The 123,955-nt window shown below is 43.7% G+C and overlaps 1 protein-coding gene across 1 annotated transcript; it reads right to left on the minus strand.

Annotated features, from left to right (window-relative positions):
* Positions 1 to 2,951: 2,951 nt before the first annotated feature.
* LOC126209851 (cytochrome P450 4C1-like) lies at positions 2,952 to 78,458 on the minus strand. Its single transcript, XM_049938979.1, has 6 exons — positions 78,259 to 78,458; positions 72,747 to 72,957; positions 60,379 to 60,609; positions 40,397 to 40,654; positions 29,927 to 30,136; positions 2,952 to 3,419 (listed from the first exon to the last, which is right to left on the minus strand). The coding sequence occupies exons 1-6, from the start codon at positions 78,456 to 78,458 to the stop codon at positions 2,952 to 2,954; spliced, it is 1,578 nt and encodes a 525-aa protein (XP_049794936.1).
* Positions 78,459 to 123,955: the final 45,497 nt, after the last annotated feature.

Below are 123,955 nucleotides of genomic sequence, written 5' to 3' on the forward strand. Positions count from 1 at the left end.
ATTCTGACAGTTGTCTTTTATCGTATGACCAACTGAAGGCTTTTACGACAAATTATGTTATCAACTGATACTTCGTTGCAGGCTTTGAATGACACTGGCTTTTCTCATATAAAAGCGTTTCCTAAGTGCTGGCACTGAACCAATATGATCACACTAACCTGATCATTAGAAGGAATACCTCATCACAACTGAGTCAGCTTTGAGTCAAGCCCCACTACCCCTCAATCAATCTTACTTCATGCTTCACATACCTTACATTCTTCCATAAAACTTGATGCAAAACATGAAACACAATAACAGTCAACAGGTTATAACGATATGTTTACGTAATGTGTATACATAAACATACAGTTATAAAAGTCCCCGTTCGTAGTCGCTAATTATAACAATATGTTTACTTTTGTGCTGTAAAATATAGCTATAATCAGCGGTGGAAATATACACTCCTGGAAATGGAAAAAAGAACACATTGACACCGGTGTGTCAGACCCACCATACTTGCTCCGGACACTGCGAGAGGGCTGTACAAGCAATGATCACACGCACGGCACAGCGGACACACCAGGAACCGCGGTGTTGGCCGTCGAATGGCGCTAGCTGCGCAGCATTTGTGCACCGCCGCCGTCAGTGTCAGCCAGTTTGCCGTGGCATACGGAGCTCCATCGCAGTCTTTAACACTGGTAGCATGCCGCGACAGCGTGGACGTGAACCGTATGTGCAGTTGACGGACTTTGAGCGAGGGCGTATAGTGGGCATGCGGGAGGCCGGGTGGACGTACCGCCGAATTGCTCAACACGTGGGGCGTGAGGTCTCCACAGTACATCGATGTTGTCGCCAGTGGTCGGCGGAAGGTGCACGTGCCCGTCGACCTGGGACCGGACCGCAGCGACGCACGGATGCACGCCAAGACCGTAGGATCCTACGCAGTGACGTAGGGGACCGCACCGCCACTTCCCAGCAAATTAGGGACACTGTTGCTCCTGGGGTATCGGCGAGGACCATTCGCAACCGTCTCCATGAAGCTGGGCTACGGTCCCGCACACCGTTAGGCCGTCTTCCGCTCACGCCCCAACATCGTGCAGCCCGCCTCCAGTGGTGTCGCGACAGACGTGAATGGAGGGACGAATGGAGACGTGTCGTCTTCAGCGATGAGAGTCGCTTCTGCCTTGGTGCCAATGATGGTCGTATGCGTGTTTGGCGCCGTGCAGGTGAGCGCCACAATCAGGACTGCATACGACCGAGGCACACAGGGCCAACACCCGGCATCATGGTGTGGGGAGCGATCTCCTACACTGGCCGTACACCACTGGTGATCGTCGAGGGGACACTGAATAGTGCACGGTACATCCAAACCGTCATCGAACCCATCGTTCTACCATTCCTAGACCGGCAAGGGAACTTGCTGTTCCAACAGGACAATGCACGTCCGCATGTATCCCGTGCCACCCAACGTGCTCTAGAAGGTGTAAGTCAACTACCCTGGCCAGCAAGATCTCCGGATCTGTCCCCCATTGAGCATGTTTGGGACTGGATGAAGCGTCGTCTCACGCGGTCTGCACGTCCAGCACGAACGCTGGTCCAACTGAGGCGCCAGGTGGAAATGGCATGGCAAGCCGTTCCACAGGACTACATCCAGCATCTCTACGATCGTCTCCGTGGGAGAATAGCAGCCTGCATTGCTGCGAAAGGTGGATATACACTGTACTAGTGCCGACATTGTGCATGCTCTGTTGCCTGTGTCTATGTGCCTGTGGTTCTGTCAGTGTGATCATGTGATGTATCTGACCCCAGGAATGTGTCAATAAAGTTTCCCCTTCCTGGGACAATGAATTCACGGTGTTCTTATTTCAATTTCCAGGAGTGTATTTGCGAACGCCAACCGTGTGCGGCTGTCTCTTGTTGGATCGTCTGATCAGTCGGAAGTTGCATTGCAGAGGAGAGTAAATGCCTATTCAAAATATAATTATTTTTGGATAGCTCAACATGAATTTCCTAAGGGACCGTAGTTTATCATGCATTTACCAGTAGAATATGGCACGCAGAAAACATTTCGCCGCATGCAACTTCCGTCCGATCTCGACGAAAGAATTCGTGACTGTGAACTCTCTATTTGGCAGAAACATAAAGAAAGTTAAATAAATTCGTGAAAAAGTGAGACATAGATTCTATAATAAATAAATAGTCCATACACCAGTTCCATTTAACTCTGAATTTATGGCAATTAATAGATGAACTTACACTGCAATGGACATTTAACATGGATGCCGTTTTGAATGGCACTTCTCTTCTCGTAATAAAAATAATTCCTTTGACGTTTACACAGACACGTCGCACAATAAATCTACTGCAATGCTGTATTGCACTTTTAGTATTGCACTTTTACTTTACACTAAAATAATATTATTTTTAACAATAATAATACGGCGGCAAGATATGCGCGTCCGACACAAGTTACAAGAGACAAGAGAAAATGAATAACTGTTCATCCAGAATATCTCGTACATCAAAAGAATGTGTAAAAGCGCTCTTCTTCTGTCCATTTTTCGCGCCGCGGTTTTCAAAGTCGGTAACTCAGTGCATCTCTGACGGCGCTTCGACAGTAACCACATTACGTCACAGGTCGTTCACCTTTTACATTCTCACAACATTATTTGCTAACTGTAGCTGTTGCCGAGCGACTGCTCGATTAGTGAATGAATCAAAATGATAAGGCAATCACATAATGTTACAAGGTGTGCTGGACAAGAAGATGTCCTTTCGGTGTCACTTCCCAGTAAAACTAGCTTCTGAATGCATGCTGTGCCTTCGTGCGAGACTCACTCCACCACTTATGTGGCAGTTAACCCTAAAGCAATGTTGATCAGAGCACAGTGCTGAATGTGATTAGGAAGATGGTATAGCTTAACCACACGATTCACAGCACAACTTGTGAGATACTGAGGGTGTGACCATCAGATGATCCCAGTAGCTCTCTCAGACGGTGGTGATGGGTTCTGATCGTGGTGATGCCTTTCCTGTAGGACAACTCGCATGCCACTGATAGGGTGGATGACGATGGAGAGGGCGAGGTCGTGCAGATCCTCCATCGTGGACACTGGCAGCACAAAGAACTTCCTCAGCACAGCTGCCAGCAAGGTCTTCACCTGCATCACTGCATAACGCTTGCCCACACAGTTGCGCAGCCCAGCACCAAATGGCACATAACAGTAGGGATGGCGGCCCACACAGTTCTCCGGCAGGAAGCGGTCCGGATCGAACCTGTCCGGCTCCGGGAAGTAGCTGGCGTTCCTGTGCATGAAGTAGTTGAACACGACGGCCATGCTGTCCTCGGGGAGCCTGTACCCACTGGAAGGCAGCACCAGGTCATGTGGCACATGGCGTGGGAGCAGTGGGGCCACCGGGAACATCCGCAGTGTCTCCTGTCGAAAAATGTGTGTCAAATCTTATGGGACTTAACTGCTAAGGTCATCAGTCCCTAAGCTTACACACTACTTAACCTAAATCATCCTAAGGACGAACACCCACACCCATGCCCGAGGGAGGACTCGAACCTCCGCCGGGACCAGCCATACAGTCCATGACTGCAGCGCCTGAGACCGCTCGGCTAATCCCGCGCGGCTCTCCTGTCGACATGAGCGTTGTTCTGTCTAATGGCAGATACTGATATAGGTGATGGTATAATAGACTTAGAGAAAGCTTTTGACAATGTTGACTGGAATACTCTCTTTCAAATTCTGAAGGTGGCAGGGGTAAAATACAGGGAGCGAAAGGCTATTTTCAATTTTTACAGAAACCAGGAGGCAGAGTCGAGGGACAAGAAAGGGAGGCAGTGGTTGGGAAGGGAGTGAGACAGGGTTGTAGCCTCTCCCTGATGCTATTCTATCTGTATATTGAGCAAGCAGTAAAGGAACCAAAGGAAAAGATCGGAGTAGGTATTAAAATCCATGGAGAAGAAATAAAAACTTTGAGGTTCGCCGATGACATTGTAATTCTGTCAGAGACAGCAAAGGACTTGGAAGAGCAGTTGAACGGGATGGACAGTGTCCTGAAAGGAGGGTATAAGATGAACATCAACAAAAGCAAAACGAGGATAATGGAATTTAGTCGAATTAGTCGGGCGAAGGTGAGGGAATTAGATTAGGAAATGAGACAAAGTAGTAAATGAGTTTTGCTATTTGGGGAGCAAAATAAGTGATGATGGTCGAAGTAGAGAGGATATAAAATGTAGACTGGCAATGGCAAGGAAAGCGTTTCTGAAGAAGAGAAATTTGTTAACATCAAGTATTGATTTGTCAGGAAGTTGTTTCTGAAAGTGTTTGTATGGAGTGTAGCCATGTATGGAAGTGAAACATGGACGACAAATAGTTCAGACAAGAAGAGAATAGAAGCTTTCGAAATGTGGTGCTACCGAAGAATGCTGAAGATTAGGTGGGTAGATCACGTAACTAATGAGGAGGTATTGAATAGAATTGAGGAGAACAGGAGGTTGTGGCACAACATGACTAGAAGAAGGGATCGATTGGTAGGACATGTTCTGAGGCATCAAGGAATCACCAATTTAGTATTGGAGGGCAGCGTGGAGGGTAAAAATCGTAGAGGGAGACCAAGAGATGAATACACTAAGCAGATTCAGAAGGATGTAGGCTGCAGTAGGTACCGGGAGTTGAAGAAGCTTGCACAGGATAGAGTAGCATGGAGAGCTGCATCAAACCAGTCTAAGGACTGAGGACCACAACAACATAATAGTAAAGCATGGCATGTGGAGCAGATGAGATATCTGTAAGATTCTACACATATTGTATGACTGAAACTGCTTCCCTTTTAGCAACAGTTTATCATAGGTTGCTATAGAAACGAAGGGTACCTTGTCACTGTAAAGAAGCGAGTTCCCTTTTTCTAAAAGGGTCATTGAACAGATGCACATAATTATCGGGCTATACAGTGCTCGCCAACTCATTACTCAACAGAGCCAAATATCAGCAGTACCACAATTTTTAATTTTGCATATACACACACGTCAAGAAAACTTTTACGTAGCCCCAGTTCCGAGAACACCTGAAGACAGACGTTGAGTGTGGATATTGCATCACAGACGTTGACTGTTAGAGATGTCTCTAAACCCACCCAAAGATGTAAACAACCACGCATGAACCATGCCTACACGGTCAATACTGCGGTTCGATCGCGTCCACATACACTACTGGCCATTAAAATTGCTACACCAAGAAGAAATGCAGATGATAAACGGTTATTCATTGGACAAATATATTATACTAGAACTGACATGTGATTACATTTTCACGCAATTTGGGTGCATAGATCCTGAGAAACCAGTACCCAGAACAACTACCTCTGGCTGTAATAACAGCCTTGATACACCTGAGCATTGAGTCAAACACAGCTTGGATGGCGTGTACAGCTGCCCATGCAACTTCAACACGATACCACAGTTCATCACGAGTAGTCACTGGCGTATTGTGACGAGCCAGTTGCTCGGCCACCATTGACCAGACGTTTTCAATTGGTAAGGGATCTGGAGAATGTGCTGGACAGGGCAGCAGTCGAACATTTTCTGTATCCAGAAAGGCCCGTACAGGACCTGCAACATGCGGTCGTGCATTATCCTGCTAAAATGTAGGGTTTCGCAGGGATCTAAGATCTAATGAAGAGTAGAGCCACGGATCGTAACACATCTGAAATGTAACGACCACTGTTCAAAGTGCCGTCAATGCGAACAAGAGGTGACCGAGACGTGTAACGAATGACACCCCGTACCATCACGCCGGGTGATACGCCAGTATGGCGACGACGAATACACGCTTCCAATGTGCGTTCACCGCGATGTCGCCAAACACGGATGCGGCCATCATGATTCTGTAAACAGAACCTGGATTCATCCGAAAAAATGACGTTTTGCCATTCGTGCACCCAGGCTCGTCGTTGAGTACACGATCGCAGGCGCTCCTGTCTGTGATGCTACGTCAAGGGTAACCGCAGCCATGATCCGAGCTGATAGTCCATGCTGCTGCAAACGTCGTCGAACTGTTCGTGCAGATGGTTTTGCAGTTGTCTTGCAAACGTTCCCAACTGTTGACTCCGTTACAGTCGTGCGGATAAGATGCCTGTCATCTCGACTGCTAGTGATACGACGCCGTTGGGATCCAGCATGGCGTTCCGTATTACCCTCCTGAATGCACTGATTCCATATTCCGCTAACAGTCATTGGATCTCAACCAACACTGGCAGCAATGTCGCGATACGATAAACTGCAATCGTGATAGGCTACAATTCGACCTTTATCAATGTCGGAAACGTGATGGTACGCATTTCTCCTCCTTATACGAGGCATCACAACAACGCTTCACCAGGCAACGCCGGTCAACTGCTGTTTGTGTATGAGAAATCGGTTGGGAACTTTCCTCGTGTCAGCATGTTGTAGGTGTCGCCACCGGCACCAACGTTGTGTGAATGCTCTGAAAAGTTAATCATTTGCATATCACAGAATCTTCTTCCTGTAGGTTAAATTTCGCGTCTGTAGCACGTCATCTTCGTGGTGTAGCAATTTTAATGGCCAGTAGTGTAGTTACTTTGTGCCAGGAAGTGCTCTCAACAAGAGATGTGTCCAGGTGTCTCGGAGTGAAAAAGCGATGTTGTTCGGACATGGAGGAGATACAGAGAGACAGGAACTGTCGGTGACATGCCTCGCTCAGGCCGTCCAAGGGCTACCACCTACGGATTATGGCTCGGAGGAACCCTGACAGCAACGCCACCATGTTGAATAATGCTTTTCGTGCAGCCACAGGACGTCGTGTTACGACTCAAACTGTGTGCAATAGGCTGCATGATGCGCAACTGCACTCCCGACGTCCATAGCGAGGTCCATCTTTACAACCATGATACCATGCAGCGCGGTACAGATGGGCCCAACAACATGCCGAATGGACCGCTCAGGATTGGCATCACGTTCTCTTCACCGATGAGTGTCGCATATGCCTTCAACCAGACAATCGTCGGAGACGTGTTTGGAGGCAACTCGGTTAGGCTGAACGCGTTAGACACGCTGTCCAGTGAGTGCAGGAAGGTGGAGGTTCCCCGCTGTTTTGGGGTGGCATTATGTGGGGCCGACGTACGCCGCTGGTGGTCATGGAAGGCGCCGTAACGGCTGTACGATACGTGAATGCCGTCCTCAGACCCATAGTGGAGCCATTCGGCAGCAGATTGGTGAGGCATCGTCTTCATGGACGATAATTCACGCCCCCATTGTGCACATCTTGTGAATGACTTCCTTCAGGGTAACAACAGTGCTCGACTAGAGTGGCCAGCATGTTCTCGAGACATGAACATGTCTCTGATAGACTGAAAAGGGCTGTTTATGGACGGCGTGATCCACCAACCACTCTGAGGGATCTACTCCGAATTGCCGTTGAGGAGTGGGATAATGTGGACCAACATTTCCTTGATGAAGTAGTGGATAGTATGCCACGATGAATGCAGGTATTCATCAATGGAAGAGGGCGTGCTACTGGGTATTAGAGGTACCGGTGTGTACAGCAATCTGGACCACCACCTCTGAAGGTCTCCCTGTATGGTGGTGTAACATGCAATGTGTGGTTTTCATGAGCAATAAAAAGGGCAGAAATAACGTTTATGTTGATCTCTATTCCAATTTTCTATACAGTGTTCCGGAACGCTTGGAACCAAGGTGATGCAATACTTTTTTTGATGTGTGTAGCTAGGTTCATGTTATTCACTTAATTAGGGTACTCCTAAGCTGCTCGTCACTAGAAGCGGACTCAGTCTGATTGGGGTTCATGGTGGTTCATGGAGGTTCATGTCTTCTAAATCTCCCATACTTTTTTTGATGTGTGTAGCTAGGTTCATGTTATTCACTTAATTAGGGTACTCCTAAGCTGCTCGTCACTAGAAGCGGACTCAGTCTGATTGGGGTTCATGGTGGTTCATGGAGGTTCATGTCTTCTAAATCTCCCATACACTGTCATCTTGTATACTTGTTTTGTCTGTCTCTTTTCGTTCATCCACTCTGTATATCCAGACTATCAATATATCTTTCTCAGTACTCGACACTACATCTTCTTTCACTCCACAATACCCGTCAAAATAAGCTTAATAAACTCTAATAAGAATTTTAAGTCTTAGTTACACTATAAGTACATTGGGAAAAGACTCGATATCATACATAGTAACGATGTTAGTTATTTATAAAATTAAATCATAAGCTACTGATGAAATTAAATCATGACAATGACTGACAATCAGTAATGCGAGCTATTGCCCTACATCTTCTTCGAAGATCAGGTAAGTCAAGTTTCTTTGCTGTTTTTAATTTTAGACACGATTCTGTCTTCGCATCAGTACGACAGTCTCTCAACTGACTCTTAATAAGGTGTAATTGCCAACTCCAGGGATGTGGATTTTGACTACAACTCTAGTGCTTCCTGTGGAGGCACACAGTCGAAGGAATAAGTTGTAGAACAGCGTACAAAAGTACGACTTGATGATACATGTAGAGATTTTATCTTTCTGGAAATGTTTTCCCTAAAGAATGAGACGCAGAAATACCAGTTAAGTACGTAAAAATAAAATAAGAATACAGATAATATTTACAAGTATTTTTATGTTATTTCACTAGCTTATATTTCTTTGTCTCAATCATTGCTAGTATCACTTATTTCCGACACAGTTATTGTTATATCACTTTACAAATTATCTCTTATCATTTCATTACTGGCATTATATTATTCTTCTTCCGTCAAATTGTGCACTTTTTCCACACTTCACGAGAAACAGTTCGGCAATGGAATAGATATTACTTCCGCTGCTTCATTTTGCATGAATTTCAACGTGATAAAAATTATATCAAGTGCCTGCTTTATACAACCATCCACTTTCTAAGATATAGTCATAATTAGCAAACGACAGCTTAGGGGACAGTGAACACACGCCCACTGGTGATTTCACATATACTCCTTTCAACTGCCATGTCCTCAAAATGGATTCTCCCAGTCCATCAACCGACTTCTGCACATGGGCCACGAAGTTTCAGTCATACTGTACATGTGCGTCCATGAGTGTTATTTTGTGCAAGAGCCACACCCAAGGGAGCAAAGAGCCAAATGTGTATCGCAAGCTGCGGTTTTCCGACCACTAGGCCGTATCACTTACGTCAATCTGTTGTAGAGTTACTGAACATGTTGTACGCTAACATACTGTGAATTTTTAGAGAACCAGAATATGCTCTACAAATATTAACATGGATTCCACAGAAAGAGAGTTTGCGACATGCAGCTCACTCTATTCCTCCATGATATTCACAGTACTGTAGATACATGGAATATATGAGTGGGTATCCAGTTGGTCTAACCTATTGGACAGGCTTTCCAGAGTGATGTCAGTGTTTATGTAGCTTATGGTTGATATGCAGTATTGTAGTGCTATGGTAAACTACATCTGAGGGATTACAAGCTAATCATTAGCAGTCCATAATTAATCAATTAATAGAGATTCAGTTAGATTATCTGTCATTAGCCGATAATAAGCAGAAAGACAGTGGTAAAGCAAATTTATTTTTGCCAGTGTCGTGATTTAAATAAATGTCACAAGTTGTGGCCGAGAAAAATTTCTGAATAATTTATGGTTTGGGTCATCAGTGCAATTACATTGAATAACTTGCCTTACTATAATAAATGTAGTGATACTAAGGGTGTCAGTTAGCGTGAAATACAATAGTGACGACTTGCAGATGATCTACCATTAAGAGTTTTTTGTTTAGTACCGAATCGAAAGAACATTCTTGTATGAACTGAAAGTACAGTCTGTATTCAATGTGATACGGCAAGGAAAAGTCAGATGGCATTATGACACTATTTATGATCTTACTGTTAAAGAACAGATGCTTCATGTGATTCTTCATAGCAGAGAAAAAGAATTTAGAACTGAAGGTAGGAGAATCTGCGTAATAATTAATATTCAGTGCATTGCAGTATTGTAAAACGACGACGGTGTTAGAAGAGGTTTAACACAATAATAATAATATAGTGGTATTTAATGATGAATGAACCTCGTCCACATAAGTCAAATAAAAGTTCAAGGTTACTACAAATGCCTGAAGCGATTTCTTAAATTCACTGTGCTATATCAACTGACATATTGTCACGTTCATAAAGAAACACTCAAAAACTTTTTTATTGCTGCAGTCACACTTTATATTTCTGCCACAAGAGCGCTACAGTGGGCAATTAGCCAAGATGGCGACAGGCGCCGAGAAAGTGTATGTTGTGCTTGAAATACATTCGCGTCAGTCTACTGTGACAGTACAACGACACTTCAGAACGAAGTGCAGCAAAGATCTTGGAACTGCCAACTCCATTCGGTGATCGTATGCTTAGTTTAAAGCTTGAAGATGTCTCTGCAAGGAGACATCAACGGGCGGGCCTGCAATGAGTGAAGAAACTGTTGACTGTGTAAGGGCGAGTTTCGCATGTAGTCCACAGAAGTCGACGAACAGAGCAAGCAGAGAGCTGAACATACCACAACCGGTCAGTTGAAAGGTCTTAAAGAAACGACTGAAGCTGAAACCTTATCTCCTGCAATTTCTACAAACCTAACTCTCGATGATGCTTTGAATTTCCGGCACAGATGCAACAGATCATGGGAGGGAATGAGTTTCTTAAGGAACTCATCTTCAGTGATGAAGCAACATTTTTGTGAATGGCACAGTAAACAGGCACAATGAACGAGTTTGGGGGACATAGAATCGTGATGCTATCGTGTAGCACATTCGAGATTCACTAAAAGTTAATGTGTTCCGTGCAGTCTCACTGTGTAAAGTTCACAGTCCTTCTTTTTTCTGCAAAAAACCGTTACAGGATACATGTATCTGGATATTCTGGGAAATTGGCTCATGCCACAATTGAGACCAATAGTGTGGACTACATCTACCAATAGGATGATGCTCCATCCCACTTCCATCACAATGTTCGTGAACTCTTAAACAGAAAACTGAGATACTGATAGATGGTCGTGATAGGGATGATGATCATTCATGTCATGGACTCCATGCTCTTCCAATGTAATCCCATGCGACTTTTGTGTGAAATTATGTGAAAAATGCTGTGTTTACACCTCCTCTACCAATAAACTACCAGAACTGCAAACGAGCTTGCATCAGTAGTACTTTTGAATAGACTGATAGCGCCATGGTGCACTGAATGCAGTAAGAACCTGATTGTCGACGTGATATCTGCAGAATCAGTAGTGAGGCACACATGGATTGCAATATGTCAAAAAAAAAAAAAAACTTCCTGAATTTTAATGTATGTGCGCAAAACCTTGTGACAGTATGTAAAATAATATAGCTGCAGAAAATTTACGGAATCACTTCAATATTTATAATAACCTTGTAGAAAGATTTCCTTTTGAAGTAAATTATGAACATGATTTTCACTTTCAATGATGTTTAATGCTATAACAATCAGAGGTAAAGGAACTTTGGCCTTCTAAACCAATTAAAAGAAGGATTTTCAATAATTATATTAGCTTTTTGTTATTAAAGTTACATACAAGGGTCAGTCAAAAAGTAATGCCTCCTATTTTTATTATTGAACCGTAAATTTACTCTCAAAATCTTTTCTTAAAGAATTTACTTTATTTACTAGCGATTCATCAAGAACATTAACCCATTTAATCACACTAGGTGAGCGTGGAAGTAATTGTCAGGAAGTAACTGATGGAAAATGAAATTACTTTTAACAAATGTGAATTTTATTCCTAAAAGCTTTTTCAAAAACAGATTTAAAATTATAAGCATAAAAGCACCCTCGAAATATCAAGTTACAATTTTATTTAGAGGCAGAAAGAACAATATAACAGTATGAGCCTTCGGGCTGAGAAGCTTGCCTGCTCCCTTTCAACACGGCCGTACTCATGACCGCGCACAACAACCTCTGAAAGAGTACACTGGTGCAAATCTGCAACACACCAGATTACTTTAAACAAAAAAATTTTTAACAACTCTCACAAACACGTAAATCATGCACCCCGTAAGAGGGATGGAAATGGTACAACACTCAAATTATTTGCCACCGAAAGTGAATTTTTTTTTTTAAGGACTCTTACGGTGGATGGGTGGCAACCTTATAACCTAAAATGACTATTTAAATAAAACCCATAAAATGCAGACTTACATAAAATGTACAACATGTTCTACATTACACATATACCATCTCGCAAGATGGTAGGCAAGATAAAAACACATTTCAAGAATTCGGCCTTTAAGCAATAAATTCGTTAACACCGAATTCGACAAACATGACAGAGGCAGCCATTAACGTATGGCAGATTGACAGGGGGGGGGGGGGGTTTGCTAAACAACCCGGACCGCAGATTGCTCTAAACCTTCCCAATTCCACAAGGGAAAAACAGACCACCCAATTCACAAATAACCACCTTTCCGCAGGTGGGCAAACGGAGAAGAATGGTGGGACGACCCCAAAACAAAGCGGCTGGTGACCTCACCAAGAAAACAAGTAGACTTTAACGAGTAAATGAAACAACATATCACCATTCACTTAACTTCTAATAAACTGCGATTTCTGGCGAAGACCTGGCGCAGCACCCCCAACATTCTCCCGAACCGTCCGCTGCCAGCCGCTTCAACGGACGCAGGAAGGCGCGCCGATCTCCCGTCTCACGGCGTCACAGCTCGCCCCGGCCAGCCCGATGTCGTGGTTTCGCTCCTGTTGCTCTGTTGTGAACCGCGAAGCCACTACCCTTTTCTATACGGTGCTGCCCACTGGACTCACGTGGGGACCTCACATGCGCCGACGCTCAAGGCGGACAAGTCATCCAGTGTCTCAGAGCGAGACCGACCAACCGACAATCCAACCGCCAATGACCGTTGCCCGTGCAACTCGAGCAGACTGGCGGCCTAACGCGCAGACTCAGATGCAGGAATTCAGCCCCGACCGGGCGACCACTCGCTGAGTTCTGTTACTGGCGGAGTGGCAAGACTCTCACTTTCTGGCTTTAAAGTTTGATCCAAACGACAGACATACTAGCACTCCGACGACAAACAGACACTAACTGCCGCACAAATAAAAATGAGAGACAGACCAGCAACTGGTGACGCGAGACTGACCTAGCCTGACTCCGTCAGACCAACCGCCGAGCTCATAGCGCCCCTTAAATGCACGTGAACAGGCAACTTTTCCCCGTTTCCACCAGAGGGAGACACCAAAGCTACGATTGCCACAACGGCGCCACCGCCAGAAACGGAAGGCGACTGCTTTACACTACGCACTGTGGCGCGCTCTTCAAAACAGCAAATTTTACCACGGCTCAATTATGTTTGACAAAAGGTTGAAAACCACAACACTGCTGATTACTTTATAACTTTTCAATATAATCTCCGCCCATTTCCACGGTTTTGGTCCATCTTTTAATTAGGACATGTATTGAAATATGGTAAAAATGTTTGGTCCTGCTTCAGAAACAATTGGCACACAGGCGTTTTCATGGACTCCTTATCTTCATAGTGAATCCCAAGATGAGCTTCTTTTAGCAGCCTGAACAGATGGAAGTCTGATGGTGCCACGTCAGGTTTGTGTGGGGGGATAAAAGAAGACTTCCCATGCAATTTTCACAACATCTTCTGTGGTCTGACGATTGGTGTGCGGTTTTGCATTGTCATGCAAAAAAAGAACATTCACCATAGTTTTTGTTGGGCGAACTCGCTGAAGACTGGGTTCAAGTTTTTTGAGGGTTCTGACCTATTGGAGAGATTTTCTTGTGCAGCTCTGCTTCAAAACCTCAAACATAATCACGCGCTCTGCAGTCCAGAATACTGTAGCCATAACTTTGCCTGTCGATTGAACAGCTTTAAACTTTTTCTTCTTCGGTGAGTTTCTCTGATGCCGTTCTACTGACAGCCTCATAATTCTGGTTTACTGGGCTCCGGAAAGGCTCAAAATCATGAAAAGTTCAATTTTTACTTTTTTGCGTTTTCTGAATCTGCAGACTATTACCTTTTAATAGATGTATAATTTATTCAATTCCGAAGACTACAACTATTTTTAAATTTTTTTTGAAATGTGTTCTACATGGACGTGACCCACCGTGGCGCTGTTAAACTGATGTCAAATGGTGTTATTATTAACGTCCGTGTTCATCAGGTACATTTTAGTGATGTGAGATAAAGTATGTGTTGTGGCTAACCTGTGATGGTTCAATATATATCGCTGGTGTGATTGTCGATTGTTTCATGTTTATTTACTCTGTCGTTATCTCGAAAATATTCGTAATTAATTCTGTTTCTTGAGTCTCTGTTTTGTTGAAGTATAATAATGAGTAAAAGTAAAGTTATTAGAAATCCTCTGAAGGCTTTTAAGAAAAGGAGAAATGTTGGAAAGCCAAAGGTATTTAGAAATATGGGAATGAAGATAGGTTCTAACATGGTACGAGCGATGCTTGCTTTAGACAAGGAACGCCTTCGGGCTGCAGACAGGGCTGTAAAGAGTCTAGAAATACAAGCAAGAGTAAACAGGAGGAGGAACAAGAGGAAGCTGGAGGAGGAGGTTGCAGAGGATGAAGATAATCCATCCTATGGACCTGGAATGCACTAAAAAGTTAATCCAATATTTGTCGCTCGATTCCCAAAACTTTTATTTTCTCATACTAATTACATGTTTTCTAAGGATCTTCCAAACATATTTGTTTCAAACTTTCAGTAAATGTTACACAGTACCTTCTGCATAATTTAACACAGCCTTTTTCCAAAAAACTGTATATTTTTGAATATATAAATAAAAAATTGCAAAAAAATGTTGTGAATTTTCATTACAATTGAAAAAAAATCATCTTTACTAACTGAACTAAAATTTTGTAAACTCCCTGTGTTAAGTTGTAGCCCATATTCCAATAAATAATCTGTAAAAAGTTCAACTTTCTACCTCAAATACTTTGTGAGGAAAGATGTAATTTATAAGCGTTATTTTAACATTGCAAGTATAGGGCGTTCCGGAGCCCCTTAAGAAAGTGAACTCATGTTTAAGTCTATGGTCACAACAGCTTCCAGAAACTCCCCAGTCTCCAAACGGAAGCGTTGCAAGGGTTGAGAGGCAATTGTTTGTCTTGCCTCCGTTGAGTAATAGTCATCACACTGCTTTAGCTAAGAGAGGCAGTGCGACGTAAATGATCTGCAAACACCTGGTGGTCGCCACAAATGATGTCGTCGACTCGCTGAATGTTGTGGGGAGTCACTGCAGGCAACGGCTTGCTGCTTGGCGTTTCGTCAGCCAACGAGATTTTCCCGTCAGCTTTGTCACAGCAGTGCTCACACCTGCTGTTATATCACCACACACATTTCTTGTTCCTTCGTGAATGTGAATGGGCGTTCACCTTTCGCATTCAAGAACCCCATCACAGAACACGATCTAATATACCGAAAGCAGTCATTTTGCAAGTGACTGCAGTACTGTCATCTGTTGACGCAGAAAGTTGCTCCTGCAGTGGATTGGAGAAGAAACTTTGTGGGATGGAGCAAAATTCAAATTGTTCACATAACAAACTTCATTTAAGGAGAAAAGAACAGGATCATTACTTTTTGACTCACGCTCGTAATACAAAAACAAATTATGTCAATGGTGCACAGCCTATCAGAAATTTTTGAAACCATATATCATGAGGCTATGGAGACGGTTCTATAGTGTTACAACATCTGACACTCTATCACCATGAATTTGCCATCTCCATGATGTATGATGAAATACATACGTTAACGAATTTTGTTTTATTAATTGTTACCTAGAAAAGACCAAAAAATGTTTGTTGAGCTTTTCAATTTGTTGCGTGCTCATCATGGAGACTTGACGTCAGCAGAAGGATCTTTCTACGTGTGGTAGGAAGTTTTCAAGTCATAGAATCATGTATTCTCTGAGCTGACAGCTGTTCCTTGCAAGAGGAGTCCTGAAACTTTGTCAAGAATTCTGCTTTCTATTATTGGCATCAAAAAGAAAAAATCATGTTAACTTTGTAGCAGCTCCCTTTTAGCTACACTTGCTTTTATTTGAAGAGCATTATTTTGCCCCATGTCTATTTGAATGATACTTCAGATATATAGAAAACCTCAATCAAATGTGAAATCCAGATACACTCGGAAAAAAAAGTAAGAAGCACCATGACGAAACTATCCGAGTGGGATGGATGTTGGTAGATGGCATACAAACCTATAGACAAACAAAACTACAATTTTAGAAACACTGGTTGATTTATTCAAGCAAGAGCTTCACAGATTCAGCAACAACGCCTTGGTTCTGCCTCTGGCTCTTATGCAAGCAGTTATTCGGGTTGGCATTGACTGACTTGTTGGACGTGCTCCTGAGGGCCATTGCGCCAAATTCTGTCCAACTGGTACCTTGGGTAGTCAGAATCTCGAGCTGGTTGGAAGGCCCTACCCACAATGCTCTAGAAGTTCTTAATTGAACAGAAATCCAGAGATCTTGCTGGCCCAAGGTAGGTTTTGGAAAGCACAAAGACAAGCAGTAGAAACTCCCGCCATCTGCAGCCGGGCATTGTCTTGGTTAAGGGGCTCTGAAACGGTTCAAAATCATGAAATGTTCAATTTTTAATTTATTGCATTTTAAAAATCTACAGACTTTCCTCTTTCAATTTTTTTTTGTTGAGGTCAGAAGACAACAAATATTTTTAAAATATTTTTGAAATATGTTCTGCATTGGTGTGACCCATTGTGGCGCTCTTAAAGTGCTGTCAAATGTTGTGCTCATGAATCTACACGTTTATCATGTACATTTTAATGATGTGAGAGGAAATAAGTGTTACAAAATAAATGTGTGGCCAACCTGTGATACATTCATGCTCATAAATTCAGAATAATTGCAGAATGTGGTGCCACACAACGTGGCACTACACAAAACTGGCGCTAATAACACAGGCACATAGGGAACACACTCGACACATATCTGTAAGTCCACCGTAATGGTGATAAGTTGAGAAAACCGTCCCGAAACACAGGTGCTACGAAACGCCACTGTTTCCTGCGCATGTAACCCGACATTAATATGGGATATGATCACCATGCACACGTACACAGGCCGCACAACGGGTTGGCATACTCTGGGTCAGGTGGTCGAGCAGCTGCTGGGATATAGTCTCCAATTCTTGCACCAGTGCCTGTCGGAGCTCCTGCAGTGTCCTAGGAGTTTGAAGACGTGCAGCGATACGTCGACCGAGAGCATCTCAGACGTACTCGATGGGGTTGTCTGGAGAACAGGTAGGCCACTCCATCGCCTGACCTGTTTATAGGTACTCCTCCATGATGGCAGCTCGGTGGGGCCGTGCATTATCATCCATCAGGAGGAAGGTGGGACCCACTCCACCCTTGAAAAGGCGGTCATACTAGTGTAAAATGATGTCCCGGTACACCTGACCTGTTACAGTTCCTCTGTCAAAGACATGCAGGGCTGTACGTGCACCAATCATATCATAATCCCACCCACACCATCAAACCATGACCTCCAGACAGGTCCCTTTCCAGGAAATTAAGGGGTTAGTATCTAGTTCCTGGTTCACGCCAGATGAAAACACGACGAGAATCACTGTTCAGACTATAACTTGATTCGTCCATGAACATAACCTGCGACCACTGTCCCAATGGCCATGTACTGTGTTCTTGACACCAGGCTTTACGCGCTCTGCTGTGACCAGGGGTCAGAGGAATACTGGAATGCACCTTGAAGGTCTCCGTGCGAATAAACCATGTCTGTTCAGTCATCTGTGGACTGTGTGTCTGGAGACAACTGTTCCAGTGACTGCGATAAGGTCCCGAGCAAGGCTACCTGCAGTACTCCGCGACCGTCTGCGGGCACTGATGGTGAGACATCGGTCTTCCTGTGGTGTTGTACACTGTGGACGTCCCGTACTGTAGCGCCTGGACACGTTTCCTGTCTGTTGGAATTGTTCCCAGAATCTTGAGCTCACACTTTGGGGCACATGGAGGGCCCGTGCTACGACCTGCTGTGTTTGACCAGCCTCCAGTCACCCTAATATTCTACCCCTCATAACGTCATCAATGTGTTTTCTTTGAGCCATTTTCAACACACAGCCACCATTAGCACGTCTGAAAACGTCTGCACACTTCTTCGCTGCACCGTACTCTGACATACACCAACGCACCTCTGCGTATGTGGGCTGCTGCCAGCGCCACCCTGCGACGATCGCAGGTCAAATGCACCGCATGGTCATACCCTGAGGTGATTTAAACCCGCAAACCGCCCACCAGAGCGTTGTTTCACTATGTATCAGCATTATCCTTAATTTATGAGCATGTGTATAGTTCGATATATATCGCTCGCTCGGTTGTCGTGTGTTTCGTGTTTTATTTACTTGTTTGTAGTCCTGAAAATATTCCTAGTGAATTCTGTTCATTGAAGTCTCTGTTTTATTGAAAGATAATCATGGGTAAACGTAAAGCGACTAAAAATCCTCTGAAGGCTTTTAAGAAAGAGCGAAATGTTGGAAAGGCAGAGGTAGGTGTTATTACCGTTAACAATAAAGACGAGAAGTAAGTGTGTGAACCTAACCATGCTGGTACACCTGCACATTGCAATGAAACTGAGAAAGAGAGTACTTTGCAAAGGAAGCTTGGTTCAGTTAGCGAAAATTATGAATGTTTTATGGGCCAACAAGATGTGAATGAAATATTTGATATGTCAGTTCTCAACGGAATTTTTGCAAACTGTGTAAGATTTATTCAGTGTAGTGAAGTCGATCTACAACTCTCTATACAAAATTACGTAGGACTTGCCGGTGAAATGGGACTGAAGTGTGGTAAGTGTTCATACATGACCATATTTTGGAACAGTGTTGCAGTAGCTCCAAATGAAGAAAATGGTAGCAAAATCTATGAACACAGCGTTAGATTTGTTATTGTCTTGCCCATCATTGGTCAAAGGTGCTATTGCAGGTGCAGTTTTCTGTGGCATGATGAATCTTCCAAATCTCCCAAACAAGTTTACGAACTATAACAGACTTATAGGGTCTAAAGTAGAAGATGTCTGTATAGAGTCTATGAAGAAAGCAGTGGATGAGACTGTAATAGAAGACAGTGGTAATAGAGACTTGACTGCAGCATTCTATGATACACGGCATAAACGGGGACACACATCTCTTCATGGTGTAGTGTCTGCCAACAGTATGCATAAAGGAAAAGTTTTGGATGTAGCAGTAATATGTAAATAATTTAGGTGTCCACAAAAAATTAAGGTATACATGAAAATAATTGCACAGATAAACACAGTGGCAGTATTGGAGGAATGGAAGTGACTGGTGTTGCTAGAATATTTCAACGTCCTGTTGCATGTGATAAGGTGCGATAAGTGAATTAGCTTCGTGACGGTGGTTCTAAAAGTTTAATACATATTCAAGAACTGAATCTCTATGGCGATGACGTTGTAGCACAGAAATTTGAGTGTACTGGACACAGAGAAACGAATGGGATCAAGACTTCGGCGACTGAAATTTTAGTACAAAAAACAAAAACTCAGTGATGGTAAAGGGTTGGATGGGTTCAAATGGCTCTGAGCACTATGGGACTTAACATCTATGGTCATCAGTCCCCTAGAACTTAGAACTACTTAAACCTAACTAACCTAAGGACATCACACAACACCCAGTCATCACGAGGCAGAGAAAATCCCTGACCCCGCCGGGAATCTAACCCGGGAACCGGTTGGATGGGAAGGGAAGGTTAACTGACAGTGTAATTGACAAAATACAGAAGTATTATAGAATGGCTATTAAGCAAGGCACACACAATGTCGATGAAATGAAACAGGGTGTTCGTGCTCCTTTTTTTCCCTTACTGCCGGCCGGAGTGGCCGAGCGGTTCTAGGCGCTTCAGTCTGGAACCGCGCGACCGCTACGGTCGCAGGTTCGAATCCTGCCTCGGGCATGGATGTGTGTGATGTCCTTAGGTTAGTTAGGTTTAAGTAGTTCTAAGTTCTAGGGGACTGATGACCTTGGATGTTAAGTCCCATAGTGCTCAGAGCCATTTGAACTATTTTCCCTTACTTTTTCAATTGATGAAAGTCCCCATCATTACTTGTGTCTAAAAGGAGAAAAAAGTTGGTGTAAGTACAACAAGGAATTGCTAACTGCTGAAGTCTGCCTGAAGCGGTAGTGGGCGTGATAAAATCTATTTTCAGAGACTTAGCAGCACCTGAACTGTTGAAAAAATGTGTTCCTGGAAAACCTCAAAACCCCAATGAAGGAGTAAAAGTGTTATATGGTCAAGAATCCCCAAGAATATGTTTGTTGGAAAAGAAACACTTCACTTTGGTGTATATGACGCTGTGGTACTTTCAATGATGGCAAAGTTGTAAGGTGCAAAGTATTTCGAAATATGGGAATGAAGATAGGTTTCATCATGGTATGAATGATGCTTGCTTTAGACAAGGAACGTCTTCGGTTTGCTGACAGGGCTGTAATTAGCCGAGAAGTAAAAGCCAGAGTAAGGAGGAGGAGGACAAACTCGCAGAACCTTAATCACACCAAGGTTACGGACCCCATTTTGTTTTTTGTATTGAAAATCTAAAATGAAGTTCAAATTATGAGCAATCATAATACCCAAACAGATCCTTTGCGTGCCTTTTAACTGTCTCATAAAAATTTCCAAACGTTGCCTATTTTTTGCTCATTTAAGTGAGAACCTGACCTTAAGGGGAAGCTGCAGGCGAAATATCAAAATTTTTGACAGTTTATAAAACATGTCCTACCATATTCTTCACTCTTTCCTGCAAAACATGGCATACGATTTTTGTATGACGTTTGGAAGTATTTTATTTGTAATTTTGTTACATTATTTGTATATCTCCAAAACTACCTAATTTCGGACACATATCTCTTTATTTGCGATTCTAAAGCCTATAAGAGTGTATCTTATTCAAATCAATATGGCATTGTGGAGATAAAGAAACTGGATTTGCAATGTACAATAGAGGTTGGACAAATGCTTCAGAAAATGAAACCAGTACTTTGCACCGCCACAGTGTCAGATGTCAAGCTAATACAACAATATATCAGTTTCTGCCGTATTATGGAAATGCCATGAGGAATATCGGAGAGGATTTAGAAAGTATGAAAAAAGCACGCTTGACCTCATAATTACACAAACTCTCAAATGACAGAAAACCAACAGATTCACTTTGCTCACCTGTACCTGAATCATGTTGTAAATTACGAAAGGCTTAAGTTTTAGGTGTATAATTTGAACACAAGAACTCGAATAGAGTCACCAAGCGAATTTAGAGGAACCTAACTCACTCAGACCTCCCTCAAAAGTGTTTTTGTATGGAGAGGCTCAGAAACCCGGTGAGTCTTTCAATAATATTATGTGCACAAGAATGCCCAAAAATGTGTCTGTAGGGTTAACTACACTGAAATGGGGAGTTAGTGACTATGTATTATAGCTTAATGATGGAAACTTGGGAAGAATACTTTTAGCCCATCTCAGCATCTCCACACACTGTGACACTTTAAAGAGGTTGAAATTATTAGACAAGTCGAGACACAGCGTGCGGCCGAGTTCACCACCCAAGAAGAAAGGTCAGCCAGAAGGAACCAGCTTTTAGAGGAGGAGGGTGGCGAAGATGATGATCCTGACTACGCTGCTGTCTGCTTCTGAGCCTTGATTTAATAATATGAATGAGTTTTTGTCACTTAAAACTTTAAATGCGATTTTCTCAATTTTTTGTACCATATGTTCCTATGTATGAAAAACTACTTGTGATAGTTACATGAAATTTTGTGGCCTGCTTTATTGTAACATACTGTACCTACCGAAGCACAACCATGGTAGCGATTCAAATATACATGAATCTAGAGACTTACATGTACAAATATTTGCAGTAAGAATCGCACAATTTTTTTTTTAATATGTCTCTGGTTCTTTTGTTTCTTATCTCTTAATTCAGTTTCAGTAGATGCAAATAACATGAATAAGTTACCTGTAAAAATTTTAGATTGTCAGAGATAAAGGTACGTAAACTTGGTTCATTTGACACTGACCTCGTAGGTTCTAACTCCCCTTAAGGCAAATACTGCCCTGCCCTGACGAAATTGAGAAGTGTTGCCCCGACATTGTTGCTTCAACAGGCGCTGCAAAACTGGTGCAGCAGTAATTGCACGTCTGTGGTATGTGTTAATGAGAAGATCATGGTGATGTTCGGGATTAATCTGTGATGGTTATTGAATGTGTCTAATTAATGAAACTGTCCAGGTAGAGTTCACAACACAAAATGCCCAGAGAACGTGCTGTGACGGCTCATTTAGTAGTCTTACAGTCTGGCAGTAAGGTTAGGATGCACACTGGTCAAGCTTTAATGAAGGCGAGTAAGTGGGATGCTTGCTGCTTCGGCTGCGAGGAGAGTGGCTGGTTGTATGGCGGTTTCCGGCGATGGCCCGCTTGAACTCCTGGGAACGCTGAAAACAGAGTATTCAGCCCGTTCTCGGAAATGCTTTCAAGACGCCTTGCGACCCCTCGAGTCGCTGTGGAACCATGGCGGCTCTGGGAACCCCGAGGCAGTTTTTCAAACTGGTGTGTCTGTGGCTGCCAAGTGTTGCTTTCCATTGACAGTTTTAGCTGTGGTTCTCAGACCACCGTTATACCGAGAAATTCGTCTGGCAGGAGCAAATGCGGCAGTGGGGTAGTAGGGAACAGAGTGATGTTGTTTATGAGACAGATAATCATAAGAGGGCCTCTACATCTACATATACACTCCGCTAGCCACCAAGCGGTCTGTGGCGGAGGGCACAATTCGCACCAAAGTCATATTTCTCCCGTTCTGTTCCACTCGCGGATCGCGCGAGGGAAAAACGACTGTCTGAACGCCTCAGTACGAGCTCTAATTTCCCTTAACTTTGAATGGTGATGAGTGCGCGATTTGAAAGTTGGTGGTAATAATATATGCTCTACATCCTCGGTGAAGATCGAATTTCGTAATTTTGTGAGCAGCCCCTTCCGTTTAGCGCGTCGTCTGTCTGCAAGTGTGTCCCACTACAAACTTTCTATGAGATTTGTAACGTCTCTCGATGGCTAAATGTACCAGTCACGAATCTTGCCGTTCTTCTTTGGACCTTCTCAATCTCTTGAATCAGACACAACTGGTAAGGGTCCCATACAGCCGAACAATACTCTAAGACTGGACGAAGTAACGTATTGTAAGCTATTTCCTTTGTTGAAGGACTGCATGGCTTCAAGATTCTACCAATAAACAGCAATCTAGAGTTCGCCTTGCCCGTTACTTGTGTAATCTGATCATTCCATTTGAGATCATTTCGAATAGTCACACCCAGATACTTTACGGATGTTACCGCTTCTAGAGACTGGGAATTTATTTTGTACTCCTACATTAATGGGGATTTTCGGCTTGTTATATCCAGTGGGTTACACTTACAAATATTGAGAGATAACTGCCAGTCATTACACCACGCATTTATTTTCTGCAAATCCTCATTGATTTGTTCACAATTTTCGTGTGATACTACTTTCCTGTAACTACAGTCTAATGCCGCAGTCAATACCATCAACCAGATCGTTTATGTAAATAGTAAAAAAGCAGCGGTCCTATTACGCTGCCCTGGAGCACACCTGAAGTTACGCTTGTTTTGGTTGAAGTCACCCCGTTCAGGACGACATACTGCTCCCTTTCTGTTAGAACACTTTCTATCCAACCGCATATGTCATCGGATAGACCGTAAGCGCGCACTTTTTGGAGCAAGCGACAGTGCGGAACTGATACGAACGCCCTTCGAAAGTCGAGAAATATGGCATCAACATGGGAACCGGTATCTAGAGCCTGTTGTATATCGTGCACAAGGAGGGCCAGCTGTGTCTCGCATGACCGCTGTTTCCTAAAACCGTGCTGGTTTCTGCAGATGAGCTTCTCAGAGTCTGGAAAGGTTTTTATGTCTGAACACAAAATATGTTCCATGATTCTCAAGAAATCGATGTCAGTGAAATTGGCCGGTAATTAAGTGCATCCGATTTTCTACCCTTTTTGTAGACTACTATGACCTGTGCCTTCTTCCAGTCCCGTGGAACTTTCCGCTGTTCCAACGATCTCTGCATTGCTTTCCCTACTGTTCGGCGATCCAAATGAACGGACACTGGGTCTTCGTGAATGTCATAAGCGCCACTGCTTTCTACTTAGCAGAGGCTAAGAGTGATGTACCAGAGTACAGGAATTAAAAGGGTAGCGAAGGCAGTGAATGTTGGTCCGGAATTGGGGTCAGTAGTGGAACTGGTAAGCGACAGCGGCGTCAGTAGTTGGAAACAGCCCGGAGGAGGAGATGGCGGTTCAGCAAGGACCGGTGGAGAACGGTGAGGTGCGGAACTCACCGTCAAAGGTAAAGCACCGCGGTAAACTTTCTGTAGTTTCACTTATGGGTGGGAGCAGGTATTTCTGATCGGTCGAAGACTGGAGGACTGGAATTTTGTGGTTTTTACGAACTGTCAGGAAGGATTGGAAGTGTATAAGGGTGTAACAGAGGATAGCTTAAATCATATTTGTCGTAGTGTAAGGAAGGAGCGTTTATCAGAACATATAAATACAGAGACTAAAGGAGACCTTACTTGCCAAAGTGTAAAAGGATGGAAGCAGATATTAAAAGATGTGAATAGAAACGCTTCACATTTTTATTTTGTATTGCGTTATCCTTTTAACAGTTTTAACAGTTATTCTCTCCACCTGTAATTATTAAATGTCGTATGTTCCGTAAGCTTTGTGTGACGATAGGCTAGAACTGTGCAGTGTCTGTATTTCGGCATTGGTTTCCCTACAGTTCGACGATCTTTATGAATGGACGCTGGGTCTTCGTGAATGTCAGAAGGGCCACTGCTTTCCGCTTAGAACAATTCCCCTTGTCTCATGGGCTGAACCTTTGATGGTGAGGCTGGCGACCCCAAATAATTAACAGATATGAGTGTTGGCAGAGTTGGTACTAAAAGTTGTCGACTTGACTTAAAGTAGTACACTTAAGGGAGGGAACGCTGCAGTGCCCATGCAACTTAGAGCCACCTTTCGGGCATCGAAAACAAACGATCGAGTCATTGGCATGAGGGACATGGGAGCATCATACCGACAGACAGTTGTCTGTGGTGCAAGGAGCACAGAAAGAGTTGTGATGTGATGCAGCCAGGACAACACTGTGGCAACAAGAATAGCCATGGCCGCTACCTGGAAGGATACCTTGGAAGAATATCCTACGGTTGTTCGACTGGTTTTGACGGATAGATGGATGACAACATTTGAAATTCGGGGTGAGGTTATAGACAAGAGTGTCAGCACGAAGTGTCGGGTACATATTAGTGGAAACTATGTTCAGGTCTCGAAGTGCTATGATGTCAGTAATCGACAAGAAACAGACTTGCATGTTGTAGAGGCAGAGTCAACTGGGAGACTGAATGACATTTTGGGGTGTTCAGTGATCAGTTTCGCTTCAGTTTGTAGCGGTCAGATAGATGCCAATATGTCTGTCACGGCCTGATGGAAGGTAACAGAAAGCAGCAGTTGAAAAATGCCTCTAGGCACTATGGGACTTAACATCTGAGGCCATCAGTCCCCTAGACTTAGAACTACTTAAACCTAACTAACCTAAGGACATCACACACATCCATGCCCGAGGCAGGATTCGAACCGGCCACCATAGCAGCAGCGCGGTTCCGGACTGAAGCGCCTAGAACCGCTCGGCCACAGGAAAGCAGCAGTTCTCGAGACACACACCTCTTTAACGCAGGAATCATGATCTGTGTGGCTACAAAGGACTCATCTGATAATGGTTGAAGATAGACTGAATGGTCGCCGCCGTGGCGAAAGAACGGTAAACCCAGTTGTCATAGCCTTAATGACCCGGGTACATAATGGCATACACCAGCAAGATAATGCAGGACCTCACACATTACAAAAGGCTTGAGGAATGTACAGACTCTTGACTGGCCTGACTGGTCCCCCATTTGAGACCTGTTGACCATGTCTGGAATGCTCTGAGACGACGTTCACTGGGATACAAGTCTTCACCAGCAATCTCCGCGTACTCACAACAGAATTTGTTTTATGCAGGGTAAGACATTTCTCAAGATGCAGTTCGGGGCTGTTTGCTTCTGTATCACAATGAATACAAAAGTGTCTCCGTACCTGGTGGTCAAACATCAGACTGATGTGATAATGGACATCAGTTCGGAATAGAATCGGTAAGCATGCAACAACATGCGAAGCTACGAGTATGAAACTTCCTGGTAGATTAAAACTGTATGCCGGACCGAGACTCGAACTCGGGACCTTTGCCTTTCGCGGGTAAGTGCTCTACCAACTGAGCTACCCAAGCACGACTCACGTCCCGTCCCCAAAGCTTTACTTCTGCCAGTATCTCGTCTCCGATACACAGTTTTAATCTGCCAGGAAGTTTCATATCAATGCACACTCCGCTGCAGAGTGAAAATCTCATTATGCGTAACTATGTTTCAAAACACCGCGCATGAAAACGGGATTTTTCGGTGCTCATACCTTGGCTTCTATTGGTGTTAAAAAGGTAGGATCAGCTGTTTTGGATAACCCACGGGACAGGGATAATTTTTATACGCAACAGAAGGGTGTGAATATTACACATTTTCTCCTGCTTAGGCAAATGTAATAAGTCGTTTGGTTCTGTAAGTCTCGAAATCTAGATGATAAATAACCACAACAAGTTTCTCAAATTTCTAGACATTTATCTATGAGACCCATATCCCGCTTTTCAAACATCTTTACCCACTATCGAGAAACACTCCAAAAACTTGTTTTTTGGGCACCAAAACGCAGCCGTGAATTTCACAACGGCTAAGCACAGCAGATGCCTGTAATTTTTACGATTTATTCCAATGACACCGATCTCAAACAAACAGAGAGATTCGAAGTTTTACGTGCGTAAAACCCGATGTGAGGCGAAAACGTAGCTTATAAAGTGACGTAGCACAGAACTTAAATAGCGGCAACTATTTATTCACAACCGATACAAAAGAGTTACATGTTTGCATCTGTTACTGTCCTTCAAAGTAGTCACCAGCGTTGTGCAGAACCCGTTGCCAGCGATGTGGAAGGCGTAGTATACCGTTAGCAGAGCCTGTTCTGTTAACGGTGCGAATGGAGCGGCCTACTGCCTGTCGAATCTCTGGAACAGTTCTGAAGCGAATTCCACGAAGTGGTTCCTTCATCTTCGGAATCAAATCAAAGTCACGAGGACTTAAGTCCGGGGAGTATGGTACAGTACTTCCCAGTCCCATCGACCGAACAGAGCAGCCACAGCTTGGGCTGTATGCGCCCGTGCATTGTCGTCCAAAATGATGGGTGGTTTGTACAGAAAGTATCGCAGCTCCTTTCGCAAAGCTGGTCGCAGGTGATGCTCCAAAAAGGAACAGTCATACTGTGCAATGACGGTCTGCCGTGGAGGAACGTAATGCGTTAGGATAACACCATCACAGTCGCACACGAGAAACACCATAACTTTCACCATACTGGGGCTCTGACGCAGTTTCGGCTTTCGCGGCAACCCATCATGACGCCATTCATTGGATTGGCGTTTCAGTTTTGTCTCGTACGATGTGGCCCACGTCTCATCCAGTGTTACGATACGGTGTAAGAAAAACCTATCCTTCTCTCATAGCGCTCCAAGTGCGTCTGAGCAGCGTCGTAACGCATCCATTTCTGCATTTCCGTCAGTTCATGCGGAACCCATCGTGATGCAATTTTTCGCATGCCCAGGCGTTCCTTCAGGTTGTGAAGCACAGTCGTATGCGCTAATCCGGTTTCGTGGGCGAGCTCACGAATCGTATGGCGTCGATCACTGTCCACTAACGCGGCAACAGCATGCACTTCTTCTTCAGAGACGCTAGGACGACCTGCCCGATGCATGTCTGCCATAGTTTACCAAGGCTTTTACCCAACGTGCCACTGTTCTCTACGGCAAGCCGATTTCTCGCACGCCTCTTGAAGACCTTGATGACATTGTCGTGCTGTACGACCTCTGGCACATTCAGTCTTGATCCAACTCAGTTGTTCCTGTTTCGAAAACATAGTTACACCGTTACGTTAGACCGCTCGCTCAGAAATGGCTGTGATTATGCGCACGCCGGTGACGTGGGACGGGAGAGTCCATTTGCTCGGAGGTAAAGTAGGTATGTCAACAACGTGTGCTATTAGCGACAATAGTAGATTCCATTGCATAGTGTCTCCACAGTAGTGTTGCCACTATTTAAGTTCCAACCCTCGTATATGCTGTAAAGTGTCTCCATTATCACCTGAGAACACCACGTTGTAGTACTGGAACATATCCAAAAATTTTAGCACCTAAAATCCGGTCTCAGGTGTAAAATTAGTTTTGCGTTATTTCAGTTTCGCATAAGTAAACTATCTATATTTCACTGACCAATACATTTCTTTTCATGTGAGTTATGTGCCTGCTGCAGCAGGGAAAAACAGGTAACAACCAGAAAAATGCTCCTTCTGGAGCACAAATAATGTGAATATGATCCTGTTTATTAAAAAGACTCTGACTCAAAGGTGCGGTATCAGCTGCCTCATTCGGACTTCCACATTATCCTTACAAATTTTCACAAAACTTTGGCATGTGAACATATTCGGGCTTTTTTCTGCTCAGAGAGTAGATGACAGTGGCAGTGGGAAAGAGACGGAAAAGTAATAAATACCGGATGATGGTAGACAGCAGTTGTGATGCAGAAAGAGCGAAGGAGACAAAGGCACTGTGAGGGAAAGAGAGGGGCAAAGTGGCAGTGGAATGTGGTTGACAGGGACAAAACAGTGTTAGGAAAAGAAAAGAATGAATGGCAGAGGGGCAAAATTGGGGGGGGGGGGGGGGATAAAGAGGAAGAGAGAGTGGAAGTGGGTGAGAGCCAGTGTTGAGGAGAAACAGAGTATATGACAATGGCGACGAAGAAGAGAGAGATAGTCACGGTGAGGAGAGACAGCAGCAGTAGGAAACAAAGAAAGAGATATAAGCAGTAAAAGAGAGCAAGAGGGAGATAGTAAAATTAAGAAGAGACTGTTGTACTAGCACAAAATGAACGGGACAGTGGCTGCGAAAAGGGGAGACAATGACAGAGAGATACAAAGAGATAATGACAATAAGTTGAGCTGAATGAGTTAAGGAGAACGGACAAGTGGAAAAGGATGGGTATAACCGACTTACAGCGATGGACTCATGTATGAGTTACAGTTAGGGGAGCTTGTGGGAGTCTGAGGAGAGCTGGATGTTAAAAAAAGTACGAATATATTCGCGTGATGAAAGTAGCTGGTACTCGACTTTTGAGTCAGAATCTTTTAAAAAAATGGGAACATATTCGCATTTTTTGTGCTCCAATAGGAGAATTTTTCCACTCGCGAAAATTTGCCTGTTATGTGATGAACTTTACAGAGTTTGATAAATATTGCGTTGTTGTTCCATGGTGTTACACTTCATTGCTATCAGAGTCATTATTTATAAAATAAAGTTATTATTTATAAAATCCTAGGCACCCATGGCATGTTAAAAGTGGCGGTGACAGCAATTTACATTTGTTTGTGGTTGGGGAGGGATGGGTAAGGGCCTGTATCAAATTATGTTCCAGCCCCATCATAAAAAAGAAATCTAGACAAGCACCTGCTGTCCCCAGTTCATTACTGAGCTCACAGATCAGGTGTGAACACAGGACCATTGTAAGGTGTTGTTTTGCGATATTCCTGCGATATCCAGTGTGAATCGATCTCAACATGTGAAATCGCTGTGGCGATTTTCCATGAGGACCACACTGTATAGAGGGCAAGTGTGAAATAATTCTGACACGCCAGCAGTGGTGCTTCCTCACCTTGATGACCCGGTCGAGCACCTGCAGCTTCGCAAGGTCCTGTGGAGTAGCTGGCCTGTGGCAGTTCTCGCCCTCGCCCCCCTCGCCGAACACGGCGTCGAGTTCGGCGTGCACCGCCTGCTGCCACTCGGGGTGCAGAGCCAGAAGCGCCAGGGTGAAGCTGATGGTATTTGCTGTTGTCTCGTTGCCAGCTGAGATTAGTGTGTACACCTGTGCAAGGGGACCACCGTTAAACATACTGCTTTCCACACATCAAGGGAAAATCACAAAAATTGTAATTTATTATTTACATTTCTCCTGGCAGGATAAGGGACGTGGGCAGTAGCATAAGGTGGATTGATAAACATGAAAACAACGTCTTCTGGAGTTATTATTTATTTGACGACTGGTGGTTCCATGATAGTTTATTTTATGACAGTTAGCTTACATTGGGCAGTATTTGCTACTATTGTTGAAGTTACCAAACATCAAACAACTCCATGAATCAATTCCAAGTCGAATAAATGCTTGCATATAGGCCAGATGTGGACCACCATGTTATTGACTTGCTCACTTTGTGAAGCTCTTGAATAAATCATCCAATTTTTCGGAGATTTTAATGATTTGATTTTCTCTACGTGTACATCACATCTATCGATTTCTGTCCCATTCAGATAATTCATTCATGGCGAGTCTTTTTTCTTCTTTTTTTAGAGTGTATGATGAGCAAAGCAAGGAGAACTTGAAAACCAGTAGCACAGGCAAAGAGGGCATTCCAAGCCAAAATAAGATTTTCTAGTGCCAAAAATTGGTCTTAATGTGACGAAGAAATTTCCAAAAACGTGCACCTGGAGCAAAGCATTGAAAGGAAGTAAATCAGGGTCTGTGAAGGTAACACAGAAAGAAAATGAAGTGCTTGAGATGAGATGCTATAGAAGAGTACTGAAATTAGATTTTAGATAAAATAAGAAAGGAGGTGCTGTTTTGCAGAGTTGGTGAGGATAGATATACATGGATAACGTTAAGTAGGGGATCAGGATGATAAAACAATTTTTAAGACAATAGGGAATAAGATACATGGTAATGGAGGGAGCTGTAGAGGGTAAAACGCAAGGGGAAGGCGGGGATTGGAATATATCCAAGAAATAATTAAGGATATTGAGTGCCAATGCTGCTGTGAGATGAAGAGGCCGTAACATGAGAGGAATTTGCCTTAGGCCGCATCAAACCAGTCAGATGACTGATGATTCAGCAAGACAGTCTAAGTGTGATCAAGTGCTTGATTATGAACTTTTGTTACTAAATTTTATTTTTTCTCTGTTTCTGTCACAGTTTCAGTCAGAATTTTTTTAATTTCTGGTAACCAGTTTCAGATTAAATTGTCCATTCTCAGACTTTAGCCTTGATTGTAAACGTCAACATACATTCCCACCATTGCACACGTATGCAGTAGCCATTACTGGCATTGTTATATATGTATAAAATAGTAATACTAGTACAAGATTCAAAAACTTCACAAAGACCAGAAGGACAGTTCACTCCTACTGCAGACAGTTGGAGGGAGTTTTCGTTTCTGATTTTTGTGAAGTTTTTAGATCTTGCACAAGCATTACTATTTTATAAATATACAGGGTGGTCGGAAGCAATCTGGAAAGCTTTTACATGCGTTAGAGGGAAGGTTGTGCTGAGCAATAATTACTAACAAGAAGAATCGACACACTGCGCTGTATTCGAGTTCTTTAGCATAAGTTAATCAGGTAGACGCAGATGCAAATTCAAGCACTTAAACGAGATAAAATGTGGTAACGGACAGACATCTGTGGGTCTGTCAGTTAGCAATTGATGAAATGTTTATTACCAGTTAAAATATTTCTTTTTCATATTTAAGCCAAGTGAGAGAGAGCTCCATTTCTTTGGTTTGAGAAAACCAAACGAAGAAAATGTTTGGTGGGACTGCCTCTGGCAGACTGCTTGAATTTGCATGTGCACTGACTGACTAGCTAACTTCAAAGCCAAATAACTCAGAAACAGCACAACTTACCAAATTTTTTCTTAACAGTTATTTCTCAACACAACCTCTCTTGCAACATTCTTAAAAGCATTTCAGATTCTTTCTGACCATCGTGTATAAGAATAACTGTTAGGGCTAGTGCATATAAGTGCACTGGAGGAAATGTATGTTAACGTCTACAACAAAGGCTACAGTTTGAGAATGGACAAAGTCGTTCAAAACTAATCACCACAAATAAATTATTTTTTTTAATGCAGCTGTGATAGAAACTGGGAAAAAATACATTCTAAGACAGAAAAAAAGTTCTCCACGAAGGAGGTATGCAAATTGGTCACAAACTTATATTCATTCAGGTTTCAACAGAAAATGCAAAATGGCCGATGGATGAGTTTGTGACACTGCAGTGTAATATCACCACACAGCTGGCAAGGGTAGTAAACAGCGGACATGTCGATATCAGGGCATAAATTGTCTGTGCACTGAGCTGGACAGTAACCATGTCTCGCAGACAGGTGCATGGCCAACTTGCTCAAATGTCAGCATTTGAGAGAGGAATCGTAGTTATGGCTGAAGAAGCCAGTTGGAGTAATTGGCGAATCGCTCGGTATTTGAATGACACAGATGTCACTGTTCGACAATGTTCGCCAGAATGCGCGACCCGTGGCTGAACACAGCATCAAAAAGGAAGAAGTCGACCTAGAGATACGATACAACGTGAGAACTGAGCAATGGTCAGAGAGGCATTCAGAGCCCTGGATTCATCATTATCATCGATCCGACATGTAACTGGTGCTTCATTGACCACAAGTGGCATTAACAGGCGGCTCGCAGAAAGGGGGCTTGGCTCACAGGGCCCCTTGCGGCTACTACCATTGACCTCTACACCAATAAGCCCCGGTTCTAGATGCTTCAGTCTGGAACTGCGCGACTGCTAAGGTCGCAGGTTCGAATCCTGCCTCAGGCATGGATGTGTGTGATGTTCTCAGGTTAGTTAGGTTTAAGTAGTTCTAAGTTGTAGGGCACTGATGACCTCAGATGTTAAGTCCTATAGTGCTCAGAGCCATCTGAACCAACAAGCCCATTTACAGAGGTGCTGGGCACATTCAGCCTGGAATCTCATTGATCAGAGTAGAATTGTCTTCAATGATGATTCGTGCTTTGAACTGAGTCTCGATGACCAGTGCAGACATATCTGGAAACGTCTTAGACAGAAATGGGATACCAGTATAACTGTCGTCCGCCACACAGTCCAACAACTAGGAGCGACCATCTGGGGTGCCGTTTCATTTCCTTGCAGGGCCTCTTTGGTTGCCATCAGTGGTACCCTTACAGCACACCGGTACAGCGACGATATTATAGGCCCCCTTTTCTTGGCCTTCATGGTAGACCATCCTGGACGTACATCAACGCAAGATAATGCCAGCCCACATACAGCGAGAGTTTCTTCTGCTTGTCTTTATGCTTTACAAACCATACCTTGGCCAGCAAGGTTGCCATATCTCTCCCAAACTGAGAACATTTATATTATTATGTGTATGGCCCTCCAACCGCCTCGGGATTTTGCGGACTTAACTCTCCAGTTGGACAGAATCTGACATGATATTCCTCAGGATGACATCAGGCAATGCTATTAATTAATGGGAAACTGAATAACAGCTTGCATGAGAACCAGAAGTGGACCAACGATTTACTGACATGCTGACCTTGTGCAGCGCATTCTCTTGAATAAATATTGCAGCTTTTCTAAATTTGCAATCTTTTTATTGCCTTCACATGTACATTATGTCTACCAATTTCCATCCTATTTGGATAATTCCTCTGCTGTATGTCGTTCTTTGTCTTAGAGTGTATTTTTACTGACGCTCTTATAATAACCATTACCTAGAAAACAATTCAGTTCTTTAAAGCAAGCAAAGCAATGTTCTGGGTTCTGAACCAGATGGTCTAATCGGGACCGATCGGCCGCCATGTCATCCTATGCCTATGGTGTCACTGGATGCGGTATGGAGGGGTGCAGGGTCAGCACACTGTTGTCCCGTCTGCTGCTGGCTTTTTAGACCTTGGAACCACTATTTACCATTCAAGTCGCTCCTCAGTTGGTATTACGAGGCTGAGTGCATCCCATTTCAGCCTACCCATAAAGGAAAAATCCTTTTCAGTACAGCGAATCGAATTGGGATTCTCTACATTGCACTCTCACTTCGTGCAAATGGCTCTGAGCACAATGGCACTTAACATCTGAGGTCATCAGTCCCCTAGAACTTGTTGTTGTTGTGGTCTTCAGTCCTGAGACTGGTTTGATGCAGCTCTCCATGCTACTCTATCCCGTGCAAGCTTCTTCATCTCCCAGTACCTACTGCAGCCTACATCCTTCTGAATCTGCTTAGTGTATTCATCTCTTGGTCTCCCTCTACGATTTTTACCCTCCACGCTGCCCTCCAATGCTAAATTTGTGATCACTTGATGCCTCAAAACATGTCCTACCAACCGATCCCTTCTTCTAGTCAAGTTGTGCCACAAACTTCTCTTCTCCCCAATCCTATTCAATACCTCCTCATTCGTTGCGTGATCTACCCACCTTATCTTCAGCATTCTTCTGTAGCACCACATTTCAAAATCTTCTATTCTCTTCTTGTCCAAACTATTTATCGTCCACGTTTCACTTCCATACATGGCTACACTCCATACAAATACTTTCAGAAACGACTTCCTGACACTTAAATCTATACTCGATGTTAACAAATTTCTCTTCTTCAGAAACGATTTCCTTGCCATTGCCAGTCTACATTATATCCTCTCTACTTCGACCATCATCAGTTATTTTACTCCCTAAATAGCAAAACTCCTTTACTACTTTAACTGTCTCATTTCCTAATCAAATTCCCTCAGCATCACCCGATTTAATTTGACTACATTCCATTATCCTCGTTTTGCTTTTGTTGATGTTCATCTTATATCCTCCTTTCAAGACACTGTCCATTCCGTTCAACTGCTCTTCCAAGTCCTTTGCTGTCTCTGACAGAATTACAATGTCGTCGGCGAACCTCAAAGTTTTTACTTCTTCTCCATGAATTTTAATACCTACTCCGAATTTTTCTTTTGTTTCCTTTACTGCTTGCTCAATATACAGATTGAATAACATCGGGGAGACGCTACAACCCTGTCTCACTCCTTTCCCAACCACTGCTTCCCTTTCATGCCCCTCGACTCTTATAACTGCCATCTGGTTTCTGTACAAATTGTAAATAGCCTTTCGCTCCCTGTATTTTACCCCTGCCACCTTCAGAATTTGAAAGAGAGTATTCCAGTTAACATTGTCAAAAGCTTTCTCTAAGTCTACAAATGCTAGAAACGTAGGTTTGCCTTTTCTTAATCTTTCTTCTAAGATAAGTCGTAAGGTTAGTATTGTCTCACGTGTTCCAACATTTCTACGGAATCCAAACTGATCTTCCCCGAGGTCCGCTTCTATCAGTTTATCCTTCGTCTGTAAAGAACTTAGAACTACTTAAACCTAACTAACCTAAGGACATCACACACATCCATGCCGGAGGCAGGATTCGAACCTGTGACCATAGTAGTCGTGCGGTTCAGGACTGAAGCGCCTAGAAACGCTCGGCCACCGCGGCCGGCCGTACTCACACATGTTGACCACTGAGCTACAGAGACGGGCTTGTGTTCATTAAGCACTCTACTCCTGTTCATTTGCACAGAATATTGGTTTCTCACCTGCCAACCATATTACACTGATTTTTTTCACCTAGGTTGTTTATTGCTGTTTATGCCATTCACCACAACCTTGTATCCAAGCCTCTTGATCCTGGTATATATCATGTTCCACTTGATTTTTCCATTCTGAACAGCTTATTCCTCCTTCTCTCTAGCATGGAAGTTGGCGACATAGACCTTTTTATAGCTACCATTCACCCCCTTATTTTGTCATATGTCCATAGCATTTCAAAAGCTGTTTTTCCTCTTCTTCGGTAATATATGTAGGAGTTTGCATTGCTTCCTGATTCCTTCATTTGGGTCCTTCTGTCGCCTTGAGACTACAAAAATGGTTCAAATGGCTCTGAGCACTATGGGACTTAACTACTATGGTCATTAGTCCCCTACAACTTAGAGCTACTTAAACCTAACTAACCTAAGGACATCACACAACACCCAGTCATCACGAGGCAGAGAAATGAGACTACAACTTCTCTAAAAATACATTTGCATGGCGACAGGTCTTCTTTTGTCTCTTTTCGTTGTTTCCCAGGATTTCGCTCCTACAAACGAATGGTGTGTGTTACCGATTCATAAAGCATTTTCTTGTGTTTTTCTTAATTTGATCCGACCAAAGCTTATTGAAGGCTGGTTTGACTTGAGTTGTCCTCTGCCTTATTTCTTGTTTACTAGAAGTCTGGTCTCAGACTATGACTCAAAGATATTTATAATTTTGGCTTGCCTCAATTGCTTTTCTATCTATGATAGTGTCATGTTGTTTACTTCTTATAGACAATTTTGTCTCAGAAAAATTATTGTTTGTCTGGCAATATTTAATGTTTCACCTAGTTTCTTCGTCACAAAGGGGAGAGTACGCTTTTCAGACTTTCCCATCTAGCAGGTCATAGACGTTTAATACATTTTCTTATTCCATTTTGAAAAGACGGCATTCACTTTTTATGTGCTGCAGCCTTTTTCTGAAATCACAAAAATTACTCCCAAAAATTAAGGTTTTCCAAATGTGAAAACGTGTTTCAAGGTATAACATGTCCGTCCCCGGTAGGTGAGTGATCACTGCGACAGAATGTCAATCCTAAGAGCCCGGGTTAAATTCCTGGCCTTGGTCGGAGATTTTCTCCTCTCAGGGACTGGGTGTTGTGTTGTCCTAATCATCATCATTTCATACCCATCGACGCGCGAGTCGCCGAAGTGGCGTCAAATCGAAAGACGTGCACCCGGCAAATGGTCTGCCTGACGGGAGACCCTAGTCACACGACATTTACATTTAAGGTATAACATGGTCATGTACCTAGGAACAAATATTCGACAGAATCGGAAAAATTTTGCCAGAACTGTATTTAATAGCCTACCTGTCACATTATTACTCTGTTACACACCAATAATTAGTAAGTGAAGTCATATTAATCAGAACGATAATCAACAACCATCTACGATTTAAATACATTTGAAAATAGAAACTATTGGCAACCGAGACAAATTTCCATTTTCGAAACGGATAAAATTGTTATGGCATTAGAGCAACTCAATGCATTTGCAAGAATCACGAGCTCCATGTTCCAAGGTAGAAGATGCCGCGAGATTGAAGAAATATGGCTTAACCGCACATACAGTGAGGTGACAAACGATATGCACAAGTACACAAAGTATAAAAGGACAATGCATCGACGGAAATGTTATTTGATTCGGTTGATTCATGTGAAAAGGTTTCTGACCTGATTATGGCTGCCCCGTGGGAATTTACTGACTTTGGAGGCAAAATGGTATTTGTAGCTATACACAAGGGGCACTTCATGTCGGAAATCGTGAGGGAATTCAATATTCCGAGATCCAGACTGTCGCGAGTGTGCCGAGAATACCAGATTTCATTTATTATCTCTCACCACGGAGAACGCAGTGGCCGATGGCTTTCACTTACCGACCGAGAGCAGTGGCGTTTGCGTAGAGATAAGCAATGCTGCTTGAAGTAACCACGTAAATCAGTGTGGGACTTACGAGGAACGTATCCGTTAGGTCAGGGCTTAACAACTGGCCGGTTTTGAGCGCGAGTACTCGCGTTTTCTCAGGCACGTGCTCGCGAGCAGCTGCAAGGTCGCGGTGTACGGAGGGAGGGGAGGGAGGGGAAATGCGCGCGCACGTTTGAATAGGGCCGCAGCGTGCCTATTGAATTCGCGCCGACTCTGTAACGTTTAAAGTACTACGATCAGCTCTTAACAGTCACTTCACTGGTTAAGAATCATGTGAAGTCGCCGTTGTGCAACCCCAACCATGCTTTCGCAGTTCAACCCCCATTGGGAGGAATTTTATCTGTTTACTGAAAATGATGGTGTTGCAAAATGTTTAGTATGTCACAAAACGGTTAATTCTTTTACGAAATTTAATTTGCAGCGACATTATATGTCGTACCACGCGAAAGACTACGGATGTGGAAAATGTGATTGACCAGACCGTGCACAGGAAGTTATTAAACATAAAAGGAAGCTATCCGAAGAAGATCTGGACGACGAAGAAAAATCAACTGAGGCAGCTCTCAGAGTGGGTTACAAAATTGCTTTGCTTTTAGCAAAATCCCTGCGCCCCTTAACTGATGGCGATTTAATAAAAGAATGTTTGGTAGTTCCAGCAGAACATTTGTGTCCATCTCAAGTTGAACAGTTTCGGATTTTGCCATTATCTAACATGACCATTATGCGTCGCGTACAGGACATGGCAGACGACGTCCAGAGCCAGCTTGCAAATATCTGTTAAGATTTTATGGCGTATTCTCCAGCTCTGGACGAAAGTGTTGATATCACTGGAACAGCGCAGCTTGCCATATTTATTAGAGGTGTTAACAGAGACCTTCAGGTGAGGGAGGAACTCCTCGATGTAGTAGCCATGAAGAACACTACAACCGGAGGTGATATTTTAAGTAGTGTTGAAGAAAGTGTTGAAAATATTGGATTGTCTTGGAATTCTTTAGTTTCAGTGTCTACAGATGGTAGAGGCATACACTAAGCCAATAAAATTATGTGGCACGTGTACATTCTCCTTTATTTGTTTCATTTGTCGCAGTAATAATTCGTGAGTGATATCCCTGCAGCTGGCCGCGGATTTACATCGACTGGCGGCAGCTGTTGTGTACCCCACGTGACTCTCCCCACTCTCCGCCCTGGTCCGGTAGTGGGGGTAGCGTGCTCGCGCTGCTCCGTGCTCGTGCCTTGCTGCTCACAGCTTGCTCCGCGAGCACGTATGTTGTGAAGCCCTGCGTTAGGTCAATGCCACGGAATTTGGCATTAATGGGATATGGCACGAAACGACCGACGCGAGTGCTGTTGCTATGCCCACGACACCACATGCACCTTCTTTCCTGGGCTTGTGATCATATCGGTTGCACCCTAGACAATTGGGAAACTGTAGCCTGGTCATATGAGTGCCGATTTCCGTCAGTAAGAGCTGATGGTTGGGTTCGAGTGTGGCGCAGTACCCACGGAGCCACGGACCCAAGTTGTCAACAAGGCACTGTGCAAGCTGTTAGTGGCTGCGTAAGGATGTGGGCTGTGTTTACATGGAATCGACTGGGTCCCCTGGTCCAACTGAACCAATCGTTGACTTGAAATGGTTATGTTCGGCTCCTCGGAGACCATTTTCAGCCATTCATGGACTTCATGTTCCGAAACAACAATCAAATTCTACGAGAAAGTCCAACAATTGTAACAAAAGACGAATATAACGTCGTCAACCAGCCATATAAGTGAAATGAAGTTTTATGTACAAGAACACTCCAATTAAGATGGAGGCAACTGCATTCTGGAGGTCCCAGCAAGATATTCAAGAGCGGAAGTCTCTTTAGAAATGTCGACGACTATCACGAAACGCTTTTCTAAACACAATCTGAAGTACTGTTCAGCCATCCAGTCTCAGATGACAGGAAGAAAGGTGTTGATAATTTACTGTAAACTATTTTCGGAGATTACTGGTAAAATCGGGAGAGGATTAAGTTGATATAGATCCTTTATTCACGATATATCCATGTTGTTCACACACAAAGACTGAAGAAACTGCTTGTGTTTTTTTAGAAGCTTCTGGTTTATATTTTCAAGTGGAATAGTTACCCCAAAGAATCATTCCAGTAATAGGTAATGTCATCATTACACCGCTGTATTCTGTTGTGGTGATATGAAATGTTTTGAACAAACGTGGAATAACAGTGAAATCAAAAGTTTGTAAAACACTGAATATCAATGTTCCAGTTGCCAATTTTTCGATAATATTAAATACTAAATTGTACCAAACACGTAATATGCTGTAATACGAGAAGCATTATACAATAAGATGTAAGTTAAACATTCAAAGCGGAACATGTCCAAATGGTTTGTGCAAATGAGAACATGTCCATATTTACATGTACTTTCTAAAGGAATACTTTCATTGTAGATTTGATCTACATATATGAACTATACTTCGGTACAAAAGTAGGTGTTTGCATTGAAATATATTATTTTCATTCATAGGTATACATGAAATAAATATTATGTTGATTGTAAAAAAACTGTGTTTGGTGGCTATCTTCGTCCTTGTGTGTTAAATGCTCATATAGAAATTGAAACATCAGTGGTGAGGATGAGAAACCCTGGCTTACACCTTTCCTGATTTTTGGCCTCTTAGTTTACTTCTAATAGTACTGATAATTATTACCCAATAAGAATAGGAATCAGATAAAGGCTCCACCGAACACAGGCCCACTGAGGCTGAGAACATGTTGCAAGACAGCTCACCTCATCGCAGACCTCCTCATTGGTAAGAAGTCCGCCACCCGAGGAGAGGACCATGTCCAGGAAAGCTAGCCGGCGCTTCTTGTCAGGGGTCGGCTGGCTCTGGTCGGCTGCGACGCCATTGCGCAGTTGACGCCTCTTGAGAGCCACCACACGGTCGCCATACTGCCGCAGTGTTGCCACCACACGCCGTGTCTCCCTGCCTGTGCGCGTTAGTCGTGTCAGCCATTTCACCCGCAACCAGGGCCGCACTGTCAGTTCCTGACAAATTCCATCATAATGTCATCATTGCTGCTCCCACTTCCTCACTCATTCACTCACTCATGTACTTAGACTCCACTACATTAATCACTACTAGCAATTAAAATGGCAACCAAGATCAGAACTGGCATTAAGTGTACTACATGCTTAAACATGCAAATGTTTAGCATTTCAGTGCAAGTGCAGAAAGTAGATAGTAGTAATGCCCTCTTCATTCTCTATACAAGAAAAGATAACACAGTGGATACCTCATTCAAAAATTTCATTTGAATGTCTCTACATTTGCATCTATATCTGTATTCTGCGAATGACTGTGAAGTGCATGACAGAAAGAAAATCTAATTGTGTTTTTAACGATTTTTCCCATTCCTTTCACCTACGGAGAGTGGGAAAGAATGTCTGTTGTTGAAATGCCATTGGCTATACTGTAACTGATCCCTACAGGAGCGCTGTGTAGGGGGTTGTGGTATCTTCCTAGAGTCATCATTCAAAGCCTGTTCTTAAAACTTTGTTAGAAGACATTCTCAGAATACAATATTACAGGAAACAGGACGACATCCACTTACAGGCATTGCAATAAATCAGTGGTGAAGTTTCAAATTTGGACTCAAAACTGGATGCTACATTTCTCTAGAATGGTTGCTGTAACCACTTCAGCCATCCAGACACACTTACTGTGTATCCCATATTCTCAACCTGTCATGCACAAGTAGCTCCCCATCCATTAGCCCCACTGATCATAGCATTGATAAGTTCTCCAGGGGTTCATAATATATGATGCATCTGCACTGAAAGTATGGAGAGTCATCCTTACTCATATACATATTGATATGTGCTGTCTGCTCTACTGGACACGTCCAAGAGAACAGGTATCACGTATCTCCTTTGCACACTGTTCGCAGTTTCCCTAGTATTCTACTAACAAAATGATTTCTGCCACCTGCTTTATCTACAAATGAGTCTATGTGATTCATCCATTTCATATCCTTACAAAGTGTTACAACCAGATATGTTCTTGAGTTGATCGTTTCCAGTTGTGATACAATGACATTATACTCATGAGAAACTTATTTTTTATTTTTGTGAAGTGCACAATTTTACGTTTCTGTCTATTTAAGGTTACCAGTATTTACGCCACTTTCAAATCTTTTCAAGATCTAACTGATCATTTGTGCAACTTCTTTCAGACTGTACTTCATTGTCGATAACTGCATCATCTTTGAAAAGCCTGGGGCTAATATTTATTTCATTTACATGCTAATTAAAATACAACATGAATAGCAAGGGCCGCAACACACTTCCATGAAGCACACCTGACTTTTCTTCTACGTCTGTCGATGGCTCTACATTCGAGACAACTTGCTGCGTACTTCCTACCACTGAGTCAAATGCTTTTTGGAAATTGAGAAACACTGCATGCACCTGCCTGCCTTTAACTTTGCCTTCAGCAGACCACCAGTCAAACACATGCATAACCACTTTTTGCACAATGGGCCACTGCGAGACATGCAGTTTTAGAGTCAATGAGGTTGCAGAAGGTACTGACAGTGAGTGGAGCCATGCTGACTCCAGTGACTTGGCCATCTGTGCTAGGTCTCTCAGTTGAGGATCCACAGCATGAACAGATAGACAGAGGTGGTTTCACAGAGTCTTGATTGGGTTTACATCCAGGAGGTACGATGGCCTGGGGAGTACAGTAAACTTATCCTTGCACTTTACGAACCATGTACATACACTTCAAGCCGTGTGGTATGTTGCCTTATCCTGCTAGCAGATGCCATCGTGCAGAGGAAAGAGAAACTGTATGTGAGGGTGGACATGGTCCCCAAGGACAGATGCATACTTGTATTGATCTGCTGTGTCTTCCTGAATGACGAGATCACCTGGGAATGCCACACAAACAGTCCTCAGACTACAATGCTATGACGATTGTTGCAGGATGTTTGCTTTGAGACATTTCACTCTTTACACGTCGATGGCAAGCTGTCTCATGGCGCATACTATGGGATTCATAAGAAAAAGCTGCCTGTCGCCACAAAAGGAATGTACATTTGTGGTAGTCTCACGCTAATTCCAGCCTTCATCGCGGATGAACAGCATTTAGCATGGGTGCATGAAGCAGGTGACTGCCAAGGAGCCCCATATGCAGCAATGTTCGCCGGCTGTCATTGAGGAGACACAGTTGATAATCCATTGGTTCATCTGGGCTGTCAGTCACTCAACTGTTGCATGTGTTCTTACCTGTATACATCTCTGCAGCCGTCATTCACCACTGTCATCTGTGGCCTGTGGTGCACTGCAATTGCCTCAGCGCCAGTTTTGGATAGCGCCATTTTGTCATGCACAGTATACCTTAACCACAATGGCACGTGAACAGTTCACAAACTGAGCTGTTTCGAAAATGCTCCATCCTTGGTCCAAAAGTCAATGATCATGCCTTTTGGATTTCAGACGAAGCACTCCTTTTCTGCATTATGACAACGACTGCACTGTTTTGCATGTCACCCAACACACTTTATATACCCTCCATGGCTAGTGCTGTCACCAGCCGGCTGTGAGAGGTTATTGTACATCGACGTGAAACATAACCAGTGGTCCCTTTAACATGACCGGACAATGTAGAATAGAAGGATTCAGGAGGGCCACACTGAACAGCATGCAGAATGTCAATGTATCCACATGAATAGAGACCAAGAGGACAGACATATTGTCCGCTTGGATCCTACTGCCATATCTTTTATCTTAAGTTAGGAAATAAGTACAGCCAGTAGAGTTGCTGCTTCCTTAAACGTGACAGTGGAGAAGGTCATACCTTCACCAGTGCTCCCTTCAACAAAAATGGATACAGGAGTGGCACAGTGTCATCATTTAGGATGAGTCCTGTTCCTGCATAAAGCATCACAATGGATATATCTGTCTTATCTGTACGTGGAGACTGTGAGGAGGACAAACGTTTCCAGCTGGCATTAATCAATATCGTACAGACCCAGCACCTGGGACAACGTGGTCTGTCACTGGGAGTACAACAGGACCAACAATGGTTCACATAGCCACCAGTTTGAAAAGTAGCCAGTGTATTACTGATGTACCGTATCTTCGATATCTCTGTGACCTTATTTTCCAACAGTGTAATACAAGACCACATGTAGTTCTTGCTGTCCTGATTCACCCAGATACGAGGGCAGTTCAATAAGTAATACAACACATTTTTTTTCTCGGCCAATTATGGTTGAAAAACCGGAAATTTCTTGTGGAATATTTTCAAACATTCCCGCTTCGTCTCGTATAGTTTCATTGACCTCCGACAGGTGGCAGCCATGTACGGAGCTGTTAAAATGGCGTCTGTAACGGATGTGCGTTGCAAACAACGGGCAGTGATCGAGTTTCTTTTGGCGGAAAACCAGGGCATCTCAGATATTCATAGGCGTTTGCAGAATATCTACGGTGATCTGGCAGTGGACAAAAGCACGTTGAGTCGTTGGGCAAAGCGTGTGTCATCATCGCTGCAAGGTCAAGCAAGACTGTCTGATCTCCCGCGTGAGGGCCGGCCGTGCACAGCTGTGACTCCTGCAATGGCGGAGCGTGCGAACACACTCGTTCGAGATGATCGACGGATCACCATCAAACAACTCAGTGCTCAACTTGACATCTCTGTTGGTAGTGCTGTCACAATTGTTCACCAGTTGGGATATTCAAAGGTTTGTTCCCGCTGGGTCCCTCGTTGTCTAACCGAACACCATAAAGAGCAAAGGAGAACCATCTGTGCGGAATTGCTTGCTCGTCATGTGGCTGAGGGTGACAATTTCTTGTCAAAGATTGTTACAGGCGATGAAACATGGGTTCATCACTTCGAACCTGAAACAAAACGGCAATCAATGGAGTGGCGCCTCACCCACTCCCCTACCATGAAAAAGTTTAAAGCCATACCCTCAGCCAGTAAAGTCATGGTTACAGTCTTCTGGGACGCTGAAGGGGTTATTCTGTTCGATGTCCTTCCCCATGGTCAAACGATCAACTCTGAAGTGTATTGTGCTACTCTTCAGAAATTGAAGAAACGACTTCAGCGTGTTCGTAGGCACAAAAATCTGAACGAACTTCTCCTTCTTCATGACAACGCAAGACCTCACACAAGTCTTCGCACCCGAGAGGAGCTCACAAAACTTCAGTGGACTGTTCTTCCTCATGCACCCTACAGCCCCGATCTCACACCGTTGGATTTCCATATGTTTGGCCCAATGAAGGACGCAATCCGTGGGACGCACTACGCGGATGATGAAGAAGTTATTGATGCAGTACGACGTTGGCTCCGACATCGACCAGTGGAATGGTACCGTGCAGGCATACAGGCCCTCATTTCAAGGTGGCGTAAGGCCGTAACATTGAATGGAGATTACGTTGAAAAATAGTGTTGTGTAGCTAAAAGATTGGGGAATAACCTGGTGTATTTCAATGCTGAATAAAACAACCCCTGTTTCAGAAAAAAAATGTGTTGCATTACTTATTGAACTGCCCTTGTACATAGGGTGTGGCCAATTCTCTAGATCTCTCACCCATTGAAAATATCCGATTTTGTAACGCGAGAGACCGGCACACAAACACTCACCAGGCACTGCGACTGATGAACCGTAGTGTAGAGTTGGAGTGGTATGGAATCATGTACCCGTATCTTGTGATCAAAGCTCAGTTTCACTCAGTGCCCAGCCAGCTTACAGTTATTGTTGTTTTCAGAGGTGATAGGTTTGTGAAACGAATTTCACATTCTGTATACACCCAAATCACCTACAAATTAATTATGTATTCTTCCATCCATACTTCATACACTTTTTATTCTTATTCTTCTCCCTTCACCTCTTCCAGTCAACAAGATTCAGCCACCTCTTCCTTGGTCTTCCTCTCTGTCTCTCGGTTTCTAGTCAATAGTTCGTTTCGAAAGTCTGTTTTCATGCATTCCATCTACTTGTTCGCACCGTGTGTTTATGCTCAGATATTTTTGCGACACCGTGCCTCAGCGTGTAAAAAGGACACCGTTATAGAATCGCTTTGTTGTTCGTGTGACTGTCTGATTATCTGTCTGACTATCTGTCTGTCTGTCTGTCCGACTGTTAAGACCCCTTCATCTCTGGAACGTATCACGTTCCAATTCATGTCACTTATTAAGATCTAGGTCCATGGGCATTGTATAAATTCTAAGCTTCTAAGTCAATGCAGTGGAAAGATATAGCCATTTATGCTACTTATTTTGATATTCAAAAACTCTCATCAAAACCTGTAGGATGCTTCCCGTTGAACAAGAATCATGAAATTTGGCAAGAAGGAAGATTTTCTTGTACAAGTAAAGAAAAAATCCGGTAACTGTTAATTTGTAACTATATAACATGTAAATATTTTTTTGTCATTTTATCCGTCTGGCTGTGTGCCTGCCCTTCTGTTAAGACCCTTCCCCTCTGTATCATTTTGGTGTATTAAGTTCAGATTTATGTAAGATACTATGGTTCATGGTTCCTTGCCGATTTAAGAATTTTAAGCTTCTAAGTGAATGCAGTCAAAAGATACTGCCATTTAGGTAACATATTTTGATAGTAAGAAAAGGCAAACCTACGTTTCTAGCATTTGTAGACTTAGAGAAAGCTTTTGACAATGTTAACTTGAATACTCTCTTTCAAATTCTGAAGGTGGCAGGGGTAAAATACAGGGAGCGAAAGGCTATTTACAATTTGTACAGAAACCAGATGGCAGTTATAAGACTCGAGGGGCATGAAAGGGAAGCAGTGATTGGGAAAGGAGTGAGACAGGGTTGCAGCCTCTCCCCGATGTTATTCAATCTTTATATTGAGCAAGCAGTAAAGGAAACAAAAGAAAAATTCGGAGTAGGTATTAAAATTCATGGAGAAGAAGTAAAAACTTTGAGGTTCGCCGATGACATTGTAATTCTGTCAGAGACAGCGAAGGACTTGGAAGAGCAGTTGAACGGAATGGTCAGTGTCTTGAAAGGAGGATATAAGATGAACATCAACAAAAGCAAAACGAGGATAATGGAATGTAGTCAAATTAAATCGGGTGATGCTGAGGGAATTAGATTAGGAAATGACACACTTAAAGTAGTAAAGGAGTTTTGCTATTTGGGGAGCAAAATAACTGATGATGGTCGAGGTAGAGAGGATATAAAATGTAGACTGGCAATGGCAAGGAAAGCGTTTCTGAAGAAGAGAAATTTGTTGACATCGAGTATCGATTTAAGTGTCAGGAAGTCGTTTCTGAAAGTATTTGTATGGAGTGTAGCCATGTATGGAAGTAAAACATGGACGATAACTAGTTTGGACAAGAAGAGAATAGAAGGTTTCGAAATGTGGTGCTACAGAAGAATGCTGAAGATAAGGTGGGTAGATCACGTAACTAATGGGGAGGTATTGAATAGGATTGGGGAGAAGAGAAGTTTGTGTGGTGTCACCGCTAGACACCACACTTGCTAGGTGGTAACTTAAATCGGCCGCGGTCCTTAGTACATGTCGGACCCGCGTGTCGCCACTGTGTAATTGCAAACCTAGCGCCACCACATGGCAGGTCACAAGACACGGAATAGACCTCGCCCCAGTTGTACGGACGACATTGCTTGCGACTAGACCTACCAAGTCTTCCTCTCATTTGCCGAGAGACAGATTGAATAGCCTTCAGCTTAGTCGATAGCTACTACCTAGCAAGGCGCCATTTGTATCAGTGCTTATAGCTTACTAATATTCAAGAGAGATGTATTCCAACAAGAGAATTAAAGATAAGTATTAAAACGCTACGTACTTTTCTTCTTATTCATTAATAAGTCTCATGTTCCAGAACTTCAAGCCCGTCTGCGTTAGTTTAGCGTGCACCTAGCTACCTCATTGTGTCTATGCTGTATGAACTAGACACAACAGTTTGTGGCACAACTTGGCTAGAAGAAGGGATCGGTTGGTAGGACATGTTCTGAGGCATCAAGGGATCACCAGTTTAGTATTGGAGGGCAGCGTGGAGGGTAAGAATCGTAGAGGGAGACCAAGAGATCAATACACTAAGCAGATTCAGAAGGATGTAGCTTGCAGTAGGTACTGGGAGATGAAGAAGCTTGCATAAAGTAGCATGGAGAGCTGCATCAAACCAGTCTCAGGACTGAAGACCACAACAACAACAACATTTTGATAGTCGAAAACTCCCTCATCGAAACTTCTGGATACTTCCTGTTGACGTAAAATCATGAAATCTGTGCAGGAAACAAGGGTTCACGGTACAAGTAAAGGACAATTGTTAATGTGTATTTAAATAACCAGAAAAAATATTTTTGTTCATTTTTTTAATCGTCTGTCTCTCTCTAGTCTGCTAACATCCTTTTCCTCTGGAATAGGTTGGCGTATCGAGTTCAAATTTGTCGCATATTAAGGTCCTTGGTCCGACGGCGGTGTGAAAAAATTTAAGCTTCTAAGTCAAGACATCAAAAGGTACTGCTCTTTATGTGACATATTCTGATACCTGAAAACTCACTCATCAAAATCTATTGGACACTTCCCGTTGACCTAAACCTTCATCTCAGGTAACTACCTCATTACCAAGTGCACTGGCATCTTGTAGTTTTTGAGTGTTAACCCAGGTTTCAGATCCACAGAGCACAGTCTGCACTTCCATGAATTTGTAGAACTTTTTTGCGCACTTCTAATTGTTCCATTGACCGAATGAAATTTTAGGATCCTGTTATCTCTTTCATTGTCGAAATTTCACTCGAAAACCATTACAATTGCTACACCACGAAGATGGCGTGCCACAGACACGAAATTTAACCGACAGGAAGAAGATGCTCAGATATGCAAATGATTAGCTTCTCAGAGCATTCACACAAGGTTGGCGCCGGTGGCGACACCTACAACGTGCTGACATGAGGAAAGTTTCCAACCGATTTCTCATACACAAACAGCAGTTGACCGGCGTTGCCTGGTGAAACGTAGTTGTGATGCCTCGTGTAAGGAGGAGAAATTCGTACCTTCACGTTTCCGACTTTGATAAAGGTCGGATTGTAGCATATAGCGATTGCGGTTTATCATATCGCGACAATGCTGCTCGCGTTGGTCGAGATCCAATGACTGTTAGCAGAACATGGAATCGGTGGGTTCAGAAGGGTAATACGGAACGCCGTGCTGGATCCCAATGGCCTCGTATCACTAGCAGTCGAGATAACAGACATCTTATCCGCATGACTGTAACGGATCGTGCAGCCACGTCTCGATCCCTGAGTCAACAGACGGGGACGTTTGCAAGACAACAACCATCTGCACGAACAGTTCGACATGTTTGCACCAGCAGGGACTATCAGCTGGGATACCATGGCTGTGGTTACCCTTGACGCTGCATCACAGACAGGAGCGCCTGCGATGGTGTACTCGATGACGAACCTGGGTGCACGAATGGCAAAGCGTCATTTTTTTTCGGATGAATCTACGTTCTGTTTACAGCATCATGATGTTCGCATCCGTGTTTGGCGACATCGCGGTGAACGCACGTTGGAAGCGTGTGTTCGTTATCGCCATACTGGCGTTATCACCCGGCGTGATGGTATGGGGTGCCATTAGTTACACGTCTCGGTCACCTGTTGTTCGCATTGACGGCACTTTGAACAGTGGACGTTACATTTCATATGTGTTACGACCCGTGGCTCTACCCTCCATTCGATCCCTGCGAAACCCTACATTTCAGCAGGATAATTCATGACTGCATGTTGCAGGTCCTGTACGGGCCTTTCTGGATACAGAAAATGTTCGACTGCTGCCATGGCCAGCACATTCTCCAGACCTTCCACTAATTGAAAACGTCTGGTCAATTGTGGCCGAGCAACTGGCTCGTCACAATACACCATTCACTACTCTTGATGAAATGTGGTATCTTGTCGAAGCTGCATGGACCGCTGTACCTGTACACGCCATTCAAGCTCTGTTCAATAGCCAGGCGTATCAAGGTCGTTATTACGGCCAGAGGTGGTCGTAGTGGGTACTGATTTCTCAGGATCTGTGCAACCAAATTGCGTGAAAATGTAATCACATGTCAGTTCTAGCCACGCGGTTTGGGGCGCCTTGCCACGGTTCGCGCGACTCCCCCCGTCAGAGGTTCGAGTCCTCTTTTGGGCTTGGGTGTGTGTGTGTTTTCCATAGCGTAAGTTAGTTTAAGTTAGATTAAGTTGTGTGTAAGCCTAGGAACCGATGACCTCAGCAGTTTGGTCTCCTGCTCCGCCAAGAGGACACCCCATTGTGTGGTACTTTTGGCGTCCAGGTCACTGTGCGCCACGTTTTATTGGATTGCGTTTTATTTTCTGACCAGCGGGCCGCGGCTGACTCGTCGGCGGATCTGCCATCTCTTTTAGGAAATACCCAAGCGAATGTGGTTAAAGTTTTAGAGTTCTGTGACTTGTCCAGTGTTTTTACCAATATTTTATGGAGAGGGTCTTAATTTGTTCACTGGGTGACTTGCCTCCCCATATTTTACGTAAGTGGCCAGCCAGTGACAAGTTCCTGTGGCATCCTTGACGCTCCTTTCTCGCTTTCCTTACGTTTCATTTTCTTATACAGCATTTCTCATCTTCCCCCGTTTTCTTTGCGTGTATGGTTTCATTTTAGTAAATTTGTTCACATTCGTTTCTTTTAATGTGTGTCAGGGCGCTGATGACATCAACGTTTAGCGCTCGTAATCCCGAACACACACATACACCATAGGACTTATCACAAATTTCCGCTTTACTTACAAGGGGACCCTCCATACTGTAAATCACGAATTTTGATGCGCTTCAAATATGTTGTAGTAGAGGCACTTACCCTGAGTACCTGGCTATCCGGTTTTTTAGCGACGGGCCTTGTTTTTTGAGAAAATCGATTTTGAAGTTCATTACGTGCTGTCTATATTCATAACATTACATACATTTCGAGTAAGTCGGCGTAGCACAGTGGCAAAGGATCTGGGCTGGAGGTAGTGTGTTCGAATCCTGCTAGTGTACTTTTCTTTTTTTTTAATCGATCTAATTTTTCAATTCTGTTTCAAAGAATATCAACAAACAGTGTAAGGTGTGCGAAGTTGTAAAGATGTATTCAGTTATTATTTTTTTCAAATAGTCATTCCATTGTAGTTCGCATCATATTCTCTCAATTCATCTTCTTCGTTGAACTCTATCAATTCACCATCAATAATGATATATCTTTCGACCAAGAGATTGCGATACATATCTCATCTCCAATTGCAGCGGAATTGGCAGAGATCACGCTAGGCGGTGTATTACTTACGAGATTCAAATCGCGGAGTAGATTTTCGGCGTATTTAATGGCATTTGTGATTTCGCCTTTTGATTCTTCGTTCGACTCTACTTGTGGATCTTCTTCTGGGTGCACTACACTCGGTTCTTCCATTTCACAGAATTTTTCTAACACACGGCACTAGAGACGCTTTGCGAGCAACTGACGCTGTAATTAGATGCGAACGTAAAAGTATGCAACTCGCATCTTCATTGGCCTAGGAGCTGGTGTTCCCGTTACGGCTAACGGTATTCACGGAAGAGGGGACGATAATGGGCAGAGATCGATTTCAGGTAATACAAGAAGCCACCGTAGTACGAAAATTTGGAACTCCAACTGCGAACCACAAAGGGAACGAATATTTGAAAAAATTAATAACTCAATACATCTTTATAATTTGGCACATCTTACACTGTTTGTTGATATTCTTTGAAATAAAACTGAAAAATTCGGTCGATTTTGAAAAAAAAAAGTACACCAGCAGGGTTCGAACACAGTACCTCCAACGCAATGGGCCTGAACTTTTACCGCTGCGCTACGCTGACTTGCTGCAATTATTAGTTATGTAACGAATATACAAAGCATGTACTGAACTTCAAAATCGATTTTCTCAAAAACCAAGGCCCGTCGCTAAAACACCGGATAGACAGGTACTCAGGGTAAGTGTCTCTACAACATATTTGAAGCGCATCAAAATCCTTGATTTACAGTATGGTGGCTCCCCTTGTAAGAAAAAATTTCTAGTGTGATGAACGGCAGCTAGCTCTGAATGTGGAATAATGTAAGTAAACGCGCATGGGTAGGAATATCAAGCCTGTTATGTTCTGATACAGTATTGTTAGTGTGGTGTCACCGCCAGACACCACACTTGCTAGGTGGTAGCTTAAATCGGCCGCGGTCCATTAGTACATGTCGGACCCGCGTGTCGCCACTGTCAGGATCGCAGACCGAGCGCCACCACAAGGCAGGCCTCGAGAGACGGACTAGCACTCGCCCCAGTTGTACGACGACGTTGCTAGCGACTACACTGACGAAGCCTTTCTCTCATTTGCCGAGAGACAGTTAGAATAGCCTTCAGCTAAGTTAATGGCTACGACCTAGCAAGGCGCCATTTGTACCATTGCATGTATCTCAAGATAGTCTCACTTGTATCATCAAGAATGCTGTATACCAAAGGACGATATAAAAGTATATGGGCGTAACGTTGCAGAGCGATATGAAATGGAACGAGCATGGAACTGTGGTAGGGAAGGTGAGTGGTCGACTTTGGTTTATTGGGAGAATTCTCGGAAAGACTGGTTCACCTGTAAAGGTGACCGCACATAGGACGCTGGTGTGAGCTGTTCTTGAGTACTGCTCGAGTGTTTTGGATCCGTGCCAGGTCGGACTGAAGGAAAACATCCAAGCAATTCAGAAGTGGGCTGCTAGATTTGTTACCTGTAACACGTACGTGTTACGGAGATGATCCGGAAACTCAAACGGGAATCCATGGAAGGAAGGCAACGTTCTTTTGAAGAAACACTACTGACAAGGGAACCTCCCCATCGCACCCCCCTCAGATTTAGTTATAAGTTGGCACAGTGGATAGGCCTTGAAAAACTGAACACAGATCAATTGAGAAAACAGGAAAAAGTTGTGTGGAACTGTGAAAAAATAAGCAAAATATACAAACTGAGTAGTTCATGGGAAGATATGCAACATCAAGGACACTGTGATTGCAGGAGTGCCGTGGTCTCGTGGTAACGTGGGCAGCTGCGGAATGAAGGGTCCCTGGTTCAAATCTTCCGTCGAGTGAAAAATTAAACTTTTTATTTTCAGTTTATGTGACAAGCTCTTATGTTTTCATCACTTTTTTGGGAGTGGTTATCACATCCACAAGAAAACCTAAATCGGGCAAGGTAGAAGAATCTTTTTACCCATTCGCCAAGTGTACAAGTTCGGTGGGTCGACAACATATTCCTGTCATGTGACGCACATGCCGTCACCAGTGTCGTATAGAATATGTGTTTTCCTGTGGAGGAATCGGTTGACCTATGACCTTGCGATCAAATGTTTTCGGTTCCCATTGGAGAGGCACGTCCTTTCGCCTACTAATCGCACGGTTTTGCGATGCGGTCGCAAAACACAGACACTAAACTTATTACAGTGAACAGAGACGTCAATGAACGAACGGACAGACAATAACTGTGCAAAAATAAAGAAAGTAAAATTTTCACTCGAGAGAAGGCTTGAACCAAAGACCTCTCGTTCAGCAGCTGCTCACGCTACCACGGGACCACGGCGCTCCTGAGTTTATGTTCTCCATGATGTTGCCTATGTCGTCCATGGACTACTTAGTTTGTATATTTTGCTTATTTTTTCACAGTTCCACACAACTTCTTCCTGTTTTCTCAATTGATCTGTGTTCAGTTTATCAAGGCCTATCCACTGTGCCAACTTATAACTAAATCTGAGGGGGGTGCGATGGGGAGGTTCCCTTGTGAGAAAATTTAGAGAACCGGCATTTGAAGCTGTCTGCCAAACGATTCTACTGCCGCCAATATAGATTGCGGGTAAGGACCGCGAAGGTAAGATAGAGGCTCATGGCGAGGCATATAGACAGCCGTTCTTCCCTTGCTCGATCTGTGGGTGGAACAGGACAGGAAACGACTACTAGTGGTACAGGGTACCCTTCGCGACGCGGGGACAATTATTGAACTATGTGAAATAAAATCGTCATAACTTGTGAAAGATTTGCATTAGTACGTTTAAACTGCGCGACTGGCCGCGGGGCACGATGGTTTCGTTTAGTGACGAAGCCCACATTCATTTGGATGTGTTCGTCGATAGGCAAAATCGGCGCATTTGGGGGACTGAGAATCCGCATTTCTCGATCGAGAAACCTCTTGACCCTCAACGGGTACTGTACGGTGTGCAGTGTCCAGTCACAGAATAACTGGTGCGACATTCGTTGATGGCACGGTGACGACCAGTGACTAGGTCAAAGTTCTGGAGGGTGCTTTCGTGCCCCTTACCCAAAGTGACACTGATGTGGTTCATGCAAGCACCACCCCATCAAAGCACGAGTGTTTTTGATGTCCTGCAGGAGCATTTTTGGGACCGCATTCTGGATCTGGGGTACACAGAGTCCATAGCCACGGGCCTCGACTGGTCAACACATTCTCCTGATCTGAACACATGCGAGTCCTATTTGTGGGGCTACCGTATATTAAAGACAAAGTGTAAGCAATAACCCAAAGCCACTGCTGATCTGAAAACACAGGAATTTCTTTAAAGTCAGTAACACCATTAGACTGTTGTTTATTTACAGTGTTACATTTACACTTACACAATTATAATTTCGGCATCAAAGCGCCATTATCAAGTGTTTTCTGAAAGTAAGTTAGACAATAACAGTGAAATACATAACAAGTGAAATAATCGAATAACAATCCATATTTGTAATGCTTACTTACAAGTGTAATGCCTGGGATGGCATACCGTCTTATTAAAATACACTATCAGACACATTGCCTAAGAGTCGATGTTTCTGGCAGAGAGTACTGCTTTCTTTCATTACTGTGTACACCATCTTGAGTGAATGACAGCTGGCTAAGTGTCAAATTGTCTTGGTCAAAGAAATTCCTTTTACAAGCAAGTGACCTTTTTTAGTCTTTGGACTCAGTGTCCGGTAGGATAGGAAAGGTTAGGAGAAATTTAGTTTCCTTGGTAGTTGTTATATCTCTGCAGTACCTGTTTATCTTAGTATACAATGAAGTTGCCTACTCATAAACATAAACAGTAACAAACCTCTCGATAATATTCGCTGCAGCCATAAATATAGAAATCCAGGTAGTCATTGACGTTGTTTAAAGTACATTTTAGAAGGTACACATATAGCTTTGTACGTGAAATTAACACATGGCCAACTCTAAGATGTGTAATTTTGCTTCAATCCAGAATTAATACAATAAAGTGCAATTACTTATTCACTCACTCATTAATTAACCAGTGAGGTTTGAAGCGATATTTATGATGTACGTATTATCAGGCATGTAAATCCTGTTATATGTGTTGGAATATTACTTAGGCATAAGTGCAAATAACACAGATATGTGAAACATTGTTTAAAGAAATATATTTTGACTGTGGCCCTACATTAAGAAAAAATTATCAACCATTCAGGAATTCATGGACAGCTTCGATGTTCCGACATTCCAGTGGGCCATGCAGCATTTCGCTATTCGTCTGCGCCACATCATCGCCAATGATGGCAGGCATATATAGCATGTCACAGCCTAAATCCGAATATCTGTAGTGATGTTTACATGTTGAATAAAGTGTGTGCACGCCGTGGTTTGTAACTAATTTCCTTTTTTTTCATATAGTTCAATAATTGTCACCCTGTATGTAGATGTAGCCATCCATATCCGAGGCAAGTTTGTGTTTCGTAACAAAGAGTTTTTACAGGACTGAGTTGTTATCCCAATGCCCAACCCTCCTCCTTTATCTGGGCTTGGGACTGGCAGTGGCTGCTGCAAGGCAACTGACCCCAGGCGGAGTAGAGATGGACGGTAACTTCAATTGTCTTGCATATGCAGATGACATAGTAGTACTAAGTGAATCAAAGCATCAGTTGAAAGGTTTGTACCAGAAAATCGACAATTATACACAGAAGGCAGGGCTCAAAGTGAATCGAGACAAAACAGACTTCATGCAATTAAGAAGATGACAAGAGCTGGAAGAATTTCTTGAGATAGATGGCAAGAGGTTGTAAGTAGGCTGTTTAGGTTTTTATATTGGTAACGCCACGTAGCGCTCTGTATGAAAATCACTGGCTGTGCTGTGTGCAGTCTGTGGATGGGTGGCATTGTTGGAATATTCGCTATTGTAGTGGTGGGCAGCTGGATGTGAACAGCGCGTAGTGTTGCACAGTTGGAGGTGAAAATGGCTCTGAGCACTATGGGACTCAACTGCTGAGGTCATTAGTCCCCTAGAACTTAGAACTAGTTAAACCTAACTAACCTAAGGACATCACACACATCCATGCCCGAGGCAGGATTCGAACCTGCGACCGTAGCGGTCTCGCGGTTCCAGACTGCAGCGCCAGAACCGCGCGGCCACTTCGGCCGGCAGTTGGAGGTGAGCCGCCAGCAGAGGTGGATGTGTAGAGAGAGATGCCAGAGTTTCGAGACCGGATGATCTGGACGTGTGTCCATCAGAGACAGTAAATTTGTAAGACTGGATGTCATGAACTGATGTCATGAACTGATATATATATATATATATATATATATATATATATATATATATATATATATATAATGACTTTTGAATATAATTAAGGTAAATACATTGTTTGTTCTCTATCAAAATCTTTCATTTGCTAACTATGCCTATCAGTAGTTAGTGACTTCAGTAGTTAGAATCTTTTATTTAGCTGGCAGTATTGGCGCTCGCTGTATTGCAGTAGTTCGAGTAACGAAGATTTTTGTGAGATAAGTGATTTGTGAAAGGTATAGTTTAATGTTAGTCAGGGCCATTCTTTTGTAGGTATTATTGAAAGTCAGATTGCGTTGCGCTAAAAATATTGTATGTCAGTTTTGTGTTGATCAGAATAGGTAAAGAGCGAAATGTCTGAGTACGTTCAGTTCTGCTCAGCTGTTTGAAAATCAAATAATGTAAGAGGTTTATCAGCACAGTAATTCATAAATTTTTCTAAGGGGACGTTTCAAGGTTCAAGAGAGTACACCAGTTCAAACACTTAGGATCTCGGTTTACCACGGAGAGCAACATAAAAATGGACATCAAGGAAAGAATAGCAGTCGGAATGAAATGCATGGATTCCCTCAGAGAGACGCTCGGCTCTAAATCGATCTCAGAGATCACTAAGATGAAAATCTACAGCACAGTCATATGCCCAGCAGTAATACATGGAACATGACTAAGCGAGAAAAGGAAAAACTATTAATATTTGAAAGAAGAGTAAAGAAGAAGATATGGGGACCAGGTTTACATAACGGAGAATGAAAGAGGAGGAAAAACGAGGAAATTTACCTTCTGATGCGACAACCAACTTTCCTACAGAAGATAAAGAGCAAAAGAATTCAATGGGTGGGCCATGTAGCACGTATGCCAGATGGAAGGCAGCCGAAGATGGCACTAGAGGGGAAACCAAACACCAAACGCCCCATTGGACAATCAAGGCAGAGCTGCGTGGACGACCTGGCGAAGGACCTTGCAGCCCTGGGAATTGAAGACACCTGGAGGGACCGGGCACAAAACAGGAAGGAATGAAGGCAGTTTGTGGAGCAGCGAATGGTCGACAGGGCCTGTGACCGCTGAATATCTATCTACACTCCTGGAAATTGAAATAAGAACACCGTGAATTCATTGTCCCAGGAAGGGGAAACTTTATTGACACATTCCTGGGGTCAGATACATCACATGATCACACTGACAGAACCACAGGCACATAGACACAGGCAACAGAGCATGCACAATGTCGGCACTAGTACAGTGTATATCCACCTTTCGCAGCAATGCAGGCTGCTATTCTCCCATGGAGACGATCGTAGAGATGCTGGATGTAGTCCTGTGGAACGGCTTGCCATGCCATTTCCACCTGGCGCCTCAGTTGGACCAGCGTTCGTGCTGGACGTGCAGACCGCGTGAGACGACGCTTCATCCAGTCCCAAACATGCTCAATGGGGGACAGATCCGGAGATCTTGCTGGCCAGGGTAGTTGACTTACACCTTCTAGAGCACGTTGGGTGGCACGGGATACATGCGGACGTGCATTGTCCTGTTGGAACAGCAAGTTCCCTTTCCGGTCTATAGGAATGGTAGAACGATGGCTTCGATGACGGTTTGGATGTACCGTGCGCTATTCAGTGTCCCGTCGACGATCACCAGTGGTGTACGGCCAGTGTAGGAGATCGCTCCCCACACCATGATGCCGGGTGTTGGCCCTGTGTGCCTCGGTCGTATGCAGTCCTGATTGTGGCGCTCACCTGCACGGCGCCAAACACGCATACGACCATCATTGGCACCAAGGCAGAAGCGACTCTCATCGCTGAAGACGACACGTCTCCATTCGTCCCTCCATTCACGCCTGTCGCGACACCACTGGAGGCGGGCTGCACGATGTTAGGGCGTGAGCGGAAGACGGCCTAACGGTGTGCGGGACCGTAGCCCAGCTTCATGGAGACGGTTGCGAATGGTCCTCGCCGATACCCCAGGAGCAACAGTGTCCCTAATTTGCTGGGAAGTGGCGGTGCGGTCCCCTACGGCACTGCGTAGGATCCTACAGTCTTGGCGTGCATCCGTGCGTCGCTGCGGTCCGGTCCCAGGTCGACGGGCACGTGCACCTTCCGCCGACCACTGGCGACAACGTCGATGTACTGTGGAGACCTCACGCCCCACGTGTTGAGCAATTCGGCGGTACGTCCACCCGGCCTCCCGCATGCCCACTATACACCCTCGCTCAAAGTCCGTCAACTGCACATACGGTTCACGTCCACGCTGTCGCGGCATGCTACCAGTGTTAAAGACTGCGATGGTGCTCCGTATGCCACGGCAAACTGGCTGACACTGACGGCGGCGGTGCACAAATGCTGCGCAGCTAGCGCCATTCGACGGCCAACACCGCGGTTCCTGGTGTGTCCGCTGTGCCGTGCGTGTGATCATTGCTTGTACAGCCCTCTCGCAGTGTCCAGAGCAAGTATGGTGGGTCTGACACACCGGTGTCAATGTGTTCTTTTTTCCATTTCCAGGAGTGTATCTATCTGTATACACAGGGTGTTACAAAAAGGTACGGCCAAACTTTCAGGAAACATTCCTCACACACAAAGAAAGAAAATATGTTATGTGGACATGTGTCCGGAAACGCTTACTTTCCATGTTAGAGCTCATTTTATTACTTCTCTTCAAATCACATTTATCATGGAATGGAAACAGCAACAGAACGTACCAGCGTGACTTCAAACACTTTGTTACAGGAAATGTTCAAAATGTCCTCCGTTAGCGAGGATACATGCATCCACCCTCCGGCGCATGGAATCGCTGATGCGCTGATGTAGCCCTGGAGAATGGCGTATTGTATCACAGCCGTCCACAATACGAGCACGAAGAGTCTCTACATTTGGTACCTGGGTTGCGTAGACAATGCCCCCATAAATGAAAGTCAAGAGGGTTGAGGTCAGGAGAGCGTGGAGGCCATGGAATCGGTCCCCCTCTACCAATCCATCGGTCACCGAATCTATTGTTCAGAAGCGTACGAGCACTTCGACTCAAAAGTGCAGGAGCTCTATCGTGAATGAACCACATGTTGTGTCGTACTTGTAAAGGCACAGGTTCTAGCAGCACAGGTAGAGTATCATGATAACGTGCTCCATTGAGCGTAGGTGGAAGAACATGCGGCCCAATCAAGACATCACCAACAATGCCTGCCCAAACGTTCACAGAAACTCTGTGTTGATGACGTCATTGCACAATTGCGTGCGGATTCTCGTCAGCCCACACATGTTGATTGTGAAAATTTACAATTTGATCACGTTGGAATGAAGCCTCATCCGTAAAGAGAACATTTGCACTGAAATGAGGATTGATACATTCTTGGATGAACCATTCGCAGAAGTGTACTTGTGGAGGCCAATCAGCTGCTGATAGTGCCTGCACACGCTGTACATGGTACGGAAACAACTGGTTCTCCCGTAGCACTCTCCATACAGTGACGTGGTCAACGTTACCTTGTACAGCAGCAACTTCTCTGACGCTGACATTAGGGTTATCGTCAACTGCACGAAGAATTGCCTCGTCCATTGCAGGTGTCCTCGTCGTTCTAGGTCTTCCCCAATCGCGAGTCGTAGGCTGGAATGTTCCGTGCTCCGTAAGACGCCGATCAATTGCTTCGAACGTCGGGACACCTTCGTTTTGGAAATCTGTCTCGATACAAACGTACCGCGCCACGGCAATTGCCCCGTGCTAATCCATACATCAAATGGGCATCTGCCAACTCCGCATTTGTAAACACTGCACTGACTGCAAAACCACGTTCGTGATGAACACTAACCTGTTGATGCTACGTACTGATGTGCTTGATGCAAGTACTGTAGAGCAATGAGTCGCATGTCAACACAAGCACCGAAGTCAACATTACCTTCCTTCAATTGGGCCAACTGGCGGTGAATCGAGGAAGTACAGTACATACTGACGAAACTAAAATGAGCTTTAACATGTCCACATAACATCTTTTCTTTATTTGTGTGTGAGGAATGTTTCCTGAAAGTTTGGCAGTACCTTTCTGTAACATCCTGTATAGATGTAGAAGTAGTTGTAAACTCTGTTTCTGCGGGTTGGGGTTGTTACTGGTTTTCACTAGCTAACGACCCACCATAATTACCAAGGTGGCGGATCACACGGTAAAGCTAACGACTAGACAAATAAACGTACCTGCATAAGGCGGACGGCTTCAGACAAGGCCGCCACGAAGTCCCGGTTGGTAGGGCTCCCGGCTGCCCCGTCGTCAGCACTCGTGCTGCCCATGGCGGTCTCCACTATCATCTCCAGCGTGGTCAGGGACACCACAGGGAACAGGTCCACCTCCTGCCCACACGTCGCGGCCAGGCGTTTCGTCAGAACCTCAGCGCCGGTGTTAAAAACCTCCAAGAACTGCTCCAGAATCTGCAGCAGGTGCATAATGATAAAACCGTATAATACGTTACATCGTTTCGCTTTTGCTACTCTTGCCATAAGAATTATTGTCAGCATCGGGAGTACAGAAGCCGGCGATTTCATATTTTTTTATTCACTTATACAGGGTGGTCCATTGATAGTGACCGGGCCAAATATCTCACGAAATAAGTATCAAACGAAAAAACTTCAAGGAACGAAACTCGTCTAGCTTGAAGAGGGAAACCAGATGGTGTTGGGGTTGGCTGAAGAGCGAACACCGTGTTACTAGAGGAGGCCGAAATGCACGCGTTTTAGCTCACGCAGGGTGGCGTGAGGAGGGAAGAACTATACTGACGTGAGGTCTGGAACATGACAAGGAATGAGAGTTCAGAAATCGGACATAATTAGTTTGATACTTAACTTTAATCCATTAATGAGGAACGTCGCACTTGACGGTACATCATTCACAATCTTATCTAGAATTCTAGAAACTTCCCCCAGGCTGTGGCTAAGCCAAGTCTCCGCAATATCCTTTCTTTCAGGAGTACTAGTTCTGCAAGGCTCGCAGGAGAGCTTCTGTAAAGTTTGGAAGGCAGGAGACGGGGTACTGGCAGAAGTAAAGCTGTCAGGACGGGGCGTGAGTCGTGCTTGGGTAGCTCAGCAGGTAGAGCACTTGATCGTGAAAGGCAAAGGTCCCGAGTTCGAGTCTCGGTCCGGCACACAGTTTTAATCTGCCAGGAAGTTTCACAATCTTATCTGTTCAGAAGACATATAGTAACTGAATATGGCGCCTTGCTAGGTCGTAGCGAATGACGTAGCTGAAGGCTATGCTAAACCGTCGTCTCGGAAAATGAGAGCGTCTGTAAACAGTTAACCATCGCTCGCAAAGTCGGCTGTACAACTGGGGCGAGTGCTAGGGAGTCTCTCTAGACTAGACCTGCCGTGTGGCGGCGCTCGGTCTGCAATCACTGATAGTGGCGACACGCGGGTCCGACGTATACCAGCGGACCGCGGCCGATTTAAAGGCTTCCACCTAGCAAGTGTGGTGTCTGGCGGTGACACCACAGATGGCGCTATGGTTGCCCCGCTAGATGGCGCTGCCATAGGTCAAACGGATATCAACTGCGTTTTTTTTTTTTAATAGGGACCCCCAGTTTTGTTACATATTCGTGTAGTACGTAAAGAAATATGAATGTTTTAGTTGGACCACTTTTTTCGCTTTGTGATAGACTGCGCTGTAATAGTCACAAACGTATAAGTACGTGGTATCACGTAACATTCCGCCAGTGCGGACGGCATTTGCTTCGTGATACATTACCCGTGTTAAAATGGACCGTTTACCAATTGCGGAAAAGGTCGATATCGTGTTGATGTATGGCTATTGTGATCACAATGCCCAACGGGCGTGTGCTATGTATGCTGCTCGGTATCCTGGACGACATCGTCCAAGTGTCCGGAATGTTCGCCGGATACTTGCAGACAAATTGCGCGAGAATCGGGAATCTCAAAAATATCGGTGTTGAGAATGCTACATCAACATCGATTGCACCCGTACCATATTTCTATGCACCAGGAATTACATGGCCACGACTTTGAACGTCGTGTACAGTTATTCCACTGGGTACAAGAGAAATTAGGGGAAGATGACAGACTTTTTGCACGCGTTCTATTTAGCGACGAAGCGTCATTCACCAACAGTGGTAACGTAAACCGGCATAATATACACTATTGGGCAACGTAAAATCCACGATGGCTGCGACAAGTGGAACATCAGCGACATTGGCGGGTTAATGTGCGACGTTATGGGAGCTAGGGTAATTGGCTCCCATTTTATCGATTGCAATCTAAATAGTGCAATGATTTCCTACGTAACGTTCTACCGATTTTACTACAAGATGTTTCACTGCATGACAGAATGGCGATTTGCTTCCAACATGATGGATGTCCGGGACATAGCTCGCGTTTGGTTGAAGTGGTACTGAATAGCATATTTCATGACAGGTGGATTGGTCGTCGAAGCACCATACCATGGCCCATACGTTCACCGGATCTGACGTCCCCGGATTTCTTTCTGCGGGGCAAGTTGAAGGACATTTGCTATCGTGATCCACCGACAACGCCTGACAACATGCGTCAGCGCATTGTCAATGCATGTGCGATCATTACGGAAGGCGAACTACTCGCTGTTGAGAGGAATGTCGTCACTCGTATTGCCAAATGCATTGAAGTTGACGGACATCATTTTGAGCATTTATTGCATTAATGTGGTATTTACAGGTAATCACGCTGTAGCAGCATGCGTTCTGAGAAATGATAAGTTCACAAAGATACACGTATCACATTTGAACAACCGAAATAAAATGTTCAAACGTACCTACGTTCTGTATTTTAATTTAAAAAACCAACCTGTTACCAACTGTTCGTCTAAAATTGTGAACCATATGTTTGTGAGTATTACAGCGCCATCCATCCCATCTGGTTTCCCCCTTCAATCTAGACGAGTTTCGTTCTTTGTAGTTTTTTCGTTTGATGCTTATTTCGTGAGATATTTGGCCCGGTCACGATCAATGGACCACCCTGTATATTATGTGGTAATAATATGAAGTAACTCCTCATTGGGCAAGAGATATTAATTGTACAATAATTAAAATTACGTGTGGTGTTCACTCACATCTATCTTACAGGCACCCCTTTAAGCAAAATCGGCAGCAAACCAACACCGACAACAGTAGTTCGGGTGTACATGCCTACGTCGCAATCCCAAGAGAAAGTATGTGAGGATACTGAACGGATGTTTCAGTATGTAAAGTGAGATGAAAACCTAATAGTCATTTAGGACTGGAATGCGATTGTAGAAGAAGGAGTAGGACAAGCGGTTACGGGAGAATATGGGCTGAGTAGTAGGAATGGGAGAGGAGAAAGACGAGTTCTGCATTAAACTTCAGCTAGTAGTTCAAGAATCGCAGGAGGAGTAGGTATACTTGGAAAAGCCCGGAAGATACGAGAAGATTTCAGTTACATTACATCATGGTTAGGCAGAGATACCGAAATCAGATATTGGATTGTAACGCGTACCCAGGAGCAGATATAGACTTAGATCCCAATGTAGTAATGATGAAGAGTAGGCTTGGAAGAGCAGTTGAGCGGAATGGAAAGCATCTAGAAAGGCATATAAAAGATGAACATTTCAAAAGCAAAACAGGGATAATGGAATGTAGTAGAATAAAATCAGGTGCTGCAGAGGGCAATAGATTAGGAAATGAAACACTTAAAGTTGTAGAACAGTTTTGTTATGTGGGCATCAAAGTAACTAATGCTGGCCGAAGTAGAGAGAATATAAAGTGTAGACTGGCAATGGCAAGAAAAGCGTTTCTGAAGAACAGACAATTGTTAACATCGAATATATACACACATTGAAAAGAGTTCTGCATCACCGCGGTTCCGAGAGTTCCGGAACCTGTACAGAAAATTGGAATAGAGATCAACATAAACATCATTTCCGCCCTTTTCATTGCTCATGAAAACCACACATTTCATGTTGTACCACCATACAGCGAGACCTTCAGAGGTGGTGGTCCAGATTTCTGTACACACTGGTACCTCTAATACCCAGTAGCAAGTCCTCTTGCATTGATGCATGCCGGTATTCGTCGCAGCACACTATCCGCAAGTTCATCAAGGCACTGTTGGTCCAGATTGTCCCAATCCTCAACGGCGATTCGGCGTAGAGCCCTCAGAGTGGTTGGTGGGTCACGTCGTCCATAAACAGACCTTTCAGTCTATCCCAGTGATGTTAGATAGGGTTCATGTCTCGAGAACATGCTGGCCACTCTAGTCGAGCGATGTCGTTGTCCTGAAGGAAGTCATTCACAAGATGTGCCCAATGGGGGGCGAATTGTCGTCCATGAAGACGAATGCCTCGCCAATATCCTGTCGATATGGTTGCACTATCGTTCAGAGGATGACATTCACGTATCGCACAGCCGTTACGGCGCCTTCCATGAACACCAGCGGCGTACGTCGGCCCCACATAATGCCACCCCCATAATCAGGGGACCTTGCTGCACTCGCTTTAGAGTATGAATAAGGTGTTCAGCCTGACCGGGTTTCCTCTAAACACGTTTCTGACGATTGTCTGGTTGATGGCATATGCGACACTCATCGGCGAAGAGGACGTGATGCCAACCCTGAGCGGATCATTCGGAGTGCTGTTGGGCCCATCTGTACCGCGCTGCATGATGTCGTGGTTGCAAAGATGGGCCTCGCCATATACGCCGGGATGAAGTTGCGCATCATGCAGCCTACTGCGCACAGTTTCAGTTGTAACATGACGTCCTGTGACTGCACGAAAAGCATCATTCAACATGGTGGCGTTGCTGTCAGGGTTACTCCGAGCCATAATCCGTAGGTAGCGGTCATCCACTGCAGTAGTAGCCCTCGGGCGGCCTGAGCGAGGCATGTCATCGACAGTTCCTGTTTTTCTGTATCTCCTCCATGTCCGAACAATTTCGCTTTGGTTCACTCCGAGACAGCTGGACACTTCCCTTGTTGAGAGCCCTTCCTGACACAAAGTAACAATGCGGACGAGATCGAACCGCGGTATTGATCGTCTAGGCATGGTTGAACAACAGACAACACGAGCCGTGTACCTCCTTCCTGGTGGAATGACTGGAACTGATCGGCTGTCGGACTCCATCTGTCTAATAGGCGATGCTCATGCATGGTTGTTATATCTTTGCGCGGCTTTAGTGACATCTCTGAACAGTGAAAGGGACTGTGTCTGTGATACAATATCCACAGTCAACGTCTATCTTCAGGAGTTCTGGGAACCGGGATGATGCAAAAGTTTTTTTGATGTGTGTAGATTTAGGTGTTAGGGCGTCTCCTCTGAAAGTATTTGCATGGGCTGTAGACATGTACAGAAGTGATACGTGGACGATAGACAGTTTAGATAAGAAGAGACTAGAAGCTTAAAAATGCGGTGCTACAGAGGAATATCGAAGATAGGTAAATATCGAGGAGGTACTGAACAGCATTGTGGGGAAAGAAATTTACGGCACAGCCTCACTGGAAGGAGGGATCGGTTGGTAGGGCATGTTCTGAGGCATCAAGGGATCACCAGTTTAGTATTGGAGGGCAGCGTGGAGGGTAAAAATCGTAGTGGGAGACCAAGAGATGTGTACAGTAAGCAGATTCAGAAGGATGTAGGCTGCAGTGGTTATTCGGAGACGAAGATGCTCACACAGGGTAGAGTAGCATGGAGAGTTGTATCAAATCAGTATTCGAACTGTAGACCACTAGAACAACGAAGAGGAGGCTGAAGTTTAAGAGAATAGTCAGCAACAGTCAATGCGCGAAGAATGAATAAAGTAAGAGCATATGGACTATCAGACCAATTGTGTGATTGGATTGAAGAGTTCCTAGATAACAGAACGCAGCATGTCATTCTCAATGGAGAGAAGTCTTCCGAAGTAAGAGTGATTTCAGGTGTGCCGCAGGGGTCATAGGACCGTTGCTATTCACAACATACATAAATGATCTTGTGGATGACATCGGAAGTTCACTGAGGCTTTTTGCGGATGATGCTGTGGTATATCGAGAGATTGTAACATTGGAAAATTGTACTGAAATGCAGGAGGATCTGCAGCGAATCGCCGCATGGTGCAGGGAATGGCAATTGAATCTCAATGTAGACAAGTGTAATGTGCTGCGAATACATAGAAAGATAGATTCCTTATCATTTAGCTACAAAATAGCAAGTCAGCAACTGGAAGCAGTTAATTCCATAAATTATCTGTGAGTTCGCATTAGGAGTGATTTAAAATGGAATGATCATATGAAGTAGATCGTCGGTAAAGCAGATGCCAGACTGCGATTCATTGGAAGAATCCTAAGGACATGCAATCCGAAAACAAAGGAAGTAGGTTACAGTACGCTTGTTCGCCCACTGCTTGAATACTGCTCAGCAGTGTGGGATCCGTACCAGATAGGGTTGATAGAAGAGATAGAGAAGATCCAACGGAGAGCAGCGCGCTTCGTTACAGGATCATTTAGTAATTGCGAAAGCGTTACGGAGATGATAGATAAACTCCAGTGGAAGACTCTGCAGGAGAGAAGCTCAGTAGCTCGGTACGGGCATTTGTTGAAGTTTCGAGAACATACCTTCACCGAGGAGTCAAGCAGTATATTGCTCCCTCCCACGTACATCTCGCGAAGAGACCATGAGGATAAAATCAGAGAGATTAGAGCCCACACAGAGGTATACCGACAATCCTTCTTTCCACGAACAATACCAGACTGGAATAGAAGGGAGAACCGATAGACGTACTCAAGGTAACCCTCCGCCACACACCGCCAGGTGGTTTGCGGAGTATGGATGTAGATGTAGATGTAGAAGTAGGACACGGAAATATTAGGAAATAGAGAAATACGTCTGATGTTCTCTGATGCAAAATACACTGCTATAATGAATAGCTCAGTAGGCAATTCATTGAAGAGGAATGAACTTTTCTAAAAGAGGCAACCACAGAACATGGAAAGAAAGAACTTAAGTACAAGGAAAGTAACTGCGAAGAAAGCATGGGTAACAGAAAAACTACTTCAGTTGATCGACAAAGGAAGGAAGTAAGAAAATGTTTAAGGAAATGCAGGAATACATCAATACAAGTCACTTAGGAACGAAATAAACAGAAAGTGAAAAATGTGAGGAAATCGAAAAGGAAATGATTGTTCGAAGGACTGACTTAGCAAACAGAAAAGTCAGAACAACCTTCATTGAAATTAAAAGCAAGGTTAGCAACTGTAAGAGTGCAATGGGATTCCGCTGTTAAATGCAAAGGGAAGAGCGGAATGGTGGAAAGAGGCTTCTGCGAGGGGGAGGAAATCTCTGATGACGTGATGGACGAAGAAACAGGAGTCGATAGGGCATGCTGCTGACAAAAATAATATACAGAGGAGCGGAAACTAAAATAAAATTCTAGATTTGTTAGGCGACGATCATTTTGGGTTTAGGAAAGGTAAAGGCGCCAGAGAGGCAGTTCTGACGTTGCAGTTGACAATGGAAGCAAGACTGAAGAAAAATCAAGACACGTTTCTAGGATCTGTCGACCTGGAAAAAGCGTTTATCAATGTCAAATGGTGCAATATGTTCAAAATTCTGAGAAAAATATGAGTAAACTAAAGGGAAAGGCGGCTGGTATACAATATATACAAGAACGAAGAGGGAACAGCAAGACTGGAATACCACGAAAGAAGTGCTTGGATTAAAAAAACTGTAAGACAGGAATTTAACCTTTCATACCTACTGTTCAGTCTATATGTGGAAGAAGCAATGACGGAATTAAAACAAAGGTTCAAGATGGGGATTAAAATTCAAAGTGAAAGGATGTCAGTGATAAGATTCGCTGATGACACTGCTATCTTGAGTTTAAGGGAAGAAGAATTATATGATCTGCTGAATGGAATGAACATTCTAATTAGTACAGCATAAGGACCGAGAGTAAACCGAAGAAAAATGAAGGTAACAATAAGTAGAACTTAACATCAGAATTGAGAACCATGGGGTAGACGAAGTTAACAAATTCTGGTACTTAGGCAGGAAAATAATACATGATGAATGTAGCAAGGAGGACATCAAATGCAGACTAGCACTGGCAAGAAGGCAATTAGTGGCCAAGAGAAATCTGCCAGTATCAAACACAGGCATTAATATGAGGAATACATTTCTGAGAATTTACGTTTGGAGCACAGTATTATATGGTAGTGGAACATGGACTGTGGGGAAACAGGAACAGAATGGAAGAATCTGAAATGTGATACCACAGAAGAATGTTGAATATTAGGTGGAGTGATATGGCAAGGAATGAGAAGAATCAACCCAGAATAGGAGAGGAAAGGAATATGTGGAAAACATTGACAAGGAGAAGGGACAGAATGATAAGACATGTGTTAAGACCTCAGGGAATAACTTTCATGGTACCAGAGGCAGTAGAGGCTAAAAATCTCTAGAGGAAGACAGAGACTGGAATACATCTGCCAAATAACTGAGGACATCAGTTGCACCGGCCGTTGTGGCGGAGCGGTTCTAGGCGCTTCAGTCAGGAACCGCTCGACTGCTACGGTCGCAGGTTCGAATCCTGCCTCGGGCATGGATGTGTGTGATATCCTTAGGTTAGTTAGGTTTAAGTGGTTCTAAGTTCTAGGGGACTGATGACCTCAGACGTTAAGTCCCATAGTACTCAGAGCCATTTTTTTGAACCAATTTTGAACATCAGTTGCATATGCTGCTTTGAGATGAAGAGGCTGCACCTCTTTAAATTTTCCAGTGACTCTGATGTTTGGATGGCGAAGTAATCACGTCCCTTCATTTTGCCACGGTAGGCGTCTTGTCAACAAGATGTTGGTTGGAAGTATTAACAAGATGTGTTGTTGACAGTGTGGGCGAGTAGCCCGGAGGTCGTTTCTGTAAGCTGACATCGTGCAGTAATACCCTGGTCAGCAGAGACTGGTCACATTCACACAACAGAGAATAATAATAACAGGAATAATGTTAACCCTGCAACAGTACGAAATAGAAACAATGAAAACTACAACGTACGAGAGGCGTTCAGCAAACAATTCTCAAACCGAGCGGTCTAGGGCGCTGCAGTCATGGACTGTGCGGTTGGTCCCGGCGGAGGTTCGAGTCCTATCTCGGTCACAGGTGTGTGTGTTTGTCCTTAGGATAATTTAGGTTAAGTAGTGTGTAAGCTTAGGGACTGATGACCTTACCAGTTAAGTCCCATAAGATTCCACACACATTTGATCATTTTGAAGCAATTCTCAGCCAATTTCAGTTGAATAAGTACGGAATTTGCTGTGGGGCATCGTGGATATTCCCGCCTCAGCTCCTATACTTTCATGGATTTCCCATAGGTGGCGGCGCTCTATGTGGCCTTCAAAATGGCGTCCTCGACGCAGGTGCGTTCCAAGTAGAGTGTTTCTTTTGGCGGAAGACCACAGCGTCGCAGATAGACATGACCGCTTGCAGAATGTCTACAGAGACCTGGCAGTGAACAAAAGCACGGTGGGTCGTTGGGCGAGGCGCCTGGTCGCGCAGACCTATCCGACCTCCCGCGTGCCGGCCAGCCGCACACATTTGTGATTCCTGCTGTTGTGTCTAGACAAGACAATCTAGACAAGGCGAGGAAGCCGAAAGGGCACGCGTCAACTCACGCAGGCTAGTTTAGGTCTGAAACAGGATACGTAATGAATGCTATAAAGAAAAGTACGTGGCTGCGGACTTAACTTTATTCCATCATTTGTATACAGCATTCTTGATGATACAAGTGAGACTCTCTCTTGAAATGGTTAATGGCGCCTTGCTAGGTCGTAGCCATTAACTTAGCTGAAGGCTATTCTAACTGTCTCTCGGCAAATGAGAGAAAGGCTTCGTCAGTGTAGTCGCTAGCAAAGTCGTCGTACAACTGGGGCGAGTGCTAGTACGTCTCTCTAGACCTGTCATGTGGTGGCGCTCGGTCTGCGATCACACAGTGGCGACACGCGGGTCCGACATGTACTAATGGACCGCGGCCGATTTAAAGCTACCACCTAGCAAGTGTGGTGTCTGGCGGTGACACCACACCTGCAATGGTCGAACGTGCGGACACTCTCATGTGAGGTGACCGGCGGCCTAGAATCAAATACCTCGCAGCTCAGCAGGATGTCTCTGTAGGTAATGCTGTCACACTCGTCCACCATATGGGATACTCAAAGGTGTGAGGCCACTGGGTTCCTCAGTGCCTAACAGAACACCATTAATAGAAACGAAGGACCACCTGAGCGGAACTACTTGGGCGTTGTGGGGCTAATGGTGACAGCTTTTGTCAAGCATCGTCAGAGACGACGAAAAATGGGTTTATCACTTCGAGCCGGAAACAAAACGGCAATCTGTGGAGTGGCGCCACACTACCTCTCCTCTGAAGAAAAAGTCTAAAGCCGCACCCACAGCTGGTAAAGCCATGGCGACAGTCTTCAGGGACTCTGAAAGGGTTCTCCCTCATGGTGCAACCATTAACTCTGAAATGCATTGTGCTACCCTCAGGAGATCGAAAAAAAAAGACTTCAGCGTGTTCGTCACCACAAAAATGCAAACGAACTTTTCCATGACAACGCGAAGTTTCACACATGTCTGCACACCCGAGAAAAGCTCACAAACTTCTTCAGACTCTTTTTCCTCATCCACCATACAGCCTGAAGCACCACAGATTTCCGTCTGTTTGGCACAGTGCACGCCTCAGGAAGCAGTACGTGGATGGTGGGGAGGTTAGTGAAGCAGTAAGACGTTGATTCCGGCGTCGGTCAGTACAGTGGTACCATTCGGGCGTACGGTGCATCCCACTAAGGTGGCGTAAGGCTATCGCTTTGAACCGAGACTATGTTTGAAAACAGCATATTGGAACCAAAAGAGTGGGGAATACACTACTGGCCATTAAAATTGCTACACCAGGAAGATATGCAGATGATAAACGAGTATTCATTGGACAAATATTTTATACTAGAACTTACATGTGATTCATTTTCACGTAATTTGGGTGCATAGATCCTGAGATATCAGTACCCAGAACAACCACCTCTGGCCGTAATAACGGCCTTGATACGCCTGGGCATTGAGTCAAACAGAGCTTGGATGGCGTGTACAGGTACAGCTGCCCATGCAGCTTCAACACGATACCACAGTTCAAGAGTAGTGACTGGCATGTTGTGACGAGCCAGTTGCGCGACCAACATTGACCAGACGTTTTCAAATGGTGAGATATCTAGAGAATGTGCTGACCAGGGCAGCAGTCGAACACTTTCTGTATCCAGAAAGACCCGTACAGGACCTGCCACATGCGGTCGTGCATTATCCTGCTGAAATGTAGGGTTTCGCAGGGATCGAATGAAGGGTAGAGCCACGGGTCGTAACACATCTGAAATGTCCAGTGTTCAAAGTGCTGTCTATGCGAACAAGAGGTGACCGAGATTTGTAGCCAATGGCACGCCATACCATCACACCGGGTGATTCGCCAGTATGGCGATAACGAATACACGCTTCCAATGTGCGTTCACCGTGATGTCGCCAAACACGGATGCGACCATGATGATACTGTAAACAGAACTTGGATCCATCCGAAAAAATGACGTTTTGCCATTCGTGCATCCAGGTTCATCGTTGAGTACACCATCGCAGGCGCTCCTGTCTGTGATGCAGCGTCAAGGGTAACCGCAGCCCTGGTGTCCGAGCTGATAGTCCATGCTGCTGCAAACGTCGTCGAACTGTTCGTGCAGGTGTTTGTTGTCTTGCAAACGTTCGCATCTGTTGACTCAGGGATCGAGACGTAGCTGCGCGATCCGTTACAGCCATGCGGATATGATGCCTGTCATCTCGACTGCCAGTGATACGAGGCCTTTGGGATCCAGCACGGCGTTCCGTATTACCCTCCTGAACCCACCGATTCCATATTCTGCTAACAGTCATTGGTTTTCGACCAACGCGAGCAGCAATGTCGCGATACGATAAACCGCTGTCGTGATAGGCTACAATCCGACCTTTATCAAAGTCGGAAACGTGATGGTACGCATTTCTCCTCGTTACACGAGGCATCACAACAACGTTTCACCAGGCAACGCCAGTCAACTGCTGTTTGTGTATGAGAAATCGGTTGGACAATGTCAGCACGTTGTAGGTGCCGCCACCGGCGCCAACCTTGTGTGAATGCTCTGAAAAGCTAATCATTTGCGTATCACAGCATCTTCTTCCTGTCGGTTAAATTTCACGTCTGTAGCACGTCATCTTCGTGGTGTAGCAATTTTAATGGCCAGTAGTGTAATATGATGTATTGGAATTCTGAATAAAACCAACCTGCTATCAGAAAAAAATGTACTGCATTATTTACTGAACGCCCCTCATACAATGGATGATCCAACTGGATGACAGCAAGTAGCCAGAAACTGGAGGACGAAGCAAGTGGGAGGCTTAACAACTTGGGAACCCCAGATGATTGCTGTGACTGTTGAGCCAGTCCTGCGGGATTTTCTGAATGCCTTTGTGCCTTTCTCCACCACTTGCTTCATAGTTGTCAATGCTAAAGTAATTTTGAAGAGAGTGTAGGTGTAGAGGTGCTGACCTGCAGGTGGAAAGTGGGCGAAATGATCTTGCGGTGAGCCCGCCACTGGTCGCCTCTCTTGCTGAAGAGTCCATCGCCAAAGAAGACGCTGACCATGTTGTGCAGGTAGGGGGAGTCGCGGGTGCGGTCGACTATCTTGGTGGAGCCGAGCAGCAATTCGGCATCGCGGGGTTCTGCGACGACCACGTACAGGATGGGGCCCACGTAGATGCTGCACACCAGACACACATCACCAGCACTGGAGGGGGCTCCCCACGGTTTGTTTGTCTAGTGCAGTTTCCTTAAGAGGGCACTGCGGTTGTGGATTTATCATCCTTTTTCAAAGTCTTTGCATGGAACATCTAGAACTGATTGGTCACGCCATTGGAAACAACTTATGTTAGAGGCAAAATTTTGGCTGTCACTTCCCAGCGACGTTAGGTGTCCATTTGTATTGGTTACGCCCCTGGGAGGCGCCAAGGTGTAGATATTCGGCTGCACCTATATGCTATGTTTGTTGCCTATAATCCTACGTCAAAGAATCTGAGCCGATCAAAATAAAAGTTTGTGATTCCCTTCTAAAAATCTTTCTCCACTTGGAGACGCTCATTCTTAGGGTTAACTTCTCATGGTCGGGGTTCACAGTCATGTAGTCGTTGACAGTAGAAATTATTTATTTCACGATTCCACTTACAAGTGCTACTGTGAAAGATTTTGCTTCTCTACATGTCAGACTTAAAAATCATACTCAGTAATTACGTAGGTTCTCATCAGCATTGGACTGCTATCCAAATGACACAGTGGAAGCAAACCCTATAAAATTTATGTCCAGATTTTTTTTAAATTTTAGTAATTTTACAATGATGTCCACAGAGTTTTGTAAATTACAAAATTTATCGTGCACCAGGTTATGGAAATTGACAGAGTTTAAAACAAGTTCTACATAGGCGCACTAGTGCAAGTGAACATCATACGAATAATTTTTAGCTTCTGTTTCAATAACTATTTTGCAATAATTTTACAAAAGGTGCTTATGGATTCTTTTATCGACACATAACTGGAAAACATGCTGTAATTGAAATACATAAACAATTTTAGTAAGAAGCACATGAATACACTAGCTACACCTGTTGGGGCCTATTGCCAATCTACTGGCCAGAACTGGTCACCACCTGTCAGTCTAGGAGTGCCCTGGCTGCAATGAAATACATAGTAGGCTGCGCTATGGGACACGAGCATTCGGTGAATTACACTGTGTATTGTAGTTTTAGCCTCGACTTGCCGATGCATCTTTCATCTTGTCCTTCACATACCTGTCAATATTTCAGGAAGAGTACTTGTACAGCTGGTATGGGAGACATGTAATAACCTTTTATCGAGATCTGAAGATGGTAACCATGCTTACCGAAACCGTAATCGACGATGAAGGCTGTTTACTAGGGATCTTGGCTAACAAATTCACTTTCTCTCAAGTAACTGTTTCAATTATTAAGCACCTTTTAAATTCCTGGAAAGCGTTAAGGAATGTTGCCCCTAGCAGAATTTATTCCCCATGACGTGATCAAATGATGCAAAGATTCAGAACCACCTCGTATATGACATTTCCCCACAGAGAGACTGAATGACACCTTGTTGTTTTGCAGGCAACGTAACGCAGCAAGTCTACAGGGTGTCCCAGAAATGTTAAGACAAACTTCGAGAGGTTGTATAGAGTGTCGTGAGCAACGAATGGAGGATAGGAAGCTGTGTCCAGAAACGTCATCCAACGACACTATGGAGCGTCAACTTTATAGGCACTGGTGCCTGCTCTAGGTCACCCCTTCGGCAGCAAACGTGACTGTACGCTGACGGACTGTAGGTGGAACATCTTGCAATGTCGTTTGTTATTCAGTGATCGTGACTGATTGCCACGATCCGCAGTGGAGAAGATGGAGCTAGTGCAGTGTAGACATGTCTCGTCTCCTGTGAATGCCATGCTCTGTTGCCTCGGTGGATGACGATTTTGGACATGGGTTTCCATCTGCGGTTTATTTTTCTCCTGAGACTTTAGAAGGGTCCATCGAGACAATAGAGCATCACTTTCATAGGAGGCAACGTCTGTCTAAGATGCACTGTCGATAGTGCAGTCAGTCGTGAACATTGCGAGACGTTCCATCTTTGGTCTGTCAGTGAACACAATCACGTTTGCTGCCGAAGGTGTGGCCTAGTTGCAGGTGCCAGCGCCTATTGCTTTGACGCTCCACAGCGTCGTTGGATAACGTTTCTGGGTTCCTACCCTCGATTTGTTACTCAAGATATATGCTCTACAGCACCTCGAAGTCTGTCGCAACATTTCTGGAACGACTCTTAGAAGCAGAGCAGAGACTAATGCAGAACCATTCTACAGACTACACTCCTGGAAATGGAAAAAAGAACACATTGACACCGGTGTGTCAGACCCACCATACTTACTCCGGACACTGCGAGAGGGCTGTACAAGCAATGATCACACGCACGGCACAGCGGACACACCAGGAACCGCGGTGTTGGCCGTCGAATGGCGCTAGCTGCGCAGCATTTGTGCACCGCCGCCGTCAGCGTCAGCCAGTTTGCCGTGGCATACGGAGCTCCATCGCAGTCTTTAACACTGGTAGCATGCCGCGACAGCGTGGACGTGAACCGTATGTGCAGTTGACGGACTTTGAGCGAGGGCGTATAGTGGGCATGCGGGAGGCCGGGTGGACGTACCGCCGAATTGCTCAACACGTGGGGCGTGAGGTCTCCACAGTACATCGATGTTGTCGCCAGTGGTCGGCGGAAGGTGCACGTGCCCGTCGACCTGGGACCGGACCGCAGCGACGCACGGATGCACGCCAAGACCGTAGGATCCTACGCAGTGCCGTAGGGGACCGCACCGCCACTTCCCAGCAAATTAGGGACACTGTTGCTCCTGAGGTATCGGCGAGGACCATTCGCAACCGTCTCCATGAAGCTGGGCTACGGTCCCGCACACCGTTAGGCCGTCTTCCGCTCACGCCCCAACATCGTGCAGCCCGCCTCCAGTGGTGTCGCGACAGGCGTGAATGGAGGGACGAATGGAGACGCGTCGTCTTCAGCGATGAGAGTCGCTTCTGCCTTGGTGCCAATGATGGTCGTATGCGTGTTTGGCGCCGTGCAGGTGAGCGCCACAATCAGGACTGCATACGACCGAGGCACACAGGGCCAACACCCGGCATCATGGTGTGGGGAGCGATCTCCTACACTGGCCGTACACCACTGGTGATCGTCGAGGGGACACTGAATAGTGCACGGGACATCCAAACCGTCATCGAACCCATCGTTCTACCATTCCTAGACCGGCAAGGGAACTTGCTGTTCCAACAGGACAATGCACGTCCGCATGTATCCCGTGCCACCCAACGTGCTCTAGAAGGTGTAAGTCAACTACCCTGGCCAGCAAGATCTCCGGATCTGTCCCCCATTGGGCATGTTTGGGACTGGATGAAGCGTCGTCTCACGCGGTCTGCACGTCCAGCACGAACGCTGGTCCAACTGAGGCGCCAGGTGGAAATGGCATGGCAAGCCGATCCACAGGACTACATCCAGCATCTCTACGATCGTCTCCATGGGAGAATAGCAGCCTGCATTGCTGCGAAAGGTGGATATACACTGTACTAGTGCCGTCATTGTGCATGCTCTGTTGCCTGTGTCTATGTGCCTGTGGTTCTGTCAGTGTGATTATGTGATGTATCTGACCCCACGAATGTGTCAATAAAGTTTCCCCTTCCTGGGACAATGAATTCACGGTGTTCTTATTTCAATTTCCAGGAGTGTATATGTGCCACAGATAGGGAAATATGTAAAGAGTGTAACGCTAAGTACATATAAAAGTGTTTTGAGGAGATAGAAAAACTTTCACATGTGACAGAAATCTCACAGGTAATACGTTTTTCCCTAAGGAGTCCGTGAATGCTTTGGCGCTCGCGATTTTCAAACTGCTGCGTGATGAATAATGGTTTTTATAGAAGTTTACAGGCTACTATGGATTTCTTTTTGTGGAGGGAAATAGAATCTCTGTATCAGAAGGAGTGTTGATTTTGTAAGAGTACAATGTGCCACGCCCCAAGTGAAAATACATGATCGTTATCATCAAACTTCACTCTGTGATTTACAATCAGTCTTCTGCACCAAAATATTCGCCTATGTTGCAATATGTTTGGAGGATGTCGGGTTATGACATTAACACACTCATATTATTCTATGTCAATATAATTACTGCGGTTTCTGATATTAGACTGCTTGAATGCGAAAGTGATTTTGAATATAAAAACCTGGCTTCAGTGAAGTGTGCACATTGTTCTGTTCCACTTTGTTTTAACCACTTCAACGAAGCCCCCATCTGCACTATGAGGACTAATATGAGCACTATCAGGTGTGTGGGATATTTATGTTTGGCGCTGTTATAAATACTTAAAGCAGAGGGTTTTTGGCACTGTTGACTGAAAATGTAATTATACACTAGCGTCGTGATACTGATACGTTGTTACTTTGTTTCTCTCTATTAAAATGCCACTTACCATGGAATGCAAGGTTCAGACACTGTTGTTTTTATGATCAAGTGTTATCCTAAGCATGGTTTCGTGCTGATTCGAGCGTTTGAGACCAAAAGTGTCCCTTCTAAGTGGGGTACAAGAACAAGATGGCAACTGGTGATAAAATACTGGACTACAACTGAGAACTCTAAATATTTCTATCTTGGCATATAAATTCGCTGACTGGTCTATTCCCAAGAAGGTGGGGAGAGGAAGCTGGGGGAGAGGAGGGAATTGGGGGGGGGGGGCAGGCATAATGACCTCATGCATTTGATCCTGCGCCTTCCTTGTAGGTGAGCCAATGGTGCAAGTATATTTTTATTGAAAGTCACTACTGCATTCTCATTGGTGTCATCATAGGATGTTAGCACGCAGTCGCCGATTTTGAATCTGTTCTTTCTGATCAAATAGCTAGACTGATCCTTTATTTGGCGACATATACAGTATGTCACCATTGTGGGCTAATATTTTAAGACACCACGTTTTTCTTTCGTCAGTTCTATAAGCCACAATTGAGTACATGACAATTCCAGCGATATCAGTGCCCTCCAAGGTTTTATCTGTAGGTACGACATTCTCAAAGTCATTCAACACATTATCTGCGAAACAACTGAACAAAATGTTATTTTTGAACTACATAGAAAAAGGCTAGAAACTTTAGGGGGCTATTAACACATTTTTCAATGATCTGTTATGTAATTTTATGTCTCAAGATCCAAATTTTAAGAATTACAACCTGAAATGAAAACAAAAAATTGCTTGATTTAGTGCTTCGTTATGCTGTTTAAAACGAGAAGCCAATAGAGAGCATCTACTCTAACATTTTTCTCAGAGGTAAGTATCGATATTGCTAGGTCTCCTTAATGTTCGTTAATACTTTTGTGATATTTTTCTTATGATGCCACTCGTGAGTAAAAGTATTTATACTCTCGATTCGATACTGTGTTCCCATATATGCTTACCAGAACGTGGACCCGTGAACGGCATGCATGCGACAGAGTGTGCGGAAGCTGGTCCTGGGGTTCCCCAGCTGCATGAGGTTCCCCAACAGAGGGACTGGGGGATCCCCCGGCGCGTCGCACCGCGGCCGCCGCAGCCACGCCCACCACAGCCCGGCCACCAGGGCTGCCAACAGCTGCAGAAGCCACCACAGCATCGCCATCCTCACGGGGAAACACACACCTGCCCACTGAGCGCTCACCGCCGCTTATGTACACGGCGGCTGGCAGGATACCTCGACGGCTTCACAGGGCGTTGTTATGAGTCCCCCTGTTTTCTCCTTTCCTCAAATCACCTCACGTCCCTAACAGACAAGAGATAAGGCTTCCGGAATCGCCCGGGCCAGTAACGCCAGGCGACGAAACGTTTTTGTTTGTTTGACGGTGTGTTATCAAGTGTTCAGTTGAGTTGTTGATTCCGCTTTTCTCCACAATGTTTTGACTACCGACCCTGGCCCCGTTCTTAAGTTGCTGAGGCTTAAGTCGTTACTCCAACCAGACTGTGGAGTGCTGCTGGTGTCTCACCACCTTTCAGTAGCGCCTGTTCTCTTGTTGTCTGCATTTTCTATGATCCATGTTTCACTTACGTGTAAAACTATACTCCAAACTAAATACTTTTGGGAAAATACTTCCTAACATTTACTTTTAAATTAGATGATAGTATATTCATCGTTTCATTTATAAGAAAACAGTTTTTCCAGTTGGCGGTCTGCATTTTATACCCTCCATTTTTTCTATCTTTAGTTATTTTGATCCAGATAGTCGTCTTTTAAACCTGGACTCTGATCTCTGAATGTAATCCCCACCTCACCACCTGATCTGATTCGCCTACATTCCATTACTCTACTTTCCTTTTGTTGATATTCATTTTATAAGCTGTTTTTGGGGACTATCAATTCTGATCAACTGATTTGCCGAGTCCTTCAGGAGTTTCTAACACAATTACCATGTCATCATCAAACCTCAAAGAGTTTTTACTGCTTCTCTCTGACATTTAATCCCATTTCAAAATTTGTCCTTGGATTCTTTTACAGCATGCTCAACGCACAAATTGAATAACGTGGGGGATAGGTTAAAATTCTGTCTCATGCCCTTCCGTTTTATGTTATTCGACTGTTATAACTACAGCCTGGTTTCTGTAAAGTTGCATATAACCTTTCGCTCCGCGCATTTTATACCTTATTTCATCCCAGTGGGCTTGCTGTAGACAACTAGACCAAAGTGAAATTGGTAGTGGCTTTACTGAGAGAATATGTCGTGTGATGTAAAGGAAAACAGTGGAATATTTGAACTAGATGAACCTGAGGACATATTAGGAGGACTAATGTAAGTTTACGTGGTTCATGATCAAATTCAGGCAGAAATTATGAATCTACATTGTTTGCAAACTATCACAGGAAGGGATCAGTTGTTGTGTTTGAGCTTGGGCAATAAATATCACACTATTGCAAAAACAATTTTTTCCGTGGCAGAGTGAACACTGAAATTAATAAAATCACAGTTATACATGGTCAAGCCACATCAATATGATCACCATCTATGTTCGATGTCAGCGTGCAGTGACCACTCCCAGACGACAGGTGGCAGCACTGACGGTGGAGGCTATACAAAAAGTTTCGGCGAGACGCGGGAAAACGGTGCAGTCGTTGTCGTAATGCAGAAATGGAGCGATTTATCTGATGTCCAAATGGGCATGACCATTGGTTTTCAGGCCAAGGGTGCAAGAATATCTGAATTGGCTAAGTTTGTAAACTGTTCACATGACACTGTGATTAAAGTATAGCACGCATGGTAAAATGGTGCTACCCAATAGTGGTGCCGAGGCAACAGTGGTTAATCACGCGCCATAGATGATCAGTGGCTGCAGAGATGTGTACAGGCGAATAGGTATCCAACGGTGTCTCCTCAACAAGCGTTCAGCAAATGTTGGTGCGTATGGATCACCGCATCTGATGCATGGTTCATGCACCCATGCTGACTGCTGTTCATCAGCGCTGGAATTTGCACAGAAATAATGCAACTGGACGTCCACTAAGTGACGCCAGATGATCTTTTCAGATAAATGACGCTTTATGCTACATCGCCGGATGCCCGTTGGCATGTACGGTCCTACAAAAATGGTCGGAAGGGTTCAGGCCCGAGAAGGGAGTGTTATGGTCTGATGAATATTTTCGTGGCATTCCCGGGGTGATCTCATCATTCTGGAAGGCAAAATGGATCAAAACAAGCAATCATGTATTTTTTGGGATCGTAATACCCAAATACGCAGGTCGTTTTTCCTCGGCACGATGGCATCTACCACCAAGACAATGCAGTCTGTTCCACAGCTTGCATTGTATGTGAGTGGTTCGAAGTGCACCAGGGTGAGTTTACCTTACTCCTGTGACCACGAAACTCCCCGGATTTAAACCCAATCGACAATCTGTGGGACCACCTTGATCGGACAGTTTGCGCCATATATACTCATCCTTGAAACCTAGAGCAGTTCGCCACAGCACTGGAGTCTGGATTGCTCCACATCCCTGTCTGTACCTTCCAGAACCTCGCCGACTCTTTTACTTTGCTGTAAAAGGTGGTTATTTACGCAGGTGGTCACATTAATGTGGCTGGATCATAAAAATGCCTTAAAACATCAATGGTAGTCAGAGGCTAAATTAACTCTCGATAAACTACCATCAGATAACTTAAAAGATAACTGATACTTATCATTCTTTGTGCAGACATTGATCACAATGGGTATTAAATGATTAAGCTTTCGTTCTATTGGAAACTGATGTCCATCTTCAATATCGTTATGAGGTGTGACTCACATAGACACCATGATATGCTTGTATTCGTTGTAGCATGGGAACAAACAGCTTATGAATGTCGCACCGTAAAATTTCTTGCCACGCCTGAAAAGTTTGTTGGGTCAGTTCAAGAAAATGGCTAGCTGGAGGTTGTTACAAAAGTACAGGGCTATTACAAATGATTGAAGCGATTTCATAAATTCACTATAGCTCCATTCATTGACATATGGTCACGACACACTTCAGATACGTAGAAAAACTCATAAAGTTTTGTTCGGCTGAAGCCGCACTTCAGGTTTCTGTCGCCAGAGCGCTCGAGAGCGCAGTGAGACAAAATGGCGACAGGAGCCGAGAAAGCGTATGTCGTGCTTGAAATGCACTCACATCCGTCAGTCAGAACAATGCAACGACACTTCAGGACGAAGTTCAACAAAGATCCACCAACTGCTAACTCCATTCGGCGATTGTATGCGCAGTTTAAAGCTTCTGGATGCCTCTGTAAGGGGAAATCAACGGGTCGGTCTGCAGTGAGCGAAGAAACGGTTGAACACGTGTATCTGGACATGCTGGAAAATTGGCTCATGCCACAACTGGAGACCGACAGCGCCGACTTCATCTTTCAGCAGGATGGTGCTCCACCGCACTTCCATCACGATGTTCGGCATTTCTTAAACAGCAGATTGGAAAACCGATGGATCGGTCGTGGTGGAGATCATGATCAGCAATTCATGTCATGGCCTCCACGCTCTCCCGACTTAACCCCATGCGATTTCTTTGTGTGGGGTTATGTGAAAGATTCAGTGTTTAAACCTCCTCTACCAAGAAACGTGGCAGAACTGTGAGCTCGCATCAACGATGCTTTCGAACTCATTAATGGGGACATGCTGCGCCGAGTGTGGGAGGAACTTGATTATCGGCTTGCTGCCTGCCGAATCACTAAAGGGGCACATATCGAACATTTGTGAATGCCTAAAAAAACTTTTTGAGTTTTTGTATGTGTGTGCAAAGCATTGTGAAAATATCTCAAATAATAAAGTTATTGTAGAGCTGTGAAATCGCTTCAATCATTTGTAATAACCCTCTATATGTCACTCCATCACATCCCTGACATAACAGATGGGTAACGTATCAAGTCTCCTGGCAGGCCAATGAAGAACCTGTGCATTCCTCAAGGCCGGCTGGTGTGGCCGAGCGGTTCTGGGCGCTTCAGTCTGGAACCGCGCGACCGCTACGGTCGCAGGTTCGAATCCTGCCTCGGGCATGGATGTGTGTATGTCCTTAGGTTAGTTAGGTTTAAGTAGTTCTAAGTTCTAGGGGACTGATGACCTCAGAAGTTAAGTCCCATAGTGCTCAGAGCCATTTGAACCATTCCTCAAGGCAGTTGTGGTGCAAACAGCAGTGAGGGACCATTTATTATCTTATTGGAAAACACCGACACCTTGATCATGAAGGGTATGACAACTGGCTTAACCGTTCGTAAAACATAATGACGATTATTCAGTCTACCTTCAACAATTAACAACTGAGTCCAGATGTCATATTCACAAGCTCCTCATACCAGAAGTACTGTAGTGCAATGTGGAACACCGTGTTTATAACCGAACCTGCCGATTCCACGTGTAACTGATAGGAACAATCGATGTGACTTCTGAAATTTTCCCGGCGTATTTCTTCTCACCTGATGATGGCCGGACGTCTCTGGGCCGAAATATCGTGGCAGAATGTCGACGGGATCCGGCTACATACCCGGAAATTATTAGAAGAGGAACAATCGAATCTTTTAATGTTTTGTTGTCTCGTGTTTCGTCGCAAAAAACGGCCTCACTGGATACTCTTTCTCTTTTCCCATAAAACTAATTCCTCATGTTCACTGAGAAGAGCATTTAATCTGCACTGTATAACTGTTGCTATTTTTACTGATTTTAACAGTATTTAATTACTAATTTGGCCATGTATAACATAATGGCATATTGTTAATTTTTGGCAACCAATTTTCTCTTGAATCTCTCTCCACTCGGTTTGGAAATAATTTCGGCTCACAATAAGGTACACGGTGACACAGAAAAACGGTAACATTTCCTCAATCCAATAAAACTGGAAGTGATGAAGGAAAGAAGTTGCGTTCATAGTAACTGAAACCTTACAACTTTGCCATTTACGAAACATCGATGGCATTTATCATCCTTTATCGTCCTTTAGATGACGTCCTTCTGCACGAATGCATTCGTGAAATCTACTGTTGAGATTCCTCATTGACCGCTACAACATCTCAACTGGGATACTGTGAATTGCATTCCGAATTCTATGTTGAACTCATTAAGGGTTCCTGCTCGAGTCGTGTAGACTTTGCTCTCGAGATAGCCCCTCAAGAAAAAAATGACAAACGGATAAATCTGGCGATCTAGGGGCCAGGGAATGTTACCGAATCGTGAGATCACACAGTTGCCAAACAGTTCTCGCACACATGCCATTGATTGCCGAGCAGTGTGTGATGTCGCTCCGTCCTGTTGAAACCAGGCTTCTTGAACGTTTGGAAAGTTGTTAAATGCAGTTGTAATGAAAGTTCGTAACATCTCCACGTAACGATCGGCAGTGACATTTATTGTGTTTCCCCGTTCATTTGCGAAAAAATACGCTCCGATAATCCCATGTGATGAAACACCACACCGTACTGTCACTTTACTAGCGTGTAAACGGCGCTCATGAAAGTCATTAGAATTTGTATTTGCCCAGTAATGGTAGTTCTGTTTATTCACATAACCTGTGAGATGAAAACGTGCCCTATCTGACACCCACAACTTGTTTAGAAATTCATCGTCATTGTTTATTTTCGTTATCATTTGTTGACAGAATCCTAATCGTAACTGGTAATCGTTGATCTTCAATTGTTGCACCATGTGTTGTTTGTACGGATGAAATTTTAAATTGAGATGAAGAATAATGCGAATACTCACCCGGGACAGTCCAACTACTGCTGCTCGCTTACGAATTGAACGCCGTGGGCTCCGTAAGACAGACTCGCGTACAATATCAATGTTCGCTGGAGAACGCAGACTTCTTGGTCGTCCTGTTGGTTTCTTCTCGAGGGCAGATCCAGTCTCTTCAAAGTTATTAATCCAACATTTTATCGAGTGTTTCGACGGAACGGCATCATGACGTCCTAAATTATAAAAACGTCGAAACTCCCTCTGCGCCGGTACCAAACTATCATTGTTTTCATAAAACATTTTTATGGCTAATGCAAGCTGTTGTCCGTTCCACTGATCCATGATTACCGAAATGGCGGACTGTTTACTCGCTAACTGTAACGAACGCGCAGTGCTGCCACCTGCCCATAGCTGCAACTACTCATTTCAAACATTCCCGTTATTCTGCGTCACCCTGTATATTCCACTGAATACACTACACTGCCTACAATGTAATTTTATCTTCACCACAATAGCGAACGGATTGTAGACTGGTATAATCTTACCATACGACAAACCATCTGGAAAAGATGCTAATTCTGCGAAGATTTATAATCGCCAGATCTGAAGGAGCAGTTTAACTTTATTTTTTCAGAAATTATATAGTCGTTACTGAAATGTATTAACTTTATTACACTTAATTTTGAACTTGCTACTTGGAATCAAGGTGGATGCAAGCTGTGAGGTTCTTATGTCACTCGGTGGCTACCATCTCCAAAATTTTCAGTTACACGTTTATGAAAATTGAATCACTGAAAATTAAGTGAAAGTAATCTCAAAATCTGCAGCATTGAGAGAATTAGCTATATAACCAGATAGTTTTGTATTCACTCGATTATGAACAGTTTTAGCTGAACTCCCCAAGTAGGTTCCTGACTTTCTTACTTGATTTGTTAAAAGTAATATATACATATGGTACAGTCAAAACCCGTTTTTAGTTAGAACGCGTTCTTACTAGTTAAAACTAGTTTTTACCGAGCCAGTTCTTCAAAATGCGTTTTGACAAGTTAAAACTAGTTTTAACTGACTTTCACTTTTGACCAGTAGTAAATTGTAGTTGTAACTAAGGCTATCAGTATTAACTAGTTCCGACTAGTAAGAACGCTTTCAAATACGAACAGTTAGAGAAAACGCTTATGAGAACCTGACGAAACAGGCCAAAAGAATGAAGATGGCTTCATATTTAATACTCACCACTGTAGAAATCAGTGACAATATAATTATACCGATTCCTGTTATCGACAGAGCAAAAGCAGATCTCCCCAATATTATTGGAGTTGGGCTTCAGAAAGATGAACAGGGCTTACACAAGATTGGAACGAAATATGGGATACTCGACAAATTGTATTGCAGGTATATATTGCTGAACTGATTTCAATAATTAAGGACAAATGTCAGACATATTTATTACTTCATTGATTTAATGCTCTGAAAATGTTTCTAACTATTCAAGTAATTAATTAATATTTTAAGTTTTAATACTTACATGGTAATATATTTCATAATATGTATTAAGTACCTAATCGCCTTTCAAACAAGCTTATCAAAAGTTCTTTTCCAGATCCGAATTCGACGTGTCCAAAGAGAAATTCTTGCTGCTGGAAGACGTGCCAGAGACAAAGGTATCATTAAGAACTGCTGCCAAGATGGCAGCCTCAGGATCAGGACAAGAATTTGTTCACTGTGTGTGTAAGAAGGCATGTATTTCGAAAAGGTAGTTTTGCAGGAAAAAAGGAAACCTTTGTAACTCAAAATGTCACGACAGTTTGCCTTGCAAAAACAAATAATCAAAATTTAATTGTTAAAGTTTTTTGGTACGTTTCTCTTTCATTAAGACTGTAGCAACTTTTGTCAAATGTTTGAGTAATTAATATACTTTTGCTGTATGATTATTTTGTTTCACTTTCGTAACTAATACTGTTAATATGGCTCCGAAATATTCCTTAAAATGTTTCTTCGGTGTATGGTTATTTTTGCATTGCTGTAGTTAATATTAATGACTTAGATGTATGATCAATATTTTCAATAAATATTGCATTGCACAATACAAGAATACTGTTTTTATTTCAATCAATACATAGTTCCTCTTAATATTTGCTCCTAAATAAATTTAGTGAAAACTAGTTCTGTCTAGTTTAGTTAGAACGTGTTCTGACTAGTTGAAACTAGTTGATACTGATAGCCTTAGTTACAACTACAATTTACTGCTCGTCAAAAGCGAAAGCCAGTTAAAACTAGTTTTAACTAGGCAAAACGCGTTTTGACGAAGTGGCTCAGTATAAACTTGTTTGAACTAGTAAGAACGCATTCTAGCTAAAAACGGATTTTGACTGTAACATACATATCTGTTACTCCATTTACTTGTAACAAATCGTCAAACACATTTAACATCGTTAGAAAGCGTGGATATATTTAACATTGAAGACATCGCTACTTTTATGTATCGATTTTATAGTCACAGTTTAATCGAAAAATTTTAATAAATTTCTTGGGCACATTTAAGCTGTTACGTTATAGGCTGACGATCAACAGTCGTATTCAAATAATAATGAACTTACAAACTGCGGTCATGGTTCCGTATCAGCTGAAGAATATTTCAGAACAAACGAAAATTTGTGCTGGTCCTGATCTCGAACCCAGGTTTCCTGCTTGTTGCGATTGGTCGCCTTAACCATTCTGTTTCATGAATAACATATTGTAATCTAAAATAATTATCTGGTGTGACTTCACCTCATTACTGCCACCTTTCTGCACGAAACTATCTAACTCGTCATCTGTTCCAGTATTTGTTAGTTTGTTGCTTTTCACTGTTTGAGCTTTTCCTGGTATCTGATCGCAATGTTTCCCCGCAGCCGGCGAAACTGTAAACTACGTCTTCTCAGGGCGTCTTTTCTTCACTCCAGTGTATCTCCGTCGTTTTACTCTGACATTTTCCTTCCCATTCGTTCCTCAGTCACCGTCTGTAACTTCAAGCTCTCCACTTCGCTAGGGGATCCAACCACTGGTTATATGAGTATGCTTCCATGAATGATCCAAATCTGCACTACAGTACTTCATGCCATAACTAGGTAATGACGACAGAAAACATTTTCTCACTATGTGCAGGAATCCCGGTAATATAATGCGAGCACAAGGGCGTTAAGACAGTAGTACAAATGATGATTTGGGGCACTCCTGGAGGTGTGATCGGATAGCCGAAGCGGTCAAGGTGACCGCTCACAAGTAAGCTGTATAAATTTTCATTTGTCCTGAAATATTCTACAGCGAATGTGGAACCACAATCGCAATTTGGGAGTTCATTCTTAACGTTTCCTGAAGTTGTAGAGATGTGTGTCCTGAGAATTGTTGCTCCCCAAGACTTTTCACCTGGTCATCTTCGGGCACCTTGGCGTCGATCTGTAGTATAACTGCAGCATACAGACTAGTTTTCGGGTTGTTCCTTACAAATGTCAACAAAGTCAAATTTTCAATGACTTGATCTACTAATCACAATAACAGGACAAACAATAAGCTTTATCATACTGACAGAAGGGCATGACAGTGACTGTTACCTGTAGCAGAAAAGACTGTTTCCACAAGGATAGTTACTGTGTTAAAACTATGTCTTGAGAGCATGGTTTCAGGAAAAGTTGTGATGGGATCTCAATGAAACACAGCATTCATGGTGTTGCTACTACTTCTAGTTCTATTATGAATCAAATATTGATGAACAACTAGAGCTAATGCTAAACTACCTATTTAATATGTACCAATGAGTCTACTTTGACACTGTCCACTACAGAAGGTTTACGTATAGAGAACACGTCCTTGTGCGTAATTCCGCCCACACCTTTGCAAAGTCTATATCATCGCCATCTTAGATTTCCTGCAGTCAGTTTCGAGCTTTGGGTTTCGACTATACACGCAACTAGTACCACAGAGCTTCTTTCAGTGAGTGATGATAGGGCTATGGAGGTGCACGTTGTCTGAACTTATATCATTTTTCTTATCTCTGTTCTGACTGAGAAACGACCATCAAAATGCGAATCTCTTTCTGCTGATACCATTAAAAAGGGCGTTGACTCGATAACGAACTACACTACTCGCCATTAAAATTGCTACACCACGAAGATGACGTACTACAGACGCGAAATTTAACCGACAGGAAGAAGATGCTGTGATATGCAAATGATTAGCTTTTCAGAGCATTCACACAAGGTTGGCGCCGGTGGCGACACCTACAACGTGCTGACCTGACGGAAGTTTCCAACCGATTTCTCATACACAAATAGCAGTTGACCGGCGTTGCCTGGTGAAACGTTGTTGTGATGCCTCATGTAAGGAGGAGAAATGCGTACCATCACGTTTCCGATTTTGATAAAGGTCGGATTGTAGCCTGTCGCGATTGCGATTTATCGTATCGCCACATTGCTGCTCGCGTTGCTCGAGATCCAATGACTGTTAGGAGGATATGCAATCGACGGGTTCAGGAGGGTAATACGGTACGCCGTGCTGGATCCCAACGGCCTCGTATCACTAGCAGTGTGAGATGACAGGCATCTTATACGCAAGGCTGCAACGGATCGTGCAGCCAGTCTCGATCCCTGAATCAACAGATGGGGACGTTTGCAAGACAACAACCATCTGCACGAACAGTTCGACGACGTTTGCAGCAGCATGGACTATCAGCTCGGAGACCATGGCTGCGGTTATCCTTGACGCTGCATCACAGACAGGAGAGCCTTCGATGGTGTACTCAACGACGAACCTGGGTGCACGAATGTCAAAACGTCATTTTTTCGGATGAATCCAGGTTCTGTTTACAGCATCATGATGGTCGCATCCGTGTTTGGCGACATCGTGGTGAAGGCACATTGGAAGCTTTAATTCGTCATCGCCATACAGGCGTACCACTCGGCGTGATGGTATGAGGTTCAATTGGCTATACGTCTCGGTCACCTCTTGTTCGCATTGACGGCACGTTGAACAGTGGACGTTAACATTTCAGATGTGTTACGACCCGTGGCTCTACCCTTCATTCGATCCCTGCGAAACCCTACATTTCAGTAGAATAATGCACGACCACATGTTGCAGGTCCTGTATGGGCCTTTCTGGATACAGAAAATGTTCGACTGCTGCCCTGGCCAGCACATTCTCCAGATCTCTCACCAATTAAAAACGTCTGGTCAATGGTGGCCGTGCAACTGACTCGTCAGAATACCCCTGTCAGTACTCTTGAAGAACTGTGGTATCGTGTTGAAGCTGCATGGGCAGTTGTACACGCCATTAAAGCTCTGTTTGACTAAATGGTCAGGCGTATCAAGGCCGTTATTTCGGCCAGAGGTGGTTGTTCTGGGTACTGATTTCTCAGGATCTATGCACCCAAATTGCGTGAAAATGTAATCACATGTCAATTCTAGTATAGTACATTTGTCGAATGAATACTCGTTTATCATCTGCATTTCTTCTTGGTGTAGCAATGTTAATAGCCAGTCTGATCACATTAACGTGGCCACCTGTCAGAAGCCTGAATAACCACATCTGGCAGCACCGACGTGAATGGAGAGAGTCAGTGACGTCCTGGAAGGTAGTGACAGTGATGTGAAGCCGAGCTGACTCCAGTGCCACGAACAACTACGCTATATTCCACGGTTGCTGATCTATGCCACGATCAGTGAGATAGAAGTGGTCTCACGGATTCTCTACTGGGTTTTAATCCGGCGGGTTTGGTGGCCGAGAGAGCTCATCCTGGTGCTCTACGAACCACACATGTACACTGCGAGCTGCGACTAGTTGCATTGTCATGCTGATAGATGCCATCGTGCCGAGAAAAAAATCAATTGCATGCACGGGGAACAAGACCCTCAGGGATACATAATTGTGTTGATCCGGTGTGCCTTCCAGAATGCCAAGGTCACCCAATGAACGCGAGGAAAACATTCCCCAGACCATTACGTTGGCTCCTTAGACTTGGATTCTTTCTGCGATTGGTACAGAGGCGTACATGCCAATACTCATCTGCCTGATGGAGCACAAAACTTGATTCAACTGAAAAGGCCATGTGTTGTCACTCATTAGAAGTCCAGATGCGGTACTTGAGTGCTAATTCCAACCATCGCCAATAAACAGCAGTCATCATGGGGATGTGAAACAGATGAAGCTGCCATTCCCACACACAGCAACGATCGCTTGAACTGTCGCTGAGGAGGCACCGTTTGTTCATTTGGGCGATCAGTTGCTCAACGTCTATTCGCCCATACACTTCTCTGAGGCCGTCTTTCAACCCTGTCATCTATGCCCTACGGTGCACAACAGTTGCTTCGGCGCTGCTCCATTTTGCCCTGCACGGTGGCCCTTAACCACGGTGGCACGTTAACAATTTACAAGCTTTGGAAAACGCTTCCACTCTTGGCCTGAAATCCAATAGTCATGCTCCGTTTCCCCATCACAACAATGACTGCACAGTTCTTCCCTTTCCCCCCTCCCCCCCCCCACTGCCCCTCCCCCCCCCCCAACACGTTTTATATCCCTCCACTGCTAGTGGTGCTCACTGCTGTCTGTGAGTGCTTATTGCACGTTGATATCAAACATAGGAGGTGGTCACGTTAATGTGGCTTGACTGTGTATTATGTTCATAAAAAACAGTTTTTTTTTTTAAATTTTCGCTGTTTCTGTGGGTGTATTACCGAGCTGTGTTCTTACATCAGATACTAATGTGCCCGACATCGCCAATGTGGAATATTAGGATGATTCATATTGTAAACTATCTATCGCTTGTCCCACAGTTATACAGGGTCGGCCTTGGTGAATCGGTTTTGGTATGTTAAGTTTAGGGGGTGGCCGGATGCCCACCACCCCATATCCCTCGGGACAGAAATAGTGCACCCCAACTGTCTGCATCTAGTGTAATCCATGAAATAGTGTGAATGTGTTCAGATGTCTGCGAGCTGTGTAACTGAAGCAGAAGATGGGGACCAGCCCTGCGTTCACCTAGCAGGATGTGGAAAACCGCCTAAAAACCATACCCAGACTGGCTGGCACACCGGCCCACGTCGTTAATCTGCCAGGCGGATTCGCTCCGGGCCGGCGCGCCTACCCGAGTCCAGGAAGCAGCGCATTGGCACTCTCGGCTACCCTGGCAGGTCGATTCATATTGTAAACTATGTGAGCATTAATCCTTCAATTTTCAATTTGTTTAGCTAAATATTATCAATTTCTGGTTGGATTGGGTCTTGAATTCTGAGGGCTTTTTTTCGGGCATTCATACCACCTCTTCCAGCTCTCCACTTATGCCTTCATCAGCGAACTTCCCTTCCACATATTTAGTTTGAGAAACAGAAGAAAAAAATATCCGGTATGTACTGTCGGTACTTTCCTATTCAACTGTCTGCATTCCTTTCGAAATGCAATTAATAAGGAAAAGAGGTAGTTTATAATATTTGTATATTTACAGAAAGCTTTTGACAAAGTCGATCAGAATAGACAATTTGAAATTCTGAAGATAGCACGGGTAAAACACAGGAAGCGAAACGTTATTTACAAATTGCATAGGAAGCAGACTGTAGTTACAAAAGTCGAAGGACAAGAAAGTGAAGCACGTGTAGGGAAGGGCGTGAGACAGAACTGTAGCGGAACACAGATGCTGTTCAGTCTGTACGTTGAGTAAGCATTAAAAGAAAACATGGAGAAAACTGGAGAGGGAATTGAGTTCTGTGAGGAGAAATAAAAACTTTAAGGTTTGCCAAAGACGTTACGATTTTGTCACAGACGACAAAGGATGTACAAGAGTAGCTGAAGAGACAGGAAAGGTGTCGAAAAGAAAATGTAAGGTGAATATCAGTAAAGTGAATTAAAGCTAATGGAATGAAGCCGAATTACATCAGGAGATGGTTAGAGAATCAGACAACGGAGTGAGACACAAATAATACATACCTTTGGTCTTTGGGGAGTAAAATAACTGAGAAGATACACAAACTGGCTATAAGAAGAAAATCATTTCTCACAAAGAGGAATTTACTAACACAGAAAAAAAATGCACCGGTAGATGTGATGTACATGTACAAACAAGTCATTACAATTTCAAGAAAATTGAAGATTTATTCAGGAGAAAGAGCTTCACAAATTGAGGAAGTCAACAACGCGTTGATACACTTCTTCCACTTACGAAGCAATTATATGGCTTGGCATTGATTGATAGCTATCCTCCTGATCCGTCCAGTTGGCGCGGTAGCTCGTCGAAATCCCGAGATGATTGAAGGGCCCTGCCCATTATCCTCCGAACGTGCCCAGTTGGGGAGAGATCCGGTGACCTTACTGACCAAGGCATGGTCTGGAATAGAAAAGCAACTGGAATCACTCAACAGAGGAAAGTCCACTGGACCTGACGGGATACCAATTCGACTCTACACAGAGTACGCGAAAGAACTTGCCCCCCTTCTAACAGCCGTGTACCGCAAGTCTCTAGAGGAACGGAGGGTTCCAAATGATTGGAAAAGAGCACAGGTAGTCCCAGTCTTCAAGAAGGGTCGTCGAGCAGATGCGCAAAACTATAGACCTAAATCTCTGACGTCGATCTGTTGTACAATTTTAGAACATGTTTTTTGCTCGAGTATCATGTCGTTTTTGGAAACCCAGAATCTACTCTGTAGGAATCAACATGGATTCCGTAAACAGCGATCGTGTGAGACCCAACTCGCGTTATTTGTTCACGAGACCCAGAAAATATTAGATACCGGCTCCCAGGTAGATGCTATTTTTCTTGACTTCCGGAAGGCGTTCGATACAGTTCCGCACTGTCGCCTGATAAACAAAGTTAGAGCCTACGGAATATCAGACCAGCTGTGTGGCCGGGTTGAAGAGTTTTTAGCAAACAGAACACAGCATGTTGTTATCAATGGAGAGACGTCTACAGACGTTAAAGTAACCTCTGGCGTACCACAGGGGAGTGTTATGGGACCATTGCTTTTCACAATATATATAAATGACTTAGTAGATAGTGTCGGAAGTTCCATGCGGCTTTTCGCGGATGATGCTGTAGTATACAGAGAAGTTGCAGCGTTAGAAAATTGTAGCGAAATGCAGGAAGATCTGCAGCGGATAGGCACTTGGTGCAGGGAGTGGCAACTGTCCCTTAACATAGACAAATGTAATGTATTGCGAATACACAGAAAGAAGGATCCTTTATTGTATGATTATATGATAGCGGAACAAACACTGGTAGCAGTTACTTCTGTAAAATATCTGGGAGTATGCGTGCGGAACGATTTTAAGTGGAATGATCATATAAAATTAATTGTTGGTAAGGCGGGTACCAGGTTGAGATTCATTGGGAGAGTGCTTAGAAAATGTAGTCCATCAACAAAGGAGGTGGCTTACAAAACACTCGTTCGACCTATACTTGAGTATTGCTCATCAGTGTGGGATCCGTACCAGATCGGGTTGACGGAGGAGATAGAGAAGATCCAAAGAAGAGCGGCGCGTTTCGTCACAGGGTTATTTGGTAACCGTGATAGCGTTACGGAGATGTTTAATACACTCAAGTGGCAGACTCTGCAAGAGAGGCGCTCTGCATCGCGGTGTAGCTTGCTCGCCAGGTTTCGAGAGGGTGCGTTTCTGGATGAGGTATCGAATATATTGCTTCCCCCTACTTATACCTCCCGAGATCACGAATGTAAAATTAGAGAGATTAGAGCGCGCACGGAGGCTTTCAGACAGTCGTTCTTCCCGCGAACCATACGCGACTGGAACAGGAAAGGGAGGTAATGACAGTGGCACGTAGGGTGCCCTCCGCCACACACCGTTGGGTGGCTTGCAGAGTATAAATGTAGATGTAGATGTAGATGGCAAGCAAAAAGACAAGCAGGAGAAGCTGTCATTGGTTGTGGGCAACAAAATGGGCCGTAGAATATCGTCTACGTACCGTTGTGCTGTAAGGGTACCAAGGAAGACAACCAAAGGGGTCCTGCTATGAAAAGAAATGGTATGCCAGACCATAATTCCTGGTTGTCAGACCATATGGCGGGCAACAATCATGATGGAATCCCACTGCTGCCTAGGGCAATTCCAGACGCCTCTTCCGTCTGAAATCTCACTGAGTGGAATTTATCTTCAGTGATGAGTCCAACTTCGATATGAGTTCCAATAAGCAACGAAGACGTGTCTGGAGTCGTTCTGGACAGTGGTGGGCTACCAACCTGACTGTACCAGCCGTACTGCCCAACAACCAAGAGTTACTGTCTGGGGTGCCATTACTTTTCATGGCTCTGAGCACTGTGGGACTTAACATCTGAGGTCATCAGTCCCCTAGACCTTAGAACTACTTAAACCCAACTAACGTAAGGACATCACACACATCCATGGCCCAGCCAGGATTCGAACCTGCGATCGTAGCAGCAGCGCGGTTCCGCACTGAAGCGCCTAAAACCGATCGGCCACAGCGGCCGGCCATTGTAGGACCCCTTTGTTTGTTGTCCATGGCATCCTTATAGCACAGCGGTACGTCGGCGATATCCTAAGCCCCGTTTGTTGCCCTTCATGGCAAGCTATCTTGAGCTATATTTCAGCAAGATAATGCTCGCCCGCACACGGCCAGAATTTCGACTGCTTTCCTTCGTGCTTGCCAAACGCTACCTTGGTCAGTAAGGTCACCGGATCTCTCTCCATTTCAGAAATTTTGGAGTATTAATGGCAGGGCCCTCCAAGCAGCTCGGAATTTTGTCGATCGAACCCGCCAGTTGGGCAAAATTTGGCAGGAGATCCAAAAACTCTGTCAATGCCAAGCTAAATAGCTGTTTCCACAAGTGCCTGAGGTGGATTAACGTGATACGACTCGCTCAATTTGTGAAGCTCCTTCTCTTGAACAAATCATCCAATTTTTCTGAAATTATAATCATTTGTTTCTCTGTATATGAATATCACATCTGGCGTTTCCGTCCCATTCGGATAATTCCTTCGTGGAACGTCGGTGATATTTTTCTTAGATTGTATTTTTCTGGAGTGCAGCCTTTTACCGAATTGAAATGTGTGCAATAGACGATCAAAACAAGGAGAAAAGAGTCTTTTGAAATGAGGTGCTAATGAAGAATTTTAAAGATTAGATGGATAGATCAGATAACTAATTAGGACTAGCTGAAGCGAACTGGAGGAAAACTGAAGTTTGTGGCGCAACTTGAGTAAAAGAACCGACCGGTTGAGAGGACATTTTCTGAATCATCAAGAATCGACAGTCTGTCCGTGGAGGGAAGTGCGGAAGGAGGGGATGGCGGGGTATAACAATTGTATAGGTGGCAAACGAATGAATACAGTAAGCAGGTTCAGAAGGATGTAGGCTGCGGTAGTTATTTGGAGATGAAGAAGCGTCTACAGAATAGAGCAGCTTCGAGAGCTCCATCAAACCAGTCTTCGGACTGAAGGCCAGAACAAAAATGTGTGAACGAGAAAAATCTTTTCGATTTTAGGTTTACTAGAGTTCTAGAATAAGAAACTGAACTGGAGATTTTCCTACATACCGCTTCATTCGGCAAACAAGTCTCGCTATTTGAGAACCTAATCTGGCGTACGTGTCCTGGTTCTCTTCAACAGTGTTACGTCTACAAAGCGCGAGATAAGAGGGCCGTTCAATGGCGCACACAACCCAACGCGCTGTGACACGAAAACATTCCGCGCGCCGCTTATATAGTTTACGTAGCGGGGCGGCAGCAATCCGCGTTCTGCTTCAGAGGCATCCGAGTACCGTTCGAGCTGTAATACCTCGGCCATATGAGCGAAAACATTACGTCGATGCCGGCCGCGGTGGTCTCGCGGTTCTAGGCGCGCAGTCCGGAACCGCGCGACTGCTACGGTCGCAGGTTCGAATCCTGCCTCGGGCATGGATGTGTGTGATGTCCTTAGGTTAGTTAGGTTTAAGTAGTTCTAAGTTCTAGGGGACTGATGACCACAGCTGTTAAGTCCCATAGTGCTCAGAGCCATTTGAACCAGCCATTACGTCGATGTTGTTGTTGTTGTTGCTACTGCTGTTGTTGTGGTCTTCAGTCCAAAGACTGGTTTGTTGCAGCTCTCCATTCTACTTTATGCTCTGCAAGCCTCTTCATCTCCGAGTAACTACATCAACGCACAGCCTTCCAAATTTGCTTAATGTATTCACACACGCACATACACTTCCCTCAAATACTAAATTTGTGATCCTTTGGATTCTCCCTTCTTCTAGCCAGGTTGTGCCACTAATTTCTCTCCTCCCTAGATCTACTCATTACCTCCTCATCAGTTACAAGATCTACCCATTTAATCTTCAACATTCGTCTGTAGAGCCAGATTTCTGTTGTCTTCTTGTCTACACTGTTTATCGTCCTTGTTCCACTTCCATAGATGGCTACACTCGATACAAATACCGGGTGATCAAAAAGTCAGTATAAATTTGAAAACTTATTAAACCACGGAATAATGTAGATAGAGAATGACGTGGGGTTTTATTAGAACCAAAAAAAAAACAAAGTTCACAAAATGTCCGACACATGGCGCTGGGCTGCTACCGTGACGGGTGAGAGGTACGCCGATATGTTACAGAATCGCATCATCCCCTGCCTGGCTGATAAACACCTGCTGGAACGTATGATGTTTATGCAGGATGGCGCTCCACCCCCATATTGCTAGACGCGTGAAAGATCTCTTGCGCGCGTCGTTTGGTGATGATCGTGTGCTCAGCCGCCACTTTCGTTATGCTTGACCTCCCAGGTCCCCAGACCTCAGTCCGTGCGATTATAGGCTTTGGGGCTACCCGAAGTCGCAAGTGTATCGTGATCGACCGACAGCTCTAGGTATGCTGAAAGACAACATCCGACGCCAATCCCTCATCATAACTCCGGACATGCTTTACAGTGCTGTTCACAACATTATTCCTCGACTACAGCTATTGTTGAGGAATGATGGTGGACATATTGGGCATTTCCTGTAAACAACATCATCTTTGTTTTGTCTTACTTTGTTATGCTAATTATTGCTATTCTGACCAGATGAAGCGCCATCTGTCGGACATTTTTCGAACTTTTGTATTTTTTTTTTTTTTTGGTTCTAATAAAACCCCATGTCATTCCAAGCATGTGTGTCAATTTGTATCTCTGTATCTACATTATTCCGTGATTTATTCAGTTTTCAAATTTATACTGACTTTTTGATCACCCGGTACTTTCGGAGAAGACCTACTAACATCTAAATTTATATTCGGTGTTAACAAATTTCTCTTTCTCCAAAACGCTTCCCTTATCATTGACAGTCTTCATTTTATATCCTCTCTACTACTGCCATCAGCAGTTAATTGCTGCCTAAACAGCAAAATTCATCTACTGCTTTAAGCGTCTCGATTCCCTCAACATCGCCTGACATAATTCGACTACGTCCAATTACCCATGTTTTGCTTTTTTTGATGTTCATCTCAGGTCCTCCTTTCAAGACACTGTCTTCGTTCAGCCGTTCTTCCAAGTCCTTTGCTGTCCTTGACAGCATTACACGGTCACTGGCAAATCTCAAAGTTTTCATTTTTTCTTCCTGAACTTTAATTCCTACCTCAAATTTTTCTTTGACTTTCTTTAATGTTTGACTAATGTGGGATCTAATAACTTTTGGGGTACGATACAACTAAATCTCACTGCCTTCTCAATCGCTGCTTCCCTTTCATGTCCATCTAATACCTGGCGTCTGGTTTCTGTACAAGTTGCAAGTAACCTTTGTCTCCGTGTACTCTATCCCTGCTACCTTCAGAATTTCAGAGATAGTGTTCCAGTCATCATTTTCAGCCGACCGGAGTGGACGTGCGGTTCTAGGCGCTACAGTCTGGAGCCGAGCGATCGCTACGGTCGCAGGTTCGAATCCTGCCTCGGGCATGGATGTGTGTGATGTCCTTAGGTTAGTTAGGTTTAATTAGTTCTAGGTTCTAGGCGACTGATGACCTCAGATGTTAAGTCGCATAGTGGTCAGCGCCATTTGAACCATTTGAGCCATCATTTTCAAGAGCTTTCTGTAAGTCTAAAAAGGAAAAAAAAAAACACCATGACCACTTACATAGTTACGGATTGCTCCACGTTTGGGATTCCGTACAGCAGCTACCAGCATGGCATGCGTTCGACAAATGATTAGGAGGCCTTCGATGGCATACAGCATCAGGTGTCTACACAGAGATCACGTAATTCCCGTAAATTGCTTGTCGACGTTTTACGGGCGGAGTTGGCAGCCGTTAGACCCCCAGATGTGTTCCATCGGTCTTGACCCGGCGAATTTGTACAAATGCATGCTTTCGCGACGCTATCCGTTAATAAAACATTCTCGGGTTTCAAGCCGCGTCAAGTGGTTTACTGCCCACGGTATCTGCACGCCAACAGCTTCCATCAGCCAGCACAGAAACAGTCAGGTCTGAGGACCTAAGTACATCGAGCTGAAACCGTCTCAGACGCTGAAAACTTGCCAAGAGAATCGAGCCACTTACGCAAAGTTTTTAAGGATAACAGTTACAACAACAAACAGATCTCACAAGCAGTCTCATCCAAGCCTCAAAGGAAGAAGACCTCTGAAGAAGACACCAAGCAGGTTGCATTCTTACAGTTTCGTGGTTCGTCAAGAGGGAAGATTAGTCGGCTCCTGAAGAGGCATAAAACAGACACAGTCTTCAGGCCTCCGGTAAAGATCTGGCAACTAATGAAATCTGTTAAAGACGATGTAGGCCCCAGAACGTGTGGATGTGGGCAGTTCTATGTCGGCCAGACTGTTCGCACTTTTGAACAGCGCCGCATAGAACATGGAAGGTGTTACCGTCTGCGCTATCCCGAAAAGTCAGCTGTAGCAGAACATGCTCTGGAAAACGGACACCGAATTGCATTCGATGAGACGTCTATTATTAAACGGACTAACGGCTTCTGGGATAGCGTGATAAACGAGGCCATAGAGATTAGAATTTCTGACAACACCTTCAATAGAGACGGTGGATTGCAGCTGGGTACAGCGTGGGATCCGGTGTTGAGAGAGTTGAAGCGGACCCGGCGGTCGCGCGGCCAAAACATTACCAGAGCACCAGTGACGTCACGAGTGACGGCGCGGCTATATAAACACGGCAATGGCAACCACACGACATCACAACCACAGGTGGAAGCACAAGCGGCCAAAGACACTGCTAGCTAGGGCATAGCCACCTATGGTAAACTAACATACGCAAACAGCGACAAACGTCGGTAAGCCCCTGCATATCGGCAACACTGACTGGCAACTACCAGCTGCTATTAGAGCCGAACAACAGGCCACAGCAGGGACACCGACGAGCTCGCCCACAGACGCACAAACAATCTGTCAACATTCCCTCACACTGTGCCTCCGGTATATGACCTATCGGACACAAGATTGATAACAAACTTAACTGTTGCAGGTTGCTGACGCTGAACGAGGACTCTGTACCAGCACCCAGCGCCAGCCGCCGAGCAGCACAAACGCACAACATCGACATGCGTGATACCCACTACTAACAAAGCCTATCCTTGCACAACCTATCGCAGGCAGCAAAACAACCGCTACTGCTCTTACCACCCGACCTAACTTTTGCAGAGGTTTTTTTCCCTTGGCTCTTGCCTTGGCACTTTTTTTCCTCTGCCCTTCAAACCGCTACCCTTCGTCAGATTTCGACCAATCTATCTCCATATGAGCGCGTGTTAATGGTTAATCCTAACCAGACGTACGCAAACATCGCAGTACCCACATCCTGCGACACCTCACTTTAGTGAATACTAACCCTTATGCAGAGATGGCAGTAGATCTTTTGTGTTGGCCATCATGCCGGTGTGGGCGTGGAGGGGCTCCACCTCTATTTAAAAAAAAACCACACGACAGCCATCCACTTGACAATGGCAGAGGAGATGTCTGCTCGTGGGCAGTAAACCACTTGACGCGGCTTGAAACCCGAGAATGTTTTATTTCGATCACTGTTTGCACATGTGTATTTCTTCTGGCGCAAATTCAGATCTCATATGTCTGGTACCCGCAAATTTGCGCTTTTTTTTACGCTTAGTCATTGTATACACGTATAAAAGAATAATACATGTAAGTAAACTACAGAAATCGTTGGGTAACACAATATTTTCTAACAAAATAGTGGCAGAAACAATGGGCTGGCCGGCCGAAGTGGCCAAGCGGTTCTAGACGCTACAGTCTGGAACCGCGCGACCGCTACGGTCGCAGGTTCGAATCCTGCCTCGGGCATGGATGTGTATGATGTCCTTAGGTTAGTTAGGTTTAAGTAGTTCTAAGTTCTAGAGGACTGATGACCACAGCAGTTAAGTCTCATAGTGCTCAGAGCCATTTGAACCATTTTGAACAATGGCTGATTTGTTTATTCGTTATGACAACTTCTGAGACGTAACACAGGCATCAAAGCAAGGCAATTCACAGTCTTCTAGATAATGTGGCTCCCAAGATGACTTTTCAACTTTGGCGTTTACACGAGGCAGCGAAAATTGTCAACTGTATGTCGGATTTAAAAATATTATTTGAAGGTCTTACAACTGTCTGTTTTTATTTACGATATACCAAAATCTTCAGAAGGGTCTAAAGTACGCTACAGAATAGAAAACAGAAAACGTCAAATTTTCTCGTATTTGACGTACAATCACCTCTTAAATTTTGTCCATTAACTTTTTGTTTGGCACATACAAAAATATTATGCAGAAAAAGTATTAAGTTACTCAAATTAGACGTATACGGTTACATGAAAAATAATACATGCGATTTTTTTTGTCGGAATACGCTGTCCTGCGACTTACGTATCAAATGGTTCAAATGGCTCTGAGCACTATGGGACTTAACATCTGTGGTCATCAGTCCTCTAGAACTTAGAACTACTTAAACCTAACTAACCTAAGGACATCATACACATCCATGCCCGAGGCAGGATTCGAACCTGCGACCGTAGCGGTCGCGTGGTTCCAGACTGTAGCGTCTAGAACCGCACGGCCACACCGGCCGACGCCTTAAATATCATCAACCGCAAAAGGTATACGGGTGCTACTCGTACTATACAAATAGTACATTGTTTTTCCTGTGACTGAAAAAATGGTTGCATTTTGCAGCATCTTATGTGAAATGTCTTAAAACAATTCCTTTTAGGTAAAAGGCACACTTCACAGATGAATACCACAGAGGGCAAAGCTTACACCTACCCTTTTATGCCATACTCTGGCCAGTGACCAAAACTGTCGTTTCGTACATTACTCACTGGCTCAGTTGCGGCTGTTCCTTTCTTATTCTGGACTTCTTGTCCATCGAGTAGTGAAAGCCAAGCTTCCTCTTCCCAGGGAAGATCAGTCCATCTGCAATGTCGCAAGTAAAATTCACGAACATATTTGTGTAATAACTCACATTAAAGACTTCCTTTTTTGATTTAAAATCACTTTTAGTTGCATAAGAAAAGAACACCGCCACGGAACAGGAAGAAACTGCTGCATCGGTAACTGAGTCTCAAATAACGCTGTTCGGTATCTGCTAAATTTCCACACTATTCGGAAACACTTCAGCAGAGAGAACAGAACATCGCTGTATTGAGACCTCATACGTTGCTTGTAAGTGTCATTGCCCGTCCGAAGTCGAAATTTTAAACATGTTCCAGAAAAGTGTGCGCAATTTTGATGTAGCTCGACAGCAACATTGCCAAATAAATAGTTGAAGTAACAAGTGTTTTCAGTACATAGACACAATTTATTGCTTCTAAAAGACAACTACACATTTAAGTGGTAATTTGTGATTGGTTGCACGATGCCAATATTACTGCAAACGAAATTTGGTTGCTATTCAGACGATTGTCCCCAGAATAATACACTACTGTCCATTAAAATTGCTACAAAAAGAAGAAATGCAGATGATAAACGGGTATTCATTGGACAAAAATATTATACAAGAACTCACATGTGATTACATTTTCACGCAGTTTGGGTGCATAGATCCTGAGAAATCAGTACCCAGAACAACCACCTCTGGCCGTAATAATGGCCTTGATACGCCTGGGCATTGAGTCAAACAGAGCTTGGATGGCGTGTACAGGTACAGCTGCCCGTGCAGTTTCAACACGATACCACAGTTCATCAAGATCAGTGACTGGCATATTGTGGCGAGCCAGTTGTTCGGCCACCATTGACCAGAGGTTTTCGATTGGTGAGAGATCTGGAGAATGTGCTGGCCAGGGCAGCAGTCGAACATTTTCTGTATCCAGAAAGGCACGTACAGAACCTGCAACATGCGGTCGTGCATTACCCTACTGAAATGTAGGGTTTCGCAGGGATCGAATGAAGGGTAGAGCCACGGGTCGTAACACATCTGAAATGTAACGTCCACTGTTCAAAGTGCCGTCAATGCGAACAAGAGGTAACCGAGACGTGTAACGAATGGCACCCCATACCATCACGCCGGGTGATACGCCAGTATGGCAATGACGAATACACGCTTCCAATGTACGTTCACCGTGATGTCGCCAAACACGGGTGCGACCATCATGATCCTGTAAACAGAACCTGGATTCATCCGAAATAATGACGTTTTGCCATTCGTGCACATGATGGTACACCGTCGCAGGTGCTCCTGTCTGTGATGCAGAGCCGAAGGTAACCGCAGCCACGGTCTCCGAGCTGATAGTCCATGCTGCTGCAAACGTCGTCGAACTGTTCGTGCAGATGGATTTTGTCTTGCAAACGTCCCCATCTGTTGACTCAGGGATCGAGACGTGGCTGCACCATCCGTTACAGCCATGCGGATAAGATGCCTGTCATCTCGACTGCTAGTGATACGAGGCCGTTGGGATCCAGCACGGCGCTCCGTATTACCCTCCTGAACCCACCGATTCCATATTCTGCTAACAGTCATTGGATCTCGACGAACGCGAGCAGCAATGTCGCGATACGATAAACCGCAATCGCGATAGGCTACAATCCGACCTTTATCAAAGTCGGAAACGTGATGGTACGCATTTCTCCTCCTTACACGAGGCATCACAACAAGGTTTCACCATGCAACGCCGGTCAACTGCTGTTTGTGTATGAGAAATCGGTTGGAAACTTTCCTCATGTCAGCACGTTGTAGGTGTCGCCACCGGCGCCAACCTTGTGTGAGTGGTCTGAAAAGCTAATCATTTGCATATCACAGCATCTTCTTCCTGTCGGTTAAATTTCGCGTCTGTCGCACGTCATCTTCGAGGTGTAGAAATTTTAATTGCCAGTAGCGTAGATGCCAAATTGATAGAGACTGCGACGGTACACTTGGATGTTGGATGGGATGAAATAGTCCCGAATTGGTACAGGACAAAGAGTGTGCAGGTCTGACGTGGTTCTGGACAAAGCTGGAGCAGGCTGGAGACGAGGCGTAACGGAGATGGAGCTGCCAAATTCTAGTGCCCGGTTCCATTTGTCGACTTTGAGTAATGACGTCATACCTAGGACAAAGGTGCTACGTATACGCAATCTATGAAAGCAACGGATCATTCTCGTAAGCAAAAGAATGTAGGATACGATAAAATTACTATCACATTCACGCAGTTATTTACTTAGTGCTGAATTATATCGAAACGAACAGAAGCCAACGAAAATAATTAAGAACAAGAATTAAAAACAAATTTTTATGTCGGGTAAGAAGTATTCTCCTAATTTACGCGACTATAAAGGCACAGAGAACCTTTAAATTGCATTGCAGTATAGCCCAAGGTGAAGTCATACTGTTATAAAATAGCGTTAATTTCCTATTAGTCACTGAATCCAACGGGAGAAGCGCAGGAAAGTCAGGGTCTTGGGCGGAGAGGAACTAAAACGTATCAGAAAAGCGTAAAAATTAAATGAACGACAACAAATACGAAACAGTCGCATAAAATGTGGAGAAACCGACACACTAAATTCTAAAGCAAAAGCCAGTACGTGACAAACCAATATCTACAAAAATAAAGAATATTGGAATTGCTAACTAGAGTTAACCTATGTAGATAAATTCCAGTTACAGACTCCAATCGTTCCATGATTCATTCGTAAATTATTTTTGCAGTTGTATGCACTGAAATGTAATACCATTTCTACATTTTTAATTTCTCTCTAAAAGTACTACGGTGTATAACAAAAATTGGAATCGGTAACTAGAACAGATCCTCTATATAGGTCAATTCTAGCTACCGATTCCTATGTTAGTAAGTTTTTTGCAGTATTTCAGAGAGCAACTGCACATGCAGAAATCATATTAGGCTTCATTTTAGTGCACACACGTGCTGAAAAAACGATCTGATTAATGAATGATCGAATGGCTGGAATCGATAACTGTATATGATGTCAATTCTAGTTACCGATTCCAACGTTTCGGTGGTTCATAATTTTCCACATATTTTTTAGTAAATCCAGTTACCGATTCCAGTATTCGTTAGATCCTACTTTTTGTCAACTTCCGTTGCTTATGTACTTGTACCGTTAAATGGTTCAAATGGCTCTGAGCACTATGGGACTTAACTACTGAGGTCATCAGTCCCCTAGAACTTAGAACTACTTAAACCTAACTCACCTAAGGACGTCACACACATCCATGCCCGAGGCAGGATTCGAACCTGCGACCGTAGCGGTCGCGTGATTCCAGACTGTAGCGCCTAGAACCGCTCGGCCACCCCGGCCGGCTCTCCTACCGTTAGATTTAACAATTAGTATTAAGAGTTGTCGCTGATTCGTTATATATGACTTCACCATGCGCTATATTGTGCTGTATTTAAAAGATTCTCTGTGATATTCTTACTCGCATTAATTATGACAATAATTTATTTCAGACATGTGTGCTTCTCTTTTTCTGTCATTTATTTTCGTTCCTTTAATTCTTGTCGGTATAATTTGTGGCTAAGTAATTAATCACGTGAACTGCTTTTGTATGGTCGGCCGTTGTGGCCGAGCGGTTCTAGGCGCTTCAGCCTGGAACCGCGCGACCGCTACATTCGCAGGTTCGAATCCTGCCTCGGGCATGGATGTGTGTGACGTCCTTAGGTTAGTTAGGTTTAAGTAGTTCTAAGTTCTAGGGGACTGATAACCTCAGAAGTCCCATAGTGCTCAGAGCCATTTTAACTATTTTGTTTTTGTAATTTTATCGTGTGCTACATTTGGATATGATCAGTTGCTTTCAAAGACTGCCTCTATGCAGCACCTCTACCTCATGTATGACGTCATTGTTCAAAGCCGACGAGTGGAATCGAACACTAGAATTGACCCCGATTTTGATGTAGCTCGAGGGCAACATTACCAAATAAATGGTTGAAGTAACAACTGTTCTTAGTACATATACACAATTTATTGATTCTAACAAACAACTACACATTTTAAATGGTAATGTGTGATTAATTGCACGATGCCAATAACACTACACTTGAAATCTGGTTGTTATTCAGAGGGTTGTCGCCAGGATAATAGATGCCATATTGGTAGAGACTGCGACGGTACTCTGGGATGTTGGCTGGGATGAAATAGTCCCGAGTTGGTGCAGGACAAAGAGTGTGCAGGTATGAGGTGGTTCTGGAGAAAGCTGGAGCAGGCTGGAGACGAGGCGTATCGGAGCTGGAGCTGCCAGAGTCGTTACCAGATGGAGTGTACATTCGACTGGCTGTAAATGGTCTTACTATTAGTGATGCAGCCAGAGATATTTCATTTGATTTCAATATCATTTGGTGTACATACCATCCAACCAGTAGCTACTGATGTTGGCCGTAGACGCTGAAGACCTTAGACGGCGTAGCCCAGACAGCGTGTGACCTGTGGTGGCGTGATGGACTCGCTACATCATTACGGGTTACTTCCTTCTGATGCCCAAGGTCAAACAGTTGAATTTATGTACTCCGTTATCTGAGCAGCTGTTCTTCCTGGAAATAATGTACTGTCGCGTCTTCTTTACCTTCTGTTTCCCACACCATTGCACTGGTGTACGAGGTGTGGCTAGAAAAAAACCGGACTAGTACTGGTGAAACAATAAAACGAATGCAATAAGGCTGAAAGTCGCGTGGCCTGTCACGTGACTCTCGCTCCGCCTACTGCTCGAGTTTCATCTGCCTCCTGCACTCAGTCTGCCCGTGGCGTCTGTTTTAAGTAGTTGACGTTTTGTCCGTGCGTCGGAAAATGTTGAGTGTACAGAAAGAACAGCGTGTTAACATCAAATTTTGTTTCAAACTAGGAAAATCTGCAAGTGAAACGTTTGTAATGTTACAACAAGTGTACGGCGATGATTGTTTATCGCGAACACAAGTGTTTGAGTGGTTTAAACGATTTAAAGATGGCCGCGAAGACACCAGCGATGACACTCGCACTGGCAGACCATTGTCACCAAAAACTGATGCAAACATTGAAAAAATCGGTAAACGTGTTCGACAAGATCGCCGTTTAACAATCAGAGCAGTGTCTGAGTTAACAGGAGTTGACAAGGAAAGTGTTAGGCAGATTCTTCATGAAAGTTTCAACATGAACAAAGTGTGTTCAAAAATGGTTCCAAAGTGTCTCACAATTGAACAGAAGGAACGCCGAAGAATGATTTGTTCTGACATCCTGGAAAACATTGAAAGTGATCCCACCTTCTTACAAAATGTTATTACTTGCGATGAATCGTGGTTTTTTTACTTACGATCCCGAAACTAAACGCCAATCGATGCATTGGAAAACTCCTGGTTCTCCACGACAAAAAAAAGCACGAATGTCAAAATCGAAATTCAAGGCAATGATGATTGTTTTTTTTTTTTTTTTTTTTTTTTGACATCAAAGGGATTGTGCACATTGATTGGGTACCAGAGGGACAAACAGTGAATCAGCATTACTACATTAGCGTCCTGGCTACCCTACGTGAGCGAGTACGGAGAAAACGGAACGATTTGTGGAGAAAAAAGTCATGGATCCTTCACCAAGGCAATGCCCCAGCTCACAGTGCGTTGTCAGTGAAGACGTTTTTGGCAAAACACAACATTCCCATCTTAGATCATCCACCCTACTCACCTCATTTGGCCCCCTGTGACTTTTTTCTTTTCCCTAAAGTCAAGTCAGCTTTGAAAGGAACTAGATTTGAGACTGTTGAAGCAGTAAAAGAAACAGCGACGGAAGTAATGTATGGACTTACCGAAAATGATCTGCAGCATTGCTATGAACAGTGGAAAATTCGTATGGAGCGGTGCAGAGACCGAGGAGGAGAGTACATTGAAGGAGATAACATGAAATTGTAAATAATTGTAAACAAATGTTTTTTGCAGCATCAGTCCGGTTTTTTTCTAGCCGCACCTCGTATAACGTACACTGCAGAGCACAGTAATTTGATAACACTTTGAAGCTTGCTTACATGTTTGTAGTTTGCACTGGTGTGACAGCCCACGACTATCAGTGGCTTTTGCCTGCTCGCACAAGAGTAGATGTTTATCCTTGCTGCAAATAATTTAGTCTTCTGTCTTCTTTGTTCGTCTGCTGCATTTCTGTCTCAAATTTTCTGTGTTGGTGCGGTTGTATACGTCATTACACGGGCTGCCAGGAAATTTTCTTGTATAACAGCTCAGCTGCGATAACTTTATGAGTAGCAGAGCACGGTTAATTGTACTTTTGTTGTGCGGAATTTGCTAATGAACCCAGTCTTCGATGTTCTGGAGGCGGAATGAAAAAGTTTTTAAAACGTGAATAAAGAAAGTGTATAGCGGTAGCTTCAGACGAACACTTCCGTGGTGCGGTCGGTGACACACATCTTTCACTGTTTGCTTTACTGTTTGCAGAGTTTCTTGTCGGCGACGCTACAAAGAAGATTTGGTCCTTATTAGGTCGAGACTCAAAGAGTTGAGAATAATAAACAGCATGCACAAGCCACTCCGAAAATTCAGCCATACTGTGCGACAACTACCAACTGGTTACTGTAGTAACGTATCTCGTTGCCAACAGTCTTTCTTTTTGTTATGGTTTTAGGGCGCAAAACCAACAGTCTGGGACAGTATGGTGTCTTAATGGACTCTTCTGTCGTTTTTCATCTTCCTCATAGGTCGATGTAGAGCCGTGTTGTCTATCGACATGAAGTACACTGCCTGAGAAAAAGAGGCAAGCACCCAGAAGTTCCAGTTTTGATCACCAGGTGCGAATTTGGCGTCGTGAATGCAAGAAAGACATACAGAAATGTTTCCATACGTAATGGGTCCACCCCCATGAACCATGTACCTTGCCGTCGGTGGGGAGGCTTGCGTGCCTCAGCGATACAGATAGCCGTACCGTAGGTGCAACCACAACAGAGGGGTATCTGTTGAGAGGTCAGACAAACGTGTGGTTCCTGAAGAGGGGCAGCAGCCTTTTCAGTAGTTGCAGGGGCAACAGTCTGGATGATTCATCTGGCCTTGTAATACTAACCAAAACGGCCTTGCTGTGCTGGTACTGCGAACGGCTGAAAGCAAGGGGAAACTACAGACGTCATTTTTCTCGAGGGCATGCAGCTTTACTGTATGGTTAAATGATGATGGCGTTCTCTTGGGTAAAACATTCCGGAGGTAAAATAGTCCCCCATTCGGATCTCCGGGCGGGGACTACTCGAGAGGATGTCGTTATCAGAAGAAAGAAAACTGGCGTTCTACGCATCGGAGTGTGGAATGTCAGATCCCTTAATCGGGCAGGTAGGTTAGAAAATTTAAAAAGGGAAATGGATAGGTTAAAGTTAGATATAGTGGGAATTAGTGAAGTTCGGTGGCAGGAGGAACAAGACTTTTGGTCAGCTGAATACAGGGTTGAATGGAAATGGAAATCAAGTCCCATGCTTCTTTACAGGATGCGGAGGACCCGCACCGCCTTACTAGGCAAGGTCCTAATGGAGGTGGTTTGCCGTTGCCTTCCTCCGACCGTAATGGGGATGAATGATGATGATGAAGACGACACAACAACACCCAGTCATCACGAGGCAGTAAAAATCCCTGACCCCGCCGGGAATCGAACCCGGGACCTCGTGCTCGGAAAGCGAGACCGCTACCGCGAGACCACGAGGGCACGGTTGTAAACACAAAATCAAATAGGGGTAATGCAGGAGTAGGTTTAATAATGAATAGGAAAATAGGAATGCGGGTAAGCTACTACAAACAGCATAGTGAACGCATTATTGTGGCCAAGATAGATACGAAGCCCACGCCTACCACAGTAGTACAAGTTTATATGCCAACTAGCTCTGCAGATGATGAAGAAATTGAAGAAATGTATGATGAAATAAAAGAAATTATTCAGATAGTGAAGGGAGACGAAAATTTAATAGTCATCGGTGACTGGAATTCGTCAGTAGGAAAAGGGAGAGAAGCAAACGTAGTAGGTGAATATGGATTGGGGGTAAGAAACGAAAGAGGAAGCCGCCTGGTAGAATTTTGCACAGAGTACACCCTAATCATAGCTAACACTTGGTTCAAGAATCATAAAAGAAGGTTGTATACCTGGAAGAATCCTGGAGATACTAAAAGGTATCAGATAGATTATATAATGGTAAGACAGAGATTTAGGAACCAGGTTTTAAATTGTAAGACATTTCCAGGGGCAGATGTGGATTCTGACCACAATCTATTGGTTATGAACTGCAGATTGAAACTGAGGAAACTGCAAAAAGGTGGGAATTTAAGGAGATGGGACCTGGATAAACTGAAAGAACCAGAGGTTGTACAGACTCTCATGGAGAGCATAAGGGAACAATTGACAGGAATGGGGGAAAGAAATACAGTAGAAGAAGAATGGGTAGCTTTGAGGGATGAAGCGGTGAAGGCAGCAGAGGAGCAAGTAGGTAAAAAGACGAGGGATAGTAGAAATCCTTGGGTAACAGAAGAAATATTGAATTTAATTGATGAAAGGAGAAAATATAAAAATGCAGTAAATGAAGCGGGCAAAAAGGAATACAAACGTCTCAAAAATGAGATCGACAGAAAGTGCAAAATGGCTAAGCAGGGATGGCTAGAGGACAAATGTAAGGATGTTGTTGTTGTGGTCTTCAGTCCTGAGACTGGTTTGATGCAGCTCTCCATGCTACTCTATCCTGTGCAAGCTTCTTCATCTCCAAGTACGTACTGCAACCTACATCCTTCTGAATCTGCTTAGTGTATTCATCTCTTGGTCTCCCTCTACGATTTTTACCCTCCACGCTGCCCTCCAATGCTAAATTTGTGATCCCTTGATGCCTCAAAACATGTCCTACCAACCGATCCCTTCTTCTAGTCAAGTTGTGCCACAAACTTCTCTTCTCCCCAATCCTATTCAATACCTCCTCATTAGTTACGTGATCCACCCACCTTATCTTCAGCATTCTTCTGTAGCACCACATTTCGAAAGCTTCTATTCTCTTCTTGTCCAAACTGGTTATCGTCCATGTTTCACTTCCATACATGGCTACACTCCATGCAAATACTTTCAGAAACGACTTCCTGACACCTAAATCTATACTCGATGTTAACAAATTTCTCTTCTTCAGAAACGATTTCCTTGCCATTGCCAGTCTACATTTTATATCCTCTCTACTTCGACCATCATCAGTTATTTTACTCCCTAAATAGCAAAACTCCTTTACTACTTTAAGTGTCTCATTTCCTAATCTAATCCCCTCAGCATCGCCCGATTTAATTTGACTACATTACATTATCCTCGTTTTGCTTTTGTTGATGTTCATCTTATATCCTCCTTTCAAGACACTGTCCATTCCGTTCAACTGCTCTTCCAAGTCCTTTGCTGTCTCTGACAGAATTACAATGTCATCAGCGAACCTCAAAGTTTTTATTTCTTCTCGATGGATTTTAATACCTACTCCGAATTTTTCTTTTGTTTCCTTTACTGCTTGCTCAATATACAGATTGAATAACATCGGGGGGAGGCTACAACCCTGTCTCACTCCCTTCCCAACCACTGCTTCCCTTTGATATCCCTCGACTCTTGTAACTGCCACCTGGTTTCTGTACAAATTGTAAATAGCTTTTCGCTCCCTGTTTTTTACCCCTGCCACCTTCAGAATTTGAAAGAGAGTATTCCTGCCAACATTGTCAAAAGCTTTCTCTAAGTCTACAAATGCTAGGAACGTAAGTTTACCTTTTCTTAATCTTTATTCTAAGATAAGTCGTAGGGTCAGTATTGCCTCACGTGTTCCAATATGTCTACGGAATCCAAACTGATCTTCCCCGAGGTCGGCTTCTACTACTTTTTCCATTCGTCTGTAAAGAATTCGCGTTAGTATTTTGCAGTTGTGACTTATTAAACTGATAGTTCTGTAATTTTCGCATCTGTCAACACTTGCTTTCTTTGGGCTCTGAGCACTATGGGTCTCAACATCTTAGGTCATAAGTCCCCTAGAACTTAGAACTACTTAAACCTAACTAACCTAAGGACACCACACACACCCATGCCCGAGGCAGGATTCGAACCTGCGACCGTAGCAGTCCCGCGGCTTTCTTTTTGATTGGAATTATTATATTCTTCTTGAAGTCTGTGGGTATTTCGCCTGTCTCATACATCTTGCTCACCAGATAGTAGAGTTTTGTCGGGACTGGGTCTCCCAAGGCTGTCAGTAGTTCTAATGGAATGTTGTCTACTCCCGGAGGTTTGTTGCGACTCAGGTCTTTCAGTGCTCTGTCAAACTCTTCACGCAGTATCATATCTCCCATTTCATCTTCATCTACATTCTCCTCCAGTTCCATAATATTGTCCTCAAGAACATCGCCCTTGTATAGACCCTCTATATACTCCTTCCACCTTTCTGCTTTCCCTTCTTTGCTTAGAACTGGTTTTTCCATCTGAGTTCTTGATATTCATACAAGTGGTTCCCTTTTCTCCAAATGTCTCTTTAATTTTCCTGTAGGCAGTATCTATCTTGCCCCTAGTGAGATAAGACTCTACATCCTTACATTTGTGCTCTAGCCATCCCTGCTTAGCCATTTTGCACTTCTTGTCGATCTCATTTTTGAGACGTTTGTATTCCTTTTTGCCTGCTTCATTTAGTGCATTTTTATATTTTCTCCTTTCATCAATTAAATTCAATATTTCTTGTGTTACTCAAGGATTTCTACTATCCCTCGTCTTTTTACCTACTTGATCCTCTGCTGCCTTCACTACTTCATCCCTCAAAGCTATCCATTCTTCTTCTACTGTATTTCTTTCCCCCATTCCTGTCGATTGTTTCCTTATGCTCTCCCTGAAACTCTGTACAACCTCTGGTTATTCGGGGTTTTTCCAGGACCCATCTCCTTAAATTCCCACATTTTTGCAGTTTCTTCAGTTTTAATCTCTAGGTCATAACGAATAGATTGTGGCTAGAGTCCACATCTGCCCCTGGAAATGTCTTACAATTTAAAACCTGGTTCCTAAATCTCTGTCTTAACATTATATAATCTATCTGAAACCTGTCAGTATCTCCATGATTCTTCCATGTACACAACCTTCTTTTATGATTCTTGAACCAAGTGATAGCTATGATTACGTTATGCTCTGTGCAAAATTCTACCAGACAGCTTCCTCTTTCATTTCTTACCCCCAATCCATATTCACCTACTATGTTTGCTTCTCTCCCTTTTCCTACTCTCGCATTCCAGTCACCCGTGACTACTATTAATAATAATATAATAATAATAATAATAATAATAATAATAATAAGATGAAGTTAATCGACACCTCATGTTCTGTTATTACCAAGCAACAAACCTAGGAACCAACACAACTGGATACAGATCACAAGTATACACAACATTTATTACCAGATACCCAGAATTAAAATTTTTAACAGAACAACGACTAGCTGATCAGATCCGTGTAATAATCAAAAATAACAGGATACCCCAGTCAGAATTAGAAAACATCAAACAACAAGTACAACAAATACTGGAACAAAATAATGTGCAATCAGAAGAAGAAGAAAATACAGTAATGGACTCAAACATCCCAGAGCAAACAAACAAAGAACAACACGCACCAATTAAACAATCAGAGGAAAACGAAATCTTAAAACAGCCACCAGAACAAGCACAAATAGAACACGAAGTGACACACATGTTAGATATAGAAGAAAAATTTCAGCTGACATATATAGAATACAAAGACACAAATACAGACATAAGACCATTCTTGCATAGACCACCAAATAACCCACAAGTCGAAACAACAATAAAAACTATCAACACAATCATACACAACAAAATAAATGAAAACACAACTATGGAAGAGTTACAACTACTGGTTTATATAGGAGCACTCACTACACTAAATATACACACTAGACAGAGATCAGAACCAACCAACACACAGAAGAAACCCACAAAACCAGCATGGCAACACAGGCTACAGATCAGAATAGAAAAACTGAGAAAAGACATCGGACAGCTAACACAATTTATAAGAAATGAAATCTCGGAAAAAAAACGAAAAAGGTTAGGTAAAATCTCACAACAAGAAGCGACAGAGCAATTAGACGAAAAGAAGCAGAAATTACAAGCATTAGCCAAACGACTCAGAAGATACAAAAAAAGTGAAAATAGAAGGAAACAAAACCAAACATTCAACACAAACCAAAAGAAATTTTACCAGACAATAGATAACACACACATTAAAATAAACACTCCACCAAACATAACAGACATGGAACACAACACTTCTGGAGCAACATATGGTCTAACCCGGTACAACATAACAGACATGCACGGTGGATACAAGCAGAAACAGACACATACAAGATGATACCACAAATGCCTGAAGTGATAATTTTGCAACATGAAGTCACCCAAGCAATTAATTCTACTCACAATTGGAAAGCCGCTGGAAATGATAAAATAGCAAATTTCTGGTTAAAGAAGTTCACCTCAACACATTCACATCTAACTAAATTATTTAACAGTTACATTGCAGACCCATACACATTCCCTGATACACTTACACATGGAATAACTTATCTGAAACCTAAAGATCAAGCGGACACAGCGAACCCAGCTAAATATCGCCCCATAACATGCCTACCAACAATATACAAAATATTAACTTCAATCATTAAACAGAAATTAATGACACATACAACACAGAACAAAATTATAAATGAAGAACAAAAAGGCTGTTGCAAAGGAGCACGAGGATGTAAAGAGCAACTGATAATAGATGCAGAGGTGACATATCAAGCTAAAACTAAACAAAGGTCGCTACACTACGCATACATTGATTACCAAAAAGCTTTTGATAGTGTACCCCACTCATGGTTACTACAAATATTGGAAATATACAAAGTAGATCCTAAATTGATACAGTTCCTAAACATAGTAATGAAAAATTGGAAAACCACACTTAATATCCAAACAAATTCAAATAATATCACATCACAGCCAATACAGATTAAGCGTGGAATATACCAAGGAGACTCATTAAGTCCTTTCTGGTTCTGCCTTGCTCTGAACCCACTATCCAACATGCTAAATCACACATTTGCTATACATGGATGATCTAAAACTACTGGCAGCAACAAATCAACAACTCAACCAATTACTAAAGATAACAGAAGTATTCAGCAATGATATAAGTATGGCTTTTGGAACAGACAAATGTAAGAAAAATAGCATAGTCAAGGGAAAACACACTAAACAAGAAGATTACATATTGGATAACCACAGCGACTGCATAGAAGCGATGGAAAAAACGGATGCCTATAAATATCTAGGATACAGACAAAAAATAGGAATAGATAATACAAATATTAAAGAAGAACTAAAAGAAAAATATAGACAAAGACTAACAAAAATACTGAAAACAGAATTGACAGCAAGAAACAAGACCAAAGCTATAAATACTTATGCCATACCAATATTACCTACTCATTTGGAGTAGTGAAATGGAGTAACACAGACCTAGAAGCACTCAATACACTTACACGATCACAATGCCATAAATATAGAATACATCACATACATTCAGCAACAGAAAGATTCACATTAAGCAGAAAGGAAGGAGGAAGGGGATTTATCGATATAAAAAACCTACATTATGGACAGGTAGACAATTTAAGAAAATTCTTTATAGAACGAGCAGAAACTAGCAAAATACACAAAGCAATCACTCATATAAATACATCGGCTACACCACTACAATTTCATAACCACCTCTACAACCCTTTAGACCACATAACATCAACAGATACGAAGAAAGTAAATTGGAAAAAGAAAACACTTCATGGCAAGCACCCGTATCATCTAACACAGCCACACATCGATCAAGACGCATCCAACACATGGCTAAGAAAAGGCAATATATACAGTGAGACAGAAGGATTCATGATTGCAATACAGGATAAAACAATAAACACCAGGTATTACAGCAAGCATATTATTAAAGATCCCAATACCACAACAGATAAATGCAGACTTTGTAAACAACAAATAGAAACAGTAGATCACATCACAAGCGGATGTACAATACTAGCAAATACAGAATACCCCAGAAGACGTGACAATGTCGCAAAAATAATACATCAACAGCTTGCCTTACAACATAAACTTTTAAAACAACAAGTTCCTACATACAAGTATGCACCACAAAATGTACTGGAGGATGATGAATACAAATTATACTGGAACAGAACCATTATAACAGATAAAACAACGCCACATAACAAACCTGACATCATACTCACCAATAAAAAGAAGAAATTAACACAACTAATCGAAATATCCATACCCAATACAACAAATATACAAAAGAAAACAGGAGAAAAAATTGAAAAATACATCCAACTGGCTGGGGAAGTCAAAGACATGTGGCATCAGCATAAAGTTGACATCATACCAATTATAGTGTCAACTACAGGAGTCATACCACACAATATCCACCAGTACATCAATGCAATACAGCTACATCCAAACACATATATACAACTACAGAAATCCGTAATTATTGATACATGTTCAATTACCCGAAAGTTCCTAAATGCAATATAACACATACCGTACAGTTAATAGGAAGTGACGCTTGATCAAGGTCCGCGTCACTTTCCATTCTCAAAGTAGTAAAGAAAGTAAAGAAATAATAATAATAATAATAATAATAGAATAATAACAGAATAAAAATAAACTTCGAGAGGTCCGGGGTGTGGCGCGAACGAGAAGCCGCCATGGGACGGCGGTTGCGAGAGGGAATTGAAAGGAGTGCTGTGTCGGGCCCACACGGGGTGTAGAGACCGACCCGGAGGCAACTGGCGGCTGCTGCCCTGGTCGGCTGCGACTGTCCTTCGCTGAAGTGGCCCGTGGAGCTGTGAAGTGGTCTCGTCTCTATTGACACCATTGTGTAGGCTGCCCGATGGGACCAGTTCCTGCGACTGAAAACGGTAGACCTTGCTGCGATAGGACAAACCTGAGTGTAACTACTGTTTATAATGTGGCGAGTTGGATCTGACGAATCGAGCTTAATGCTTGGAACTGTCTAACAAGTAAAGTATGTTCAAGCATACGTTTGCATGTGACTTTGTGGTACAGTTTGGTAAGCCGAATTGCATTATCTAGTCGGTTAGTATTCACAACTGCAAACGCTCCCTTGCCGTGTGGTACTTGCTGTGATTACCCATTACACACATTGAACCTTATTGATGGAGATTGGAAGTAACTTGGTACAGCGCGGAGTGGCTGCACGGTTTGAGGCGCCATGTCACGGATTGCGCCCCCCCCCCCCCCCTCTCCCCCCGCCAGAGGTTCGAGTCCTCCGTCAGGCATGGGTATCTCTGTTGTTCTTAGCAGACGTTAGTTTAAGTCAGGGAACGATGACTTCAGCAGTTTGGTCCCTTAGGAATTCACAAACATTTGATTTGATTTTAAACTGGTGCATTCATGTTTCATTCTGATCAGATAACGGAGTTTAACCTTGTGTCAATGCTCATATGCCAAGCGCCCCTTTAAGCAATATAAGCTTTCGGTGTGGACAACTGTTGGTTTTAGTGTACTACACCTCGGGTCCTGTAATTGGCCGCGTTTCCCTCCACGTTGTTGGGCAAGCAATTCAAGTTGTTTATGGCGGTCCAAGTGCTCTGAGCCTATCAGTTGATGGAGGAAGGAAACTGCACAATGCACTAACTGTATTTGCAATATTGCTGTGACAAAGGAGAACGGGTTGGCGCCTTGGACTTGGTTTCTTATGGACTAAGTTATGTACATAACAGCTATGTTAAAGTTATTATGTTTAAAGGTTTGTTAAAGTGCCTCGCTTAATTTGCTTGCCACTTGGCAACTGAGCTGCGTAAGAGCGTTCCAAGCTGTATTTTCTTACATTCTCTGCGAGTGCACAAAATTCATTTAATCATTTTTTTATTCTCTGTCAATTATTACTATACAGTTATTGAATGTGGGTTTTACGATTTTAGCCAGTTATGTGTCTTGAGAAGTGATTGTCTCTGAAATGGAGTGACTAATGGCCTTATTTGTGTTGGCATTCTTGATGTTATAAATTTAATCAGTCATTTTCTTAAGGACAGTATTTGTAACCCTCAAGTTTTGGCACGAATTCGGGAACTTGCTAGTATTTGCCTAAATAATGGCTAAATACATTACGTGATCAAAAGTACCCGGACACCTGGCTGAAAATAACTTACAAGTTCGTGGCGTCCTCCATTGGTAATGCTGGAATTCAATACGGCGTTGACCGACCCTTAGTCTTGAAGACAGCTTCCACTCTCGCAGGCATACGTTCAATCAGGTGCTGGAAGATTTCTTGGAGATTGGCAGCCCATTCTGCACTGAGTGCTGCACTGGGGAGAGGTATCTACGTCAGTCGGTGAGGCCTGGCAATGAAGTCGGCGTTCCAAAACACCCCAGAGGTGTTCTATACCATTCAGGTCAGGACTCCGTGCAGGCCGGTCCATTACAGTCGTGTAACCACACGACCACAGCCCGTGTATTGTGAACAAGTGCTCGATCTTGTTGAAAGATGCAACCGCCATACCCGAATTGCTCTTCAACAGTGGGAAGCAAGAAGGTGCTTAAAACATCAGTGTAGGCCTGTGCTCTGATAGTGCCACGCAAAACAAGAAGGGGTGCAAGCCCCACACGACATCATAACACCACCGTCTCCGAAATTTTACTGTTGGCACTACACACGCTGGCAGGTGATGTTCACCGGGCATTCGCCGTACCCACACTCGGCCATTATATCACTGCATTGTGTACCGTGATTCGTCGCTCCACACAATGTTTTTCCACTGTTCAATCGTCCAATGTTTGCGCTCCATACACCATGCGAAGCGTCTTTTGGCATTTACCGGCGCGATTTGTGGCTTATGAGCAGCCGCTCGACCACCAAATCCAACTTTATTCATCTCTCGCCTGTCATAGTATAAGCAGTGGATCCTGATGCAGTTTGCAATTCCTTTGTGATGGTCTGGATATATGTCTGGCTATTACACATTACGACCCTCTTCAACTGTCGGGCCGGCCGGAGTGGCCGTGCGGTTCTAGGCGCTACAGTCTGGAACCGAGCGACCGCTACGGTCGCAGGTTCGAATCCTGCCTCGGGCATGGATGTGTGTGATGTCCTTAGGTTAGTTAGGTTTAATTAGTTCTAAGCTCTAGGCGACTGATGACCTCAGAAGTTAAGTCGCATAGTGCTCAGAGCCACTTCAACTGTCGGCGGTCTCTGTCAGTCAGCAGACGAGGACGGCCTGTACGCTTTTGCGCTGTACGTGTTCTTTCACGTTTCCACTTTACTATCACACCGGAAAGAGTGGACCTTGGGATATTTAGGAATGTGGAAATCTCGCGTACAGACAGGCGTATGACACAAGTCACACCCAATCACCTGACCACGTTCGAAATCCGTGAGTTCCGCGGAGCGCCCCATTCTGCTCTCTCACTATGTCTAATGACCATTGAGGTCGCGGATATGAAGTACCTGGCAGTAGGTGGCAGCACATTGCACCTAATATGAAAAACGTATGTTTTGGGGGGTGTCCAGATACTTTTGATCACATACTGTATGTAAAGAAAACATGTTACTTAAAATACCATTTTCTTGGGATTTGTTTAAGTTTTTTGTAATAGTGTTTTTAAGAAAATTTTTCTCTTTTTTCAGGATATCAGTATTTTAAATATATCTGAGACTGTTGCAGCTGGGACCTAAAAAAAATCCTTAAGATTTCATTATCATAAATTCATGCTACCTCAAATTAAGCTTGCCATTTGTTAAATAAATTTTCTCTTAAATTTTTTTAATTTTACTGTCGTTTCTATTGTTAGCCGTGGGCTCCTCTTCCACACGAGAGCCCTTGTACTGGCCTTTATCTTTCCCCTGGTAAAGTTACGTGAGGACAGAGGACATCCCTGGCGTACCGTTGTTCTGTCAAGAGTTCCCTCACCCACTACTAGCCCCACACTATGACGCAAATTGGGCGAGAATCCCGAAAAAAGTGGCCATAATTTTAAAAAAGTTCGGAGTTCATAAGTTTCGTTTAGTAGATTGGAACTATTGAATCCCGGTTTTAGAAGCGACCAGCTGTTACCTTTGATGGTTGGATTTCGTTTACATAAAATGTTTTTGCTCAACGAAGTCAGACCGAAATTCTTTTAAATGGGAGCTATTCCAGAAAGTATTTGCTTACTTACGAATACTTCTTTCATTATTAATCATTAATTAACAACCAGGTTTTGATAATTACCTTCTTACCGGAATGCAAGCAAAAAAATTGTGAAATGTGAGTGAAAGAAAGAGATACGTTTTAGATTCCACGACATTCCGTTTCACTCCATTTGATTCCGCCCTTAAGTATGTACTATTATTGTCGCGAATCAGGCTTAACATCCAGATACTAGCGACAACTCCGACTTTGAGCCATTTTTAAGGCGAGAGTTGCAAAATACCGTTATTGAATCTGAGAAAACAGAATTAAAAATTTTACTTAAGACGAATATAACACATATGCAAACATAATAACACAAGAATGAGATTTTCACTCTGCAGCGGAGTGTGCGCTGATATGAAACTTCCTGGCAGATTAAAACTGTGTGCCCGACCGAGACTCGAACACGGGACCTTTGCCCGAGTTCGAGTCTCGGTCGGGCACACAGTTTTAATCTGCCAGGAAGTTTCATAATAACACAACTTTTATTTTTATAACATTGCTAATAAGTTATTGCAAAATAAAAATATAATTACTAACTGTATAAATATGTTTTAAATAGATTAAAAATATGTAAAGTACTCTTTGCAAAACAAGTTTATTGTTTCGTATCCACAAGCTTTTCCTTGATAAATTTAATTTTGTTAAATTATATTTTACTATCACACACTTCTTCTTTGCGGTAATCCTCTCCGAGGAAAGTGAAAACTTCGTCGACGGAAGCTGTCGCATGCCGGTACCTGCTGCAGAGGATTACAAGAATCAGATGCTGAGTATTATGAAGAGGATACAAATGACGTTGAGGAAGAAGGAGAAAAGGAAATGAAGATTAAGAACAAGAAGCAAAAGAGGAAGAAGATTAAGAAGACTTACACATCCGGCACTTTTTGTTATTAAAATATATTTTCTGTAAAATAGACAGTAATCAAGGCGGTGTTGTAATAAAGTTCACCATTAAAATTGTAAAAGTTCACCGAAAACATTTTTGTTCACTTCATTAATTCTTTACAGATTTCTTTCACCATACTGGGTCCGCCATTTTGAATTTTTCAGTTTTGACTTAATTCCCTCCAGTACTACTTTAGACATTAGTCGAGTCGATGGCATGTCGTGTTACGGCACTTCTGCGTGCTCTCAGGGACCCTACACAATAATAGGTAGGTGTACCACTTTCTCTGGCTTTTCAGTGTGGTTTGCTACCGTTGAGGAGATTACACTTAAAAATTATCGAAAATGACCAATGTTATTGTTGTAGTCTTCAGTCCAGAGACTGGTATGATGCAGGTCTGTGCAAGCTACTTCATCTCCAAGTACCTCCTGCAACCTACATCCTTCTGAATCTGCTTAGTGTATTCATCTCTTGATCTCCCCCTACGATTTTTACCCTCCACGCTGCCCTCCAACACTAAATTGGTGATCCCTTGATGCCTCAGAACGTGTTCTACCAACCGATCCCCTCTTCTAGTCAAGTTGTGCCACAAATTCCTATTCTCCCCAATTCTATTCAGTACCTCCACATTAGTTACCCGATCCACCAATGCAATCTTCAGCATTCTTGTGTAGCACCACATTTCGAAAGCTTCTATTTTCTTCTTCTCAAAACTATTTATCGTTCAGATTTCACTTCCATACATGGCTACACTCCATACAAATACTTCCAGAAAGACTGCCTGACACTTAAATCCATACTCGATGTTAAAAAATTTCTCTTCTTCATAAACGCTTTCTTTGCCATAGCCAGTCTACATTTTATATCCTCTCTACTTCGACCATCATCAGTTATTTTGCTCCCCAAATAGCAAAACTCCTTTACTACTTTAAGGGTCTCATTTCCTAATCTAATGATCTCAGCATCACCTGATTTAATTCGAATTAAGTCGAATTAAATCAGGTGCTCTTCCAGGTCCTTTCTGTCTCAGAGAAAATTACAATGTCATCGGCAATCCTCAAAGTTTTTATTTCTTCTCCGTGGATTTTAATTCCTACTCAGAATTTTTCTTTTATTTTCTTTACTGCTTGCACAATACACAGATTGAATAACATCGGGGATAAGCTTCTACTCTGTCTCACTCCCTTCCCAACCACTGCTTCCCTTTCCTGCCCGTCGACTCTTATAACTCCATCTGGTTTCTGTACAATTTGTAAATAGCCTTTCGCTCCCTGTATTTGACCCCTGCCACCTGCAGAATTTGAAAGAAGGTATTCCAGTCAACATTGTCAAAAGCTTTCTCTAAGTCTACAAGTGCTAGAAACGTAGGTTTGCCTTTCCTTAATCTATCTTCTAAGATAAGTTGTAGGGTCAATATTGCCTCACGTGAACATTTCTACGGAATCCAAACTGATCTTCCCTGAGGTCGGCTTCTCCCAGTTTTTCCATTCGTCTGTAAAGAATTCGTGTTAGCAATTTGCAACCGTGGCTTATTAAACTGATATAATTTTCACACCTGAAAATACCTGCTTTCTTTGGGATTTGAATTACTATATTCTTCTTCAAGTCGGAGGGTAGTTCGTCTGTCTCATTCATCTTGCACCAGATGGTACAGCTTTGTCAGGGCTGGCTCTCCCAAGGCCATAAATAGTTCTAGTGGAATGTTGTCTACTGCCAGGGGCTTGTTTCGATTTAGGTGTTTCAGTGCTCTATCAAGTTCTTCATGCAGTACCATAGCTCCCATTTCATCTTCATTGACGTCCTCTTCCATATCCATAATATTGCCCTCAAGTACATCGCCCTCGTACAGACCCTCTATATCCTCCTTCCACCTTTCTGCCAGCCGTTCTGTGCCTAAAGCTAATATTCATACAAGTGGTTCTCTTTTCTCCAAAGGTCTCTCTAACTTTCCTGTAAGCAGTATCTATCTTACCCCTAGTGATATATGCCTCTAAATCCTTACATTTGTCTTCTAGCCATTCCTGTTTAGCCATTATGCACTTCCTGTCAATGTCGTTTTTGAGACGTTTGTATTCTTTTCTGTCAGCTTCATTTACTGCATTTTTATATTTTCTCCTTTCATCAATTAAATTCAATTTCTCTTCTGTTACCCAAGGATTTCCATAAGTCCTCGTCTTTTTACCTACTTGATCATCTGCTGCCTTCACTATTTCATCTCTCAAAGCTACCTATTCTTCATCTATTGCATTTATTTCCCCTATTCTTATCAATCTTCTCTTATGCTCTCTCTGAAACTCTCTACAACCTCTGTTAGTTTATCCAGGTCCCATTTCCTTAAATTCCCACCTTTATGCAGTTTCTTAAGTTTTAATCTACAGTTCATAACCAATAGATTGTGATCAGAGTCCACATCTGCCCCTGGAAATGTCTTACAATTTAAAACCTGGTTCCGAAATCTCTGTCTTGCAATTATATAATCTATCTGAAACCTTCCAGTGTCTCCAGGCCTCTTCCACGTTTGGTTCTTAAACCAAGTGTTAGCTATGATTAAGTTATGCTCTGTGCAAGATTCTACCAGGCGGCTTCCTCTTTGATTTTTACTCCCACTCTATATTCACCTACCACTTTTCCTTCTCTTCCTTTTCCTATTATCGTATTCCAGTCCTCCATGACTATTAAATTTTCGTCTCCCTTCACTATCTGAATAATTTCTTTTATCTCGTCATATATTTTTCAATCTCTTCGTCATCTGCGGAGCTGGTTGGCATATAAACTTGGACTACTGTAGTAGGCGTGGCCTTCGTGTCTGTCTTGGCTACAATAATGCGCTCACTAAGCTGTGCGTAATAGCTTACCCTCGCTCCTATTTATTTATTCATTATTGAGCCTACTCCTGCATTACCCCTACCTGATATTTTATTTATAACCCTGTATTCACCTGACCAACAGTTTTGTTCTTCATGCCACCGAACTTTACTAATTCCCACTATATCTAACTTTAACCTATCTATTTCTCTTTTTAAATTTTCTAACCTATCTGCCCGATTAAGGGATCTGACATTCCACGCTCCGATCCGTAGAACGCCAGTTTTCTTTCTTCTGATAACGACATCCTCTGGAGTAGTCCCCACCCGGAAATGCGAATGAGGGACTATTTTACCTCCGGAATATTTTACCCAAGAGAACGCCATCATCATGTAACCATACAGTAAAGCTGCATGCCCTCAGGAAAAATTACGGCTGTAGTTTCCCCTCGCTTTCAGCCGTTCGCAGTGCCAGCACAGCAAGGCCGTTTTGGTTAATGTTACAAGGCCAAATCAGTCAATCATCCAGACTGCTGCCCCAGCTACTACTGAAAAGGCTGCTGTCCCTCTTCAGGAACCACACGTTTGTCTGGCCTCTCAACAGATACCCCTCCGATGTGGTTGCACCTACGGTACGGCTA

This window comes from Schistocerca nitens, chromosome 10 (assembly GCF_023898315.1).
Source record: "Schistocerca nitens isolate TAMUIC-IGC-003100 chromosome 10, iqSchNite1.1, whole genome shotgun sequence".
NCBI lineage: Eukaryota > Metazoa > Arthropoda > Insecta > Orthoptera > Acrididae > Schistocerca > Schistocerca nitens.

Bases quoted from the DNA above. Each gene is read 5' to 3' on its own strand.
- LOC126209851 (XM_049938979.1), bottom strand. From the start codon at position 78,458: ATGGCGATGCTGTGGTGGCTTCTGCAGCTGTTGGCAGCCCTGGTGGCC. The intron at 72,958-78,258 runs GTAAGCATATAT...TCTGGTGTGCAG, and splicing joins GTTCACGGGTCCACGTTCTG to CATCTACGTGGGCCCCATCC. The intron at 3,420-29,926 runs GTGAGGAAGCAC...ATTTTTCGACAG, and splicing joins TGCTCGACCGGGTCATCAAG to GAGACACTGCGGATGTTCCC.